We start from the raw sequence: 144,179 nt of genomic DNA, 5'->3' as shown, positions 1-144,179 counted from the left end.
GTAGCTCGTGCCAAACCTTTCTTCTTTCGTTTGGACGGCTTGGCGACCGTCACGCCCATCGGAACGGGCAGATACTTCTCCGGCAGCTCGTACGTGGGGGGCGGGAGCATGGCAGCTGCGAGACTTTCAGCCGTCCGGTAGATTGTGTATTCGTGCACCTCGCTCGAAATCCGGCTGACCGCGTCCCTCAGCGCTTGCGTCTCGGCCGGCACCACTTGCTTTCTGAAATGTGTGCTCCAAACGCGATCGACCGGGAAGATCCAGGGCTCGTACTTGAGGGAGAAAATCCTGTTTTTCCACCCCTTGTTGTTCCCGGGCAATCCTCTGATCGAGCACATATCCGTTCGGGATTGCAGCATCAGGAACCCACCCCCGTAGCGGCCCGGGAGAACCTTGATCTGATAGATGAAGTTAAACAACTCCATCGTGCACTCGGCCCCGTGCCGAGCGCATATCTGTGGGAAGCAGGCCAGGATCCGATGTGCGTTCGGACAGATCTGGGCCGGGACGACCCGGTAGTAGGCCAGGAAGGCGTTCAGGAGGGGGGTGAAGGGAATGGCGATCGGGGCCATCAGGGAGTCGTAGTGCATCCCGATCCACTTGCCCCGATGCCTGTCAATCACGTTTCCCAGCTGCCGGCTCGTGTCGAATTCTGCCCGACCCCGGAGTACCTCGGCAATCCGAGCCGCCTCGCCCTTGGACAGCAAGCTCATCTCTTGCTCGACGCTTTCGCTGTTCAAAAATTCGAGCTCGACGGCTGGTACGGCCGGCCCGGCCGGGTCTTCTTCGGTCTGTTCGGGGGTATTTTCTCGATCACCCCCTCGAAGAGCAGCTTCCGGGTGGTCCCCAACCACCCGGGTGGGCGTTTACCTAACGCCCTCGGTTGGAGAACCTCGCCCGCTTGACGTGGTCCTCTCTTCCTCTTCTTCACTGGAGCTCCCCGATCCGCTCGAACTTGAGCTTGTCGATCCAGAGGAGCTTGATGCGTTGTCTCGCTCGGCGGCTTGCTCGGGGGCTGGCGTCGCTCGGGGGCTGGCGTCAGGGGTGTAGGACATAATGTCCACCTCCTCGTCGCTGATGTGCTCGACCTCCTCGTCATAATCAGCAATCGAGGCGTTTTGACTGTCTGAGTCCGTCATATCGATCTACCTAAAGGTCGGTCGGAGTTAGTAGGGACTCGAGATGTCCGGGACAGTTAGTTGACCTAGCAGTTCTACCTATAAATGAGAGCCTAGAGTAAAGAGGAGGGTTGAGAGCTTACCGGTTGGAGGAAGATTGAAGGTTGAAGCTTGAAAGTTGAAGTTTGCTTGTTCGACTGCCTTACTAAGCTGCTCTGCTCGGGACTCTCTGAGGTTACCGACTGATGCGAAAGAGTGAGGAAAGTTCAAATGAGGGCCTCAAGGGCCTATTTATAGGAGGGCATTTAGGCGGGAAATGGGCCAATTTGCCTGACACGACCCGCGCTGAATCCGAGGCGACGGATGGGATCGCCAAGGCCAGCAGGGGCCGACACGTGGCGTAGAAGGGAATGACAGCTGGCAGGTCGGCTTGGTGGCTGACGGCTGGGCTTCTTCATCCCGTCCCGTTTTTTCCCGACTGATCAAAAAGGCCCGGGCTGGGGGGCTCTTGGTAGGGAATATCCCGACCGACATACCTTCACCACGACCGAGGAGTCTCTCTTTCTCCTTGTCTTTGCAGGTAACAGGTCGGGCTCCTTGAGAAGAACCCGGTCGGGAACCGACCGGGAGTTGCCCGAGCGAGGGTGTCAACCCCGAGCGGTAGTCCTTCGGCGAGAGAGCTGACTAAAGACACGTGGCGGCTCTTTACATCGACAGGCAGGGCACCCAGGAGGAAGGCACGTGGTGGCTACGTGGAAGACATGCCGAGCAGCGGGGATCTTGTCTCCGGCACAGCGGCTATAAATGCCCACAGTAGCTACAGTAGAGGGGACTTTTGGACGATCGATAGGTTGTTATTAGAGAATCCCGACCGCACTCAGTCGGTACTCAGAGCAACCAAGTAGATTGTACTTAGGAACTTTACCTTGATCAATAAAGACTTTACCTGCTTTAATTGGTCTTGTGTTATTTATATTGCTTACGTAGAATTAGCAGTATCAATTATGAACGTTGATTTAAGCAAAATCAATGGCTCTGCTCTCACCGCGCAACCGCACCTAGGCTATATATATATATATATATATATATATATATATATATATATATATATATATATATATATATATATATATGAAAATTAAATGACAGAGTATTGACAGTGAAGTTACATTTTTGGTTGTTTTTTGTTGGTGCTAGTCTGAACTTAATTAAATGACAGTGAAGTTACATTTTTGGTTGTTTTGTTGGTGCTAGTCTGAACTTTGATGACCAACTCGCATAAATTATATAATATCTGTGCCTAGACAGCCAACCACATAACGACTCTATTAAATATTAGTTGAGAACTTTTGCTCCATTCTCAATTTGTATATATTTTTTAATTATTATACCACTCCCTAAGCTAGGAAAATCCCGTTAGCCTTAGGATGATTATATTTATCATTTTATGTTCATTTTCCCACTAAAATTACCAATACAAATTTTCACATTTAATAATACATATGCGAGTTTCACCCTGACACATTCAAATAGTCCGTAATTACAAATTGTCTTCAATCATCATCATACTCATTTAATATTTATTATTAATAGTTCTTAGTTTTTGTGTAGTGTGCCTTAAGTACAAGCAACTCATGAATGATATTACTTCCAAAACAAGATTTTATATTAAGGCGTTGGGTGCAAAGTTGCAAACCCTCTAATTACTAGTTCATAGTAGGCTTATGAAACTCATATAAAACATGTTCCACATCACCACTAAATGAAAATTACTTTTTCTCGCTACGGCATGAAACCCGGTTGCTCAAAACAGCTTGCCAGAGCTCCTTTTTGCAACTAGAACCAATTCATACACCTAATTGATTAGACAGTCGACTTGATAACTACTCGTTTCGTTCAATTTTATGTGTTTAGTTCGATTAACGAGACTTGATTTGAGTTATTTTAAATTCAATATTTCATAATATTAAGTTTAGTATTAGTATATAAAATTTATATATTTAGAAACTGCATTAAAAATACTATGACTTTAAATTTAAAAATAATTAACAACTAATAAAGAAAATAAGAGTAAATAATAAAGAGTTGGTTTAACCAATGAATAGTAAAGAAGTTCCGGTACAAGTAAATCATGAATTTTCTTCTTCTTTATTATCTCTGACAGCAAATTTTTTTTTTTTTTTAAATTTTGTCACTCCAAATTGCATGCATATTCGGGTACAAGTTTGATATCATCTTGTAAAGTAGAGTAGAGGCGAGAAATCTGAGAAACAGAAATTAATCTGAACAAAGAAAAAGGAATTGAAGCAATTTGGATTCAGACAGAAATCAGAGTTGGATCACATATAGCGCGTGAGTCACTGACTGACTGACTGTGCAGCCGTGCTGGCGATGCACGCGAACTCCGTTAGCAGTAAAACCACGTACGGCGGTGCAAGATATTACTACTTTTAGCACTTTTGGTCCCACGATTATAGTGTCACTAACAACTTTGATCCACGATTTTTAAAACTTGTAAAATTTATCCATGACTATGACTTTCTTAGCAAATTTGGTCATTTCGATGCATTTTCTGATCAATTTTTGTGAAAAAATTTTACACCTCATTTTAAGATGGGTAATATTGTCTTTTTCATCTCACAAACTAATGGCATAAATAAATAAATAATAATATGTAAAAAAAATAATAATTATTTAATTAATTAAACACAGGCAATGATATGGTGATTGAAATTAAAAGTCACCCAATTTAAATTTCACTTTCAATTTCACCCTCCTCGCTAAACGCCAAAATTTGTTAGCAAAACTACAAATTTTCAATAATTTTTAGCTTGAAATTTCACAATAATTTTTAAAGTGTAATTGAAATTGGGTTACTTTTAATTACAATCACCGTATCACTAACTGTGTTTAATTAATTAATTATTTATTTATTTATTTATGTCATTAATTTGTGAATTGGAAAAAGACAATATTACCCATATTCAAATGAGTAAAACAAAAAATGCATCGGAAAGACCAATTTTGCTAAGAAAGTCATAGTCGTGGACCAATTCTACAAGTTTCAAAAGATGTGGATCAAAGTTGTTAGTGACACCATAGTCGTGGGACCAAAAGTGCAAAAAACTCAATTACTATCATATTGCTTGAACAAGTTTAATTTAGTAGTTCCGTAGACAATATTTAAAAGAAAAGACCAAAGTTTAAAATTCTACCTATTGATGAGGATTATTTCTCGACAGCCGTGCTCATACGATAGTCAGTAGCAGACCCTCACCGCGAGCTGAGCCCGGTTCAACCCGCACCGACCTTGTACTTGCACTTTCCCGACCATCTCACCTATCGAGCTCTGCTAAGGGCAACGTACACATGCATCTTTGTGATATTTGCGCCCCACCTATTCTGGTCGGGACCGACCTACCAGCAAAATACAGTACCTTCAGGAATATCAGGGCACGTGGCCAGGTACCCTTGAGCCCCAACCTAAGCCCGTGCATGAATTCCACGTACCGCACATGCGCGTTAAGTTGGACCAAAACCTGTTCCCTCATCTTCTCAATAAATACCGCATTTATTATTTTGAGGATGACTTTGGGCTATTTCGACATGCTAGCTATTGGCTCGGGAATCTCTGACCCATTGTCAAGCATTATGAGTTCGAGAACTTAAACCAACAAGCAGACTAGGCAAAAGATCCGAACTCAAAACCTACTCTAGAATGATATATTGTAATTGATAATGCCTGTATATATTACATCAACTACATAATAAAGATTATGTTCATTTATGCGCACAAACATTTGACTTTGTCTATTAAATTATTAAGTTACATTGATTTACCTTCTCCTACATATTCTATCATAGCCGAGATCTAGGAATCTTTAAAATTGGAATTCATTCGTTTTGGAGAATTTTACCATCACATCAATCTACCACCGGGTTTTACTGCTCGATACGTTGCAGTTGGTGACCGGAAACTTGAATTATCGGTTTCCAAAATTTAATATGGAAAAGCTGTGGAGGCGTGGTCCCCACGTGATTATTATTATTATTATTGTCTTTTTTTTTTTTTTTTTTTTTGGTGAAAAAGAGGTAAAGGGAATAACCGGTTTTCTTGTTGCTTACTTCATCTTTGGTGAAACCGAGGGTGACCCGTGGGGGCAATCAGGATACTCCGATTGTTTGCTCTGTTGTCCCATTTTGGTGAAGTCTGGTTCAATTCATACAACATAAAAGTAGATAATGTGAGTATAATTATGTAATATAATTTCTTTTGATTAAACGATTCATGATAATAATAATATAGGGTTGGAATCTGTGAAAATAGGTGTCATGTGTCAATTCAATGTACAAATATTGTATATGTAATCACATTTTGTGATGTGATATGCTTTGATTATTTAATATAAGGAGTCATAATTTTTATTAATTTAATTTTTTTCTTCTAATAAAATTTAAACACAAATAGAAATAAAAGTGAGACGTATATTTTTAGAGTTCAAGTAGTATTTTTGAAATTTGATAATACATAAAAGTGTATCCAAGTGAAATTCTAAAAGTTCATTCATATTGGTGGTGTTTGGTAAATCGCTGTTAGCTAATTGAGTTAGTGAGTTTGACTAGTTGATAGCATTAGCTGATTGTAGAAAGATGTTTAGTAAATTAGCTGTTAGCTAATAACTTATTACATGCAAAATAACTTTATCAAAAAGCTTATTTGAGTAGCTTTTTTTAATTATGGCTCTGTTTGGTAAAAAATTTGCCTATAGGCCAATTTTGGCTTATTTGACCACTATTAATTGTTTGATTTAGTTAAAATATCAATAGAAATGTTTGAATAATTAGCTTTTTGCAATTCCAAAAGGCTAAAATTTAAAAAGCTACTCCAAGCAACTTTTTCAATTAGCTTTTTGAGAAAAGAAATTATACCAAACAGCTATCAGCTAACAGCTAATTTACCAAACACTTTTCTACAATCATCTAATGTTATCAACTATTTATACCCTTTAATTAACATAATCAGCTAACAGCAAACAACTATCAGCTAACAACTATTTTACCAAACAGAACCTTTAACTTTTGAAACAATAAGCTATTACAAAAAGCTAATTAATGAAGCACTCATATTGGCTGTTTAACCAAGTGAAACAGCTAATAGTGGTAGAAACAAACTAAAATTGACTTATAAACTAACTATGTTACCAAACATGGTCAATATGTAAAAATGCATTCAAGATCGTTTCACTTTTACATATCATTGATACATTTTTTTTAGTTTTGTTTTATCTACCTATGGTATGCTAAGAACCAAACAGGTCCAAGTTCCTACTGTTGGAGATTTTGTGCTGTAACAATGCCAACGTGAACTCTGAACAGGAAGGCAGTGATGGATGACAGAATACGAAGAGGGATTCGAAACTGATAGACAGAATTCTGTGCAGTGTTTATTAAAACACTACCTTAAAAGCGTAAATTTGCCGGTGACGGTACCGACACGCTTCCTACTGGCAAACACAGATTATAATATGTATATTATGCTCAGACACGGAAGAGACAATGAAGAAGAAGGAAGCTCTCTGGTCTTCTGTGTCCTCTCCTATTCGTACAGGAGAAAGGGAATTTATAGTGAGAAAGCTCAATTGATTCTTCCATATCCACCACACAAGCATGCGCTATAATAGGAAAATTATGTTGAATGATCCCACGATCCTGCGTCTCTTAATTTACGGACAAGGAGAAAGCATGATCTAGACACGTCCGTAAAAATAGCCTTCTTTATGAATGTCTTTTTCCAACAATCCCCCACCCATTCAAAAGAAGGCTGAAATAAAAATTTGTCTGAGCAATACACCAAGTTGACTTTAATGTTAGTGAATCAGCTCTTGAACTAACACATAGTGGCATCGAGTAATTTTCTTTCCAAGAGTGATATGAATCTTGAACTCATTGGTCAGAGAAATTTTGAACTCTAATGCTCACATCAACCTTTTACAACTTCCCGCCATATCTATCAATATAGACTTTATTATCCGTCAAGTCTATCTCAATATAGACTTTATATATTATCCGTCAAGTCTATCTCAACATAGACCACCTCTTACAGGCGTCACGTTTATCTCAATATAGACTTTATTATCTGTCAAGTTTACCTCAATATAAACTTTTCTATTTGTCAAGTCTAGCTCAATCTAGACTTTAACTATGTCAAGTCTATCTCAACATAAACTTTTAACTCTGACAAGTCTTACCGAATTACAAATTTTATGTCTTGTACTGTCAAGTCCATCTCACTATAGACCTTTAACTCTATCAAGTCTATTTTGGTATAGACCACCATTAAGGCTTATAGAGTAGTTAAAGACATAAATAAGTTGTAAGACTTTTCTTTCTCTCAGAGGCACTGTTATTTAAAATGCAAATTATAGTTTGTGGGCCACAAGGTGGTGAAGGTGTTGGACACCCCCACAACTGCACGATTACCACCATGTTTCTTAGCCACTCAGCGTCTTGGGATAACCCCATTATCTTTCATAAGAGGCGGTTAGCCCTTTTCTACTCAAGTTAGGGATCTCTTTAGGTCTACCTCAACATAGACCACCCTAATTGAATATAAGTCACCAAGAGCACTTTGTACTCATGTCATTATGCGGTGAATTCATTAGGTTTGTCTCAACAAAACCACCCTTTCTCAAAGAGTTATGAATTCATTAAGAGCTGTAGCTCAACCTCACAAGTACACACACTGTCGAAATAACCAACTAGTGTACTATGTTGTAACTCTTTTCATGGCTTCGTTTGACCACAGAAGTGGGATCCACCACGAATTCATTACCACTTGGACTTTAAGTCCTTCCAATGAGTCAGCGACTAATCCTCATAATTAGCCCTCAAGTAAGTTGATTCTCTTGACCAAACTTACATGTACTTTGACGAGTACATCGTTTACTCATAAATAATCCCTTGAGATTTTCATGTTTAACATGAGACATCATCTTTCATCATTATTCTCAATACCACAGAGAAAATTTTGATGAAAATATAAGGAGTTTATTACCCCACAATGCAACACTTATAAATATTTTTGTCAAATGTATTTGATCTCTTACCCAGACTGATCTTTGGTGCCCAACATTGACTCCTTAGTAGACTGGTATGCAAACTTTATATCAACTCTGCACTTGGTTAATACACACTCAATAGTGAAATATATCTCAACCAAATTGATTACTTCAAACCACAAACATTTCCTTTTATACAGGAATCTTAGATCATTCCAAAAAAATATATTCAAACTGCATTTATTATAGAATAATAAATTGCAACAAGGTGAACTCGACATGTATAACTTTAACATTCAAAGTTATTCCATCTTCACAATTTTTCCTTCACTTGAGGAATTTCAAAATTCATATAAAGCATTCGTATAATGCGTCAGTACAAAAAATCTAAATTTATTCTCAAAAGAATACATAGTCCCACACTATTATTGCACTACTTAAGCAATATAATATTTATTGTAAGGCTCTTTCATGCTATCACAAATTGCATTTAAAGCTTTGACATATACTTATTATCCTTTTATATACAAATAATTTTAACACATGAATCAAATATTTAAAATCATGTGACTACAAATTATATGCATATCATATTTAATTTTGAAGGAACAAATAGCACCTACTAATAAATTAATCATGTGTATAACAAATTTATGTTCCTCAATTATCTAACACATGAATAATTTACAACCATAATTTCTTGACTTTTCAGCAAATTAAAGAATATGGCTTTGAACAATAGATCTAGAGGTCCAAACCTCAATATTTACTAAAAATCAAGAGAGCTAGTCAGGTGAGTTCCAATCTAGTAATACTCCATATGTATATGCAGTGAGCTGAGCATCTATTTATAACACAATAATTAATGCATGCCTGCAGTAATATATTATTGCAATGCAATATAATGACAAAATTTAAAGATGCATGCACTGCTAATGCTCATAAAATAATAATCACACACATTAATATTAAATCATTATAATACTTAGCTTAATTAAGGATGAAGCATTAGACCCATTCTTCACTCCTACTACCATACTTGTTTTATTGGCTTTTTTCTGGCAGCATCTTTAGTTGAAGAAGTTAAATCCGTGAGCCAATCGTCATTTATGAACACTTTCACTGGTGGGCAAGATATATATAATAACCAAGACTTGTAAATCCTCAATCACCCGTGTAAAAGTGAACACTTTCATCACTTGTGTTCAATCTTTCTGTTCCATATCTCTACCTCTTTCACGCCATATGAGTATTTAAACCTGCAAGCGTGATATGAGATAATAAATCAGGCCTTCCATAGTTATCTTGTGAAAGCTCACTGACATTCCTAAATAGCAGTAATCCTTTGATTGCACAGCACGAAGCTCCAGTGGTCGATGAGAAGAAAACAACCGCCAAAGACAAAAACTCTGACTAAACGCTGGCTCATTTTCACAAACTTATGATCTCTAGCAAGAACAAGGAGCGCAAACTCATCGCCCAATGAGGGGTTGACTTTGACATGGAATTTACGCCACCGTTTACAGCCACGAGCATCTCTGACCCTGACGTGCAGAACAAATTCTCAAAGGCTTCTAATTCAGAGAGATCAGCACCAGTTCATGACCAGTCAACTTTTAACTGTTAATGCTAATAAATCGACGATGGATTTAATAGTTGTTGTCGACATTGTGTCAAAGCACAAAAATTTAAGCTTTTAACTGTTGGAGATTTTGTGTTGTAACAATGCCAACGTGAACTCTGAACAGGAAGGCAGTGATGGATGACAGAATACGAAGAGGGATTCGAAACTGATAGACAGAATTCTGTGCCGTGTTTATTAAAACACTACCTTAAAAGCGTAAATTTGCCGGTGACGGTACCGACACGCTTCCTACTGGCAAACACAAATTATAATATGTATATTATGCTCAGACACGGAAGAGACAATGAAGAAGAAGGAAGCTCTCTGGTCTTCTGTGTCCTCTCCTATTCGTACAGGAGAAAGGGAATTTATAGTGAGAAAGCTCAATTGATTCTTCCATATCCACCACACAAGCATGCGCTAAAATAGGAAAATTATGTTGAATGATCCCACGATCCTGCGTCTCTTAATTTGCGGACAAAGAGAAAGCATGATCTAGACACGTCCGTAAAAATAGCCTTCTTTATGAATGTCTTTTTCCAACACCTACTCTCTGTTAGTTATGTAACAATGATGATGAATCCAGCTTTAACTTATTTGCGAAATGTGATCTACCAAAACATTGCTAGGATTTGCTTGGTGATTTCAATTTTGGGAGCAACAACTATCTTCATGAATGGGTGGATTCTATGTTCAGTTCTCTTGATGAAGTAACTCTATGTAAAATCATTATGATCTGTTAGTGCATTTGGGAAGCTCGCAACGATAAAATCTGGAATCACAAAGTCACCACTACTATCACTATGTTTGATCAGGCCACTGTCTTCCTTCATAAATATATGGACGAGAATCAAGCTAAGTTAGGCGATTGATGTAGCAAAAATGAGTAATGGTGAGTGTACGGGTGTGTAATGTCGTCCTCAGGAAATTGGGGGATATGTCACGCAATACGCAATCACAAGAAACTAGGCACTAGCACTAGGCAATCAACAAGAAGTTAAGCAAATCATAACGAGGATGAGACAACGGTAACTAAACAAAATACCAAAAACACATATGAACAAGAGATGAATACGAAATAAAGAAATAGGACTCAAGCTAGGGAGCATTATCATCTAGATGCTTTAACAACCTAAGGGATTAGGGAGAACAAGTAACCAAGGAATCAAGCTGGAATGCACGTAGGTATCCTAATCTACGAACCATTCTCGTGATTAATAAACAAGGATTAGAACAAGGAATTGCCCCACTTTCGTGGTGAATCAATTCCAAGTCCATCAAGCACACAAAGCATCTAAAGCCCCCAATTTCCCCTATTTTCGTAGGAAGAAATCGGGTCTATGCAAGGGGTGGCTTGGATTCATCACCCAACTCTCGTTGAGGCAAGGAATCCTCCAAAAACAAGCTAATGAATGTGTACATCAAACATTAACAAGATATAAGCACAACACCTTCATAAACACATGAACCCTAGGTAGTGTTCTTCCCCTTTTTTACAATAATCACAAACTAAGCATCAATATATGAAATACAACCCTAACTCAAGTCCATAAACTAACTACTCATGATTAAATAGCATAAAGAACACAAAAACATAAATGTAAAGCATAAATATTGCAAGATAAATAGATAAAAGGGAGAAGAAAACTTCACTAAGAAATAGATGGTAAATCTTGGAATCCAAGTGTTGAATCCTTGATTACAAGCTTGAAAAATGTTAAGAAACCTAAATCTAAACCTAATCTAACACTACAATATGAAAGGAAGTGAAAGAGGGAAGCTAGGGCTCAACCATGGGTCAAAACCCATTAGAAATGACAAAAATACGTGCATAAATAAAGCAGAGCACAGTGGGACGCCCTCAGGGATGGGCGTACACCAGGCAGTACCATTTTTGGTGCATTTCCAGTGAACACTGGAATGGGCGTACTGGCATGCGTACGGGTGTACGGCAGGGCGTACGCCACCTACTTCCTTTTTTAGATCTCGGATGGGATGAGGGATGGGCGTACGCATGGGGGTACGAGGCTCTTGAAAATTCCTAAATGCATTCCAAACTCTTTGATTGATCTCTTGATCCAAAAAAAGCTCGTATCTTCCCACAAATCATTGAATTCCTCACTTGTTGTGAATGATTGCACCTTGAAATAAAACCAACATAAATTAGTCACAATTCACACAAGTGTTTAGGCAATTCACAAATAAAATTGGTTCTAGAAGGGGCAAAAATATAGACAAAAATGCACTTATCAGCGATCGTGTCCCTACTCCTTCATCTGCTCAGATTACTCCCTGGTCTAAACTTCCTAATGACTGGCTGAAAATGAACGTTGATGCAGCTCTGGATCCTGGTAACCAGAAGATGGGTCTCGGCTTTGTGATAAGAGATTCTTATGGGGTATTTGTTGCTGCCAAACTAGTGTCATGGACTGGTCTTTTTAAAATTATAAATTAACTTCCCTGTGGATCGATTACCCGATACCCCGAGTATTATTTGTTTGAAAATATACTACAATCATACATAAGGGGAGAGTACAACATGCAAAGAGTAAGGTACAATATAACTTTGTAAAATTATACATTGTGATTTGCTAGACGTACATATGTGGTGGTGGGGGTGGGGGGGGGGGGGGGGGGAGTACAAGTGTACAATATGCAAAGATTAATGTACAATTTTTCAAAGTATACGATACTATGTCTATATATACAAAGAGTTAATTCCAGCAATTGTCCCCCGAGTATAGTGATTTTCTACAATTGGTCCTCGACTTTTAATTTGAATAATTTTAACTCTTGACTATCAAAATCTTTCCAATGTTGGTCTTTCCTTCACAAGCTCGTTAAGTGGACGTCAAATTGAGGGTAAAAGTGTCCTTTCACCTATTGAGTGTATAATTCCTCTTCGCCCCCCACTGTATACGCGAAATAAATCAAAATCCCCTAACTCTATACGCCACATATATCAAAATCCCCAAATCTCCCAAACTAAAACCCTAATCACATATATAAAAGTATTTAGATTCTGGTCCAAGAACGACGAACGTTGATGGATTCGAGAGGAAAGTAAGCTAACTTTGGTCGCAATACTAGTCCACCAGGTAACGGCAATGTGTTGGTTATGTATTGTGCGTTGTTTTTATGCTGTAGGAGAACAAAATGGTAGAATTGGAGACCGAATTTAGACTTTGTGTTGTGTTCTTTACTATATGATGCGTGGGTTGTATATTGTGCTTCGTATACATACATGTGGGGACCTTTTTGTGTTTGGAAATGGTGTGTGGACCACTGTTTGTCTGGTTATGCATATGTTGGGGACCATTGTTGTTGTTGTTTTTTTTTTTAAATGCATTTAGTGTAAAGTAGTCTAAGGTCACTGCTGGAAATTATGGAATTTCCAACCACCTGAAAGTGATCTTAAATCAAGTTGAAAGCAAAAAGTGGTCGGAAATAGCAACAAAGGTTTTTCCGTATACCAAAAGTGGTCGGAACAAGGCTTTCGACTTGATTTAAGATCACTTTCAGGTGGTCGGAAATTCCATAATTTCCAGCAGTGGGTGGATCATATTATATACATTAAAGTGGACCATTTGTTGTTGTTTGTACTATAAAGTAGTCTAAAGTGCATTGCAAATGGGACCTAACTGGAATCCCTTACCAGCATGCAGTGTGTGCAATATGGATAAAACATGCGAAAAGACCTATTTGACATTATGTGGATTCTTGCTACTTAATTTCCACATACTTGAAAATATATGATGGATGTATAAAACCAATGTTAGGTTATGGATAGTGGCCTGCTACAAGTAGACCACCTCCATTGCCACCAGTGTATAATGCAAGGCTTGGAAGGCCTAGAAAATTGAGGATGAATTCTGGAGGTGAAATAAGTAAAGATGGTGTACATTTGTCAAGGAACCATGTTGATTTACATTGCACAAAATGTAAAGAATTAGGTTATAACAACAGAAATTGTCCAAAATACCCTATTAGAAGGCCTACCAATCATGTTAGATAGTTTGTATTTTTCTTAAATTGATTAGACTCATGAACAATTTGTTGTGGTAAGTAACATAATCATTTTGTAGTTCAAAAGAAGAAAATCAAGTTCCAGGTCAAAAGGAGTACCTCAAGTCCAGGTTGCAGTTGAACCTCAAGTCCAGCTTGTAGTTGAACCTCAAATCTAGGTTGCAGTTGAACCTCAAGTCCATGTTGCAGTTGAACCTCAACCTGATGTAATTACTCAACCTGAAGTTGAAGAGATTCAATGGGAGATACTAGATGAAATTTTGAGTAATCAATATATGGCACCAAATCCAAATTCAGGCAGAGGACAATTGTAGAGGTATGTTATACTGATTTTACACATGCCATCTAAATGCAAATATTTGACACTTATGTATTGTAGGGGCTTCACTAAGTAGTAGTATTCAAATTCCAGTCAATGTTGTGGGAGAATCAATGCATGAAAATGTTACTTGTAAGTTTCAGTCCAGTCCATTCCTTACATTTCAATATTTACACTTATAGTTTCATCAAATCCATTACTATGTGCAGTTAAACAACACATTAGAAGTGATGGAAGCCAGCAATTAACATGAAAAAGAAAAGCTCCAATCAAGTCAGGTAGGAAGAAAATAGCAATGAAGAAGTATGTTACAAGATCATCATCCACATTCAAGTTTAAATTCTCAGGGAATGACAAAGATCCAATCACTTTGGAGTAATTGAAGTTTAGTGACTGCTCTTTGGATAGTAAATAATGTAGTCTAATGACTTTTATAAACTATTAGGTCACTAGCCTTGATTTTAACTCTACTTTGAAATTGATGTTTTTTGTTATGCTTGGACAATTGCCTTTTGATGTGTAATGGGATCTATCTACCTTTTGATGTATAATGGGATCTATCTACCTTTTGATGTGTAATGGGATCTATCTATTATGTTAGGAATACAATTATCAGGTACTCATATTCATTGCAATGTGATTGGTCATATAGTATGCAAATATGTGCTTCCATTAGAAAACAATCATGTTTAATACACATAACTAGAACTACTAGCCAACATAATGTCCTTGTTTTCTCTAGGTACATTCACTGCTATAACTACAAGTAACACAATGCATACTGCTATAATTGCAAATATCCTAATAGTCGTGCCCTGTCTACCATTGCTTCTTTTGACACCAACCTTCGCTTGTAGCCTCATTTTCAGCCTTGCAATCCCTTCTTCATTTCAATTGATTATCCTCAATAGCCCATGAATAATTCTTCTTGACTTTGCGCACATTGGAGGATCATGCCATCTAACAAAACCACACATTTGACCTCCCTACACCAAAATCACAGAATTGCATACAAATTAGAAAAAAATTGCCTTTACTTTTCGAATGGAACCAAAGAAAACCTTAAAGTACACCACGCCTTTGCCCTGCCTACACTACACCAAAAAAAAAATTAAAGTAAACAATTGCCCTACCTACACCAAATTAACAGAATTGCTTGAAAAAGAAAATATATTACCACTCACATTTTTGAAAAAGAAAATCAATTGTTTCAACTAGAAAAAAAAAAATTCTTAACAATAATTAAACCACTCACATTTTCGATAGAACCTTCCCAATACCTTTTACCAGGATTATCATTCGTCCAAGATGTTTGCTGCTTCAAACGTTGCCCACATTGACAATTTGGAATGGTAACAAACTCACGATAGATGTATTCTTGCATTCTTGAAGATGAAGAGCTTTCGCTGCTATATCTTGTAGACATCTCAATGTATTCGCTGCTATATCATTGCTGGAATTAATTTTGGCTGCGTTTTCTGGAGTTTTTAGGCTTCGAATGAGTTTTATCTTTACATTTATCGCATATACATAGGGGAACGAAGATGAATTATACACTCAGTAGGTGAAATGATGCTTTTACCCTTCAACTTGACGTCCACTTAATGAGCTTGTCACGGAAGGATCAACATTTGAAAGATTTTGATAGTCAAAGTATTAAAATTGTCCAAATTAATATTCGAGGATCAATTGTAAAAAATCACTATACTCGGAGGATCATTGCTGGAATTAACTCTATATACAAGTATTGTAGCATTCGGCTCCCACAACACAATTCAAATAGTCATCTAATTCAAAATAAATTAGCAGCTTTACTTTTCTAATAGTCATAAGTTATTAGATTTGAAAAGGAAAAAAAAAAAAAAAAAAAAAGTATGAATTTTACTTGGGCACGCATATCCCTCATTTAACAGGGTAGGAGCAAACTTATGTGTTGTAGCATTCTAAAGTCTCTTCCAACTTTCCTCTTTTGTCTGAATACCATTTTTCTTGTTGATTTGATGTTTTGATTGTGATTTGTTTAAAGTAGTTGTTATTGGGAAGTTGGGAGTTCACTGGATGTCTGGATCTCACCTTTTGTTGACCTAACTTTGAGTCCTTCACACATTAGTCAATATATTTGGGTATTGATTTATCTTTTTTTTTTTTGAGAACGGTATTGATTTATCTAGAGAATAACTTTTTCCTTTGCTTTAAAAAAAAAAAATGATTAAAGCCAAAGATTAATGGTGATTTTTCAATTTTTTTTTTAGAAATGCTCATAATTTTTTACAAGGTAACTATTATATGTTCGATACTTTCTTAAACATTTTCAGTCCAAAAAATTTAACCCCACCACCAGAGTTTAGACCTTTGATCACCCATTTAGAATGGTAGTTAGGATTTCAACACACTATATAATAGTTGGCTTTCATATGTTATTATAATTACTCAGATCCTATTTTTCATTTGTTTTAATAATTACTCAAATTCTAACTTGCATGTTATAAATTAGGAAATTTGTAACTATTAAATTGAGAACTTTTAACTTTATTTGGACAGTAGTAACGTCAAATAGGAAAGGAAAACAATTTTCTATCTTAAAGTCCAATTCTATAAATCTATTATTTATACTAAATAAAATGATTTACATTTAATTCTTATTCTCATCAAGTATTTTTTTCAAAAAAAAACAAAAAACAAAAAACAAAAAAAAAAAAAACAAAAAGGAAAACTTGTCAAATTAGACTTCTAAAATCTAACAAATAATCCAATTAGGTTAATTAACTGAAAAACTCTTATGAAGTATACTCAACCAGGAAATAGTGTAATCAAATCTCATTATTATTATTTATTAAGCAGGTTAATACCATACCGCTTAATTATGTGACACTAACTAAGCTAACATGTGACGTTCTATGCTTATTTAATGGGTGGTGATTGTTTCCGTTGACATATATCCAGTGCGGTTGTTTGTTGATGGACTAAACAACTATAGTGGTTAGTCCAACCATTAGCGTCATATCAATGGTAACATGTTAAATACACAATAATAGAATCAAATTACATTATTTTGTCAGTTTAAAAGATTATCAAAACTTCTTTTGTTAAGGGACTAAATTATACTATTTGTTCAACTTTGGGACCAATTTAACATTTTTTCCAAACAAAAAAAGTTTTGGTCCTTCAATTCACAACTTTATATTTGAGTATTAATTGGTATTACCTAATAGTAGGAGGGTTTCAAACTCCAATGGTGGGTTGTCGGTTGATTACTTGATTTGTATGCTTTCAGTCGGGTGTATGGTAAATAGTGCATTGAAAAATGTTAATCGTACTAAATAAAATTTTATTGAATTAAAATTTTAAAAATTATAAATTTATCTTCTATAAATTATTATTATTATTATTATTCTTTCTCTATCAATTTGTGAATTCCAAGTTAAAAGTGGACTCAAATTCTCTTAGTTGAGATGATAATTTTGATATATTATATGTTTAAAATGGATAAATGAGCAAATATAAATTTATTCTCAAAGTGTACCCATCAAAATTGAAAAAATATATATATAATTAGAGAAATTTTAAATAATATTTGTTTCATATTGAAAAAGTACATGTGTTTATAAATGCTCGCTACGGAGTAATAAATTAATCCTAGTAAGTATAAATTAATATTTACTATTTTTTTTTAGGTGTAAACCACAAGGTGATTTAGGTCTTTCTCATTAACGGTACAGGGCCATCCGACCAATCCCCGTTCGCTCCAAAAGAAAAGGAACTGGCCTGGGAATGATCATTTACCATCTGAGCTATCATCCCAAGTTAAACCCGAAACTTTAATTACTCCATTAGTAAATAAATATCCAACAAACACCGCGTTAGTTCATGTGTAACTCATAATATGAAATGTTAATTCAATTCCACCAACTTCGTCTCTAACCCATCCACCAATTAAGTAAAATATTTCCTTCAACTTAATGCCTATGCCTATGCAGTGCAATCATTATACAATATGCACCATTGAAATAATGTTTATTTTTATTGTAATAAAATTTTATTTTTAATACATTGAATATTATTTTTTGTGTACTAAAAATTCATTATTTAGTATATTACATAAAATTGAATTTTTAGTACATTAAAAATAATTTTTTAATATATTAAAAATAAACATTTTTACATATTTCACAGTACGTATAATATAATTTGATGATGCCGTGGCGGAAAAATAGAACAATCAACCCTTGATTTTGAATTTTTGCCAAAAGTAAAATAATTATATTGCATGAACTATTGTCTTTTAGTACATACATAAATCAAAAATATAATTTTTAATTTATGTATTATATTTTAGTGGTAATGTTTTTTTTTTTTTTTAATGTTGCATTTGATTAAAAAAATTAAAAATTGTTCAACATACTCAAATATACTTGAGCAAAACCCGGCAAATTATTTGTCGGACTCGGCTTCATCTTGTAAGGTGGACCCAGGTCTAAATGTTCACAATTTAGATATTAAATGTTTACAATTTACCTTTTAAAAATTTATAATTTGTATACTACAAACACACAATGTTAACATATATGTAATTGATTACCCTGTTTTGTATTCACAAGTTCCTTTCAAATACTGTAGTTACACGATATTTACATATTAGGATTTGATGACCCTATATTGTATTAACAAATTCCATTCTACAGATGTTATGTGTTTTGACTTAGAAGCACAATTTATATTCTATAAATTCACAATTTCAATACTAAAAATATACAATTTATATGTCGTTTAGGACCAAGGTCCACCTTACAAGATTGGATCATGGTCCATGGTATAACAACTTGCAAAACCCCAAATGGATCACTTACCAGGCTGGGCCGCATGGCATTGGATTATATCAATACAATGGGCTTATCCATTCTCATATTACTGGGGCCCAAAGACAAATCGACCTCAGAGCCTTTTTGCCTCTTTTCTCCTTTTCTCTTGCAAACAGTCTCAATTCTGCAGTGTGAACTAGGTAAAAAAAAATGGTATCGTTTAATTTTAATTTTTATTTTTATTAATAATGGTAGACGACAATTTCTGTCATGGTGTATGTAGCAACATATCTCATATTTTGTTTCATTTTATACACATTATAGTTATATTACAACACCACTGCAGTATCATTCTAATTCAACTACAGTTCATTTGACTATATACACTCACCTGCTATTCAGTTGCATTTTACACACTATAGTTCCATTACAATACCACTAAAATATTATTATTATTCAACTACAATTTCATTTGACAATCACTACTACAAAAAATCATTTTAACGTCGATTTTTTTTTTTAACATACAATGTCGGTTACTTTGCGACGTAGTAAATAAATGATATGACATTGATTTTCCGAAACTGACGTTGTATGTCATTTAAAAAAATAAAAATGAACTATATGATGTTGGTTATTACCATGGTTGCAGTAGGCGCTAGGCGCTAGTCAGGCGCCTGGACAGCGCCTAGCGCCTAGGCGGTCTAGGCGGCGCCTAGGTGGAATCTAGGCGGGCGCTAAAAAACAGTGGTAGACTTGCAATTTGACAATTTTAATGAGGTTGTTTTCAACATTTAATCAAATAACACATTCAAATAAATGAATTAATGATAATTCATAAGTTATAACATCAAAACAATGGTTTTCAAAAAAAAAAAAAAACATTAAAACAATATTAAAAATTAGAAATACTCAAATATGAAATACTCAAATACTTCAATCATCCAAAGATTCAAAGTATCAAACTAGTCTACGAGTGTATATATGTCATATTATATATATGTATGCGCGCGCACAAACACACACACATATATATAATAAAAAAATAGGCCGAGCCGATCGGGTTAACTCGATCGAAATGGACGAGTTAACTCGACTAACTTAGACGCTAGGCGGCCAAATCGACCGAGTTAGGCGCTAGGCGGCCGGTAACCTAGACGGGCGCTTAGGGGGGAAATCGCCACGGTTTAGAGGCGCCTACCGCCTATGCGGGGCCTAAGCGAGCGCCTAGACTGATTTTTACAACCATGGTTATTACACATAACTGACATCATATCTATTTAAGGAAAAAAAATTAAATAGAGACGTCGGTTATGCTTGATAACTGACATCTATTGATTTAAAAATAAAAAATAAAATAAATACAACCTCGGTTATGAAGCATAACTGACGTCGTATCTAAAAAAAATAGGCAGATTTGCTTTATCTTCAGCCAATGATACGTAGCTCGACAGAAAATCTTCAAAACAAAATTTGAAACAATAATCCAAAGCAGACAAGCAGAATTTCATGAACTACGACGTGGAAGTCAAATGAAATACCAAAGTAGACGACTCCTTGCTGTAGGGGATGAACAGTGACGCCGGCCACAGGCTGGGCAGAGTATCAATGAACCAGCGTCTTTGTCGAACGTCCCACACACCCGACGATGGTAGAAACTAGAAATGGAGTTAGAAGCTACAACGACGGCAACAGGCGACAATATTGGCAGCGACAGAGCTAGAAGACGGCTGTTTGGCTTCGGCGAGATTATTGGCAGTGACGGAGTTAGAAGCTACATCGACGGCAATGGGAAGAAGAAGGGACTATGTAGAAGTATGAAGAAGCTAGGGATAAAAAAATTTTAAATTTGCCATGGGTAAGAGAGTTTTAAAGAGAGTTTTAAAAAATCAATACATATAATGTCGGTTCTGTGAGAACCGACGTTATATGTAATTCAAAAAAATGATCAAATAAGCCCTCGAACTTTAGCTTAAAAGTCAATTAGGCCTCTAAATTTTTTAAAGATACAATTACACCCATCAACTGGATTATTTTTTAGGAGAAAGGGCCGGTTTGAAAGAAGTATAATATAATGTATATATGATAAACATTATTTGTTGTTATTTTAAATAATCTTTTTATAGTTAAGTTGCGAATAATTGATTAATTCTTATCTATTTTTATTTATTATTGCTATAATTAGTTTTTAGTAATATTATTCAATTTTAGGTTGTTTTTATTAAATTTGTCTATTGTTTGAATTCTGTCAGTCCAATAATTCTTTAATCCTAATTTAATAATAATTTTTGGTAATACATGATCAGCAGGAGTTTAATAAATGTAGATTAATTATATATGGTCTCTAATAAGTTTTTATTATTATTATTATTATTATTATTATTATTATTATTATTATTATTGAAAATAAAGGGATCGCGAACCAACTTCTGGATGAGTGGACGACATTCTTCAACAATTGAGTCTTATGGGAGATCCGATTGTGTAGCAAAGGAGTCGGACGGGAGCCGTTGGGTATGGTATTATAAATGAAGAGATGGATCATCGTTCTCATCATTGAAATCCATCCCGGATCAATTCACCCGGAACCAATTTCTGGCGGCCGTTCCTGCCGCTTCCGGACGGCGGAGACAGGTTCAATTTGGTGCAAGCAGCGTGATTAATCTTTCTAATTGGCTTGGCGGTGGAGGTTTTTGGACAGTGGCGGCCATCTCTTTTGGTACCAATTTGTTTCTTGGTTAGCAGCAGAATTTATTTGGCCTTTTACAATTTATTAGGCAACAAGTTGAATACAACAATTCTTAATTATTCTCCTTAGTATTGTTTATTGTTAATTTCTTGGGTGACTTTGTGGAGAACACTGTCGAGTGAGCTAATCCCTGTCAAATTGTTTATGCATTCCTTATGCTTTACAAGTTTAATTGCTATTTAATTTCGTAATTCATTTACTTAGCTTCCTGAACTTTAATTTAATTATATTCGCACTTGTAGTTGATTCATGTTCCTAGATTTTTATAATTCCGTTATCTATCAAGTTGCCTGTGATTTCCTTTTGTTCCTAAGTTTTTAATATTTATGTTCTTGCGTACTTTTAATTTATTTATTCTGCGATTCAGACTTTTTGTTAAACTCTTTTTAAGTTTATTCCATTCAATTATTTTCAAATTAATTAAATTGCATTGTATCAATTCCCTGTGGGATCGACCCTTGCTATTGCACACTATAACTACAACCGACTCGTGCACTTGCGATGACATATTAAAATTGTCCAACAATATAACATAATAATACAGAAGTATGTAGGTAAGTAGGTAGGTAGTACTGAATTAAAATAATCACCTGGCACGGGTGCAATTTCATCCATGAACCCTTTGGAATCATCTGATTTTTTTCAAGAATCAACAACATCAAGTAAATAAATTTTGACGAGCACAATGGAGGAATCCCAATCAACATATTTCAGTGTACTTTAGGTAAAAATTAAACTTCTTTTGGCACCACTATTATATCCTTCTTTTAACTTGCATCTCATATTATCAGAGCAACAAAACAAGTCACCAATATAACCTCGTTCTTTATATAACTTCTGCTCACATCCATTGTGAGATTATACAGGTCACACCTGCACTCAGTGATTCATATTATGTGATCTTTCACTTTTTCTTCTTCCTCTTTCTCTTCCACTCTACAAAAATAGAAATACACCCAAGAATAAAATAATCAATTGAATCATAAGGCTCAAAACACGTACAGGATGCAAAATTATATCCACAATTTATAATAGAAATTACATATTACCTTTGAATAAAATTAAAGTACAAAGGTTGGCCTCGACAATAAGTTCATCGTCTCCGTAGCTCAATCATTCTTCTTGAATCCGTTTAGCAGAATTAAGAAGGAAAAATAGACATTCGTTTAACATAATTAACCGCAAACAGGGAATATCAGCAAAACTAGCTGGAAATTTTTCCAAATTCCTAATGTCAAATTTAAGCATTCAAGAACGGGAAAATGAGCACTACTCCAATCCTTGAGACCTGAAATTTCAATTTGCAAGTACTTTAACCTGCAAAATTCATCCTTGCTTGTATTCCACTCTTGGCCACTGAAAGCATACCTCTTCAATTTTAAAATCTCAAGATTGGGCAATGTGCCAATAATGGCCATATGCAATGGGCAAAGTGATAACTTTTTGAGATTTTTTGGTAAAATCGGCAGAAGCCGAAAGTAATCATTTTTAATTCTTTTATATGATGCTTTAATTTTCAAGTTCTCCAACTTATGCAAATTGGCAAGACTATTAAGTGAACCAGGCTGCAACTTTGAAATGTGGTTGCAGTCAATGTAAATCCCAAGTTCCTTCACGTTTAAAATTTTTTTCAAGTCTAGACCTTAATGAGATAGATTTAATCAAGATAGAGCTTGTAGATTTCTTTGGACCAATGTTGGGAGATTGAGGAAACAACCATTAAGATAAACGTGCCTTAATGGTGACAGAAATATTAAATTCTGACTTCCGTTGCAATACATCGGCGTTGAGAGTAAAAACAATTAAGGTTTGCAAACTTCGACGTTTAAACCATTCTAAATCTGGAAAGAACTTTTCCATTCTTAGGGCTAAGTATATCAAATTAACAAGATTTACTACTATTTCGCTTGGTATTTCGTGATCATGAATTAACCTTGAAGATATGTCCAACACCCTTAGCACTTTCAAACAGGGAAATGGTATGGTGTAAACATTTCCCCATCCAAAATAAAGAATGGAACGAAATTCTACATATTCCCCAATAAGTGGCAAATTCAATCCTTTTAATTGATTGCTAATCCAACGGCAAGCTTTTGGATCCGAGTCTATTGACAATTGTTGGTAAAAGTGCTTGTAGTATGTAATACATTTGAGATACAACAATAATACAGAATACAACAGGGAACAAAAACTGGATCATTTGATATCTTCAGGCGTGTAATCACTTTCCTATAAGCTTTAAATCTCCCTCTATAAAAGCAACAAGGTTCAAGATTTAATCTTATGGGATACAAGAAGATGAATGAAATTCCAAAGTTGCTTTGTTTGAGAATTCTCTGTAGAGATGTAAGCCTGTGAAGTATCTTGATTTCCTGCAAAATAATTGCTTGTAAAAATCCATCACCTCTCATATGCTTCTCCAAACTATTTATAGATGTAAAACATATCTGTTTGGAGAAGTTACATGGAAGTTGCTGTGATTTAAAACTCAACTTCCATAAGATAAGATATATCCTGAATGATATATCCATCACTGGAGAAATAATTAAATTTATTTTGAGTCAGTAACTTTATGCAAAATTTTATATATATATATATATATATATATATATATATATATATATATATATATATATATATATATATATATATATATATATATATAGGGCTGTCCCTGGGCAAGTCTGCCCAGGGCTGGCGCATAGGGCCCCTTAATTTAAAAAAAAAAAAAATAGTAGTATATATATCATGCATTCATGCCTCAACGTTAGAACTTAGAAGACTTCTAATTGAACAAAGCCGACAAACAAAATTATTACCCTAATCTAGCCGACTAGCCTAGCGTGCGAAAAACCCAGATGATTGACGAGAGAGAAAGACTACAAAATACAAATCTACAACAAATTTCTACTGCTTAGGTATTTGAGTTTTGAACTTTTAATTTGAGTTTGTTGTTTGTGAATTCTGGCATCTAGGTATTTACATTAATTTAAATATTTAATTGAGTATTTAATTTGAATGTTTATGTATTTGAACTAGATTAGGTAATTCAAATTCGAGAAAGACGATAGATTCAACTCGTGTTCTACCGATTCTTCAATTCTTTTTTATCATACAAACTTTCAAATTCTTAAATTCTCTTGACAAAAATTATGTATTATTTCACAATTCTTGTTTATTGTTTTATTTACATGACTTAATAATTTTGATTTCAGAATAAGATAGTCAAAAATTCGTTTCTTGATTAATATTTATTCATAGAGTTTAAAAAATAAATTTTTATTTTTTCCTTAGGATTTATGTCTTCTAGAAAATATTCATCTGGGTTTGAGAGGCATAAAAAAGAAAAGAAGAATTGAACAACTAACGCAATCTCAAAAGGGAGCTCTTGAAAATTTTATTACAAAAAAAAAAAAAAAAAAAAAAAAAAAAAAAAAAAACTCAAATAGATGAGCAAAAAGATGATGTCAATGAAAAATTGTTAGATGTTAATCTTTATATATAAGATCAAGATGATTGTGAGATTGGAAAGAATTTAAATGATGATAATGTGCACAAGGATGATATGTATCACTGTGACAATGAAAATAATAAGAATGTTGATAGTTGTTTAGATGATGTTGGTCACAGTAATAAACCAAATGATTTAATTTTATTTGACATATATGACCTAAGAAATTGGGATGCTATTGATTCTAAATTAATAGATATTCTTGTCAAAGATGACCCTAAAGAGATTTATCAATAAATAAAGGTCTTAAAGATAAATTCTCTATAAGATTTTCATCAGCATTTTACACAAGATATTTGCTAAATGGAGAGAAGTGTGATCGAGATTGGCTTATATATTCAAAAGAACTTGACAAGGTGTTTTGTTTTTGTTGCAAGATTTTTTTTTTTTAAAGTATAGGTAAATGTGTTTTGGTCAATGAAGGTTTTGGAAGAAGTTGATATCAAAAGTTTGATAGATGATTTTGCATCTAAGTGTGCATGACGCATGTCACTTTTTAAATAAAATTTTAGATGTATTTTTTTTATACAATATTTATATTTTTGAATTTTTGACACAACTTTTTAAACAACTATTATTTATATATAAAAATTACTTGAAAAAAGGGGTCCAAATCAAAATATTGCACAAGACCCCTATTTCTATTGGGACGGCCCTATATATATATATATATATATATATATATATATATATATATATATATATATATATATATATATATATATATATTCCTTATTCCTCACGCATGAAAACTTGCAAAGAATAAATATAAATAATATACATATATGTAGTTCAATAATCTCAAGCATACAGCTACATATACCAAGCATGTTAAGTGTAACTTTGAAGCATATAGCTTCAAAATGTAGAAGAGCATATTTCAAGCATGTTAAGTGCAGTTTTGAAGCATATAGCTTCAAAATGCCTCAAAACCTTACGCATGAAAATATCCAAACATGCATTAATACTCTCAAGCATATTAGCTATAACTCTCAAGCATATTAGCCGCTATATATCACAAGCATATAGCTATATACTCTCAAGCATATTAGCTATATACTCTCAAGCATAGTAGCTATATATCTCAAGCATATAGCTATATAAATTTCTCCCAGTATTTTAATTAACTTTATACCAAACTAAAATAATATTTACAACTCCACAACTTCAAATATTATTTAAGCTTTCATGGTAGTTCATCTCAAACATTAATCTTCATTACTATATAAATTTCCAACAACAATGACATGCTTCTCTTTATTCTCGTGAGAATGCATTTAAGAGCATGCTGTTTTTCAAGTCTACGCATCTCAACACTATTCTCATTTATAACACACAACAAAAGCTTCTCCCTCTGAGCTTCTCTCAAGCAAAAGTTATGCAACACATCATGGACCCTACAACCCTTCATTTTACCGCCAAAACTCCGCTTATCAATTTGAAATAAACCTCTGTCTACAAAATCCTGTAAGTAAGCCTTACACACTTCTTCCATGGTATCATTCAACTCTAGCTTTAAGAATCCCTCTGCAACCCATAGCCTAATCAAATGTTTCACACCAATTTCACTATCTTCCGGGAAAACACCCAAAAAAAAAAAAAAAAAAAAAAACACTTTCAATTGTGGAGGTAAGTGGTAGTAACTTAATGAAAGTATTTTTGAACATTTTTCTTCCGGATCAATGTTAAGCAACGAATTCAGATTTTCAGCAATATTCCACCACTAGTTTAGTGATGGCTGGTTGAACGAGGTGAAGAGCCCAGCAACCACCATAATTGTTAGAGGTAATCCTTGACATGTTTCAACAATACCTCTACCAATTGTCTGAAATTTAAGGGGGACTTTTTTTTCCTCAAATACTTTATTGTAAAATAAATTCCAACTTTCATTGAAATTTAAGAATCGCTTGTAATGAGGATTGTTACCTGAACTAGCATAGTCAGCCACCTGTTTGAGCCGTGTAGTTATCAATATTCGACTCCCATTGAAACTTTCAGGGAAACACCTATGGAGGTCATCCCATGCGTTGGTACCCCATATATCATCTATAACAATTAGGTATCTTTGATCCATCAACCTTTGACGCAATTGATTTGGAAGATTAGAGATATCTCCTCCATTGGCGTCAAGAAGGCTAATGAGAATTTCTTTAAGGTTATATTCTTGAGATAGAGTAGCCCATCCCCACAATTAAGATGACTTCTAGTTTTTTTGAATGTGAAATGAGCTTGTGCATTATGGTGTCAAACTCATCGTCACATCCTACCATCACATCCTTGGGTTCAGAAGAACATTGGGAGAAACGGCCAAATTATTTGATATTCTCTATTCTGTAAAGTTATTTTTTCCTTATAGCCTTTCCTTCTTCTTTTGAAGCGTTTACCTTTACAACGGACTGCTGGGTCATGAATAAAATTACACCATTTGCATAATTACAATTGGTTATAAAGATTTTTAGAAAAAAAAAAATCAAAAACAGAGATCAATCTAATTCCCCAGCTAATATTGCCAACATGTTAATGATATATTCCTGGGATGAAAAATTATCAGGATTCCACCTCTGAAATGGGGCATCAATAAGCACTCATCATTTACAACCTAGCAAACTACCAAACAAACAAGCAATAAATTCATTGCCTGTCCAAGAATTCTTTTCCTTCCTTTCATGGGGAAGGTTTGTGTAGGGAATTAGAAATGGCCATGGCCATTTGTATTTTATAAGGAAGAGCAAAATTGAAACCTTAGAATCTTGTTCCATTTCACATCCAATTATGGTCAAAGTTAACTTTGTATCCACCTCAACAGGAACTGCAGAAGTTAGTCCCTGACCCCTGCTTGATAACATTAGAATAAAAGTTTGGTGATCAAAATCTCAGAGTAACATTTTCAATTGAAAATTTGTGTTTCGGTGAAAAAGAAGAATACATGAAATCTTAGGATACAGCATTTTGAGTTTGAGAGGGCAAAGACACTGCTGCTGTTGAAGGATCTGGAGCTTGGGGTACATATAGGGCTTGTTGATGACCCTGTGAATGTAGGGTGACTGGATTAGGGGGGTACAGAACTTGAAGCCCTAGAGGTCCATACATAGCTTGGTGAACTTCAAAGTGCTTACGCTTAGACATGTGCTTTTTACCGGAAAGATGGCGGTCAAGAACTTCCTGTGTATCGCACTTGACATTACACAAATCACATACTAGAGGAATTACAACTTTGGGTTTGGGAGGTTCCCTTTCTGGTCTCGGTGTGTCAGACATTCTCATCCGCTTCCCACCTCGCGTTTTACGCTTTGATCCACGCTTTTGATTATTGAACTGATTCACCCTACGCTTCACTGCTTGTGACTCGATTTTGGCCTCTACGGGTACATTAGGATTTTCCGCTTCATCTTTTTGCTCTTCACTTCCCATTGCAGCAGCTTCATGCTGAACAGTTCCAGACGGTAAAGTTTCTGAGAGGCTCGGCTTGCTCTCTTCAACCTGAATTTCAGTCTGCAAAGTTGAACCATCAGCAACTTTCTTGCCATCCAGGGATTCACTTATAGGTGCGTTGAAGTTTTTCAATGGCTCCAACTTTTTCATGTTCTTCTGATGCCGCTTCCCAAGCTTGTGTTGTTCAAGAACTTCCAAACTAGTGCAATCAACCATGCATAATTCACACCTAGCAACTTTGGATTGCTGATTAGAAGCTGCATTGTTCTGTATAGACGCAGTTACCTGCAACAGCCCGTTAGAGTTGGCTTCCTTTCCATGGTTATTAGTGGAAGGTCCTGCCTCTTGTCTGCTGCAAAGTGTGTTCTTGCCAACTGAAGCATTGATGTTGAAGGATGATAACAGCCTAGAACCACCTCTGCCCTGATTACGCCCCCTTCCACGTAAAGGTTTCCCCCGACCACCACCTCTCAACGGCTTGCCTCCCCTTTTACTGCCAAACTTGTGAAAAGACTGAGCAGCCTGCAGGTTGGAGTCAAGATAGTTCCCAAGACAAAAAACAATAAATGCAAAACGATGGATGAACGAAACTGGAGGGGCGAAAGGTTGTACACGCATTCTAGTTTGAAGAAAATGAAATACATAGTACAACAATTATTATCTTCTTTGGTCAGTTATCCCCACTTTACCCAAAAGTCCCAAACACAAGCATCCTAGTACAATGGAAATGCTCCCAGAGATTCCAGAAGACTCATTCTGTATAATATGTTCTAGTCTCCATCATCTGTATCAACCCAATAACTCAACACAAAAACAATCTAGTTGGACTTGGACCCAAATCCAATTATAACCTAACCTGTTACCTATCCAGCATGTCAGAGCACAAATACTAATAGATAGGTATAACTAGATGATCATGCCACTAAATATTGAAATTTGAAATAATGCACACGTTTTATGGCAAAACAACAAAAGATTGATTATGGGAGCAACCCCGCCAAGTTAGTCACCGTGTTGACTCCGGCGAGAACAGCCCATTCACCTTTTTTTGTTTGAGTCGGTCATCAATAGACAACCTAGGCTGGTCTTTTGCAGGGGAGGGTCACAATACTAAGACTAAGGTGGGATTTATCCAATGCTTAACCTAGGCTGGTCTTTTGCCTGCGAGGGTCACAATACTAAGACTAAGGCGGGATTTATCCAATGCTTAATCTAGGCTGGTCTTTTGCCCGCTGGGGTCACAATACTAAGACTAAGGCGGGATTTACCCAATGCTTAACCTAGGCTGGTCTTTTGCCTGCGAAGGTCACAATACTAAGACTAAGGCGGGATTTATCCAATGCTTAATCTAGGCTGGTTTTTTGCCCGCTAGGGTCACAATACTAACACTAAGGCAGGATTTACCCAATGCTTAACCTAGGCTGGTCTTTTGCCCGCTAGGGTCACAATGCTAAGACTAAGGCGGGATTTACCCCATGCTCGCCCTTGAGTAGTGGGTGTGGGTTCCCTCATCATCCAAAAGATCAAAAGATTGATTTTGATTGATATATGATCAAATGAATAAACATCATCAGCGTATCAAAACTCACTAAAAGATCAAAACTTTAGGGTAAATTGTTAACGAAAACCTACCGGAGGAGGAAGAGGAGGCAACCCATAAGGTCTCGGAGCGGGTCCCGAAGCCAAACCCGGACCACCAACGACGGGCCCATAGGCATCGAGCTGTGGATACCATCGATGCCCCTGCTGCAACCCCGACGTGAGATAGGTCGCCGCCGCAGCCGCAGAGATATCCCCACTTCCCTGTTGCGGCGGCGGGTGATACACATTCTCCTGAGCCTGCGCGGACAAGTCGGCGGGAGATGCACCCGGCGGATGAATCGGCGGGGCGTGCAGCTGCCGTGGGTGATGGGCATTCGATTGATTGGGAGTGTAAGCATAGCCGTTTGGGTATTGCTGGTAATAATAGGAGTCGTAGTAATAGGATTGATGCTGATGATGAGGATTGTAGGCTGATGGATCATATGATTGCGATTGCGATTGCGATTGCCAAGATTGGTATTCTTGTCCTTGTTGATGTTGAGACGAGAGATCCATTTTTGGGGATTTCTTCTTCTTCTTCTTCTTCTTAGCTCTACGCAGTTGATTGGACTTGGAGATCACTCATCTTCTTTACTGGGTTTTTGCCTTTTGGAATTGGAAAGTCTTACAAAGATGTATCCCACCTATGGGCTATGGCGTTTGGTTTGGTGCCCCTTCTTTCCAATCTAGTGTTATTCATTTTAGACCTAATATTTCCCCTATGTGACTATGTGTATCAGTGTATCAGTGTATGTGATAGAAGGGTAGAATAAGTCAATAAGTTGCATTAACTTTATACCAACAAATAATTAGTCCATCCCTCTCATTTTATGGGCAAATTATCCTATGGACGTAACCATGTGCATGGTGGACACGCTTTACATTGATAATTTTTATACTGTAGATTCATAATTTCTATACCGTAGATTCATAATTTCTAAACTGTAAATTCATAATTTCTATACTGTAGATTTATAAAATCTATACCGTAGATTCATAATTTCTATACTGTAGATTTATAAAATCTATACCGTAAATTCATTATTTCTATACTGCACATTCATAATTTCTGTACTGTATGAATCTACATTATAAATTTTATGAATTTATAGTATAGAAATTATGAATCTATAGTACATAAATTATGAATGTGCAGTATTGAAATTATGAATCTACAGTACAAAAATTATGAATGTATAGTATAAAAATTATGAATCTACATTATAAATTTTATGAATCTACAGTATATAAATTATGAATGTACAACGTGTCTAGCATGCACATGGTGGACACAGGTCCATAGCATAACGCTCCCATTTTATGTGTGTGGTTCCGTTAGCGAGTCATGACAGAAGTTATTTTTAATCAAAATTTTCATAATATTAAGTTTAGTATTAATATACAAAATTTATATATTAAGAAACTACACTAAAAGTACTATTAAACACAAAAAATCAAATTTAAAAATAAGTAAAAATACTAAAGAAAATAAACAAAGAAAAAAAGTGTGTTTGCCAATGAATAGTTAGTAGGACAGATAAAATGGTGTTGATCCCAGAGGGTTAAGGGAACAAGTCTAGAGGGGGAGGGGTGTAAATATACTTGTTGGATTTTAAAACTCTTTTCACGATTCGTTCAAGCAATCTGAGAGGTAACTTTAACGTCTCGTAGAGTATGCACAGCAGAAATTCTTTTTAACCCTGTTTAGTTAAGTTTGCACGTATTTTGTTCTTTAAAACTTATAATTTGTTGTGAGAGATGGTATGCAGTGAGCAGTAAAATAAAGATAGAGATAAAGATTTTTATAACGGTTCGGCCCAAACTAAACTTACTCTATTATTTTCCTTAAAACTCCTAAGGAAGTTTGCACTAATCCTTTAGTACAAAAGACCACTCAATCCTTGAACGCTAAGCCGAACTTGAGCGTCTAGGTTTTTCAATTCAACCGAGTTTACTCCGTCTCTTATACTTCTACCGAGTAGAGTTACAAAGGTTGAAGATAACATTGTTATTTCTCCAACTAAGAAGACTTGGCTTTTAGTGACTTGATCTTCACGAATGAACAGGCCAAGCTTCTTGAAATTCTGGATATAACTTTGTAGTTTTGATCTCTTCTCTCATTGGTCACTAGATGTGAAACTTATGAATACTTGAATACTTAGAAAAATTTTCGATTGATCAGCATCTTCTATGTCTTGAATGAAGGTACTTATAGGCGTATTAGAAAATGTCCATTCAAGGGAAAGCCAATCACAAAAGTTTATTGCCCAGTGTTAGTGTTTTATTTCTTTAAGAAAAAAAAAACAACATATAATTGACAATATTATTATGGCAAATTAATTAAGATAGAGTTTAGCTTGGTGTCTGACCGTCCCCAAAAGAAGACTGATAGGTCAGTTACATCAACAGACGCATCTCTAGATCACCGAAGGACTGATAAAGGACGTATCGTTATGAGATGGCTGTTTTGGAAAGAATATCAGCGAATCATCTTTTGAGGTATGGACCGAATTTCCTTGACGATACAAGATCTTTTCCTTCACAAAATTCCTACCTTTTACAACCAGAGTTATATTTGAAGAGTGTCCAAATAAAGAAGTATATATACACATGTACTTTCATAAGTTATGGTTGCATTGATTGAAGCTGCAACACTCTATACTAAAAAGATACACATATCTGTTTTTTATGCCTCTTCTCAAGACAATGAGTTCATGGTGATTACGAAGACGAACTTGAGAAGAATCAACACTGTTTAAACAATTGGACGCGAAGATCACTCAGTTGTGGGAACAACGTGGGACTACGTCAGTGAAGCGGACTGCATCAGAGTTAGCTTTCCATTGAAGGGACTTCATTGGACTTCTGAATGCGTGGCTCTCCGACTTTAACAATCCACTAAACCTTTGTAGACTGGGTACTGACATTGTGTGGGGCACTTGGGTGAGATTGTTCTTCTCTACCTTTGTACATTGAATTCTGAGTTAGTGGATTGGACATATCGGTGATCGTCCCCCAGATGTAGATACACACTGTATCGAACTGGGTAAACAATATATTCATAATTATAAAGCTATATATTCATAATTTTTGAACTTCATATTCATAAATATTGAACTCCATATTCATAATTACTGAACTATATGTTCATAATTATAAAGCTATATATTCATAATTTTTGAACTTCATATTCACAATTATTAAATCTCTATATTCATAATTACAAATCTATACATTCATAATTATGTTCACAAATCTATGTTCATAATTATAGAATGGCTATGTTTGGCAGAGCTTATTTAGGAGCTTATAGCTTATTTTAAGCTACTAATAAGCTATAAGCTCTATTTGGTAATGTTCTCAAAATAAGCTCCTAGCTTAAAATAAGAACTTATTTTGGAGGTAGCGTTTCAAAATAAGCTCCTAGCTTAAAATAAGAGCTTATTTTGGAGATAGCGTTTCAAAATAAGCTCCTAGCTTCGTAACTTTTTTACCATCTTTATCCTTACTATTTGAAAGAAATGACATAATTTACCCTTCCTAATTAAAACCCTTTTCTCTTCTCCCAACTTTCACGGCAATTATTATTATTATTATTATTATTATTATTATTATTATTATTATTATTATGAGATTTGCAACAATATTGCTACTTCATTATGAGATGCTAGATCATGATTATGCTAATAGTTTTATTTCAAAATGTTAATTTTTTTAAAGACAAAATGTTAAATTTTAATATGTAGACAAACTAATTTAAATTTTATGAAGATGTCCTTTTTAGTCTTTTTACATTTATAAGGTTGTCAAAACGTTAATTTTACCAAATACTTTGAACCATAACAGCTAGCTTAACAGCTCTTAAATTTTCAGCTCCGAGCTTATAGCTTTTCAACTTTCAGCTCCTTTTCAGCTTTCAGCTCTTAGCTTATAGCTTTTCAGCTAGGTTTGCCAAAGAGAGCCTATATGTTCATAATTTGTGAACTATATATTCATAATTATGAATAGTTTTGGAACTCACACAGTTCCACGACAAATTATGTTGTGCATCCGTATGCACCATGGATGGTGCATACAGATGCAAAAACGACGTCATTTTATTAAAAACGCGCGTCTCACTTAAAAAAATGCAGTTCGATTCTCAACAACAGCATTATGTTGTGCATAATTTGAATTATATATCCAAAATCAATGAACTAAAAATTCAGAATCAATGAACTAAAAATTCAGAATCTATGAACTAAAAATACAGATTGAATGAACTAAAAATTCATAATGAATGAACTAAATTTCCATAATGAATGAACTAAATATCCAACATGAATGAAAAAAAAATTAGTTTCGATTTACGTCTAAATATCCAGAATCAACGAACTAAAAATCCAGAATCTATAAACTAAAAATCCAGAATGAATGAACAACATAATACTGTTGAGGAGAATCAAAACTGATTTTTTTTTTTTTTTAAGTGAGACACGCATTTTATTTAAAACAACGTCGTTTTTGCATCCGTATGCACCATGCTTGGTGCACACGGATGCACAGCATAACGATCCCAGTTCCACAGCATAATGGGTGGGCCGGACACCCGTAGGCCCATAAGGTGGACTTTGACGGGCCTCGCCCAGTCGATCCGCCAATAGTTATGCTGTGCAACCGAATGTACCACGCGCATGGTGCATACGGTTCAAAACGACGTCGTTTTGATTAAAAACGCGCGTCCCACTTTAAAAAAAAAAAATCAGGTTCGACTCTCAACAATAGCATTATTGTGGATATATAATTATGAAATTGTGGATATATAGTTATGAAATTGTGGTTATATAGTTATGAATTTATGGATATTTAGTTCATTCATTGTGGATATTTAGTTCAATCATATATTGTGGATATTTAGTTCATTCATTGTGGATTTTTTACTTCATTCATTCATTCATTGTGGATTTTTACTTCATTCATTCACTGTGGATATATAGTTATGAAATTGTGGATATATAGTTATGAAATTGTGGTTATATAGTTATGAATTTCTAGATATATAAAAATGCTATTGTCGGAAATCGAATCTGATTTCTTCTTTAAGTGGGACGCGCGTTTTTTTAACCAAAACGACGCCGTTTTGCAACCGTATGCACCTTGCAAGGTGCATTCCGTTGCACAGCATAATTTGCGGTCGATCCGCTTTGACAACTATAGTATAAACACCAAGATATATATTCATTGTTCTTGATTCAGAGTTTCTGATGTCATCCGTCTCACATTCTAAATTAAAACCGGACGCCATTGAGATTTGAGGAGGTCTGAAATTCGAAGTAAAGATGTCGGGAATGGGCGATGGTTATGTCGGTACGGCCCAGGACTCCGTCAAAATCCGCCGCCTGGAGAAGCAGCGAGAAGCCGAACGACGAAAGATTCAGGAGCTCAAGAACAAAACTGCTTCATCTACAGGACAGCTTGGTCTTCTTCAGTTCGGCTCCAGTACATCTGAGGTCATATATCCATACTTTTACAACCACATGCTTACAATTTCAATATAACTTAGCTAATTCTAGGGCTTTTGCTTTTGTGAAGTTAGTTTCTAATATCTATTATGTTGAAATTACTTTGCAAGCTTCCTTCAAGCAAAAACGCTTTTAAATTAAGCATTCCAAATTTTCTCCTTTGTGATTATTCCTATGTTGTATTGTTTAGATTCTGGAGACAACATTTAAGAAGGAAACTGTTGGTCTTGTTACTAGAGAGGAATATGTTGAAAAGGTACGTGCTTTGCTTCTAAATTTAGATGCTACCACAATTGAATTGGCAATTGGCTGTTTTGTTGATTTGATTTCTGACTTACATTACTTTTGGTCTTATTTATTGAAGAGGGTGAATATTAGGACTAAACTTGAAGAGGAAGAGAAGGAGAAGCTTCAGAAGTTGCAACAAGAGTAAGTACAAATTTTAAACTTTTATGCTATACATGCTAGGGGTTACTGCTATTCGTCGTTATCTGTTTAATATGCAAACCTATTGTTCTCTTGTAGGGAGGATGAGCTTTTGTTACAAAAGCTTAAAAAGCGCAAAGTAAAAGCAGACCCTCGATTATCGTTTTCTGATGATTTTGACAATGGCAATGAAGAGGAAGATGAAGATGAAGACAACAGTAAGCCTATCATTTTCCCGGCCTTGACATTATGAAATTGTGTGTTGTTATTACTAGGTTCTGGTTTTATTAGTAAAACCAGGGAGTGATATGTATTCATACTTATCTTAGTTTTGCTTTCCTTTTCATTGAGAAATCATATTTGTTATCATTTTTCTTTTGAAATCATGTTCCCATCAGTGTGGTGACCAAGTGTTACTTGGATGATTAAATTTGCAAAGTATTATATTCTAGCTTTACAGTTTGAGAGAATTTTGTATATGTATCACCATATTTACCAGGTCCATATTTTGCATAGAAATCAAAGAATTAGAGACCCTTGCGAGGAGAAAATTTGGGAAGGATCCAACAGTGGAGACCAGCTTTTTGCCAGATAGGTTTGGCATCCTTTTGTACCCCCCTCCCCCCCCCCCCCCCCACCAACCCCCTTCCTTTCTCTTCCCCCACGTGAGAGGATTGCTTTTATTACTCATACAATGGCCCTTTGAATTCAAAGTTGACTTCTTCAGTGAGAGGGAGGCAGAGGAGCAGGCTGAACGCGAAAGGCTCAAGAAACAGTGGTTTCGTGAACAACAACTAATCAAAAGTAAATACATCATTCTACCAAAGTACATTTTCTTGTAGGCATGCTATAATTGCTGAAGTTTGAATATCATTTTTCTCTTGGATCTATTGTTTCAGATGAACCTCTTCAAATCACCTATAGTTATTGGGATGGAACAGGCCATAGACGAGTTATCCAAGTTAGTAAGCACAACTTTTGGGTTAGAACTTAGAATCGCCTTTTTATTTTAAATAAAATATTTTGAATTTTGCATTTATGCCTCTATTTGTAGGTCCGGAAGGGGGACACTATGGGAGAATTCCTTCGTGCTGTTCAACAACAGCTTGCCCCTGAGTTTCGAGAGGTTCGAACTACTTCAGTGGAGAACCTGCTTTATGTGAAAGAAGATCTTATTATTCCTCATGTAAGATATATGTATTATGGATTCCTTATGTTATGTATACTTTGCCTCGGTTCCTGCTAACTCTTATTTCCTGATGACAATGGATGCTCAGCAACACACTTTCTACGAGCTGATAGTTAATAAGGCAAGGGGGAAGAGTGGACCGGTAACCTTCAGAACTATATCCTTTTTATTGTCACCCTCTCCATAGTGCATGTGATTTAGTATGGGAGAATTCATTAGCCTTTTCTTGGGTAAAGATGACCTTGGAATGAAAATTAATTCAAACTATTTATTTGTTGTATACATTTTGTCACAGCTTTTCCATTTTGATGTCCATGAAGATGTGCGCACAACAGCAGATGCAACTATAGAGAAGGATGAGGTATGTTCTCCTCATTTATGTTCACTTAGTCAACCTATATCCATGTTTCCATAATCCTTTCGCCAATTGATTGATTGATGCATATTTGTTATTTGTGAGCTAAAAGTGTGATAGATTGTATAAGACTATCTGAACTTTGGAAGATAGTTATATTATTATTTTACAGATTTATATTACTCTGACTGTCTAGTGTGTCACATGAATTTTGAGAGTTACTAAAATTTATGCTTGTAGCTGAACATGGCTATGGTTATTTATAGCTACCTTGGGGTGTAAATGGTTTGTTTGTATTTTTTGTTTTTGTTTTTCTTTGTGCTTGAATAGTGATTTGAGGTGAAATATTTTTCATTTTTAAAATCTTAAAATTCAATGCGCCACAGGTCCACCTTTTACACTTTTTAGAACCATTATTAATTGATTGTTGCTATCATCATTCTTAGTATAACTGTAAAGAAATCCAATTGGTAAACAATCTACATGTCAATATTACTGATAACTTTCTTTGATATAACCAACAGTCACATGCTGGGAAAGTTGTAGAAAGACATTGGTACGAGAAAAATAAGCATATTTTCCCTGCTTATCGGTGGGAGGTAAACCTTTTTCTCCATTTATGCGTGTGAAAATTGTCATACCGTGTGCTTGCATGAGAGTTGGGGTCATGAATCACCATTCTTAGCTCAAGTGGCAAATGAGCTCTCTTTGTGGGGGAGAATTCCGGGATAACCTGGGTTCAATTCCCACAAGTGACGATTCCCTTTGGGCCAGCTCCCGTGCCTCCCAGAGCGAACGGGGATTGGTCGGGTGGACCTGGACCGTTAAACGGACAGAAAAAGACCCGGACCACCTCGTGGTTCACACCAAAAAAAAAAAGAGGGCATGGGGTGTAGTAGTACTCTATGCTTGTGACCCTAACTTGGAACCTGGTGTAGCATGGAAGGATTTGGTTGTTGATTATCTGTTAAATGCATCTTTTATTGCAGATTTATGACCCGAACAAGAAGTTTGACCGGTATACTATCCATGGGAATTAATTTATCAAGCACAATGATGTGATATTTGAGGATATTGGTGCATATTGTTACCATTTCATCTTGATTGATCTTTTAACTCATCAGGAAGATGTGGGAGTTTGTTGTTAGGGGTCTAACTTCAAATGTCATGTGCAATACTTTTGTAGGCCTATTGTGTTTTATTAATTATTTTATGTATACACAGCGGAGAATTGAATTACTGGAATTTATAAGCTTATGGTTTTGAGCAATTGGGTAAATTTTGCACTGATGTGTATTAATGAGTGATGTTTGGTGTTGAGAGTACATCAATTTGTCAGTGCCTGTATATATATTGAGTACTTTATTGACATTATTCGAAAAACAAGATAATTTATATTTCCCTTCTATAAAATGGGGTTTCAATTTCAACAGAATAGACCCAGGGTCGTTTATAAGGCAAATTTTTCTATACAGGTGTGTGAATTATAAATAAAAAAGGTACATCTTTAATATATTAAAGGTACAACATTTTTGTATTGAATTTAAAGAATAATGTACTTTCAAAGGATTAGATAATGTACTTTCAAATTATGTTTCAAAATAAAGAATAATGTACTTTCAAATTATGTTCGTTTACTTTTATTCATGGTCTACACTAGTCTATGGAATAATGATTGAGTTTATAATTTCAAGGTACGCTTATTAATTATATATATACTTTTAGTTAACAAATTATGTATACATTACAATTAATATATCATATACCTATTACAATTAATGTATTATGTACCGTTATTATATATTTTCAGTTTAATTTGTTAATTGAAAATACATTAATTTATGCTAAAGATTTTGCAATTAGACCTATCTAGGAATTTCATCGAAGTTGTTATTCATAGTTAATGTGTTGTTGTTGTGAACATGCGGTTAGATCTGAACCGTTGATCAAAAATCTAGATTAACGATTGAAATCAATAATTTAAAAAAAAAATCAATAATTTTAAAAAAAAAATGCGCCTCTAGAAGGAAGAAACACAAGCTAAAAATGGTGCATTTTAAGTGTTAGAAAGACGCACATTAAATGTTATAACAACACACCTTTGTTAAAATGACGCACCTTAAGAAGGAAAATCACGCACCTTAATAAAGAAAATCACGCACTTAAAATTTTAGACTAACACACCTCGAGATCTGTTTCCTTACTCCGTATGATTTATTCATTTTAATCTCACCTGCATCATTCTGATTTTGCCATCAACATTAAAATTCAAAACGACGTCGTATAAGACCAAGGTCCATGGTATAACAATTGCTAGATACTGTGTGCGGTAGTCATGTAATACAATAGAATTACTTTCTCTATGTAGCAACACATATTGACATCACCAAATAATTAACATGTAAATAGGATGTCTAATGCAAATAGAGTAGAGTTCCAGCATCTGCTCTTCGTGAAACTCAAAGTCCCTGGAGTCTTGTCTTTAAAGGTTAGCTATTACAAAAACTGTAACTCAAAGGGTAAGACGTACTCATACATCACACGGGCCTTTACCAATTACTACTACTTTACAAGTAGAATCTCTCTCTCTTTCTCCAGATGCAAAGCATTTACCGGAGGTTAGCATTATATTCTCTTTACGTGATCACCATGGACAAGAACAAATCCTTCACTTGCAAGAGTAGAAAGTGCATTCCGCAGCTGTTGATATTTCAAAAACAGACAATATTAGACAGTTAGCTAAACAGGCATTCAGACACAGCAGATGGGAAAGAGAGATTTACATCATTGAGGTTGGGTGGGATGTCAGAACTTTGCTTCTTCAACTCTTCCAGTATCTGCACATTCATTTCATAATGTTAGCTTCTGGTTTCCTTTTCCATTATTCTCTTGCATTTTAAAATGCTATTTCTAGAAGAACAAACCATGTCCTACCCACCTCAATCAACCGAAATGATGGTCCTCCTAGTTGCATCTTTTCCATGACTACATTGCGGGTGGCTGAAACCAAGTTCTCCCGTCTCACCCTTTCACTTGCCGAAACTCCAGTTGTGATGAGGTCCATATCAATGGTTCCTGTTTAAATAAAACATTCATTCCAAATCACCAGAAAATGTTGTCAGAACTTCATATCATTCTTCAAGGATATAGTAGCAATTTAGTTAAATAGCACTCAGCGAAATGCGTTTATTAGATTCTTCATTACTTAATTATCTGTGTCTTGCATCTGTGTACCCTGTTAAGTAATAAAAAAGTTTACCTGTGGAATGATCTGTTGCAGATTGCTGCAATGCAACTTCTAGAAGCCGAAAGGCCTCCACAACATCTTGCTTTTCAACCTGCATTATTGAGGATAGTAATCAGTCATAGAATTTTACACCAGAAGCTGGGCACTAAGGGAAAGTGTACTGACCCATACTGAGAATCGTATACGAGCAAGAGCTTCACTGAGGCGTATTAGACTCTCAATTTGCCTGGGTGTGGCTGTAATGACCTGTAGGATCCAAAGGATTAGATAAAATCTCCAGCATGTAAAAGGAAATAATTTTCAATTTCCATACATAAAAGCACAAGGAAATTGTGAATGTTCACATAATTTTTTCTACCTTCTTGCTACTGCCTGGGAAGTTTCCTCTTCTTCTCATCTCGACATATCCTCTTGTCAACTCTTCAGCTGCTTCATCAGACAACTGTGGGTGTATATGCTTTCGTGCATAACTCACATAAGCAGTTAATGTTGGAAGATCTATAAATTCTTGCATCAAATTCTGTGAAAGATAAAAGTCAGCAAATGAACTACTGATATCCCCATACATTCCTTATAAAACCACACAACTGAAAAACTATCAAACCTCAGGATTTTCGAAGTGTAAGGCAACTATATGCTTTGCTAAACGCCTGTCTGTCTGCTCATCTGCCTTGTCCAGCATTAAATAAATTAAATCAAATCTGAAATGAACAGGTGGAGTAAAATGAGACTTGTATATTGAGTATAAAACGTCAACAAAATTTTGAAAATGAATAAACAAATAAACACAGTTGCAGCATTGCAAGGGCACACAAGTATAAACAAATGACATAAGATTATTTCTATGCGGACTGTGAAATCATTGGAAATACAATAGAACCAAGCTAAGATAACATATTCAGAATTGTACCTGGACAATAGGGTGGGGGGGAGATGGATGTTATCAATAACAGAGAGACGAGGATTGTAGCGTGAGCCAATTGGATTTGCACAAGCTAGTACAGAAGTTCTTGCATTAAGTGAAGCAATAATCCCTGCCTTCGCTATTGAAACAGTCTGCTGCTCCATGACCTGAGGGATAATGGGAAACACCCACCAAAAAAAAAAAAAAAAAAAAAAAAGTAAATTTCACTCCATAACAAGAATTGGCAATTCCTGACATTTGTTTCCTGAATCAAAAGAACTGGTTAGAGTCTCACTTCATGCAACATGCTCCTTGCATTATCAGACATCTTGTCAAATTCATCAATACAGCATATTCCTCTGTCACTTAGAACCAGGGCTCCACTCTCCAGAACCTAGAAAGTTATGCTCCAAGTCAAATCCATGTATCCAAGGTTGAACAGAAGGGACAGAGCTAATTTATTGAAAAAAGAGATGACAGGAAACTACTATCTTTATGACTTACAGTTTCTCCAGTCTCAGGATCTTTGGCAACATAGGCAGTCAACCCAACAGCAGAACTTCCTCGTCCACTTGTGTAAATACCACGAGGTGAAAGTTTGTGAATGTATTGCAGGAGCTGGGATTTACTAGTCCCAGGATCACCAACAAGAAGGATATTAATATCTCCTCTGAAGCTTGCACCAGATGGCAATTTCAATGCATTGCCACCAAAAAGCTAAATGAAGCCACATATATAATGTTAGCATCAACTTTTTGTAGATTTTGATAAATTAATAGTCATTGATCTGACGTTTTACTATATTGGGACAAAAATAAATCAATTCTATGGAGTGTACAATACCTGGCAAAGAAGACCTTTCTTGACATCATCCAACTCCCATATATTTGGTGCCAGGGATCTGGTCAACCTTTCATATATATCAGGCTGCTTAGACAATTCCTTTAACTGCTCCACCTGATATTAAGAGCTCACATTATAAGCAAGGAAGTGGGGTATCATACTTCATTAGAGAGGAAGTGCATTTAAGTCACCTTATCCGCAGAGTCAAGAGAAGGCTCATTCTCATTCCTACAAATGCCATTTTCGACTTCCATTGGATCCTCTAGATGCATTCTTGAACGATCAGTCTTCTTCAAATGGAGACAATCAATGTAAGTCTGATACCAAAAGAAACAACTTTTAGTTTCAAATGCTAGCATATATTTCTCCCATCAGATTTCACAACAGTGATAAGAAAGCTTCAGCTCAAAAACATTAAAGCATTTAAAATAGCTGCAAGAATTATCATAGCTTGCCTTGAAAAGTGATTTAACAGTCCTTTGCGTAGACCCAATTCTAACACTCATAGCCCGGTAAATGCCAGTGACCTAGAAGTAAATGTAGCATCTTAGATCACAAACAATAAAGAGAAACAGAATGAACACAGCACTAATTACAGTTTCAGCAAGGAACATGCAACCTAGTTGATACTCACCTCAACTCTGTCACCTGGTTTCCCAGCATCCACTAATTTGTCATGCACCAACAAGCTCACTGTGTGAGGCGTTCCTCCATCAGGAATATCATCTGGCGTTTCTTGGAGTCTCACTATTTGCTTATCAACAAACCTAAGGTGCAACAGAGTCAGTAAATGAAAAGCCCAGGCAGTTCGGAACTAATTGTGTGCATTTCATGCTCCCTAGTGTTCACCACCTACTTAAATCAATCGCACAGTCAAAAGTACCACTGATGTATTCATTACCTGCACCTATTGTGAACCAGAATCATTGAGTTTCTGGCAAGACATTCTTGCTTCCCACAGAGTGTGGGCTCACTAATTCTGCCTGACAACACAGGTTGAAGTTAGCATTACAAATCAATTTCAAACAGCCTACATTAACATATATAGTACTACAGTGGCTAACCTCTATCAACAACAATAGGGTCAGAATAATATCCACAGACAAGGCACCTAAATATTGCTTCTCGGATCTCAGGTATGATTGAACTACAACGAATTATCATTCCCTTAACTGAAACCATCTTCTCAATGTCTAGGAACAGAAACAGAGGCAAATTTAGTTTTAAAAGCACAATGTTAAACAGAAGCAAATGGAAATTTTTCAGATAGAATGTAACAGAAGGTGTGACTAACCAGATGGATTGAGATTTCTCATGGGAGTGGACGTTTTAAGATTAAAAATTCGAGCTTGTATGTGCTTTTCAAACAACGGGTTGATTCTGCTTACCATGTCCATCAAAACAATGTCAAAAATGGCTAGGACCTCAAGTGGATATCTAACCATTTTGTTGTACAAATCACTGTCATAGTTAAACACATCATTTGCATCCACATCAAGTGAATCACCTTCCATTTCAATCACGTGGTGAATGGATATCATGTATTTCCCTTCAACCTGAGAAGAATCTTCACGGAAATGCCTAAGAAACCTCAGAATTGCAGCATTCACATCCTGAACAACAATGTTTGTGCCCCAGACATACGTTGGTGGGGCGTCATCTCCGCCGTCCGAGGAGGGCGAAGGCGCAGAGGAATCACCCCCGCCACCGCCCATCGAGGACTGCGGTGCATCATCGGTGGAGGAAGGCGTGGCCGCAGCAGCGGCGGAAGTAAACCTACTTCCGCCGCGTCTTCGAGGATTCCTACTGGACGGAGTAGGCGTTGCGTCCGGAGTGGTAAAGCGAGGGTTAGCAGGGGCCGGCGACGTTGCAGCGGAGGAAGAGCGACGCCCGCGTTTCCGCCGACCGGAGTCGGCGGGAGATGAGAACGTGTTTGCGATTGGGCTCGAAAGCGAGTCGTAAGGCGAAGATGGATCTGTAATTTACAATTATCATTCAACAACTCAAGGTAAAAATTAAACTAAATGCATTTGCAAAAAGCATTTCATAACACTGAAATAGTTGAAGAAAAGATTTCCAAGGCTAATGCTCGGCCTTTCTTACCGCCGTGAGTGTTGGCCGGAGACGAATCGGAAGCCATGATCGGACGTAACTCTTCCGTCGGTCAACCAGAGAGAGTGAGATTATGCCTAGGGCTAGTGAGCTCGGGGTGGGGTGAACTTTAGTGTGGCTTTTTGGCGGGAAAGAACGGGTACATTCGGCGCCAAATTCCTTTGCACGAGTTAGTTGGGCCTTGTTATATGGATCTTGGCTGATATGGCCTGCTTTTCCAAACAACAAGCCCTAAACATTTTCCAATATAATTTGCTTTATATTGTCATCTTGTCATGTGGATCTCCAATCGTTATATCGTGGACCATGATTCACAGTGCATTGTGGACCCTGATTCAATATACAGAATTCATGTTTATAATACACTTACACATAAACACGATATAATGAACATGAATTCTGTACATTATATAGTTGAGGACACATAAACACTTAACATAATACACAGAACTTATGTTCATAATACACATAATTCATGTTCATTATATCATGTTTATGTGTATGTGTATTATGAACATGAATTTTGTGCATCATGAACATGAATTCTGTACCTTAAAAAGTAAAATTCTGTGTATTGAACTAGGGTCCACAGTGCACTGTAGACCCTGGTCCACGATATAAATTACCGTGGATCTCATTCTTATTTTTAATATACTATAAGTTTATTTTTAATATATTCATTATTATTATAATATATATTAATATATATATATATATATATATATATATATATATATATATATATATATATATATATAAATTTATTTTTTATATATTATATGTTAAAATGAACATGTAACACATTAAAAATAAATTTGTAGTTATTTCAAAAATAATAATAATAATAAATTTGTAGTATATTTAAAATAAAAGTTTTACATATGGAGCAATCTTGTTTTCACCTAAGGATCCTTCCTAGCAGTTACGAATGGTAACCTACTATGCCCACAATCAGCTCTGATGGCAGAGGCATTGGGATTCAAGGAAGCATTAACATGGCTAAAAGAAAGAGGAATTAGGCGAGTTTGGCTTGAATCAGATTGCCTATCAGTGGTGAAGAGCCTAACAGATTTTAGTAAAGATAGATCACATATGAACCATATAATCCATGCATGCACTAGTCTTATGTTAGACTTTGATCTAGTATCTATTGCTTTTATTAACGCAAATTATGCTGTAGAAACGTGTTCACCATGAGTATGGTGAACACAGGGGTAGATGCATAATTTCTATGTTGTAAAAATTATGAATCTACAATATAGAAATTATGAATTTACAATATAGATGTTATGAATCTACAGTATAGAAATTATGGAGATCCATAATTTCTATGTTGTAGATCCATAATTTCTATGCTGTAGAAATTATGAATCTACAGTACGGTATAGAAATTATGAATCTACAGTATAGAAATGATGGATCTATCCCGTGTTCACCATGCGCATGGTGAACACGGTTCCACAGCATAACTATTGTTTGGTATGCGCATGGTGAACACGGTTCCACAGCATAACTATTGTTTGGTATGCGCATGGTGAACACGGTTCCACAGCATAACTATTGTTTTATTAGGAGGGGGACGTTATGCCATGGAACCGTGTTCACCACCAACGGTGTTAGTACACCGTTATCTTTTTTTTTTTTTTTTAATTGCGTGACTTTTCTTCTTTATTTTCACATTTTGCGGTTTCACTTTAATTTGAGGTGAACAAAGATTTCGGACATTCATAAATTATGAATTCATGCCTGCACATTCACTTTGGAACCATGCATACACATTCCCGTCCGAAATCACGGACATTCATAAATTATGAATCCATGCATGCACATTCACTTTTGAACCATGCCTACACATTCACTTTGGAACCATGAGATTATGAATTTTCTGTTATAAGATTATGAATTTTCTGTTATGAGATTATGAATTTTCTGTTATGAGATTATGAATTTTCAGTTATGAGATTATGAATTTTCTGTTATGCGATTATGAATTTTCTGTTATGAGATTATGAATTTTCATTACATTCATAATTTCGGACATTCATAAATTATGAATTCATGCCTGCACATTCACTTTGGAACCATGTCTACATATTCCTGTCCGAAATCACGGACATTCATAAATTATGAATCCATGCCTGCACATTCACTTTGGAACCATGCCTACACATTCACTTTGGAACCATGAGATTATGAATTTTCTGTTATAAGATTATGAATTTTCTGTTATGAGATTATGAATTTTCAGTTGTGAGATTATGAATTTTCTATTATGCGATTATGAATTTTCTGTTATGAGATTATGAATTTTTATAAAATTCATTCATAATCTCATAACAGAAAATTCATAATTTGATCAAACGCGCGCCGTTAACTCTACATTCGTGATTTTTTTTTTTTTGCCTAAAAACGACGTCGTTTTGCCTTGTGTTCACCATTCTCGGTGAACACGATTCCATGGCATAATTTGCGATTAGGAGGTCGGCCAACCAAGCAGTCCATGCGTTAGCTAGGGCGGCGGGCTCTCAATCTGATTCTCTCACTTGGGTTAATAACCCGCCGGATTGTATTAGCCCTTTTTATCTAGTTAAGTTTTGGCTTTTAAAAAATAAATGATTTACAATAGCTTATGTGACGCTGACATCAGCTCTGTCACATCATCATACTTACTTGCGAACTCATATATTATTTTATAAATATTTAAAATTAATTATTTTTACCACTAATATGTCCAAAATAAATACATAAATATATGCTCATATTGAGATTTGAACACCTAATCCTCTTCTATATAAAGAAGACATTCACTATCACTTTACCACTATCTTATCATGTAAATTTGTTGTAAATAATGATTAAGTACCATTATAAAATGAGGTTTGTAGAAAATTTTAGTTGTAATAAAAGTTTTCATAAAATTTAGAACAAATTGATAAAGTAAAAATTTTTAAATTTATATTAATAAAAAATAAATAATAACGATTGTTAGGAACATTCGTACTTATATTTTGATGATATCAAACAATACGAGTTTAGAACCCCCAAATTGTTTTATATTATAGGCTTAGGATATTTCTGCTCAACATTTGAATCTAAGCGAATGGTACCTCGAGTAGTAACCTTGTATACAAAATCGAATGGTAAAGTCAACCATTCGTAACCGAAGGGTAGCAAAGGTCAAAGACAAGAATGACCTACCTTTTGATGAGTTAAGGGGTGAGTGGTATAGTCAACTACTCGTATCCGAGATGACCCAAGCCTCGAGACGTTAACCTAGGTACATGGTTGCAAAAATTGCGCCAAGACGTTGATTAATCGGCGCCTAGGCGCTAGGCGGCCGCCGCGAGGAAGGCCGGAATCGGCCTCCTCCGCGGCCAGCCGGCTAGGCGGTCTAAGCGGCTGCCTAAATCGCCTAGCTGGCCGGTTCGGCCTTATATATATATATATATATATTTTTTTTTTTTTTTTTTTTTTGCGTTTTAAAGTGTTAAAAGTTTGGGAAGGCATAATTTTTGACTCGGTTGTTCGTTTCGGACAATTTTTTTTTTCAAATCACGTATTTTTTCGAGATCTATACACCGCAAATAGCCGAAGGCGGTTTGGCCCTCTAATTTCTCCCAAAAATGCTTCTTTTGCTCTTAATTTTTTTTAATGTATTTAGATGGTTTCAACAATATTCAAAACGATTTTACAACCACTTATGTAAATAATTTGTAAGAAAAAACTAGAGGAACCTTATGTTTTATTAGTGAATTTCATAATTTTTAATTTTAATTTTTTTTATTTAAGAAAATAAATAAAAAAATCGGCGCCTAGGGGGCGCCTATCGTGTTTTGCAACCTTGCCTAGGTAACCACTCGATAGGACTTCTCGAGACATTCTCTGAGTTGTACAGTCTAAAACCTTAAAAGGTTGAGTAAATATGTCCGAAGAAATAAGAGTCCTATGAACATATCCCAATGTCGATTTTCCATTAAATGCACGACCTTTTGTGTAGAACAAAAAGCAATATTCAGTGCAAATTAAGGTTTTCAACAGCTGTAAATCTGACACACTCACCTAACTTTCGGATTACCCGTCAATCTCTACCCGCTGGTCACTAAGGTATTGAAAATAGTATTTCCTCCCATAGAACTATTTTCCAAAGTGCCTATAAATACCCTCTTCCTTAGCTGAAGAAGGGGCCGGTCAATTGAAAATTCTAAGTGCGAAAAAGCTTTCTAAAGTTTTAGCTAGTTTTGCGACTAGTGTGACAAATAGAAAGAGAGACTAAAAGCTTAAAAGATCATATCCAAATTTTCAAAAGATTTGAGCTGCTTCAAACGTCAAAAATCCAGATTCAATAAGTCAAGATCTCTTAGTTGGAGAAGAAGAAACTTTATTTCTTCAAACCTATTTTCTCTATTCTGTTGTGAGTTGAAAAACCTGTGTTGTGAAGTTCACTACCTGCTTGGTGGTTAAGGGGTGAACTTCTGGATTATATATATATATATATATATATATATATATATATATATATATACTTACTTTACATTTGCATAAACAACCAAACCTAAGAATTTGACAAGCAAATCTAACGTGCAAAGAATTTCACAAACAAATAGGGTTAGCAAATAATTTTTCGCTGCGTATACAAACTCTGATCGAGTAGTTAAAGTTACCTCTTGGGTAGCCTTAACTATTCGCCAAAATTTTCAAAAATCCTACAAGTCTGTTCATCCCTTAGACTTGTACTTAACCCTCACCGAGACCAACAACGATAAATATGTATTATGATCTATAATATTTTAATAATTGATATTTTTATATTTTGTATTAAAATGCACATTACTTATTAGTTTATCAAAAAATATTAACATTAATAAAGTTTTATTTATGCATTACTAATGTTTATTTATTTTATTTGAATAAATTAAGTCAGGTGTATTTTAATATAAATTTAAAATTTTTATTTGTTAAAAAATCTGAATAAATTAAAATATTAAAATTTAATCTGCAATTTTAATTTTATCATTTACTATGGACAATTACACTTTAGTTTCATTTGACAATATTGCTTTATTTTTCAGTTTCATTTTTCACACATACACTAGTTTCATTATTGCAATATCAAAGCATTATTTTAAATTTGTAATTCTACTACAGTTCATTGACAATATACGTTATTGCATGAGCTTTATTTTGTAGTTTCATTTTCCACACACACTAGTTTAATTATACTAATATTAAAGTATTATTTTAATTACACTCAAGGTTTATTTGACATTATATATCATCATTATAACAACACTAACGTATCATTTTAATTATACTACAGTTTAATTTGATAACATACGTTGTTGAATAGCTCTTTTTTTAGTTTCATTTTCTCCACACACTAATTTCATTATAACAACACTAAATATCATTTTAACTCTACTACAATTTACATTTGACGAACATGGTCCATTGTATAACCATTCTAATTGGCAATTTATATTGTGCACTACGGTGCACATAGCAATGTGCGCCATGACACAAAACGCGTGCATTTCAATTGCTGACGTCACTCCGTTCGTCAAAACCCTATATATTATGTGTATTCAGGTAAAAGTTTCTGTGTATTGTGTTATGAGTTTTTGTGTATTCAGTTAAAAGTTTATGTATATTCAGTTAAGAGTTTCTGTGTATTCAATTAAGAATTGTTGTGTATTCAGTTAAGAGTTTCTGTGTATTCAATTAAGAGTTTCTGTGTATTCAGTAAGAGTTTCTGTATATTTAGTTACGAGTTTCTGTGTATTATGTATTATGTTAGATTATGTGTATTCAGTTATGAATTTTTGTGTATTCTGTTATGAGTTTATATGTATTCGAAACATATGACTTTTTTTTTTTTTTTTTTTTTTTTTTTTACAGTACATCAAAATGACGTCGTTTCGGGTAGGACGGGGTGCACAATATAACGACTGATTGTAATTGCAATTGTCCAAAATTAATTGATCCAAACCAAAATAACCAACCAAAAAAGTCAACAATTGTTATACTCTGAACCAAGATCCACCTTGTGTACTTGTTACAATTAATATATTATGTAGATTCAGTTTATTTACATAATACAAGGAATATAATATGAATAATATGTACATAATCTATCAACTAAAGATGCATATATTATGTTAATTTCAAATATATACTTAATATAATTTATCGAAAGTCAATAAACAACTCCCAAAAAGACTTTATAGTTAATCCGTGTCAAACTACTCGGCTGGTTATCCTCTATAGCATAGAGTTGTCCTCTATAACATAATTATTTGGAAGAGAGAAAATTTCAATTTTGGTCACACGACTATAGGGGCTTTGTTAATTTCAGCACCTAACTTTCAAAAGTATCAATTTAGTACCTTGAGTATGTAATTTTTCTCAATTTTAGTCATTCCGGCCAATTTACTGATCAAATTCCACCGGAAAAATTAATAGGCACAAAACTGAGGGGCAAATAAGTCTTTTCCTGAGCACAAAACTTGTGTACAGCCGGAAAACCATTTCTCGCCGGAAAAAAATGGGCAGTTCAGAGTGCCATGTAGCGGTGCTAGCCTTCCCGTTCGCCACCCACGCGGCCCCTCTACTGAGCCTCGTGGAGCAGCTCTCCGCCGCCTTTCCAAGCGCACGGTTTTCTTTCTTCAACAATCACGACTCAAACTCCGGTCTATTCAGAGGGCGGAACCCGGGCGCCGGGAACGTGAAGGCGTACGACGTGTGGGATGGGACTGTGGCAGGCGAGGCATTGGTCACCCACGAGGAGTTCATCATGGCGATGCCGGGTAATTACGTGAAGGCCATAGCGGAAGCGGAGGCGGAAACAGGGACCAAATTTGGGTGTTTCTTGACGGATGCGTTTCTGTGGTTCGGCGGTAACTTGGCGGCGGAAAGAGGCGGCGTTCCTTGGATCGTTCTTTGGACCGCCGAAGCTTGCTCAATTTCCGCTCACTTGTATACCGATTTTGTCCGTAGTTTAGTCGTCGCCACTCCAACCGCAAATGGTTTTCCGGCTGTACACAAGTTTTGTGCTCAGGAAAAGACTTATTTGCCCATCAGTTTTGTGCCTATTAATTTTTCCGGTGGAATTTGATCAGTAAATTGGTCAGAATGACTAAAATTGAGAAATATTACATACTCAAGGTACTAAATTGATACTTTTGAAAGTTAGGTGCTGAAATTAACAAGGCCCCTATAGTCGTGTGACCAAAATTGAAATTTTCTCTTTGGAAGAGAAGCTATGACTTTGTTGTCTTGAGATTGTTGTGTCTCAGAAGTCTAAAGAAGCTACATTTTGCATTCAAATATTACAAACCTTCCTCCATGACAAGTTCAGTGTAGCATATCAGAAGTGAGATAATTGTAGACTAATGCATCTGTTGGGCAACACAGCCTTTATTATTGTCAATAATTCTGAAATATGAGCCCTATATTTTCCTAAAAATAGACTTACACACTAAGCTTGGGCCTATAATCAGCGTCGATGAACGCTTTCGTAAACTCGTCCAGACAAGCCATGCGTATGCGCTCGGGTGTAGCCGGATTATCAAGAGGAAACCAACCGCTATAGCCGGCGTCAGCTCGTGCGGATGCAATGGCATCTTTGATCGCGAAAAATACAGACGATGCGAGGAAGAAGGGCGGCTCCCCTACAGCTTTGGAGGAATGGATGGCCTTCGGATTTGGAGCACCCTGCCAACAACATTTTAAAAACACGGTTTTAAGTAGGGAATCCCCACAGCATTCCGTGGCCCGGCAAGCACGAAACAAGAGTTCTGAACGCCACCAATACCCATAACCAGCTCATAGCTCTGTGCTAACCACACTAAAAGATTGAATCCAACCAATTAGCTAGTCTAACCCATGGCCTTATAAACTCATATCTTCTCCCTTATTTTATCAATGTGGGACTCCAGTTCAGACTGTTTTCAACAAATATAAGCACCGAGGTACCTGGATGTCGGTGTCAAACTGTCAACAATAGAAAGTGGGAAACTTACTTTTAGAAGCGAAACGTTGAATTTGAAAGGGACATCATTCACGGAAGGAATTTTGTAGTTTCCCGGTCCACATGTGAGTAGGCATCCAGACGGAATCCATTTGTGTGCGGGATCCCCCCATTTCAGCTCTTCCAAAGCTACCCAACCCAAGCCTTGTACAAATGCTCCCTCAATCTGTGTGGTTGCAGAGAGTACTAAGAATACAATGCGACAAAACTTCTTTCGCTAAGATTTTGTCGAAGATTTCGTGATTTCATCCATATTGAAATTCTAATATCAGGGTTAATAATATTCATTTACTCCATCCGATAAGTAAATTACAATTTCCAGAAGGGGTTGGAAAGAACCTGTCCAACATCAATTGCGGGATTAAGAGAAAAGCCGAGGTCCAAGAGAACATCTGCTCTCCTAGTGTGAAAATCTCCGGTTAATGCATCGATTTCAACTTCAGCAAATGCAGCCCCATAGGTGAAGTACCTAAACGGGGTCCCTTGACCAGTTTTCCAATCGAAGCCAATATCAGGAACGATGGAAAATCCATGAGCGGAGAGGTCTATTCTCTTCAGATAGCATGCAATGACGAGCTAGAAGTATCGAAACAAGCAATAATCTTATTATTACACAAATGAGAATTAGAAGCAGTAATAGCAACCAAAACGATAATATGTCCAAAAGTAAAGGTCTGTCATTAGAAGCAATATGTTATAAACAAAGATTGGGCTAGGATCCTGTCACTCAACTGGGCTATAATGCACATGGGCCAAACCACACTAAAAGATTGAATCCAAACAATTAGCTAGTCTAACCCATGGCCTTATAAACCCATATGTTCTCTCTTATTTTATCAATGTGGGACTCTTAACAGAGATAATGAATGGTTAGCAACTTTTTTTGCGTTATATTCATCTGAGTTCGGTGTTCTATATGCCTCCCAATACCAATAATTTCAGAATGTGATATTTGTTTATCTTCCTTCCACAATATGTAGAGCGAGACACACACAGGTATACTCTTTATAGGTCATTTAGAATTTCCCGTTCAACAATAACATACGTAGATGAAATATGAAAAGATTTATTAGTGGCAACAGAATTAGATAAATCCAACATTTGAATATCGGCAACGAATTGAATGTACCTCCTCAAAAGAGTTGAAAGTACGGTTAGATGCAATAGGCTCCATTCTTGCTTTTATTTGTTCACAGGCATCTAAAACTGCAGCTCCATACATATCAGAGCTCGCAGAAGCCGCAGTTGGTGATGCATTGGGAACCTAGATTGATCGAGAAAGAGGGATATATGAGACCAAATGCATTAGTAGCATGACTAAAGCTATACCCTTAAGGGCAGTGTTGCAAAAATCGCGCCTAGGCGCCGATTAGAAGCTAGGCGGTCGGCCACCTAGGCGCCCTAGGCGGTCCCCAGGCCCCTAGCGATTTTTTCAACCTTGCTTAAGGGGAAAAAAAAAAAAAAAAAAAAAAAAAAAACAATATACATCACAGGGAACTACATTCAAACTAAACTTTTGCTGCACAATCAGCACACGAGGAATAATACCTTGTCAGTACTAGTCTCTGATATAAAAACGGCGCTGAGTGGAATATTAAAGGAAGATGCTGCAATCTGAGCAATTTTTGTATGCAAGCCTTGCCCCATCTCCACACCCCCATGAGTAACCAATACTGTTCCATCCGTGTAGACTTGAACAAGTGCACCTGCCTACGTAACCAATCATGTACATCTTTAACTTAAATTGTCTAGTCGTCGGCTAATAGTCTAATATAACTATGTTAACCTATATATCAATGTGTAGAAACTAGAAAGTTACCTGGTTCATAAACTTCGTTGTGAAAGATATCCCAAATTTTGTTGGAATCATGGCAATTCCTCGCTTCTTCCACCGGTTACCAAGATTGAATTTTTCAACTTCTTTACAAGCATTAGAAAAGTCACACGATAACTTCAATTCATTCCAGAGGCGTTCCAGGGTACAATTTTCGATTTTTTGACCATAATGTAAGACTGCTCCTTCTCTCAGAAAATTAATCTCCTGGAAAAGAAAGAATAAATGGTATTTATGTATGGACGGACATGTCTAAGATTAATAAAAAGGGATGAGAATCGTCATCATGGACCAAACATCAACGCACCCTGATTTCTTCAGGAGTTTTCTTAACCTCCAAGGCAATTCTTCCAATCCAATTTTCAGTGATCAGCATACCCTGTGGACCTCCGAAACCTCTGAAAGCTGTATTACTAGGAAAATTAGTGAAGCAAACCCTTCCAGAAAGATGAACATTTGGTATCTCATACACATTATCTGAATGGAACATAGCCCGTTCAAGTATTGCAGATGATAAATCAAGTGAATTTCCAGCATTATTGTAGATTTCAAGATCCAATGCAAGCACTTTTCCGTCATTTGTAAAACCAACCTACATACATATCACTTTGTTATCAGACTACCAAAGAAAACAACGTGAGGTGAAGAAGTTTGATGAAAATCACAATGAAACTATGCCAAACTATAAAGTCAATCAAGAAATGAAGGAGATCAGGTCATTTCTTCTCTTCCCAACTTGAAAAGGAGGTTAGAAATATGGCATAATTTAATTTTAGAAATGTTTGATAATTTTAAGAGTGATAATTGTATTTATGATTATTTGACACTGCAAATAAGCATAGATGAGAATGAAGTAGAGAAGTTATTACCTATGAAACGTTATCTCAATCAATCAATATCGTCTAAATATTTCACTATGCCCTAAGTTGGTCTTTCTACATAAAGATGGGGCAAAGTACCTATGACGTCCCTGTACTATAGTGTTCTATTCAATTTAATCCTTGTACCTTTATTTTGGTTCAATTTAGTTCCTATACTTTAAAAAGTTGTGCAATTAAGGACAACAGTTAACGGTGTTAATATTAACATTAACTTAGTTTATGTGGCGCTGACATCAACGCTGCCACAACACGATATTTATATTCCAACTCGTATATTATTTTATAAATATTTAAAATTAATTATTTTTACCACTAGTATATTACATTAATATGTCCAAAATAAATAATTACAAGCATGCTAGGAGCACGTTTGTAATTATTTATTTTGGACATATTGATGTAATATATTGGTGGTAAAGATAATTAATTTTAAATATTTATAAAGTAATATATGAGTTGGAATATAAATATCATGATGTGACAGTGATAATGTCAGTGCCAATTGCCATGTAAACTAAGTTAACGGTAATATTGACACCGTTAACTATTGTCCTTAATTGCACCACTTTTTAAAGTACATGGACTAAATTGAACAAAATACTATAATACAGGGACCTCATAGGCAATGTTGAAAAAATCGCTAGACGCCCTCTAGGCGGCTGGGGACCGCCTAGGGTGCCTAAAGCGCCTAGGCGGACGCCTAGAACGCCTAGGAGGCCGACCGCCTAGCGCCTAAGCGCCGATTAATCGACGTCTAGGCGCGATTTTTGCAACACTGCTCATAGGTATTTTGACCCATAAAGATGTATTAACATGATATGATTTGAGAACAGACACAAGTACCCTATACTTTCCAAGGAAGCTATGCCTCTGCCCAGTTATCATCATGTCCACATCCCGGTCCAATATAATTTTTACTGGACGATTCAACAAGTATGATGGAACAGCAGCTGCAGCAGCCAAGAAAGCCGATCTAGTCTCCTTGCCTCCAAATCCACCACCAATTCTTTTCGTCTTACAAACCACTTTAGACATTGGAAGACCAAGAACATGAGAGACATACTTCTGATGTTTCTGAGGAGCCTGGAATCGAGAGAATGATGAAAAGGATGAAGTGTCAAGTAGACTATAATATGTGAGAACAGGAAAGCACAAATTGCATTTTAGATATGAGTTGTGCTTATTTATAAAACAAGAGTTGAACCACCTGCGTAGATGAGATCATGTGCACCTCATTGCCCCCGTCCAACGTCCATATTAGAGTACCATGAGGCTCCAAGTAAAAGTGTTCCTGACCACCAATATGAACTTCTCCTTCTATAATCTTATCACATTGACCTGATTGAAAACATTGTTCAACATCTCCCTTCCTCAAGCACCTTTCAGTATTTGGATGGAAACTGTTAGCCCGGACAGCATCCTGTATGGATAAAATTGCAGGCAGATCTTCATACTCCACACGAACCTTTGCAGCAGCATGTTTTGCATTTTCATGAGTATCAGCAACAACCACTCCAATAGCCTTCATATATGAAAATCTATGAGTTAAACACGTGCATACAGGAAGATTCATTTTTTTTTTGGTCAGACCACGAGGTGTCCTGAGCAGACCCTAACTGTAGGAGGCACCTTTAAGCCCGTACCATACTGCCGGCCCAATTAAGGGGCAAAGTGCTGGCCAGATTGATTTTTCCATACGAGAGGGGGTTCAAACTCCCGACCTCTCTTAATGGACAAGAGTATACAGGAAGGTTCATTGATATTCCACACACACAAAAATGCCGTATAATAATCTTTATAGTCTTCACTAAATGTACGCTGCTGCAATTAAGTTCAGGATTTCCATTCTTAGTGCAACATGAACCATACCTGACCTACACAAGTAACATATTCCGCTGCAAAAAGTTCCTCATCCTCTATAACTGGTCCAATCATATTGCTACCTGGAACATCTTTGGCATAAAATATTCCAGCCAATCCAGGTGAGGTCTTGGCCTCTGAATCATCTATTGAAAGTATCCGTGCATGAGGCTTTTTACTCAATATGAGGGCAGCATGTAAACTATTTGGAGGCATTGGAATGTCATCAGTATATTCTGCCTCCCCTGAAACCTGTGTGCATACCAACCAAAACTCAAAGACTACTTTAATAGGGAAGAAACAAAGTATTCATTGAAGGAGAATTGGTATAAGAAGTTGAACAAGTCGGTAACTTGGTATTTGGCTTAAGCACGCTCAAAAAACCTTTTAACTACCTGGACATCTGTGCGCTTAGAAATGCTTTCTCATATACTCCAAAGCATTCAAGAAACAACTAATTCAGTAGTGAAAAAAAAATTGATAGAATGGTGTTGGAAAAAATATGCTGGCAGCCTGGCAGAAGATAAAATGACTACAAAACAAACAAATGCTTCTAGACAGGATTTCAACAGCAAAGAATCATTTCATTTTATGTACTGCAAAGCATAAGCTTCTATTAAAATTAGAATGAGAACAAAAAAGCAATAAGATCACCTTATATCAGATTCACACACACATCAACAGACAAAAGATAGCATGTTTAAAAGGTACATAGTAGCAAATTATTTGCTGTCACAAGCATGGGACACTAGCAGCCAAGAATCAATGAAATGATCATGGTTGAAAAAATCGCTAGGCGCCCATGTATTTTTTATTTTTTAAAAATTTGTTTAAAATTTTTAAATTTTTTAAAACTGGATAATTATAAATTATTTAATACTTTAATAGTTAATACTAAAATATTACTACCTCCGTCCCATTTTATGTGTCGTAGTTCAGTTAACGAGGTTTGACTGAAGTTATTTTTAATTCAATTTTTCATAATATTAAGTTTAGTATTAATATACCAAATTTATATATTTAGAAACTACACTAAAAATACAAACACAAAAAATTAAAATTAAAAATAAGTAAAAATTCATAAAGAAAATAAACAAGGAAGAAAGAGTTGGTTTAACTAATGAAATAGTAAGTAGGACAAATAAAATGGGACAGAGGGAGTAAATATTAACCTAAAAAACATCTAGATTATGAACAATTTAGGGTTATTTCACTCAAAACGATGTGGTTTTGAGTGAAATAACCCATTTAAAAAAAGAAGGAAACAATAGCTGATCGGCCGACTAGGCGACCTAGTCAGTGCCTAGGCGGCTTAGTCGATTAGTGCCTAGGCGGCGCTTAGGTGGCCTAGTCGGCCACCTAGACCACCGATTATAGTGATATGCTAGGCAGCTAACCAGCGCCTAGGCGGGATTTTTGCAACACTGACAATGATACATTAGCTAGATGAATTGCTCAAATGCAAGATTCAAGCTAGTACTTGTGTTAAGTCATTCGAAATTTTATAGAAAATACGATCAACCATGAAATCAAACAAAACAAGGAGTTCAGTATAAACAAGGAGCTTTCACTCTTCCCATTCCACCAATTCAGATAAGCATGCATCAATAGCAACAACCATAAAGCTCATAGTACAAGTGCAAATGAGTCACTTTAATTGTAATCTCCCAATCAATGGTCAGTGCATGCCATTGTAAAGCTCTTGCTCCATTTATACATGTACATTATCATGATTGCATGTGCATTAAATTTGGTCATTGAATTCAAAACTGAATACTATAGACACAAATACAAGATACTAATCAGATTGATATCTTTCATTCAAAAGAGTTCGAACCTGAAGCCTTGATGAAAGATGAACTTCAGAAGAGCCTACAGAAGTCCCATGCTTCCTAATCTCAAAATCCTGACTTGCACTTAAGGATGGTCTGTTAAATGGTTCTATAGCTGACAAATAAGATGATTGCACCCTCTCAACGATTTCTCCACTCATTTGATGACAAACCCACAAGAAAAATTTGAAGAAGAAACTAAGGGTTAATGATTTTCGAAATTCAACCATTCCACCAGGTGCATTTTCCATCAGCACAATTTCCTCCTTCAAGGGCTCCAAAGCACCCTGCAATAACTCTTTATTCCAACTTTTCCCAATTAAAAATTCTCTTGTTTTAGATGCAGCCAATGAAAGAGGAGCAACCCCACCAAACACAATTGATGCATCTGAAACAACCCAATTTTTATTCTTTTTTTCAAGGAAAACACGCATCCCCGCATTGACAATTGCAATATCATCATCCCTCCTGTGAGCTTGCTTGAATTCTTTCACAAATTCAAATGGTCTATTCCAAGGTAAAAACACAGATAGCAAAATTTCATTACTTGCCAGATCCACTTTGCGATAGCCCAGGAAGAAATTTTCAGCCATAGTCCTCCTGATATTTCCTTTACAATCAATGATTTGAAATTTTGCTCCAGCAGCCATCCAAAGAGGATTTAAGTCTGATATTGGACTGGCAGTACAGATGTTCCCACCAACTGATGCAACATTTCGTATTTGTGTTCCAGCAAACCACTTTATCTGCTCAATAAGAGCTCTACATGAAGATGTTTCATATGGATCTCGCTCATTAGATACTTTTTTTAGTACTTTAACAAGCTGTGTAAGTTTAACAGCAGCACCTATTATTAAACCATCTTTTTCAATGGTTAACTGATTCAGTTCAGGAATGTGTGCAACAGAGATCAACACAGGATACTGTATTCTTTTAAGTCTCATTTCAATCCCAACCTCTGAATTACCGACTACTAACTTTGCAGCTGGGTACCTTGCTTTAAGATCTAAGACTTCTTGAAGTTTCAAGGGTCTATACCATTTTAATCCATTTGATCCACTCAAACTCAAATATGTCATTTTTCTCAACAGAAGTTCAGGAGGGAAAATGAGCTCTTTCTTCGTGTATGCAGTTCCGTCAATTTCACTATATGATTTTGGCCTCCAGCAACCACCATAATTTACATGAGATTTAGTGCTCTGTTCGTTGCTTCCATCTTTCAAACCACATGAACATGGCTTACCGGTTGAAGGACAAAGAAATCCAGCATTCCCTTCTGATGATCCACTAGTGTACAAGGCATCATTAGTTTTAGAAAATACTCGAAATGCATCCATAATTGGTCTATAACCAGTGCATCGACATAAATTTCCTGCAAGACTTTCTTCAATTTGCTCTTCAGTAGGTGGTTCTTGAGATGATCTTAGCAATGCATACATGGACATAACAAAACCAGGAGTACAGAAGCCACATTGCGAGCCATGAGCTCGGGCTAATGATTCCTAAAGAATTTAGTGGACACATTAGAAATTATCATTCAAAATTAGAGCCTACCATCTTCAAGAGGATTTCTGTTATAATTATCTTAATATTTATGGAAGAAAGAGAACAGAATTGCTAGAAAGGATCTTAAAAGGATCAGGATATAAATATAAATAGATATACCTGGATCGGATGCAAACCATGTCTAAGATTCCCAACTCCTTCCACTGTAATGACATGCATCCCTTCTACAGAATATAGAGGAGCCAAGCATGCATTAATAGCATGATGCCTAAAATGGGCTCATATAAAGAAGAGAGGGTTAATATGGGGAGAGAGATTATAACAACACACACAAAAAAAAAAAAAAAAAACAAACAAACAAACATCCACTTGTAGCCATTTTTTATTTTAGAAATTTAAACTTAATTAAGCAACATGCAATAAAGCAAGCATGATGTGCAAAGCTCTTTACTAGGGTACAAAAACAATAGTAAGAAAAGTGAAAAAATGATTTCCAAAATAGATATTAAAGCCACCATTCCAAAACTTGGTTCTATGTTTGGATTATGACTTAGTTGCTAAATAGCCTTTTTTTTTTTTTTTTGGCTTTACTATTCTGTCTTACCAATAGAACCACCTTAGAAAAGGGCATAGCATGTGATGGTATGCGTGAGCAGTTAATTGAGGAAAATGCAAGAATTTTCAAGTTGCACAGTACAGGTGAATAAGGCAACATGTAAGACCATAAGACAATAATGGCTCAATGGCTAAAGAAGAACTCATCTGAATAAATAATATACATCCCAGAACTAATAAGAACCCACCTAGGAGTTCATACAAACACGCAAATAGAAAATTTCTGAGAGAGAAACATGGAAGACACAGAAAAGACTAGAGACTCACATGCTTTTCTTTGAATCGTGATCAAAATAAGAGACCATGACCGTGCATGCCCCACAACCACCTTCGCCACAACCTAGCTTTGTCCCAGTCAGACCAACATCTGCACTGACACAGACAAGTAGAGAAGAAATCAGACAACACCATTTCAACTCCCTGTTTCTACTGTTACTGTTCCCTAAGAAATCCCCCTCCTACTTTCAAGATCCTTTCTTTGAGCTGCTTCTCCAGCTGACCAGTTCTATACCTTTAATTAGATTACTGAGATTGCACTACATGCTTGATGCTTGCAAAGATCATTGATTATAGACTGTCCAGCACTTTTTAGCTTATTTAAGATAATACTTCATAAGTAACTTGGGGTTATTATTCACGACCCAAATGAGTCTATCAAATAAAAACAGTAAGTGCCAAGCATCAATCTTAACCACCTTTGCTCATCTATTCCCCTTTCTGTTGCCTTCCCTTTTTCCAAAAAATAACCAATTTAAACCATCTTAACTTCAAACTCATTAAAAAAAAAAACTACAAAAATAAAGAAAATAAAAAGTACCCAGGCTGCATAAAAGACAGACAGACGGAATCTGAATTAAATTTCAGATTTTGATTTCACACTTCTCAAACACTACCCAGGCATAATCATTATAAATATATAAGAACAGGAATAAGAAGCTACGGAGTATAAGCTAACCTCTTAGATATTCAAGAAGTGTCAAGTGGGCCAAACCATCAGGCAGTACCCTCCGGATCCCATTGACGTATAGGATTGCTTCCTTGGATTCACCCGCAATGGTCTCCACTTCACCGTCGCGCTTCAAAGAACCCATTTTGTTTTGTTTTTTTCCAGAATGAAGATTACACCCAAACCTTCTGGAGAAGAAACTAAGCTGATTCTTGCTGGGTGGAGGTCAATTATCTGCTGCGTGGCGATAGAGAATAGTCCAAACCCGTGATTTAAAATACCGATTTTTCACCGTCTTACGCAACTACGCAAGATAGTGAGACACTGCGAAATCTGCATAGTCGGTCCAGCCCCACCCGTGGTGTGCTTAATGCAAACTATATCATGCGCTGACGCAGATTGGGAAAATGATAGCTACGTTATCAACAGTACTAAACTTTGATCTTGCCTAATATATTTCGCGTATATATACTCTGCAGATTTATGTCGCGTCCTGTGTACTTGGGTGGGGCGTTAGTGTGGAAGGAAAATTAGGGATGTCAAGAAAAATTCAAACCTAACTAACAAGTTGTAAGTACACTTTTAAAAAATATTGACTACTATTAAAAATAACTAAATAAGGATTAATATTTGATGCATTTGTCAGTGTATAGATATTATACATCAGGGATGAACAAGGAGATGACACATCATTAAAAAAATAAAATCAATATTAACTGATTTTTTTTTGCAAAATATTTAAGATTTGTATTTTTAAAAAAATTCTTTTATTTTTAATTAACAAAATATGGCTACTTTCCTAAATATATTTATTACTTAATTACTAGTATTTGCACCCGTGCGATGCACGGAATGGATGTGTTGTAATATATTTAAAATATATGAATCGATATATAATTATTTAAATTAGAACATCAAATATTATATAGTGCAATTAAAGATATTGTTTGGATCGTTTGTATATTTTGATGTTATCATTGCTTGAATTTGTGCAAATAATTGCTCAAATTAATGGCTAATGTCTAGATGTACGCATACAGTGCTATAACTTTGAAGATTTTATTTATTATTATTTAATATTTTCATAAATTAGGCAAATGTGCTCGTTCTCTAACAACTCAGTTATAGAAATGAATTGGTATCCTTATTCATTTGTATGAAAGATTTTTTTTTTTTTTTTTTTTTTTGTCTAGATATATAGCAAATTTTTCATTTAAAAAAAAAAAACTTAATATCACCGATTATATTTACACATTATTGAAACCTCTTTGTAGACGACATTGGTAGTGACAACACAATCTTGTTCATCTTCGGCTAGAGCTAACACCTTCAATCCATCCGGACGGGTTACTTGGGTTAAAATATATAATGGTAGAATATTACTCAATTAGTTATATTTTAATATTTTCAGTCAATTGGTGATATCAGATTCATTTTCAGTCAATAATTCTTTTTTATTTTCAGTCAATTAGTCAATTAGAATATCAAATGCAGTAATATTTTTACCTAATTTTCGTTCCATTTTTAATTGATGATGTAGATATTATTATTGAAATATTTCCGTTCCATTTTTAATTTACCTTTACTATTGTTTAAAATATGCATTTACTATTGATAATGTAGAATATTATTATTGAAATATTTTTCTCTAATTTTTAATTTTCATTCCATTTTTAATTAAAATGCAATGATCTGACATTTTTTTTTTTAATTTTAGTCAATTATGGATCATTTTTTATTTGCGGTCAATTATTAATATTCATTTCCTTTTATATTTTTAGTCAATTAGTAATATTAGATTCATTTTCAGTCAATTATTTTTTTATATTTTCAGTCAATTAGTCAATTAGAATATAGATGTAGTGATCCGTTACATTTTAATTTGATGATGTAGAATATTATTAATGAAATATTTTCGATTCATTTTTAATTTTTTTTTTTTTTTGAATGCTACTAGCTCTATTACATTGTAGTATCTGTTCATATACTTTCTCAACCTACTGAAACACAACGAGCTAATAACGCCTCCATTGAGGCTTGAACTTACAACCTTCTAATAATAAATAAATAATAAATAATGAATAAATAAATAACAACTAAAATAAGAAGACAAAACTAAGATTTCTTAAATAAGAACCTTTTGACTTCTCAATAATTGCAACATTGATGGATAAACAATTATGTTTGTACCTCTTATATAGAGGAGCTCAAGAGCTCATCTTTTCAAACATTTTCAATGTGGGATCAAAATAATCTCATATCATTTACAAAGGGAGCTCGTGGCTCCCCTTTGTCTTATTATTATTATTATTTTTTTGTTAATTTTAATTTTATTTTGTATATAATTTTGTTTGGATTATTATTATTATTATTATTATTATTGTTGTTGTTGTTGTTGTTGCTGTTGTTGTTGTTGTTGTTGTTGTAATTTGATTATTTGGCAAATTCGACAAAATTTTAAGAAATTTGCATTTTAACATTTTATATTTAATGAAAACATCAAAAATATTATTTAATAACTTTGCAATTTGCTCCTGCTAAAAACTAAAACAATACATATACATGTTGGGTTAATCTTTCCCAAACTCCCTAATAACTAAAAAAAAAAAAAAAAAAAAAAAAAAAAAAAAAAAAAACAACTAAGTTAAGGTTTATTAAATAAGAGCCTTTTGACTCGTTGGGCTTCAATAGGTTGAGAAAGTTAGAACAGATATTATATGTAACAGGGTCAATCGAATAGTTATGCTGTGGAACCGTGTCCATCTTGCAAGGTGGACACAATTCTATGTTAATAATTACTGAACTATATGTTCATAATTAAAAGCTATATATTCAAAATCTTTGAACTTCATATTCATAATTATTGAACTCTATATTCACAATTACAAAACTGTATGTTTATAATTACTGAACTATATGTTCATAATTATAAAACTATATATTCAAAATTTTTGAACTTCACATTCACAATTATTGAATCTCTATATTCATAATTACATAACTATATGTCCATAATTATGTTCACAACACTATATTCATAATTATAGAACTATATATTCATAATTATGAACAATTTTAGAACAATGTCTACCATGCAAGGTGGACACGGTTTCACAACATAATTTGCCGAGTGGATAGTACTCAAAATTAAAATAGGAGCCTTCGGACTTCTCAATACTTCCCACATTGATGGTCAAACAATTATATTTGTAAGAGGAGCTCTTAGGAGCTCAAGATCTCATCTTTCCAAACATTTTCAATGTGGGATCAAAATGATCCAACATCATTTACAAAGGGAGCCTGTGGCTCCCTTTTGTCTTCTTCTTGCTATTTTTAATTTTAATTTTAATTTTATTTTGTATATCGTTTTCTTTGGATGATTATTATTATTATTATTATTATTATTATTATTATTATTATTATTATTATTATTATTATTATTATTATTATTATTATTATTATTATTATTATTATTATTTGTAATTTGATTATTGATAAATTCGCCAAAATTTTAATAAATTCGTCATTTTAACATTTTAACTTTAATCAAAATATCAAAATATATTACATAATAACCCAGTAATTTGTTCCAAACTGCTGAAAATTAATACAACATATAGATTTTGGGTTAATCTTCCACAACCCCCACTAATAATAAATCAATAATAAATAAATAAATAAAAACTAAAATAAGAAGACAAAGTTAAAGCTTCTTAAATAAGAACCTTTTGACGTTTTAGTATTTGCCCACATTGATGGAAAATCAATTATGTTTATAAGAGGATCATTGCTCCTCTTATATAAAGGAGCTCTCTCTTTTCCAACATTTTCAATGTGGGATTAAAATGATCCCACATCATTTACAAAAGGAGCCGGTGGCTCGCCTTTGTCTTCATAATTATAGAACTATATGTTCATAATTTTTTAACTATATATTCATAATTATGAACAATTTTTGAATCGTGTCTACCTTGCAAGGTGGACACAGATCCACAGCATAATTTGTTAGGTCAATAGTACTAAAATAAAAAATAAATAAAAAAATAAAAAATATATTTATTAATAGTATATAGGAAAGTTCTATAATATAATTTCATTAATTATAATTTATATTGATAGATTTATAATTAAAAAAATTACATTTAAAAATTTAAAAAGTAGCATTTAAATTTTGCATGATTATTATAGCGCATAAGTGTATGTATGTATATTTTAAAAATTAGAAATCTTCATGTTTTGTTAATTTAATAATTTCATTTCTTTAATTATATTTCATATTTTATTTATTGTAATTTAATGAAAATGCCATAAATATTTCTATGGAAGAAATCTTATATTTCTCAATTTCATTAATTATATTAATTATAATTACTAAATATTGTGGTAATTACCATAATAATTTTATTAATTATATTAATTATAATTGCCAAATATTGTGTCAATTACCATAATAATTTCATTAATTATATTAATTATAATATTTGTTGTGATCTTTTCTAATACTTAAATACATTACCATAATAATTACACAAAAGAATAAAAGAAAAATTATCAGAATAATTACCTTTAATAAAAATAAGAAAATAATATTAAAAACTCAAATATTTAAATACATTACCATAATAATTACACAAAAAAATGAAAGGTCAGAATAATTACCTTTAAAAAATAAGGAAATTAATAAATTATATTAAAAATTAATTATATATTAAGGTAAGTATAATTTATTTCATGCCAATAATATTATACATTAAGTATAAAATTATATATGTATATAAATTACCATAATAATTACACACAAAAAAAAAGGTAACAATATATAATTATTAGGCAATAATATTAATAATTAATTATTAAGTCAAATATAATTATTAAGTCAAGTATAATTTATTATATATATATATATATATATATATATATATATATATATATATATATATATATATATATATATATATATATATATATACTTTTAATTTTATATTGATAACCATAGTCTATGTATATACTTTAAGAAAATATTCATTATTAAAAAGGGAATTTAATTTAAGAAGTAAATTATTAATTAGATTACCTAATACAATTGTCTTACTAATTGATTCTATGCTACTATGTATAATTCATATATTTGAAATTTTTTTAAATCTAAATACCTATTAATTGCATTAATAATTAAAATAATTCTTAGTCAATCAATATTCAATAGTACTAAAAGTATTATTTTGAATTTTTATACATAAGATATAATATTATTAAACTGAAATAATTAAAAATAATGTGTCCATATTACAAAAGATTTTATAATAGTAATTTGTATTGCCTAATAGAATTTGTCAATTATTAAACATTGTTTATGGTAATTATTGTATGACATTTAATACTAAAATTATTAGGTAGAATTTTTATAATTAAGGTATAATATTATTAAATTAAAATTATTAAAAGTAATGTATCCACAATATAAAATAAATTATACTTGTCTTAATAATCATTTTTTTAATACTACTGACTCTATTACATTGTATTAATATAAATTTACAATAATCATTTATTAATATAAATTTACAATTATAAATTTGTATAAGGAAAACATATAAACTTATGGTAAGAAGAAAATCTCTCCATTTCCTTTTTCTCTTTCCTCACCCTCACATTCCCACTCTCTTTAGAAAAAAGGCAGAGTAGGATGAGAAATGACCTCTATCTAGCACGTCTTCACCCCTCAATTCAATTTAGCTTTTGCTTGATTGCTGTTTTGCCCAACGAACTACGTAAACCTTTAATGCCGCTTGTTAAAAAAAACATAGAAACTTGAATGACATGTACAAATCTCGAAGTCAACATACTAACTCTAAGTTTCATAAAATCTAACAAAATTATCAAAATCACCGTCGTTATCATCCTTGATCACATCTCTACGCTCTTCCATAAAAAACTAAACCATTAGGGTTCTGTTACCAAGCCTCTTCCTCCTCAATTTCTTTTTGTTGAAACCCATTCACAGTAGGCTAGAGGTCCTACTTTTTAATCAGGTAACCACAACACAAAAAATCACAATAAATTGATGAAAACAACCAATCCAACATGCAGAATGCAACACTTTGATCTCAAGGTATTTAAAGAAAAAATGTCAAAATCATATAACATATACCCCAAATATACATACATTTACACCAGTAACTAAACATACATTTGGACATACTGTAACAACATATCTTGATATACAAACCCCTAACAAATCGAAATAAAGATGAAAACGTGAACATAATTTACACCTATCAGAATCATAATATTACATTGAAATGAACTATGAGATCTGAGCCCATAGCTTTGCTGCATTCAGAAACAACCATATAAAACTTAGAAATCAAATCAAATCATGAACCAGAGAACAATATAGAGTGCAAATGAAAGTATAATTTGTATTTATAGGTAGAAAATACTAATTCAAAAGGAAAGTATAATAATTTGTAATTAAGGTAATGACATTATTATTATTATTATTATTATTATTATTATTATTATTATTATTATTATTATTATTATTATTATTATTATTATTATTATTATTATTATTATTATTATTAAATGAATGATATTACAGAAATGCCCGTAAGTTTTGGGGGGAAAACTTAACTAGGAGGATTTTACTTTTATATAGATATATATAGATATAGATATATAGATATATAGATATATAGATATATAGATATAGATATAGATAGATAGATAGATATAGATATAGATATATAGATATATAGATATATAGATATAGATTATATATATCTAATTATTAATAATGAAAGATTAAGAAACTGTTAATTAAATATATGCATTAAATATTAATCCATTAGTTAATTATCGGATTAATCCATTATTTAATTATAGGATTAATCCATTAATGTTAATTAACCTGTAAAAAAAGTTGAATTAATAATAATGTTAATTAACAGGGTTTTTTTTGAAAGGTGTTTAGATGACATTGTCATTACAGGGAGTGACACCGAAGGAATTTTATCTCTCAAGTCATTTCTTCATAATCAATTTCAAACAAAAGATTTGGAACCACTGAAGTACTTCCTGGGTATTGAAGTTATGAAGAACAAAACATGTATATTACTATCTCAACGAAAATATGTTCTTGACTTACTCTCTAAAACGGGAAGACTAGGTACTAAACCATGCAATACTCCTATGATACTGAACTTGCAATTGTCAAAGGAGGGGGAGTTGTTTGAAGATCATGAGAGGTATAGGAGATTAGTTGGGAAGCTAAACTACTTGACAGTAACTTGTCCAGATATTGCATACCCAGTTAGTGTTTTGAGTCAGTACATGGCATCTCCAACTATTGATCACTAGGCAGCTGTAGAGCACATCTTGAGTTACTTAAAGGAGCCCGGGGACACGGAATCTTGTATAAGATTCATGGTCACACTCGGATTGAGTGTTTTACTGATGCTGATTGGGCAGGTTCCAAAGAGGATCATTGATCAACAACTGGATATTGTGTTTTCTTTGGAGGTAATCTGGTTTCGTGGAAGAGTAAGAAACAGAATGTAGTTTCTCGTTCGAGTGCAGAGTCTGAATATAGAGCGATGACACAATCAACGAGTGAAGTGATGTGGATAGACAACCTTTTGTATGAGTCTGGTTTCAAAACTCCAATTCCTGCAAAGCTATGGTGTGATAACCAAGATGCTCTTCATATTGCATCAAACCCGGTGTTTCATGAATGAACTAAGCACATAGAGATTGATTGTCATTTTGTTCGTGAGAAGATACAACAGCGCTGATCTCCACATGAGAACAACTCGGGGACTGTTCACGAAGGCTCTTACTGGAACCCGAGTTAGTTATTTGTGTAACAAGTTGGGCCTGATCAATATCTTTGCTCCAACTTGAGGGGGAGTGTTATAGAATATTCAATATATTACGAATCCTACATATTAAGAAACTGAAGATTAGGGTTTTGAGATATATGGAAACCGGTTTCCATATCAGTTGCCCCCTAGCTTGTATTTAAAGGATGGTGGACTTGTCATAAGAGGTGTGAGATAGAGAGCTCTTCACAAAGGTATTTTTCTCTTCAATCTATTAACATTGTAGTTGTCCTATATGAATTATGGAAGGTGCGGAACAGTGCGGTGTGGGAGGCCAAACTGCCTAGGCCGAGAGGAGTGTGGTTGGCAGTGATGGCGACAGTTCGGTCTTGGAGGCAGTTCAACAACACGGACGGCGTTGTAGCAGGCTACCATTTGTCAAGTACATCACCTCCAGAATCCATGGAAAACAACAGTGTGCAGCTCCCCTCTTGTTATTTTGACGCCGGATTTTATTCCTCAACAAACAGAGTTGCTTTCGACGCTATACTCCTCTCGCCAACAAGAGATTTTGTTGCTGCCATTAATAGAGCCCTGCCAGCCTGTATATGTCCCTCTTATGACGGAGACACTTGCATGCAAGGAGACATTATCAGGGTTAAAAGATCGCAGGGTGAACTTAGTTCGTTTGCATACCGATTGCTCATCACTACATCGAATCTTAACAACTTCATTGACTGAGCTCCAATCATATGTTGAGATAACTAGTAATGATTGTAGGAGCATTTTACACTATTTTTTTAATTGTCCTATTTTGTTAGTTCTTAGATTTTCTAATTCTCTAGCTCTTTAGCTCACTCGTTAGCTACAATAGCCTTTTCTCAAGCTAACTCTTTGGTTTGGGATTCTATCCCCGGATTTTGTCTCAGTTTTATTACAATAATACAAGTTTGGTTATTGCTTTTTAAAAAAATGTCCAATACTCCTAACTTGCAATAATCCAATAATACACTCTATGATCATGATCCACATTACAATGTGGACTATAAATAAATGTTATTTTTAATACTATATTGAATATTCATTTTTAATGTACTGATACTTTATTTTTAGGTATACTTAAAAATGAACATTCAGTACACAACAAATCTTTATATTCTTTATCTTTATATATAATAAAGCAGAATCTAGCCACAAAATTTTCCCTTCAAAATGTGAATGCATTTTGATAGAAACAAGATTAGCAAGTGAATGCATTAATTGTGTGGGTAGATATATTTATACATATTTTTTTGAAGTTATTATGTGTATTTATATTTTATAAATTATATTTTATTATTATAGCTCTATCTCTAATTCTATATATATTAAAGCTTAATGAAGTATGGAAAAAAGTTTATTGTGTTCAAATTTATTGGTAAAGTTTTATATTTAATATAATTTATATATATATATATATATATTCATTTAAACCTCAATTATAATTAATTTGACTCCACATATATAAAGAGGAGAAATTAGATATAAAATAAATATAGTTCTTACATAAATAATCTTTTTCAAATGAATAAGTTTTTGGTGGAGATTTTCGACAAATATCGCCTATTATTTTATTTACAAGTTTTATTTAATACATTAGTTATATAATTAAAGTAGTTATTTCAAATTCAAATTCCTTTAAAAAAATCAAATTCAAATAATAATACAAGTAACAATAAACTTTAAAATCAACACAATAATAGCATAATTAAACTTTTTAAAATATTAAATATTACATTGTATAGTTATACTTACATTTTTAATCAAACTAATTATGAGTTCAAAAACTCAAGTACATTTTTTCTGTTTCCACAAGTCCACAACCATTACTTTCTTTGCTAATTCAGAAGATGTCAAAAATTTAATTGGTAAATTTATTAAATTAATAATAGTTCGTGCATCGCATGAGACAATTACTAGTTAAAAAATAAACCTTAAAAATAAACATTTAATGTATTAAAAAAATTTCAATATATTAAAAGTAAATCTTATAACAATGGTCCACCTTATTAGGTAGGCTATAATATATCCAAAACCGCCCAAGAGCCCACCAAAACCAAGGATCATAACAGGAAAGCAAATACTGGTAAACTTTAACGGAAAGTGGTATGCCTTTACCTGCCATTGAAGATGGAAGGGAACATGGCACAACTTGTGATTAAAGTTTGTATATTGGCATTTACCCAAACGTCAGGTGTTGATCCTCCACATGCTTTCTCATTACAATTACAAAAGCAATAAGAAACAAAATAAGCCACCAAACCCAACAAAGCACATATTTTTTGTCTACAAACTAGAGTTATGAATAAATCATAAATGCCACAAATTTCTGACAGCAATTACACAGACTATGATCTATTAATACACATTCTAAATATAATATAACATGGCTTAAAGCTCCCCCAATTGTATCTCCTTGTATACAAGGATACAGAAGAAAGCTCAAGGCAGCAGTAACATCGAATACCAATACTGTCAAATTGTTGGTAAACTTTGTTCCCATCATCTTCAGCAGGTTAATCAATACGCCATTCATACACAAGCTGGAGGAACTGTTGGGCTGGCCGTCATCTGTGTGTGCTCATAATTGAGTTCCTGAAACTTCATAGTATATACAAACACGACTAAACTTATTGAACTGAATGGTGTGGATAATGTGAACTGAAACCAATCGTGTAATTCAATTTGAGTGAATCATACGATTTTGGTGGCCATGACTGAAAATAGTAATGTGCTGAATGTGTGTCACAATACTAAAATAAGATGGGAGTTACATGAGCACTAACCTCAGTAGATGAAATTTTCTGGGATTCTTCAGTAGATAGCGGCGTCTCAACATCCATTTTCAGGGCTTGTGAAATATCTGGAGTGGTGGTGACAGAGGGTTGTGCATTTTGTTGCTCCTCAAAATTTTCAATTTGTTGTTCATAAAGCGCATACTCCTCAGGTTTCTCCCACTACTCACCATATTTTCAGTTACAGGTGAAAAAGAAAAAAGAAAAAAAAAAAGAAGTCTATAATAAAAAAATAAATTCTTACCCTGCTCTCACAGGTCAGACAGTTGTAATAGTATAAATACCCATCAGGACAGACATGTTCACTCCATTCACAATCTATAAAATCAATCATCTCAGTATCTAAAGCTGACTTGTTAGCAGATGATGTAGTTGAAGGCAAAACTTGCTCCAATACAGCACAAGTGTTTGAAACTGTTTGCGGCTTGCTTCCACCTCCAGGAGACTGTGAACACATACAATTAAACACATATATAAAGCCAGATGGTTAATATGAAATCGAGACATCAGTCCACGAAATCTCTAGAGAGTTCAGCAATCCATTTAAGAAGACCATGCTCTTTTCCTTTTTTGGTTGAGAAATAAATGCTTATGCATACATACACAAACACTACTTAGTATACATTGTGCTTTTTCACAGAAAAATTAAAGTCCATTCCTAATATCATACAGTAATTAACAGATTGCAGAATATGCCCATCCCCAAAGTGATAGTTGGTAACTTGAGATACCTGCTTTGGACTTGCTGGATTTGGTAGCATATGTCCGCCAAAAGGTTCGCCCATAGATGATGCTGCTCTACATCGAACCAGAAATAAATTTAGCATCTAAAATAGTGTAAAGACATAGAGAGTGAAGGAAACAAGAGTGACCTAGAAGATAATTCTACAGAGATCAAACTAAAAGACGGGTTTAAACCAGAACATGAGAAAGAAACATCTAGAGATATATTGAGTAGATTAAATTTTGCATCCAATTTATTACATTTATTCCTTAGCTTTATTAAAAAATGTGATAGGTTTTATTAGTGGAATGCAGTACACCGGTTACTAAGTATTGATCCACACACTAAAGAAACAGGAGAAAACATTAATTTGCAAAAGAACACAACTAGTCAAGGTTAGCAGCGTCAAGGTGGACCAAAGCCCATAGTTGGCCCTAAACTGCCCCGTGATGAGGCCTGTTAGGGCTGAAACTTTTTATCCTATGCGGGCTGGGCTGCAGGTGAGCCCATGGGCTAACATTTTTTAAAAAAGAAAAAACTGCAAGGGCTGGAAACTTGGAAAGCCTTTATTCAATTCTTCCTAATTTCCCTTTGCTCCTTTAGGCTTTAACCTTGACACCTAAATCTTCATCTCACTCGCTCCTCTCTCTCCATGAAGGACCAGGCAGCCTTCTACTCTCTCTTGGAATCCAACAAGCGACACTCAGATTTGCTTCTCCGGCAAGCTCCCAACATAATCCAGCAGCTGTCTCTGCTCAAACCCCTGCCACCTCCGTCGAACCCTTGCTCCGATCTGCTTCTCCTTTCAGTGCCGCTGCCTGTCTCTGCCTCAGTTCAAATCCACCTGCTGCCACTGCTTGAACCCCTGCCTCTGCCTTAGATTTGCAGTGAAGTTCGAACACCTGCTGTTGCCACTGCCACTGGCCACTGCCACGTGAATCTGAAGTATGTCTTTTTAGGCCATCAAAGATAGAAGCTTTTGATTGAATACAGTATCTTGTATTACTTTTTTTTTTTTTTTTTTTTTTCCTTTTGTGTGTCTTGTACAAGCAAAAATTCAGTAGCTTATTGCCTACAATTGCTACTTGCTAGAAGAGTGTTTTGTTATTACTTCTGCATTACTGTTTGGCATGTTTGACTGGCAAAAACATTTTTTTTATTGTTTTGTGTTGGCCTTGTGCTTTCTAATCTTTTTTGATGATAACAAATTAGGTAATCTAATTAGTTATCAAGTGTTTTTGTAGTTGCAGATATTAAATTGAAGGCGCAAGGCTAATCAATTAAGAGTTCCAAGCTTGAAGAAAAGGAGCATACAATGGTTCCAAATTTGGAGGAAGAAGAGTTCAAGAAATAGGAACTTATTGAAGAAGGTTTAGAATATTTATATTTCATATTTGTGAGCTCAAGTATTTCTAATCCTTTCCTCCATATCTTTGATATACCTATTATTTCTCATCCTCCACACAAATGGTTTTTATAAAAGAGTCAAAATATTTTTTGAGTCAAAAGTTACAAAAAAATTTAAATCATTGTTTTAAAATGATTTCCTTCATTTGGTTTAAAAAATGTTTTCAATATCTTTATTTAGTCAAAGTGATTTCCAAAGTTGAGGTTTCCAAAAGGGTTAGTGTTTAGTGTTCAAAGGTTCCGGTGCAACTATACAGTAAGAGGCAGTGGCTAGGTCTTGACTGGGTACCCCACTCTAACCTCACCCTGGAAGGCTGAGATCAAGCCTCTTAATAGACAGTGACTGGATCCTGGCAGCGTGTCCACCCACCATGACCCATCCATGGTAGTGCAGGAATTTAAAAAAACTAGCCTTTTTTTAACAGTTGAACTCCATCTTTATATCTACATTACTCCTATATCAGCTATAGAAATGGAGATCTAATCCCCCACCAATCTCAAACCTTCCAAACTTCATTTTAACACATTTCCATAAAGGATTTGAGCTAAGAAAACCATGTTCTTCACCTTTACCCGTACCACAAAGGTTTTCTTCATTCATACTTGAAGCTATGATCTTATAACCTTTTCTATCTTTCCAAAGCTTCTAGTATTCGTACTTAGAAAGATGTTCCTACTCTTTTTACATCCTAAAACCTTTCTAAGTTCAAGATTGAGTATTAAACTATTAATTGAGCTCCAAAATGTAATATCTTTATTCTCAATCTTCTAGAGCCAAAATGTATACACCATTAGTCTATCATGGAAATATGTACAAAGTATATGAAATTATGCCATCTTTCAAATGGTGTAAACACTTGGGTGTGTAAGAGACGGGTTGTCTCAATACCAAGTGTGGCTATGGTGACATAGAAGCAACCTTGGCAACAAAAGGGTGAATTTGTTGTACCATAGTTACGAAGGGATGAAGGTCATAGAAGTGCTATTGTGGTATATGGTGCACAAGTGACCCAAAAGAAAAGGGGTCGGTGTCTTGTATCACCCGATGCTACGAATCCTACGATGGGTTGATATTTGTTGAAATGCTATCATTGAGGTGAGAAGTGCAAACCCACAAGGAAGGGTGTTCGTCGAGGATGGTAACAGTGCCCACCAAAGAACAAGCAACCCAGAAAGTGGAGTTGGAAATCCTAGGGGAGGGGGAGGTGTCCTTAGGTAGTGGAGTAGGGATTGTCGAACTACTAAAAATTCGGTGTTGTTCTTTCCCTTTCTCCTTTAAATTTATGCATACTTGCAATATTATTTTCCCTCACTTAGAATTGCATAAAATGATAAAATGGAGTTAAAAGATATTAATCACTTAGGATGAATTAGAACAAATTTTTATAGCCTGCATGCCAATCTGTGAGGCCCCCTGAACCGCATAAGGGCGGGTTAGGGCTAGAGAAAATTGACACAAAGGCTGGCCTGCAAAATTTCCAGCCCACCTCAAGGTGGGCTAGCATGCGTTGACACCCCTAGTCAAGGTAAATTTTTGAGAAGATAGAGGACAAGTACCTAGAATCTCCCAATCTAGGCTTCTTGGGGTCGGCAAAGCGAACAATCAAAGGGTGATCACAACCCTAAAAGCACAATAAAATGAAAAGGAGTTATTTTAGGTAAATATATAATTCAAACAACAAAGTAGATATGGAGCTTACCCTCATTATGTAGGTTCCATGTAGTGCATTGATGGCAGAAACTGCCATGTCTCTACGAGAGAACTGAACAAAAGCACATCCTTGAAGAAAGAAAAATACATTGACACAAAAAAGATGAAGTTTTTAAATTAGTAGAAGGGGGCATGGTGGGAAAAAAATATCTAGAATTAGGTATTGAAAAGTTATTTACAACTACAAAGCAAACAATGATAAGAGTAAAGCATTTGAAGGTATGAACAGTAGACCAAAAAACACACAATAACCATGCCACTAGAAGAGAAATAATCAGAATGCCACACCATTCTATTTAACTATCAATGATAGAGTGAAAGTCCTCACCAAAAAAAAAAAATGATAGAGTGAAAGTGATAAAATGCCAAAATATGAATAATTGTGGGGATCCCGGACACTTTCGAAATCAGTGTCCTAAGCCGCCGAGACAACAAATGGCTGCTAATACGGCTTCCACGTCAGAAGGTCATACAGTAGTGATGACAGATGAGGAGTTTGCTAGATTCAATCAGATGAAGCCTTCTTCTTCCTCGCAGTTTCCATCCAGTCAAGTGCCTACCTCCACAACGTTTGTCCAAACAGGTAATTCAGTTGCGTGTGTTTCTTCTGCGCCTCGACAGTGGGTCATTGACTCAGGGGCTTCTGAGCATATGACAGGTAATTACAATGTTTTTTCTACATATTTGCCTGTCACTTCTAGTCATACCGTTACTCTAGCAGATGGGTCTATAGCCACTGTTTCGGGTAAAGGTAGTGCTGCTGCAACATCCTCGTTACCCCTTGCTTCTGTGTTATACCTCCCAAAATTTCCCTTCAACTTACTCTCGATTAGTCAAATAACTCGTAATCTGAAATGTTCTGTTACGTTTTTTCCTGGTTATTGTCTGTTCCAGGATCTTTTGACGAGGAGGATTATTGGTAAGGGGAAGGAGGTTGACGGTCTGTATGTCTTAGAGCAGTCTACATCACTCGAGAACGTCTCTACTGGTTTGGTGAGCAATGTTTCCCCCTTTCAATTGCACTGTCGGTTTGGCCACCCGTCTTTACCAGCGCTCAAGAAGATGTGTCCTGGTTTAGAGGCTTTGACTGTCTTGCAGTGCGAGTCGTGTGAGTTTGCAAAACACCATCGTGTTCCTTATGTTTCTCGGGTAAATAATAGAGTAGATTCTTTATTCGAGTTAGTTCATTCTGATGTTTGGGGTCCGTGTCGGGTTACGTCCAAACATGGTTTTCGGTATTTTGTAACCTTTGTTGATGACTTCTCTAGGTGTACTTGGTTGTATCTCATGAAGTCTAGGGGTGAATTGTTTGATGTTTTCCAAAGCTTCTGTGCTGAAATGAAAACTCAGTTTAATAAGACTATACAATGTTTGAGAAGTGATAATGCTCGAGAGTATTTTCTTAAATCCTTTTCTACCTTTATGAGTCAGAATGGTATCATACATCAAACTTCCTGTGTTTACACCCCCCAACAGAATGGTGTCGCGGAAAAAAAAAACCGCCATTTGTTAGAAGTTGCTCGTGCCCTTTTATTCCAAATGAAAGTGCCTAAAGTGTTTTGCGCAGATGCTGTTCACACTGCTTGTTTCGTTATCAACAGGATGCCTTCCTCTGTACTCCGTGGTCAAAACCCATATTCAGTTGTGTATCCCTCCAAACCTCTGTTTGCCCTGTCCCCCAAGATTTTTGGTTGTACGTGCTTTGTACAAGATGTCCGTCCACTAAAGGGAAAACTTGATCCTAAATCTCTAAAGTGTATCTTCCTGGGGTATTCTCGAACTCAAAAAGGGTATAGGTGTTACTCCCCTGATTTGGGGAGATATCTGGTTTCGGCTGACGTCACGTTCTTTGAGGAAACTGTGTTCTCTGGTAGCGTTCCAGGGGATAAGTCGTCGGGGATAGAAGGGGATTTTCTTACTTATACTATCACTATTCCTGTACCCGCAGTGGATCCTGATTCTGGTGTCGTACCTCCCGTTACGCAAGTGTATTCTAGGCGGCCCCAAGATGTAGTGGCGCCAACGGTGAATGCTCCTCCCCTACCACAACCTCCGTCAACTGATCTTCCAATTGCCGTTCGAAAAGGTAAACGTAGTTGCTGTCATCCGCTTTCTTCCTATGTTTTTTATGGTCGTCTGTCAGAGTCTTCTCGTACCTTTATATCCAAACTAGATTCTGTGTCTGTCCCTAAAACGTTGTGTCAGGCTATGTCTCATGATGGGTGGAGATCTGCTATGGAGGACGAAATGGCAGCCCTAGAAGAGAATCAGACTTGGGATCTTGTCCGTCTCCCCGTCGGGAAGTCGGCAATTGGGTGTAAGTGGGTTTACGTTGTCAAGACGAACCCTGATGGGTCGGTTTCTCGGCTTAAAGCACGGTTGGTGGCTAAAGGGTATGCACAGACTTATGGAGTTGATTATACAGAGACTTTTTCACCGGTTGCCAAGTTAACTTCTGTGCGGGTTTTCATTTCTCTAGCTGCTGTTAATGATTGGCCGTTACACCAGTTAGATGTCAAAAATGCTTTTCTACATGGTGATTTGGCAAAAGAAGTGTATATGGAGCAACCGCCTGGGTTTGTTGCTCAGGGGGAGAACGAGAAGGTTTGCAAGTTGAAGAAATCTTTGTACGGGTTAAGACAGTCTCCCAGAGCGTGGTTTGGGAGATTCAGTAGTGTTGTTACTGAGTTTGGCATGCAGCGTAGTGCTTATGATCACACTGTTTTTTATAAACATTCTAACCGTGGCAGCATTTTGTTAATTGTCTATGTGGATGATATAGTGATCACAGGAGGTGATGCAGCGGGAATTGATGCGCTCAAGTCTTTTCTTAAGAAGAAGTTCCATACTAAAGACCTGGGAGTGTTAAAGTACTTCCTTGGAGTAGAGGTTGTTCGTTCTAAGAGAGGCATATTTCTTTCACAACGGAAATATATGCTAGATTTACTTGAAGACTCTGGGCTCTTAGGCTCGAAGCCTTGCGAGACTCCTATGGACCAGAATGTTAAGCTTGTAGCTGGTGAGGGGGAGCCTCTTGAAGATCCAGAGCGGTATAGGAGACTGGTGGGGAAATTGAATTACCTTACTATCACTCGCCCGGATATTGCCTTTCCGGTGAGTGTGGTGAGTCAGTTCATGGCAAATCCGGAGAAAATCCATTGGGAAGCTGCAGTTCGAGTTGTGAAGTATTTGAAGGGTGCTCCTGGGAAAGGAATTTTGTATGCCAATCATGGGCATGTGAGGGTTGAGGCCTTCTCTGACGCTGATTGGGCTGGGTCACCGAGTGACAGGAGGTCAACGACGGGGTATTGTGTGTTCCTTGGTGGCAACCTAGTGTCGTGGAAAAGTAAGAAGCAAAGTGTTGTGGCCCGCTCTAGTGCAGAATCTGAGTATAGAGCAATGGCTCATGTGGCGTGTGAGGTGACGTGGTTGTGTAATATCCTTGGGGAGATTGGTGTAGAAGTGAGTAAACCAGTTCCTTTATGGTGTGACAACAAAGCTGCTATACACGTTTCGAGCAATCCTGTGTTTCATGAGCGCACTAAACATATTGAGGTAGATTGTCACTTTGTGCGGGACAAGATTCAACAAGGGCTACTTTCTGCTGTCCATGTCCGAACTGGTGATCAGCTGGCGAATGTGCTTACAAAAGGCCTTTGTAGAGCCAGGGTTGAGTATATTTGTAACAAGCTGGGCATGATTAACATCTATGCTCCAGCTTGAGGGGGAGTGTTAGATGAATAAGGGTTAGTTAGAGTTAGGTGCTTATTCTTTCATTTGAATTTCAAATCCTCTGGCTGGTACTCTTCCAACCTTTGTATAAATAGGGTTCCTCTTGTACAGAAATAGATGAGAGAATACACACTGTTCTTGTATTTCAACATTTAACATAAAATATCTTATAATTTCATTCAAACTTGCAGGAGATTGAATTCAAGAGAAAAGGAGAGATTACCCCGGCTTTGCTTTTGTTCATCACGGTCACGCACAAGGTAAATTGATTCAACAATCCCATATCGAGAAAATACCTGGAAGAAAAGCCATCAAACAAAACTCAAGACCATATACTGTCTTTAAAAGATAACAAAGATCTCCATATTGTAGTTTGTTATGTCAACAAGAAACAAAAACTATGGTTAAATAGATTTGACTCAGAAAATATGTCAGAGGCCATTTACTCATATTATGCATAAAAATTTAATGATATTCCATATATTTACCAGCCTCACAAGAAAGTTTCATCACATACATTTGCAAATGGCATAAAAACTTTTTACTTCTGATAGCCCATTTATGGTAGCTAGTGATAAGATAACCATAATATAATGTATTAAGCATATTGAAGAGTCACGGCATAAAACTGTTCAGCGTATGCAAACACAGCAGAGAATAAAAAAGATGTTTTAGAATACTTGTTGCATACTTCATCAATTTCCCTTTTAGAAGTTTGTCTGCTCATGCCACCAACATATAGTTTGTGTATATGTTCGCCAAAACTGCCTGCAGTTATACAAGCAGATGAATATGAATTTTATAGTGCATATAGAAGACTGCCATACTGCAGCATAGACAATTTCACACAATAAACAATTGAATTAATATGCCATGTCAAATTTCCATAATCATTCTACTTGCACAAAACATCGTATATTCCTCTTGAATCATTTACACATCAGCCTAGGATTCAAATACCAGCACATACCTTGAAAATTAAATACAATTCCAAACTGCAGTGGACCGACCAAATTACTTAGAAAATTTAGCAACAAATGAACTATCACTAGCAAACTAAGCAATCTTCATCATTAATTGATCCCATAAACCAATTATTTCGGTAAGTCAACTGTACTTGTCTTCATTCCCTACCCAATCATGATGAAAGATCTACTGAAAGGAAATCTGGAATCATGAATCCACATATCTCCAAGCTCCAGCCCAGTTTGCTGAATCCATCCACTAAATAAACAATTATGGCCTGAACGTCAGTAATTTAAGTCAACTTGGAAGGGTGAAATTGTACCCCAAGTGGAATCAACAGCACGAATCCTTCTTTGTCCATGTTTATCTTCAAAGCTCTACATCCTTTTAGGAATAACTTGAGTCTATGGAAATTCTCCTCCTCTCTTTATGGCCTTAGACTATATCACTTGTTGAGTTATTGAGGTAGCCTCAGAGTTGACAGTTACCATATTTTACAAAGAAAAGTATTACTCCCTTCACCCCATTTTGTAATATTTAATTTAGTATTTTTACAATACAATTTTTTGTAATATTCACTTGAGTATCAGTGAATAATACACACACACACACACACACACACACACACACACACACACACACACACACACACACACATATATATATATATATATATATATATATAAACTACATTAAAAGTTATATTAAACACAAAAAGCTATATTTTGAAAGACTTACCAAGACGTTCTCGTTCCCCCTCAGCATACCTAACTTTTAATGGACACTCAGCCTGGAAGAAATAAGCATATATCAAATAACAGGAAACAAAAATCTCCATATGTGAAAGCTAAAACATCTTAAGTTCACATTTGTGGAAAAACCAACCCCGGGGAAAGTGTACCGATCATGTAATGCTACAATCGCTCGATCAGCATCTTCCAGTGTTCTATACTTCACAAAACAACTCTCTGCCAAGTCAGCATACAACTAAATCATGCACCAAGGAAAAGGCTAAGATTACCTAATTTCTTGGATATAGAAAATGACTACAAAGACCACAGTTAATATGTATATCACACATGAATAACTAAAACGTACAAAAATAAGGCAACAATTTGGCTTGACAAAAGATTGTCCAAAGGACAACAATGAGTGAAAACATATTTCTAGGAAGCAACATCAATATTTTTTATTAGTAGAAAGCACACAAATAGTATCAAGGAAATGCATAAATAAAATGAATAAATGAGAAGAATCAAGTTGTTTCTAAGAAAGAAATCATATTCCTTTGTGTGTTAAGATAGAGGAAAAGACTACAATAAGTTGCATTTTCCATAACCTAGCAATTTTTTATCCTTGCAACAACTGCATAAACAACCAAATTTACGCATCAAATAGCACTTGACAGTTGACATGAAAATGACAAGTACTTGGCTGAAAGATTCCACTTATAAAGCAAATGATCAGTGACAATGAAACAAGTCCAAAAAGATAAAGATGTTTGGGACATTTTTATACCTTGTTTTTGACCAATCTTTTTATCTCTGAGGAGAACAACCTCAATAATATGTCCATATTCACCAAAAACACGTCGAACCTGGAGTTGAATGAGGCTGCCAACATTAATGCTCAGGAAACATTCTGAAGAGCATAGACAACAGAAATAGAACAGAAAAAGGTGTAATGTTCCAGATTCTAGACCTCTGAAACTTACAACAAACCAGAACTATGATCAATGATGTACTGATGTCTTCAAAATGTTGATAAAGTTGAGACTCAAAAATCCATTTACACATATAGGTCAATAGGTCTATGTAAAAGGACATGATATCAATATAAAAACCCCCAAACATGAATAATATCAGATGTCAAGAATCTTTCATGCCAGAAGTGAATTATCAACACTAGAATAAAGTTTTATAATCAAATTGTCATTGTGTAAGTCATAAGTTCATAACATTAGAGAACTAAGCTTAGGAATTATGCATATACATAGAACTGCAGTAAAACCAAGATAAAGGAATAAACCAATTTAAGGAAAACATATATAAATAAGGTTTTGACCAAAATAAGTTACCTCCCAGACTAACTGGAAAGAGATAACTAAGTCAATCCGAAGAGATGATTGCGTTCACTTCTGTAGCAGGAACATTATTGTTTATAGCAACAAAATTAAATGTAAAGATGTTATCTTGGACCAAAAAGTTTAAACTATATTTATCATAAATGTCCAATAGTTCAATTTGTTTATACACATTTGCTAGCATCCATACAGATTTAATGCACAAAAGGCAACAATGGCTGTCAAGACTAGTTGGATTATCTACTTAACTGAATACAATATAACCTCATTACTCCTTTATTCAACTTCAATATATTAGTTTCTGTGCATCTCATTTTCAATAAAACAAATTAGCTCTCCTGTTGTTAAACTTCTTCAATAAAACACATTAAAAGCAGTAGGAATAGCATATGTATAATGCTAGTTGAGAGCTTAATAACACTTACATCTTCTTCTGTAGTTGTTCTTGGAACACCTGCAGCATATAGTTTAACGAAACCCCCACCTTCCAATCCATCTAGAAGGAAGAAAATAAAATAAAATACACTGGCATTAACTCAAAGGAACGAAACTCTACCTCCTACTAAGAACTTAACAACTAAACTGAAATAAATATATGAAATTTAAAATGAGTTTTAATTTATCATACTACAAATTAACCACTTGAAGGCAAAATGTAGAGCGTGTAGAGTACAAGAATATTTTTGCAATTTTGTATACCAGAAAAAGGCGCTGGTTGTGAGTGGGAAAAAGGTCTTTTACGCCCCGAAAGCGGCAAAGAGTGGGCGAAATTGCCGGTGGCGGCGCCATCAACGGAATCATTTGGCTCGAGGTTGGAGTTTTGGTGGTGACGGTGGTCAGAGTGACTGTAATGGTGATCATTCTGCTGCTGCTGGCGGCGCTGATAGTGGTGGGCGTCGCCGGAAAAATTTCTTCGGTGATTTTCGGTATTGTGGGTGATGGACTCGTCGGGAGGCCACGACGGCGCCGCGCAGTAGGAGTTGCGGTGAAAGTCGGGGTGATCGCCGGCGAATTCTCCGGTGTTTCTATTGTCCATTTTTTACTGTAGAAAACTTATGGGACTGGAAACCAAAGACGCTCTGAAAAAGATGTATTCCTAATTTTAGCAATTAAGGTTTCTTATTACAGAGTTATTACAAATAAAATTGCCGGCAATTATTAAAAACTTAGGTCTAGGAATAACAAAAGAGTTGGCAATACGGGCTGGCGAGGTAGGTCGGGTTCGTTGACAGGCCTAGGTTTTATTGGCTCAGCCCGTCTCGTCCTTGGCCGGGAGGCAAGGCAGGCCTCACCACAACAAATTATATCGTGCACCGCGGTGCATAATTGATTATGCACCGCGCATCAAAACGACGTCGTTTTATTTAATGAAAAGAAACAGAATTCGTTTCGCGCTGTTCCGCACCGTTCCGCAAAAAATCTTCAGTTTCAGTTTGTATACACTGAAGTTTCAGTTCAACACAACTACAAGTTCATTTTGATATAACTACAATTTCATTCAATATTTATACACTCAAATATGTGAAAATGTTATTTAGTTTTATTTTATATACACTATAGTTTCATTAAAACACAACTACATGATCATTTCGATATAATTACAACTTTATTGTACAATGTACACTCAAATACATGAAATGTTATTCAGTTTCATTTTATATATACTGCAGTTTCATTTCACCACAACTACAATATCATTTTGATATAACTGCAGTTTCATTTGATAATATAAAAATAATACGTGAGGCAGTGTCGGTTAGATACATTGTAGTGTCACTCTGTTAACACTACCAGCATGCCGTTTCTTTACTTAAAGAAACGACGCCGTTTTGATGCGCGGTGCATAATCGATTATGCACCGCGGTCCACGATATAACGACTGTCTCACCACACCATTTTTTTTTTTTGTTCTTAATTCTTAAGTTGATTTTTTGAAAACCAAACCCTGGACTTTATATATTACTAATGTCATTACAAAGAGCATGAAAAATAAAAGGAGGGCCAGTATCAAACCAAAACCGATGACCTTCCAAAAGAGCAGCATCTCTAGCTAATAAGTGAGTCACAGTATTAGCCGAACGCTTTACAAAACAGAGTCTAACATTTGAAAAAGAAATTAAAAGAGTATTAATATCCTGAAGTAATAAACCATATGCAATTGAGAGAGAATTTGTTGAGCATCCGTCTCTACAAGAACATCATCGTGGCCTCGACCCTTCAACCAACTTAACGCCTCCCGGATAGCCAAAGATTCAGCCTTCTTTGGTAAGACAACCCCTCTCTTTCCCACTTTCCCAGCTGCGACAATAATTTCCATGTGATCACGAAGCACCCAACCCATTCCGATCATATTTCTGTCCTCACGGACTGCTACATCAACATTTAATTTCAATAAATTATTAGGTGGTGCATTCCAAACTCTACCCTCTCCCCCGAATTCATTCCAGCCCCACCCAAAAACTCCCTCACCACCTCCACTCCCGTAAGTATCCCAGAGAAAAATGAACCACCTCCCTCGGAGGAACTAACATATTTTGCCAAATTTTCTTGTTTCTCACCTCCCAAATACCCCAAAAAAACATAATGAGATGGCCCAATTCTCCCCTGGAAAAACGTTGAAAGCAACCCTCTAGCCATTCCCAAAAACCACCCTCATCCCCAACATCCCAACACCAACCGTAAGCCCCCCAAACCTGCATAGCATAATCGCACACCATAAAAACATGGGCAACCAACTCCCTCTCAACACCACAAAAAGCACACAAAGTACCACAATTCACACGCTTTAAAGTAAGAGCCACCTTTGTAGGTAAAGAATTAGAGCATAGACTCCAGAAAAAACATTTGACCTTGGGCGGGATATGTAAATTCCACATCTTAGTCCAACTACCCCCATTCACGCCCCCACTCTCCCCCACTAATAGACGGTAAGCACTCTTGACAGAATAATGCACATTCCCTTCCCCATCCCAATAATGAATATCTATCCCTTTTGACAAAGAAATGAGAACTTTCAAAATCAAATTCATGTCTCTCTCGCAAAATAAATCATTTAGAATCTCTACATCCCACCCATCCAAAACATCATTCATCAAGCAATTTACAGTGGCTGTAGCTATAGAATCAAACATAGGAGTAATAACACATGGATTTTTCCGAGAGGGCAACCAAGGATCGCCCCAAATCTTAACAATTTGCCCCGTGCCCACTCTCCATCTAACCCCCTGCTGAACCTCACCCCAAGCCTCCCAAACATTCATCCAAACATAGGACGAATCCCTCCCTAACTTGGCATTATAAAAATCCCCACCCGGATAGTACCTAGAACGAAACACCCTAGCTACCAAGGAATCAGGTCTATTTAAGAAACGCCACCCTTGTTTCCCTAATAACGCAATATTCATCTCACGCATCCTCCTAAAACCCATTCCCCCACATTTCTTTGATAAACATAAATCCTCCCACCTTTTTCACCGAATACCACTCCTTCCTTCCCTCTTCTCACAACCCCACCAAAAAGAATTACAAAGCATTTCCATAGCAACACACAACCCCTTTGGTAACAAGAAAACCTGCATTGCATAATTTCGAATAGATTGAAGAACAATTTTAAGCATGATTTCATGCCCAGCCCGAGACATGTACCTATTGGTCCATGATCTAATCCTAGATTGTATACGAGAAAACCTGCATGGCATAATTCTTAAGTTGTTAGTTTATTACTTTGTTAAATTTATCATACACTTTAAAAATAATTAAAAGGGAAAATGACATCTTTTACCCTTAAGTTATATGCTTATAGTACTTTTTTCACTCGAATTATTCATGTATTCACATTTTCCCCTCAATTATTATAAAAGTGGCGGTTTTCTCCCCTAATATATTAAATAGACAGTTCTACTCTTAAAATAAATATTTTATTTATTTCTATTCTTCAACAAATTATTGTTTATACGTAGGGATGACCACGGTTCGGTTTGAACTGAACCGGACACTATAGCAATCGAATCAAAATTTTTCAGTTATGATTCAGAACCAGAACCCAATATTTGGATTTCTGTTTATTAAAATCGTGAACTGAAAAAATAATGGATCTTAAACCATGAACCGGATGTCCAAATCGGAACAACTACTAAGATTAGCTTAAAATTAGAATTATAATATTTACAAATAGTGTATGTTCTTTTTCGCATTTATTCTGATTTTCACATATAAGTATATATAACCGCAATCTGGTTTTGATTTTGAATCGTCAGTTCACGGTTTCGGGTCCAATTTGAACTGATGGTTCAAACTTTCTTTTAAAATTTTATTTTTTATTTTTAAAATATTCTAAATTCAACAATTAATGTATTTTATTTTTTTTCAACTCAGAACATGAATTGACAATTAAGAGTAAATATGTCCATTGAACATATTAGGGGGAAAAACTGCCACTTAAATAGTTCAGGGAGAAAACGTGTTATAAGTATATAACACAGGGGGAAAAAGTGTCATTTTTCCTAATTAAAATGACTTGTTACATAACTAACATAAGACATAACTATGTAGTCTAATGGTACCCGGGTTGAACTTTCATTTGGAAGGTTGTGAGTTCAAGCCTCATTCGCTCTTTGTGTTTTAGTAGGTTAAGAAAGTATATGAACGAACATAGTTCATCAAACATTATATAGGAATTGGCAGAAAATTCAAAAATTTTTGACTTAAATTGTGAAATTTTCTGGAAGTATTTGGTAACGAATTTTGATACAATTTTTTCGAGATATGAAGTTCAACAAGTCTAGGACCTATAAAAAAAATTTCATATCAATCCAAGGTCAAGAAATAATTTTCTCAAAATTTTCCCTAAAACTACTTTAGACAAAAATTTTTTGGACAGCACACTGCCAAGAACTTAGCGAAATTTTCTGTGATTACTGGAACATGTTTTCAACCCAAACATTTTATGGATATCAAGTTATATAAGTCTAGGTTCTCCAAAAAAATTCAAGCAAAAAGGAGTCCAGGAAGTATTTTTTTCCAAATTTATTTTTTCTGACTGTGACAGGCAGAATTTACTCGGACAATAAATAAATGGTGGGCAGGCCCGCCATGCCAAGCCTGCGGGGTGGGCCAAAAAAACCCGCTCCTTGGCGGGCTGTTATTTTCGAAACTCACCCCTACCTAAGTAGGGGCAGGACTGGCCAGCCCAACGAGCAAAACCCGTTTTGACGGCTCAATTACAATGTGTGTTAAATTTACATGAGTTGACACATTAGTGACACATGCAGAGCTTACAAGGACCGGTCCAAGCATATTATTGGGCTTGGACCAACATAACACGATCTTTTATATGGAACTTAGGGATGTCAATGTTAACCCAAACCCGATGAATTGGCCCGATAAAATCGAAGTTGAAACCAAATAGTCTTAAATATTTTAGCCCGATAAAAAGTTAAGCCTGATAAACCCGAAATCAATTAGTCTGTGGTCCGAATGGGCTAGCCCGAAATTTAGTGGGCTATCCCGATAACCCGAACTGGTTAATGTTATTCTTTATTATAGGAGTGATGTGGAACATAACATACATAGAGTTTATAAGTAAAACTTATCATTAGTAATTTTTTTTTGATTAAAATTTTAATAAATATTTTGCAAAATAAATTATTTTTTTATAAAAAAAAAAATTACAGATTATATTATAGTATAAGTATTTTAATTATTTTTAGATGGAATATAAAAATGGAGGTTTAGATTGATTGAATGATTAAATGTGTTATATAATTATGTCTACAAATCTAGTAATAATAAAAATTTTATATATATATATATATATATATATATATATATATATATATATATATATATATATATATATATATATATATATATATATATATATATAATCTCTACTATCTACTATACTAATAAGAGCCCAAGAGAGTTAGGCCTATAATGGGTAGAAAAAATGGCGGTCAAATTTTTTAATCAAATGAATGGCTCAGATTGATCAGATTTTAATTTTTCCTTAAGATTTCCTAATTTATCCTTAATGAATATGATTATCCGTTAACTTTTCCGTTAAATATTATCTTTTCCGTTAATTTCTGTTAGTTCACCGTTAACTTACCCATTGATTTCAATAAGAAAGGTCTTAGGTTCGAACCTCATCCCAATCAAAGTTGGCATAATTAATACTCTATTTTACTCTTTTTAAATTAAAATAATAATTTAGTTGCTACAACAAAAAATAATGCATATGAATTTCTTTAATTTAGAATTATGTGTCTACAGTGTCTTTATTCAAAAAAAATTATTCATTATCAATAAACTAAATAAGAGAAATAATTTCATTAGTTATATTGTCTTTATTTTTCTCTAATATAAAAATTTTTACATTCAAATTCATCAATTGATTATATTCACTACATTGTGTCATTGTCCCTATAAAGTCTTTATTAAAAAAAATTATTCATTATTAATAAATTAATTAGGATAAATAATTTTATTAGTTATATTGTCTTTATATTTCTCCAATGTAAAAATTCTTTACATTCAAATTTATCAATTGATTATATTCACTACATTGTCTATTATCATTTTTTTGTGTACTATTTTTTAATTAAATATCAAAGTTATAATACAAAATAATGCTATATATTTATTTACCAAGTATTTTATTAATACCATGAAAGAATAAAAAAAATATAATTAATAAAGCCAATCATATTAACTACTTGAGGGATTTGTTGACAAAGAGAGTATTCAAAAACCTAACATGGTAGCTCAAGTGGTAAATGAGCTCTCTTTGTGGGGGAGAATTTCTGGATAATCCGGGTTTGATTCCCACAAGTGACGATTCCCTTTGGGCCAGCTTTTGTGCCTCTCGGAGCGAACTGGGTGGACGGACAGAGAAAGACCCGGACCACGTTGAGAACTACCTCGCAATGTCCTTGTTTGACAATCAGCAGTTGGCGATTAGCGTTAGCGGATTGTTTAGATTAACATGTAAAATGACCTAAAGGTATACATATATTTAATAATTGTTTTTAAAAAATTAAAAAAATATATAATTAACGGTGAAAATTCTTTACATTCAAATTCATCAATTGATTATATTCACTACATTGTCTATTAGCTTTTTTGTGCACTGTTTTTTAATTAAATATCAAAGTTATAATACAAAATAATGCTATATATTTATTTACCAAGTATTTTATTAAAATCATGAAAAATTAAAAAAAATATATAATTAATAAAACCAACCATATTAACTACTTGAGGGATTTATTGACAAAGAGAGTATTCAAATCACACAACAAATTGAAGTGAGAACTACATCGCATTGTCCTTGTTTAACAATCAGCAGTTAGCGATTAGCGTTAGAGGATTTGACCAGCGAATTATATCAACTGTTGGTAAAAAGATATTTGAAAAAAAATTAGCAGTTTAGATTAACATGTAAAATGACCTAATGGTATAATAATAATAATAATAATAATAATAATAATAATAATAATAATAATAATAATAATAATAATAATAATAATAATAATAATAATAATAATAATAATAATAATTTTTGAAGAGAATAATAATAATAATAATAATAATAATAATAATTTTTTTTATAAAAAAATATAATTAAGCCAAACATCTTATCTACTTGGGGAATTTATTGACAAAAAGAGTATTCAAATCATATAACAAATTGAAGTGAGAAACCACCTCGCAATATCCTTGTTTGGCAATCAGCAGTTAGCTCTTCAATATTAGTATATATTTAATATTTTATGCCCTAATTTTTATTTGCTCTCCCTTATGTCCAATATTTGATTTCAACCATACCTATTCAATTATTTTATTGACAATTATAATCAATCTTGACTATATTATCTTGCATTTGTAAACTTAGAATTACATATTTAAATACACAAATTTAACATTCAATTATCTAAGAATGAACAACTCCATATAATCTTGCTTTGATATACTTTAATGTATTTATCTAAAAAAAAAAAACATTGGGCATTATCCCAATCGCGCAATGCGCGTAAAAAACTATATATTTATATTTTAATAAAAGTCAATAAAGTTAGGCCCTAACGTGAACAAAATAATTTTGGTGTAATTATTTTGTTGAAATGAATGGTTCATATTATTTTGATTTTAGTATTTTTTTAATGTTTTTTCTTCTTTACCATCTATTATATTATTTTCTTCCATTAAATAATCCCGCATTCCGTTAGTATAAACTTTAGTAACGGAATATTCCGTTAACTATCTATTATTCTTAACTTACTCATTAATTTCTATAAGAAAAATCTTAGTTTGAACCTCATCCCAATCAGAGTTCGCATAAATTGTTAAATATATACTACGAATATGTTAAAAATGTCAATAAAGTTACACTCTTAACGGGAACTAAAAAATGTAGGTGTAATTATTTGTTGAAATTAATGGTTCATATTATTTTGATTTTAGTATTTTTTATGATTTTCCTTCTTTACAATATATTATATTATTTTTTCCCTTAAACAACTCTGCATTCCGTTAGTATAAATTTTAGTAACCGAATATTCCGTTAACTATTTTTTATTCTTAACCTACTCATTAATTTCTATAAGAAAAGTCTTAGGATCGAACCTCATCCCAATCAGAATTGGCATAATTATTAAACATATACTACGAATATGTTAAAATGTATTAGAAATACAATATAAAATTTAACATAAACTTTGGTCAAATAATTAACCCAACTAAATACATATCATTCAAAGATTATAAATCAGGAACCTTGAAAATCATTTCCTTTACATTTAAAAAAAAAAAACAAATTTAGATTAATTTTTTTCTTTTCGTTTAGTTAATCTTCTTTTGATTATACTTATAACAAGACTCAATATTTCAATTATGCTTTTAAATTATTGGAATGATTTACGTCATTATGGTATTTATATTTTTGAGTTAATACCATATGAAGTCATCTGAGTATAGTGATTTTATCACGTTTAGTCATACACTTTCAAATTGATCACCCGTGATCCTTCGACTTTCAAATTATTACCATCCGTAGTCCAAGTTAATCACTCATGGTCCTTCAACTTTCAAAATTCAACGAGTCATGGTCCTCATGAAAGAACCATGAGTGGTTAAAATTTAATCATTGAAGGACCATGAGTGGTTAACTTGGATCACAGATGCTAACAATTTAAAAGTCAAAAGACCACAGGTGATGACAAAACTACTTTACTAAGAGAACCTCATATGATATTAACTCACCTAAAGTGATATAAAAATGATCCTGTATCAAGCACTGCCCATTATACGTACTAAATATGATTCAATTTTAATAATAATAAATAACATTTGATCAAATAAAAAGTGATGCCAGACTAGACGGACCATAGTAAATAAACTCCTTTGTAATGTTCCTTAAACAAACAACAAGAGTATATGCTTATGTACACACTACATAGTACATACACTTCTAAAAGGAACCCTCATGGTATCACCATTCTCCCCACCACTTTACAACCTTTGTCAAGATTCAACTGATCATGTTGCCCATAAAAATGGAAGTGATCATTGCATCTCATTCTCAATGTAGACTCGGTGGATCGACGAGCTTTATAGAGACACGACAACAAAAAGCGACGTTTGCTTTTCATTACAACCATGAGCTAGTTTCTGCTCCACCGAGAAGAAAATTTCCCGAGATATGGCAAATTGATACCTTAGTTGCAGTCGTATGTTGCATTGGCTCATTTTGCGACTTCCAGTCTTCTTTCTAGCGATGTAGAGGTCTCTCGAGAAACCTTGCCTGAAACCCAAAATTTCGATCCCATAAAAATCACACAGAGGCAATTACTTGACATATGCATTTCCTCAAGAGATAAAGTTAATGGAAAGACTAATCGAGATAGATGTCATGGCAAAATAAGCACAATAACAAAGTGACAAACATATACGAAGTAATTTTTTTCCTGGATTTGGTAGATCATATAGGGAATCTGCTTTGATTGTTTCATGCGGAGGGATAATTTCAAAAGAAAAAAAGAATCCTTTTACACTAACCGCCATCTTTTTCCATTTTCCTTCTACTGCGCCACAGAAGCCGAATAGGTGTGCCCGAGAACCCTGCACTTGATCTCAGTTGCTTTTCCATGTACCGTCGGTATGTCTCGGAGAAAAGTTTTGCATCATTGACAAAGAAGACAAAGGTAGGTGGTCTAATAGCAGCCTATAAATTTAAATTAGAAATTAGCACTACAACTTTCAGTGCATATACTTTCAATGAAAAATACTATTAGGTATAAGAATGCTGCAATGCTGCAATGCTGCTAGAAAATGCGATTTGCAGCTTAAAAGATTATAGGTAAAAGAAATGTACACACAAAAGACTAGGTCATTATTAGTACCTGAGTGCAATAATATACACGACCCCTCTTCCCACCTCTAGTCCTTGGAGGTGATTTGAACGCCACTGCCTCCCGTACCACTTGATTCAGAATTGCCGTGGTTAATCTTCTTGATCTCTCTTTTTCAACAGCAGCAGCAGTAACAATAATTCTGGACCAAATCAAGTTATAGAAGCTGAGTGCATAGTAATGCTGTAAGGACATATCAAATAAGTAACCGAATATAAACAATATTGCTTCATTAGGTTGAGAAAGTAGCTATGAACAGACACTACATTGTAATAGAGTCAGTAGCATTCAAAAAAAAAAAAAATTAAAAAATATAAACACAGTTCTTTTTTATTCTCATGCAATTTATATATATATATATATATATATATATATATATATATATATATATATATATATACACTTTTCCACTATGATACTAAAGAAGTGCAAACATGAAGGAATGTGAGTAGCATTTACGTTACGTCAATAAAGCTAATAAATGCTAAAGCATAGCAAACAATTTCTTGATATCTATGGCCATTAGAAGACCCTATTCACATAGGAATAACCAGCTTTGGAAAAGGATTTTAGTAAGGGAAACGAAAAATAATATGACACCATCAGCTTCACTATAGTGCTGCAAGTGCAAATTACAACTTTTACTTATCCAGTGAACATAAGAAACTATAAACGTTAGAATTATGAGATGAATTTCTAAAAATAAATGCCAAGATATCCAAATAGAAAGAATGAAAATATTCTTATCATGAGCAGCATACTTGTCGACGCTATGCCCTGCTATTGCAGTTGAATACACAATAGGTGCCCAACCAAGAACACGGAGCTTCCCCCTAACATCTTGCTCATAGTAAGTTGCAGTTGATTGGTTTTTGTTAGGAATTGTGTCCCACTTATTTACAACAACGAGGCAACCTTTGCCTTCCTTCTCTATCCTTTCTGCAATCTTGCAATCCTAAAAAATTATGAACACGATGAGTTCACAAAATCATTCATGCAAGCAAAAAATATTTTTAAGGTCTGGCCGTCTGGGGTAAGTGAAGCCTGGGCCCATCCAAACTTTGTGCAATAGTTATATCGTGGACCAGAGCCAAACACATCCCTATTCTTTCTCCTTATACATTTTTTCAACTTAAATTTATTTTTATCTTTTTCTTTTTGTACAAATAGAAAATAATCAAAATATGTATAAAAAAATATAGGAAAAATCATTGTTTTGGTCTCTCAATTGTTTTGCAATTGTCAATTTAGTATCTAATTTTCAATTTGGTCGAATTGACCCTCCAATTAAGCACAAACTAAGTCTATAAGTAGTTCAGATCACATAATTTTAGTCCAAAATTACCCAAACACCATTTATTATTTTCAAGACAATCAACTTTTAACATTGGCTCTTAGAGCAACCCACTTTCAAGACAACCAACTTTTAACATTAGCTCTTAAACAGTAAAATATATGGCTTTAATTGATGGCTAAATTGTTATTTCAAAATATCCTTAATGAAGCAATAACTTAAAAAAGTAAATTATATGACTCTTAATTGATGATTAAGGGTAAAATAAAAGCATGCAACTCAACATCCTTAAAGAATTAAAACAAACATAACCAAAGCTTTCTTAAATTACAAAAATTGCCACTTATTTCTTACCCTCAAAGGGCATAATTGAAATACCACATGAATGCATAATTCCTAAAAGATTGTGAAATTAAAAGAAAATTCATATTTAGTAAATTATTTATACGAGGAAATTTCAATTTTGGTCATATGACTATAGGGGTCTTGTTAATTTCAGTCCCTGACTTTTAAAAGTGTCAATTTAGTACCTTAACTATGCAATTTTTGTCAATTTTAGTCACTCCGGTCAAATTGCCGGCCAAATTTCGCCGAAAAATTTTAACAGTTAAAATAATGAGGGTATTTTGGTCGTTTCATGCCTCTTTTCTTCTTTTCCGGCGAGTGCATCTCTTTCTCTCCCGTTTTCGGCGTTCTTTCTCCCTCTAAACCCTATCTTTAATATCATCAAGCCTTCTTTCCCCATCATCTTAGTTCATTGCATTTGTTGAAACACAAAAGTTGTGTCTGTAGAAATATAGCTGTTGAAGTTGTGTAGGGTTGTGTCTATTAGGATTGTCTCTTAGTCTGTATATATATTTATCTATTGTCTCCTCATTGAGACAAGCAAGTAATAAAAACTTCTTCTACATCTTCTTTCTCAACATGGTATAAAGAGCCAAAAGTCAAAATTTGAAATTTTTTTTCCGGTGAACAGTACATTTACTGTTCATTCGAAATTAATTTTTCAAATTACTTGCTATTGGTGAGATATTTTATCAAATTAGTACTACAGCCGCCTTACCCATCCTCCGGCGACCATTACCCATCAATTCCGGTCGCCGGAATCTCCTCCACGCGCCTCCACGCGCCACCGCGTCGCCGGCGCTCCGACACCACGCGCCGGCGCGTGAGGCCTTCTCCGGCGGCCTTTTCCGGCGAGATTTTCCAGATCGTATCGTCGGCTCTCCTCCTTTCCTTCCGTGCAATCAGATTTATTTTTGGTCACGATGTCTTCCGACGGAAATTCTGCTAATTCGGGTACTATTTCTCCTGCCAATAATTTATCTACTTCTTCGAGCTCTGTTTATGTGCCTAATCTGTCTGGAAACCCGGTAATCACTTCTGAAAGATTATGTGGTTCTCAAAATTACCACTCTTGGTCGGATGCCGTAGAATTATGGTTTATGGGCCAAGGTGTTGTTGACCACTTGCAAAAAGAAGTGGATATGATACCGGAAAAAGAAAAAACAGTTTGGCAAAGGTTAGATGCTCAACTTTGTAGTCTCCTTTGGCAGTCTCTTTCTCCACAATTGTTGCCTTTATTCCGGCCCTTTAAGACATGTGTCGGGGTGTGGAGTCAAGCTCAATCTCTGTACACTAATGATGTCTCTCAATTCTATAATGTTGTTGACAATTTGGTTAACTTGAAGAAAGATGGTATTGATATGGAAACTTTTCTTGGCAAAGCCCAAAGTTTGATTGCTGAGTTTGGTACACTCATGCCTATTGGTGGTACACCCGCAGAGCAACTTACCCAACGAGAGAAATTCTTTGTCATACTTCTCTTAACCAAATTAGGTCCAGAATTTGAAATCATCCGGAATCAAGTTCTTGGAAGCAACATTGTCCCGGGGACCACCGAGTTGTTCAAACGGCTCTTGCAGGTCATCTTCATTCCGAGTACTCACACATCCACTACCGAACAATCTGCTCTAGTCACACAAGGTGGTCGTGGACGAACTAACAATCGTGGTGGACAGAAAAACACTAGAGTGTGTGATTATTGTAATAGAACTGGGCACACACGAGATCAGTGTTGGAAACTTCATGGGAGACCGATACGTACGCAAGCAAGTGTTGCTCAATCTCAACCTGGGGAACCAAATTCTCGAACCATTTCCGCTGCTGAGTATGAAGAGTTTGTTCGATTTAAAGCCACTCCCAAAGCTTCTGGTTTAACTCCTGCAGCCTACACTGATGGAACTCATACTGCCCTTGTATCACAATCTGGCCTGAGCGGACCATGGGTTATCGATTCAGGTGCCTCTGAGCATATCTCTGGTAACTCATCTTTATTTTCTCATTTCACCAAGTCTAAGTCCCTTCCATCTATTGTTTTCGGTAATGGGTCCAAAAGTACGGCTACTGCAATTGGAAAGGCTTCCCCCCTTCCTACTTTGCCTCTCTCTTCAATTCTTTATATACCTAACTGTCCTTTCAATTTAATTTCTGTTCATCAACTTACAAAATCTTTGGACTGTACGGTCACTTTTTCTTCTGATTCTGTCATTATGCAGGACCGTCGTTCGGGGAAGATGATTGGCTCGGGGTATGAATCAGAAGGACTTTATCGATTATCTACCCCAAACCCTTCTACAGTTTGCACTGCTACCATTCCTCCTTCCCTTGCCCATGACCGACTAGGACATCCTAGCCTTAAAAAATTACGGCGACTTGTCCCTAGTTTGTCTCACTTATCTACCCTAGAGTGTGAAGCCTGTCAGCTTGGCAAACATTCTAGAACATCGTTTCCTAATCGTGTTAATAAAAGAGCTGCTTTCCCTTTTTCCTTAGTTCATACTGATGTTTGGGGACCTTTTCGTTATAATTCAATTCTTGGTTTTAAATATTTTGTTACCTTCACTGATGATTTTTCTCGTTGTACATGGGTCTTTTTAATGCAAAACCGTTCTGAAGTACTTAATGTTCTTCAAAAATTTGTTAATGAGATAAAAAATCAGTTTGGGGTGTCTATTAAAACTTTACGAAGTGATAATGCTGGAGAATACTTTACAACTCCTTTATCTAACTTTCTTGATTCAGCGGGCATCCTCCATGAGTCATCTTGTCCCGATACTCCACAACAAAATGGGGTATCTGAACGTAAAAACCGGCATCTCGTTGAAACAGCCCGCACCATGATTCTCCACTATAAAGTCCCTCCAGAATTCTAGGCAGATGCTATCCTTCATTCCTGTTATTTAATAAATCGTATGCCTTCATCTGTTTTACATGGTAAGATACCTTATAATATTTTATTTCCCGATAAGCCTCTTCATACTCTTCCTTTAAAAATTTTTGGGTGCACCTGTTTTGTCCGGGACACTACCCCAGGGCGTGATAAATTTTCTCCAAAATCCTTAAAATGCATGTTTGTTGGGTACTCTAGGTTGCAAAAGGGTTTCAGATGTTATTCTCCTGATAAGCATCGATTTTATGTATCTTCTGATGTTACTTTCTTTGAATCAACACCTTTCTTTTCGTCTAGTTTACCGACCTCCATCTCTCATTTTCCTGATGTTCTTCCTGTTCCTACTTTTCAAGGAGGGACCGAGGTACATTTACCTCAAGATCCGTCATCACCTAGAAATCCTAGTCCCTCACCTACTGAACCTCCTTTACAAAACAACGGTGTTACCCCCTTTCCTTACACTTATCATCGCCGCTCTCGACCACCCGCGACAGTTCAAATCGATGAAATCCCAACTGATTCATCTCTCGAGCTATCTATGCCCTCGAACCCGGTTCCGGCAACAAGCTCTCCTATTGCAAGTCGTGTAGGTAACAGGTCATCACGAAATCCCTTTCCCATATACAACTTTATTTCATATGACAATCTCTCACCTTCATATAATGCTTTTATCACATGTTTATCTTCTGTTTCTGCCCCTAAATCTGTTAAAGAAGCCCTTTCCCACCCTGGTTGGCGTCAGGCTATGATTGATGAAATGGCTGCTCTTCATTCATCGGGAACTTGGGAGTTAGTTTCATTACCCGAAGGTAAAACAACTGTTGGTTGCCGATGGATCTATACTGTGAAAGTTGGGCCCAATGGACAAGTTGATAGACTTAAAGCTCGACTGGTAGTTAAAGGATATACACAGGTTTTTGGGATTGATTACACTGACACCTTTTCACCAGTAGCTAAAATTGCTTCGGTCAGAATCTTTCTTTCTATGGCTGCCGTTCATCATTGGCCCTTGCATCAGTTAGATATTAAAAATGCCTTTCTGCATGGAGATTTAGAGGAAGAAGTCTACATGGAGCAACCTCCTGGGTTTGTTGCTCAGGGGGAGAGTAACTTGGTTTGTAAGCTCAAACGTTCTCTCTATGGTCTAAAACAATCTCCTCGTGCCTGGTTTGGACGGTTCAGCATAGTAGTGCAAAATTTTGGTTTAAATCGAAGCAAAGTTGACTATTCCGTCTTTTATAGACATCAACATGGTAAGAGCATTTATCTTGTTGTATATGTTGATGATATTGTCATTACAGGAGATGATGTTGAAGGAATACAATTGTTGAAACAACATCTATTCCAACATTTTGAAACAAAAGATCTGGGGAAGTTAAAATACTTTTTGGGAATTGAAGTAGCACAATCCAAGCAAGGAATTTGCATATCACAAAGAAAGTATGCATTGGATATACTAGAAGACACAGGTATGATGAATTGCAAACCTCTTGACACTCCTATGGATCCAAATATCAAACTCCTACCAGACCAGGGGGAGCTTATCCAAGACCCGGGAAAATATAGACGATTGGTTGGAAGATTACTTTATTTAACTGTAACTCGACCTGATATCTCTTTTGCGGTAAGTGTTGTTAGTAAGTTCTTGGCATCTCCACGTGAAAGTCATTGGGAAGCTGCCATTCGGATTTTACGATATATTAAAAAATCTCCAGGCACTGGTTTGTTATACAAAGACCATGGAAACCTTGAAATTATTGGGTACACAGATGCAGATTGGGCAGGTGCATGGGATAGAAAATCAACATCTGGATATTGTATCTTTCTTGGTGGCAACTTAATCTCTTGGAAAAGTAAAAAGCAAAATGTTGTTGCTCGATCAAGTGCAGAAGCCGAATATCGATCTATGGCCGTTGGAACATGTGAACTTGTGTGGTTGAAAAACCTCCTTACCGAACTGCAGATTTGTACAAAGGAGTCCATGAAGCTCATTTGTGATAACCAAGCAGCTTTGCATATTGCATCAAATCCAGTTTTTCATGAAAGGACGAAACACATTGAAATTGATTGCCATTTTGTTCGAGACAAAGTTACTTCTGGAGATATTACTACATCTTTTATAGGCTCAAATAATCAATTAGCTGATATATTTACTAAAGCTTTAAGAAGTCATAGGATTGAATACATTTGTAACAAGCTTGGTGCATATGATATACATGCTCCAGCTTGAGGGGGAGTGTTGAAACACAAAAGTTGTGTCTGTAGAAATATAGCTGTTGAAGTTGTGTAGGGTTGTGTCTATTAGGATTGTGTCTCTTAGTCTGTATATATATTTATCTATTGTCTCCTCATTGAGACAAGCAAGTAATAAAAACTTCTTCTACATCTTCTTTCTCAACAGCATTCACCGGAAACGGGAGAGGAAAGGATGAACTCGCATGGGAAGAAGAAAAGAGACGTGAAATGATCAAAATACCCTCATTATTTTAATAATTAAAAATTTCCGGCGAAATTTGACCGGCAATTTGGCCGGAGTGATCAAAATTGACAAAAATTGCATAGTTAAGGTACTAAATTGACACTTTTAAAAGTTAAGGACTGAAATTAACAAGACCCCGATAGTCATATGACCAAAATTGAAATTTCCTCTTATTTATACGTATCAAAATCTACAAGCTATGAAGCAGTAAACTTACCCAAGAGTATAATTTGAAACTAAGTAACAAACATGTGTCTGGTAAAATACAGACACAACATAAGTTACTAAGATGGCTGATTTTACTTATCTAATTATAGTATGGTATTTTAGAAGGGGAAACTTTTAAATAATTATGGTGATTTTACTTATCTAATTATAGATTAAGAATTTTATATACAGTTAATTTGTAATTTATTAACAACATAAGGGGATAATAACAAAGTCACCAAGCACATGATACCAGGAAAACAAAAGTCCAAATAACTCAAAAGTCCAAAAAATTAAGAAACATCATACCAGGAAAACCTCAAACTCACTGGTTCAAACAACTTTTCACCTCTCGCTCAGCAAACAGTAAGTAAATAAATAAATAACTAAAATGCAATGATCTACCTGCTCAGTGATGCAAGACATAGCCTCAATTACAAGAGCCACAACATCTGAACGACGTATTGCACGGAATGCTTGATTTACAGATAAAGCTTCTGTTATGCTACCAGATGAAGCCACAGTTGCCTTTTTCCTTATTCCTGCAGTATCAATGAGACGATATTTCTGCAGAAAAAGGTTGAACCAAATCTAAATTATCCTTTAATTAAAGTCAAAATAATAAAAATCTATAATTAGTAGTATCCAGTGTTTTTTAGTGATTGCTAATTTGCTAGTAAAAGTTTTTTTTTTTTTTTGTTCAGTGAAATCTGTTTTTCTTATTAGAAAGATGCCAAGGTCAATTCCAAATGCATTTGGTAAGTATTTTACTTCAAACCTTGACAGAAGCCCCCTCAGTCCATAATTATCTCTGCTAGAGGGTAGCAACAAGGGGGCAAATGACTGAAATGGGCAGATTTCATGAGTGGACAAAAATGGGCAACTTTTAAAATATGGACAAAATGAGAAACTCATTTGGGACTTGATTTTCTGGTAAAAAATGCAAGTCCCAATTGAGTTTGTCAAAATTTCGAAATGAATTTAGCAAAACAGACGAGGAACACAAGTCGGACTTGCATTCCTCGTATACAAACACAAGAAACACAAATCCAACTTGCGTGTCTCACTTAGTCGCCGGAAATATGTTTCCGGCGTAGTTGGGTACTAGAAACTCGTATTTCGCGAGCTCAACCAAGTTTGTGGCAAAATATTACCTGACTAGTGGAGATTAAGATCGTTAAGTGAGTTATAGAACGCTACATTTGAGTTTAAGAGCATTGCAATGGAGCAGAGCGTAGAGGCAGCTAGCTGCTACATAAAGGCCAATAAATGGCATCGGCGAAATTAAATGTTCTTCTCTTCCATTCTTCTGACAATCTGACATATATGGAACAGTCTTTCGGCGGTGCCAGGATTATAGTATCCATTTTTATTAAACTAAACTTACAACTTCTCTCTCTTTCTGCAGTTTAGCTGCCATAGCTGGAATATATATGCCCACAGGTGCAGGTACATCACGCTTGGGTTTCTGATGAAATACGAGTTCTAGATACCCAACTAAGCCGGAAACATACTTCCGGTGACTTATGAGACACGCAAGTTAGAATTGCGTTCCTCGTCCGTATTGCTACGAACGACAAATGGGACTTGCATTTTTTACCAGAAAAGCAAGTCCCAAACAAATTTCTCTTTCTTTTGTCCATGTTTTAAAAGTTGTCGATTTTTGTCCACTCATGAAATATTGAAATCTGCCCATTTCAGTCATTTGCCCAGCAACAAGGTAAGCTCCTAATAAAACCATTTTGCTGCCATTGCTTTAGAGGCACATGCTATATCATCAAAATGCTCTAGCCATGAACGTTACCATGAAAATAAGTTAGAACTTGAAAAAAACAAACTCAATTCTTTTCACTTGTTAAATTTTACACCAAAATCTACTTTTTAGCATCCAGTAAAATATTCCAACAGATTTATATTTTTCTATTCTGATGCTTGCACAGCATAAATAATTTTAAATGCCAGTCTACTGATTCAGAGCATCATACTTGGTTTTAGAAAGAGAAAATAAAAATACCTGTCCATCTGATCCAGTAAACTCTGTATCAATTGCATCACGAGTAGTTCCACTGACGGGACTAACAATTGTTCTGTCTTCCCCAACCAGAGCATTCAAAATACTACTTTTTCCAACATTTGGGCGACCAACTATTGCAACTGAAATAATATAATTTTCTTCATCTTCAAGAACTTCTGTGTCCTGAGCAACACAGGCCAAGAAATCCTCTTAAATTCTGATTCATTTGCTTATATTGAAAAAAAAAAAAAAAAGAAAAAAGAAGACAAGAAATTGAAGACCACCCAAACTATTTGATTATTTCACTACAAACAACAAATGTACTCTTGAAGTCTGCCTTTCCTCTTTTTACTGTGTATGCAACAAATGTACATAGCTGATAGTTGAGACCTGTTAGTAACTTCTTCAGAAGCAATGCCCAAGAAGGAGATTGCACAAAAAAGGTGCTTTCCACCAAGAGAGAAACTGAAAAGTACAATTATGCACAACAGAACACTTCAGCCAACTTTTTCAGCTACAAATAGGAAAGTACCTGAACTTTCTTTAATCCTGAGCAAACATGATCCAGAAGCTCTCCAGTTCCAGTCCCAGATATAGCTGATATTGGAAGCGGTGAGAACCTGATTAACCAAGAAAAGAAAATGCTTAAAGATAAGAAACCCATTAGAAAACAGTTTCCATGAAAATCAAGCATGAAGAATGCATTATGCTTTCAAAAAGGAAAAAAGAAAAGTAACTAAAATGATTTTAAGATTTGTATAGGCAAGCAAGGGAAAAAAAAATGCTTACGCACCAGAAACCAATCAGAAAATGGTTTCCAAGAAAAGAAAATGCGAAGAATGCATTAGCTTTCAAAAAGGAAAAGATCTAAAATGAATTCAAGATTTGTATAAGCAAGCAGCACAACATTGATAAGGTGCCTTTCCTAGGATAAGGAATTACTTCTAGACCTGTATAGAGCTGGAAGGCTTACTGGAAGGTAAAGAAAGAAGAGATCTATGGATCATTAGTAGTTAAGATTCTTTCATTAGTCCATTATGTCAGTCAGGAAAAAGAGTCTCTTTGAGGGGCTGAAACAATCCAGTTAGATTACAGACTAAACATTCCATCAGTCTCTATTCAGTTATTTGGACCAAAACCTACAAATGTTCAAACTCTAGTACAGTAGTACATGTTTGCAAGACACACATGCAATAGGGGATATCAATCTCATGTTTCATTAGAAGCAATTTAAGATGGACGTCAAGCATAGAAGACTCTGAAATGTAACTTGAAAACACCATTTCAGCAGCCTCTTTGGGCCCAAAAGGAATTCAAAAGGCTGAAACGTCAAGAGTTGGAATCCTAACTAACAGTTCACATTTTTGGAACACATGTTTCATTCTGTAATTTCTCTGTGCTTTATCCTTTCTCTGTTTTCACTAACTCACCACTAACAAGTTGTCACATTGCCACTTTGTTGAAATTGAGGGATTGATAGGTCTGGCGGGTGGAGAATAACCACCACCCGCCAGTTAGGCGGAAGCAAAATATGTGATAACCAAAGAACAAGAGAATATAGAGAATATATTATAATGAAAGAGTACAATAGATTGTCTCTCTGTATTTTCTATACTTCTATGGACCTCTATATATACTAAACTAGATACTAAATTAGTTTAGGAAACTACTAATAAGAATAGGAAACTAAGACAACTTTCCTAATATTCAACACTCCCCCTCAAGCTGGAACATCTTGAAGTTCCAAGCTTGGATTAAAACAAGCTCTCTGCCTCACTCAAAATTACAAATGAAAATTAAATGCAACTAGAGGATAACAGTGTGAGATGGCTTCGGAGGGACAATGCTATACACAACCCTTGGGAATGAAAGCACCAGGGCAAAGCTTGTCACGAACATCCTTGGGAATGGAGGCACCAAGGGAAAACACAAACACCATCACAGCAACATAAGCACTCTAGGATGGATGACTTCAAAAGAGATTGCACTATGTTTGACCCTTCCTTGAGAATGAACACGAAGGCACCAAGAACGGAGCTGAACACAATCCTTGGGAATAAAGACGAAGACACCAAGGACCCTTGGGAATAAAGACGAAGACACCAAGGACCCTTGGGAATAAAGACACCAAGGACGAAGCTAAACACGATCTTGGGAATGAACACACCGAGGACAAAATTGAACACTAACCTCGGGAATGAAGATGAACACACCAAGGATAGAGTTGAACATGAACAACCTCCAGATAACACAAGAGAGCGGTAGAGACAAAAAGGGAGCAAAGAATAGCAAAGGACGCAATAGAGCCCATAATAGATAAAATAGCAAATGATAGTAAAGGATAGCACACCGATTGTAGATAGTCACACTCCCCCTTACTTGAAACATGGGAAATAATCAAAGGCCTTTATAGTAGTGCTGAAATTGACCATCCATGGGATAAGGCATACCGAAGATAAAGAAACAAACACGGTTATACCAAAACACAAACACCATGGGAAAATGTTCGGCAACAAACCCAAAGAAGCCTTCAAATTTCACCAAAAAGTCCAAAAATGGCAAGAGATTCTGCCTCAAGGGAGGTTTGACTGATGTTGACCATTGACCGGCGAAGTTGACCGGCGTTGACTGACCGTTGACCGGCGACCGCGGAAGATTGGGAAACACGGGTAGATGCGTCTCCTCAGGACGAATCCAATGGTGGCAACGAAGTCTCGAACGGAGATCGGAGCAGAGATATCTGGCCGGAAAACGATAGCAGATCTCGGTGGCGGTGGTGGCGCGTGCGACGGCGAATGGCGACCGGATTTCTGCTGCAGGCTTGCGATGACGTTCCGGTGATGCCTGGGGTGTCGGTTGAGAGAAAAACCTCCAGGAAGACGTCGGAATCTAAGAATCAGTCGCGGCGGCAGTTTTGGCTCCGGTGGCGGCAGCGGCTGTGACGGCGGCGGGAAAGAAGAAAAGAATTATTTAGGGTTTAGGCTCTGATACCATGTTGAAATTGAGGGATTGATAGGTCTGGCGGGTGGAGAATAACCAACACCCGCCAGTTAGGCGGAAGCAAAATATGTGATAACCAAAGAACAAGAGAATATAGAGAATATATTATAATGAAAGAGTACAATAGATTGTCTCTCTGTATTTTCTATACTTCTATGGACCTCTATATATACTAAACTAGATATTAAATTAGTTTAGGAAACTACTAATAAGAATAGGAAACTAAGACAACTTTCCTAATATTCAACACACTTCTTTCATTTTATTTTATATTTTTAAAAGTGATTTAAGATGGTGGTGAGGACAATAATAGTTTCCATGCAATAAGAACCAATACCTCAGTATTCTTTGTCCATTACTTAACCAAACACCATCATACATACTCTACCCTATGTGTAGATATAAGATAACTACCCCATGACATATGAATTTGAACCCCAGTATTACTTTTATGTATATTAATTGAATGCCACGATGTCCACTCTTCAACGTCATATAAAGATGGAAATGTAGATTATTCTAATGTATTTTATATAACTTACATGCTACAAGTTACAGGGGAAAGATAAGGAACATTAACCTTACCCCAAAGACCAGAAATCTGATGCTTGCATGATTCCTTTGCGCGGAGATTCACATTTGTTAACGGCAAGAATAATACACTTATGTGAATAGTTCTTGCGCAGCCAGTCCCCTATTTCCACATCAGCTGCAGTTGGACCTGCCTGTTAGAAATGTGTTATTCTGTCCACAAGACTTCACCCACTAACAAGACAGAATTGCATTTCTTGCAGGTAAAAAGTCAATATGTTTTTCAAAATTTTACTCATTAAAAATGAGTAAGGATATCTGGGTTGTACCGTCATAGGTACTAAGGTACCTAAGCTACAAACTAGGCTATACCTGTCCATCAACAAGAAATACGATGACAGATGATTCTTCAACAGCAAAAGTAGCTTGTCTTTCAATCATTGAAGGCATTTTAGCAATAGCAGCCTCACGGGTTGCAAGTGGAATCCCCTCCATTCCAATGGTTGTTGAGATAGCCAATTCATCCATCACATCATCCTGTGACTTTGAGATAGTAAGAACCCCTCCTGTATCCACTACCATAAATTCATATTCTCCCCAAAAGGATCTCCCATATAAGCGGTCCCTGGTTACCCCAGGTTCATCCACCACAATGGCCCTGTTCCCCTGTCAATATTTGAAAAGATTCTTTAAATCAATTAAGAGATGCAATCTAAGAGGAAGAATCCTTACAATTTTCACATGGTCCAGAACAGTATGAAGTTAATTTATTACCCCAACAAGTCGATTAAACAGCGCTGATTTGCCAACATTTGGCCTTCCAACAATTACAACTTTTGGAAGGAGATGATCAGGGACCTGTACATACAATCAGTTGGTTAGCAAATTAAAAAGAGGCGTTTTATCAAAATGGTCTAGAAGTGATATAAATTGCACAAAATTTGACTGAAATACTAGATTTGTTCAGAGTGCTACTATATCAGTACATGTGGTCACACAAACAAAATATAGTAAAAACAAAAATCTCTATCAGAGCTTGATTGCATTTTAATTTAAAGTATACTCCTCTAAGCCTCTAATGATGAATGGAAGAAAAGGAAAAGAACATGTGTGAAGAGTTAAATGGTGTGTATACGCAGCACTAGAAAAGTACTCACACTACTTGTACTTTTGAGTCTTTTCTGCTTCCGAGTTTCTTTCTCACCAGTTTTGTCATCCTCTGAGACCATAAAGCAAAATATGAAATGTCAAAATGCCATTAATATAAGAAAAATAACTGAGAGAAAAGATTTTGAAAAGGTCTGAATATTCAAATGAATTGAATTCACACTGCAATATCTATAATAAAAAAACAACTATAATTGAGTTTCATCATTTTGACTTAAATATTATAACACTGAGAAAGTTTAACGCTCATTTCAGCATTTTCATGTGAGCTCAAAGGCTCCAAACAGTCAAGAGACTATTTCTAGAGTATATGAACAACAAATTTTTATCCACAACATATTATAACAAAGGGATAAGGGTCAAATAAGCCCTCCAACTATACTGGATTGTGCAATTAAGCCCCTAAACTTTAAAAAGCTCCAATTAGAACCTCAAACACATGAAAAAATGCAATCAGCACCATTTTGTAGGTTGCCTTCAAGTAAATAGTTAATGATTCACTAACTAGATTTTTTAGCTGATTTGGCTGGTTGATGTGGTTTCCACGTGTGTTTTTAGAGTGATGTATTATATTATATTCTATTTCAATTAATAATAAAATAAAATAAAATGTTTTCATCTAGCTGAAGCACTTCTCCCTCTCCCTCTTTAAAGAATCCATTCATGAAAGACAAGATGTGGTGAGCAAGGTGTACATATCTATAGTAGCCCTATTGAACTTTATTTTTTATTAAATTTTTTGGCCACCATCTTGAGGCAAATTATGCTATGCGCACGTGCGCACCATGCAAGGTGCGCACGACTCTAAAACGGCGTCGTTTTCAGGGAAATGAAAACGACGCTGTTCTAACTATAAAAAAAAAAATTGTTCGAAAGGCCGTTAACGGCGTTAACAGTGTATTCGTATGAAATTATGAATGTACAGTTATGACATTATGAATGTACAGTTATAGAATTATGAATGTACAGTTATGGAATTATGAATGTACAGTTATGGAATTATGAACTTACAATTATGAACATAGAACTTCGAAAATTATAAATGTTCGGTATGGAATTATGAATATACAGTATGGAATTATGAATATACAGTTATGGAATAATGAATGTACAATGAATGTACAGTTATGGAATTATGAATTTACAGTTATTGAATTATGAATGTACAGTTACGGAATTATGAATGTACAGTTATGGAATTATGAATGTACAGTTATGAAATTATGAACACAAACTGTGAATATAAGCTCCTATAACGAAGCGGTCTGAAATTTAAAAAAAAAAAAAGAAAAAAAAAAAGAAGGAAGATAACGGTGCCGTCAGGCACCGTTACCGTGCCCATGATGCACGCTGGGCACGAGTCCACAGCATAACGACTCCCATCTTGAGCCCAAATCTATAAGAAAGCAGCGTTCTTTCTTCCAAATCGAAGAAGGCAGCAACGCCTTCTTTGATCTGGAAGAAGGAATGCCACCTTCTACCAGATATGAAAGAAGGTAATAATTTTTTTTTTTTTTTCATCTAGCTGAAGCACTCCTCCACTCTCTCTCTTTGAAGAATCCATTCATGAAATGTGGTAAGCAAGGTGTAACAAATATCTCCATGGTAGCAATACTAAGATTTTTTTTTTTTGGCTGCCATCTCGAGCTCAGATCTATAAGAAGCCTTCTTTCTTCCAAATCGAATAAGGCAACAAAGCCTTTTAGATTTGCCTTATTCAATTTGGAAGGAACGCCTTCTTCTTCCAGATCTAGAAGAAGGTAATAAAAAAAAAACACCTTTTCATCTAGCTAAAGCACTTCTCCCTCTCCCTCCTTGAAGAATCCATTCATGAAACACAAGATGTGGTGAGCAAGGTGTACATCTCTATAGTAGCACTATTGAGCTTTATTTTGAAAAGAATTTTTTTGGCCACCATCTCCAGCCCAAATTTTTTTTGGCCGCCATCTCGAGCCCAGATCTCTAAGAAAGAAGTCCTGTTTCTTCAAAGTCGAATAAGCCAATGACGCCTCATTTGATTTTGAAGAAAGAGGGCCACCTTCTTCCAAATCTAGAAAAAGGTGTGTCGTGCCGCCTTCTTTTCCTTCTTTTAGGTTGAAGAAGGTAGCACCACCTTCTTCTTGAAGGAAATCGGTAGCGCTTAGAAGGAGTGGCGAGGTGTTGGTAGTGGCTACGTGGTGACTGCAAGTTTTCCAAATGTCTAAACCCTAATTTTTTTTGGCCGCCATCTCGAGCCCAGATCTATAAGAAAGAAGTCCTGTTTCTTCAAAGTCGAATAAGGCAACGACGCCTCCTTTGATTTTGAAGAAAGAGGGCTTCCTTCTTCCAAATCTAGAAAAAGGTGTGTCGTGCCGCCTTCTTTTAGGTTGAAGAAGGTAGCGCCGCCTTCTTATTGGAGGAAACCCGTAGCGCCTAGAAGAAGGAGCGGCGAGGTGTAGGTAGCGGCTATGTGGTGACTGCAAGTTTTCCAAATGTCTAAACCCTAATCTTTTTTGGCCGTCATCTCGAGCCCAGATCTATAAGAAAGATGTCCTATTTCTTTAAAGTCAAATAAGGCAACGACGCCTCCTTTGACTTTGAAGAAAGAGGACCTCCTTCTTCCAAATCTAGAAAAAGGTGTGCCATGCCGCCTTCTTTTCCTTCTTTTAGGTTGAAGAAGGTAACGCCGCCTTTTTCTTAAGAGGAAATCTGTAGTGCCTAGAAGAAGGAGCAACAAGGTGTTGGTAGCGGCTACATGGTGACTACAAGTTTTCCAAATGTCTAAACCCTAATCTTTTCCTCAATAAAGAAAATGGAATTGAAAAGAAAAGCAATATTGCCAATATATTTATTAAAAAAAAATGTAAACAAAGCAAAACAAGCAATATCTGTATACGATGTGGCACTAACTGGAGGATGACTGACAAAAAGGGTAAAAAGAGGCTAATTGTACGATTCTTTTGACTTCACGTATGTAATTGGAAATTTTTGAAGTTTAGGGGCTTAATTGCACAATCCAGTATGGTTAGAGGGCTTATTTGACCCATATCCTTAGAACAAAAGAGGAGATGAATGACTCGAATAAGAAAACCAATACCCTTCCGCTCACTCTGTCAAAGAAAAGAGCTAACAAATACCAAACTACACCAAACAAGAGACTTCATCTATATGTGGTTCTAGGAGTAGGATTCAGTAAGCATAAACAGATAGGTAAACACCATGGAAATCTCTTCAATCAAACTTCATTCTCCTGTAACAAATTTTACTAAGTATTCATACGCTTAAAATTCATGTCATCAAGAAACATTTCTTGGAAAAATCAAGTGTATGTCCTGGCAATTATTAGGCTGTTATAGGGTACTTCAAGTCTAAGCTGGTATCTGATGTCGCAGTAGTGATATAATGCTTTTATGCTTGGTTCTTAGCAAAGATGGTGACTTTTATGATATCCACTATAAATTTCACGTCCTCATTACTTCAACAAGTCAAGGTATTGAGTTCGCAGATATACTTATCCAAAAAAAAATAGTAATAAAACCGAATTAACAGTTAGGTTAGGTGTGCAACAGTACATCATCATGAAAAGAGAGTTGCCACAATAAAATATGAAAAGAGCGAAGCAAACCGGTTCTCAATTGCCGAGATAAAGACTCTGAGAACTCCCGAGCAGCCTGCTTAGCTTCGCGCTCAAGAGAATCGACATCGAGGCTCTCTTCCTCGTCGTCCTCAGCGTCAGACCCTTCAATTTCAAGCAACTCATCTTCTTCCACTTCTTCTTCGCCGTAGAATTGAGCAGCGGCGGGTGGAAGGCAGTGCCGGCGGGAGAAATTCAGGAAGCAGCAGCGGCGGCGGCGGTGGTGGACGGAGGGCTGAAGCAGAGAGCGGGTGGAAAGAGAAACGGAGGTTGGAGTGCGAAGATAGGCGGGCGGAGAGGAAGAGCGAAGTGATACAGAGGAGAGGAGAGATAGAGATAGAGAGAGCGGCATTTCTTCCTTTCTGAACTCCTCTCCTACAGATGAGATATGGCGGGGAGGGGTTTATCTGAGATTTTTGGATAAATTGCAAATGCAGTCCCACATCGGAGAGACGCGAAAGTGGAGACTTAATGGATTTGTATATAATGAGATGTGCGAGAAGCTTTGAGGATTCACCCGTCCTGTCGGGGGTGAAGGATCGACTCGCTAATGATCGAATAGTGACCGGCGGGTCGTGCCAACGCCCACGCAAACGAACACATTATCTTAAGGCGAGTGAGTTCGGCCCTACTTTGGTCGGGCTCGCCCGTCAATTTTTGGAAGCCCTCTAATATGCTGAGGGCTACACAATCCAATAAATTCAAGCTCAAATTTTCGACGTTGAATAAGGCCCCAGTTCTTTTGAGGGTCCAATAAGTGAAGTATTTGAATAGTTTACTTTAGGCCCAAATACTATAAGATATAAGAGCTAATAAAGACTACCCTGATCTAAAGAAATTTTACTATTAAATTTTAGTCGGAATAAGGGCCAAATTGGCCACTGAACGTAACACAATAGTGCAATCAGACCACTGAACCTAAAAAACATGCAATTACCCCATTCAACAGTCCAAATACCTTCAAATTTACCTAGTAGCCGGTTCCCAGCCTGTTTTCCCGGTTGATCGCTGATGTGGCTTATTATTTGGCAATATTTATTATTTTCCTTTAATTTTATTTGTTTTCTTTGCTTCCAGTGTTGACTTTCCTTCTTTCTCTTCAATGAACAGAGAGCAGTAGAGTTCTCGCCACCTCCAACCACCACGTCCACCGCCTATCTCCTCCTACATTCCTTTCCACCTCTGCCAGCCTCCTCCCAGCCCTTCTTTCACCAGAATTCCGACAACTGCCCAGCGTATACCCAAATCACGCACAGCCAGAAGCCCAGAATAGTACGTTGAAATCCTCTCCAGCTTGATTTTCTGTCAGAAACCTCTCAACACCCCTCCTTCGTCCCCAAATTCATCCCAAACACGATCAATTATAGGCTTAGGGATGTCAATTTCCACTCTCGGCTTGGCCATATTTGGCCTCAATCTCTTATTCGTCGCAGCATCTAGGGCTACGACTTTCCCACCGACTCACAAATACATGAAATCATACGCAAATTGAATCAATGGAAAGGCAAATTCGGAAGATTAATCCATACCAGAGCATAAGGAGAATCACTGTTCACCTGCTATTCCGGCGTCCATCTCCCTCACCGCCTTCTGTTAGTTTCACGGCTGAAAGAGGGGGCTTTGGCTGTGGTTTTGGAGCGCGCAGGCGTGGTGGAGACTGCGGAGGTCGCGGAAGGGGTGGCCGCCGTCTGTGATTCCGGTGAGGAGAAGGTATTGGGGGAACTAAATTGGGTGGTCGCAGTACAGTTGGAATTTGTATTTACCTTGTGATCGACGGAGAGTGGGATGGCGGCTCCATTCCAGTAAAGAACGACGCCGAGAATCGCCGCAATTGGACACAACATACTTTTCGGTGTTACTACGGCGACTACGGCGGTCGATTCGACGGCATTGCATTGCGGAGTCTGCAGCTCGCAACGGCAACTGGAGCGCGCGGCGGCGGCGTTGGCTCCGCTTGACCCGTCGGTAATTTCTTTACACGGTGGAAGTAACTAAAAATAAGGAAAATAAATCAAACTGACTACTAATGCCATGTAATAAAGCCACGTCAGTGATCAACCGGGAAAACAGGTTAGGAACAGGCTACCCGGTGAAATTGGAGACATTTACGCTGTTCAATGGGGTAATTGAACGTTTTTTAGGTTCAGTGGCCTGATTGCACTATCGCGTTACGTTCAGTGGTCAATTTGGCCCTTATTCCAATTTTAGTCACTCATAGTTTTCATAGGTAAATGTGCCAAAATCAGAGGATCTCATATCAGTATATCACATTAACTCTTGAAGATAAGTGCGTAGGCCCCTCAGAAAAAAAAAACCTCAAAAAAACCTTTTTTTAATTCTTTATTTTTCATGTTTCCCTTTCGTAGTTGTCATATTATTATATCATCACCACACCACTTATTATTATTATTATTATTATTATTATTATTATTATTATTATTATTATTATTATTATTATTATTATTATTATTATTAGTCACATATGTCCAATATTTATAATTTTAAAAATACCTAACAAAATCTTATTAATTAAAATCTATATAAAATTAAATTTATTTATTATATTAATTAATCCAATGTTTATATTTTTAAAAATACCAAACAAAATCTTATTAATTAAAATCTATATAAAATTAAATTTATTTATTATATTAATCCAATATATAATGCCTATAAATATTATTATCATTTCAGAATATAAGAATTTATATAATGGATGCATGTGCATGGTAACAATAATGGAAAAGATAACGGAAGTTACAACGGTAGATGTATTTTTGTTTAAAAAATTATATAGTACAACTCTAAAAGTACAATATACAAAATGATTAGCACTAAAAATATAGACATAAATTAGAGATATCATGAACATAAATTAGAGATATCATGAACATAAATTAGAGATATAACCTTGATTGAGACTTATTATGTTTTTATTTAGATTATTACTATATGTTCATTTTTAGGAGAATAAACCAAACAACAAAAAGTGCAATTTAGCAACTTTCCACTAATAGAAAAATATAGTTTTATGATCTTTAGCCAAACATCAAATAATTAAATTATATTCCAAAAAAGAGTTATTTTGGAAAATTGTTTTAGAAATAATTAATTAAATTATTTTAGAAAAATGACGCAGTGGTATTTTTGTAAATAACTCAAACTTTAGTGTAAGTAAATGTGTCACAAGTTCAAGTAGCTGGTGAACCTTTGCAAGTAAAAGTGAGCAAGTAAAATCACTTACAAGTGCAAGTAACTTAAGGTATAACAGTATAATTGCACAAAATTATTATATTTACCTAATAATTATTATGGTAATTAAGAAATTAATTGCACAAATATTAATATAATTGACTAATAATTGTTACGATAATTAAGCTAATAATTACCATAATAACAGTACAATTACAAATAAACATGAGTCGTTGAATTTTTTTAATTATTACAATTAATTTTTTGATAATCTATATTTATATTTTTATATAGTTATGGTATAATACTATGAGAACAAAATAAATTATCATTCATATTCTTTAGTGTAATTAATATGGTAATTTTATGGTTATATATATATATATATATATATATATATATATATATATATATATATATATATATATATATATATGCAATTAATTCCTGAATTATCATAATAATTATTAGCTAACTAATTATTATTTATTAGTTTGAATATTTTTAATTATGTTACATCGTAATACAAGTTCAGTCCAGATATCGAATATTGAAATCTCACATATATTAGAATTCAAAGTAAAAATTATATATTCATATACATGTCATTCAAATGAATATATCCAAAATATATTTTAAATATTAGTTCAAAAAATATTAATATTATCTAAACAAAATTTTAAGTGAATTACTAGGTTATTGCTATCCCCAAATAGTTCAATGGTCTATTTGTACCTTTTTTCAAAAAAAAAAAAAAATCCTTGAAAAACCATGTCACATGTATATAGAGTTCGTTAAAATATACGGAGTATTTATATTAGTATAAACTCACATTTGCTTAATTATAATGTATGACAAAAGCCTCAAATTCTTTTCAAACTCTACACTAATTAGGACAAATCAGTTATAGACATCACACAAGATCAAACAATGTCTCAAAATGACTACTCACATTTTTTTTTTTTAAGCTACTGACTCGATTACATTGTAGTATCTATTCATCTATACTTTCTCAACATGTTGAAGCACAAAGAGTCAGTGACATCTCTATTGAGGCTCGATCTCATAACCCCCATATGAGAGAAGTCACTACATGTCATTTGAGCACAAAGTGCTTGGCCTACTTACATGTTATTTTCATATTAATTTTCTAACACAATTTTATGTGTTATACAGGTTTTTAAAAAGTGGTAATTTAAAAACTGTTCTTAGTCCCTACCAACTTTTTGGGAATTTAAAACGTTTGCTTACTGTGAGGGTGTAATGATATAATGAACTTCCCCCAACCCAGCAAAAAAAGAATTGTAAAGCTGAAGCATTAAAAAGTGCAGATATGAGACACCTTTAATATGGAGTAGCTTCAATTCAATGTCTTCTTTCTCCTATTTTTAATGTTTTCTTGTTGAGTTCATGTCAAACTTTCCCCAATATAAGTAGGGGTATTCACAAATTAAACATATATCAAAATCATGCATGCAATGCCTCCACTTATTATATTCTAATTTTGTATCCATTTAACTTATTCAACACGTTTTACATACACACATGCATACATACACAAGTACATAACTATAATGTTTTTTTATGGATAAAAGTTTGAGTAAAGGTTTGGGCATACACTTGATTAGTTGATTGTATTCCATCTGCCATTGGTCCTTAAAAAGTTAAATTTACAGCTTCTTTAATTTGCCAATAGCAATTGCGGAAATTGAAAATAAACTGTTATATACAATAATATATAGTGAACATTTTTATTTTAATTTGGTCCCCACTTATTAACAATTGATGGTTTTGGTTTGTATGGTTAAAAATTGTAAAATATGGTCCGTGAGGTAGGTGTTATAATTGACATAAGGAAGAACTGAGGGCCACTGATCTTAGTCGTCCTTTAAGGTTCATTAATGGTTGAGGTTTTAGTAAAACAAAATATGTAGATCAATTTTATATAATTATTGAAAATTTTTTAAGAGCTAGATTTATTTTATAATTATTACAAACTTGAAAATTTAGTAATAGTAAAATCATAACTTTTGATTTTTCAAGATGGAGAGTGTAGATGTGTCCACACTTTTTATAGGGGATCGGAAGTGTTCGCTCTCAATTGATTCCTCCCCAATATATATAGGGAAGCACTCCATTGAGAATGTGTGCCTAAGAAAGAACTATGAACTAATATGAGTCGTCTATCTAAAAAGATCAATGGATCAGATCTAATTTTAAAAATATGCGGTGACATTATTTTTGTAAATAACTAAAACTTTGAGTGCAAGTAACTTGTGTTAGAAGTGCAAATAACATATTTAAGTATACAAGTACAATATACAAGTAAAATCACTTAAAAGTGCAACCATTTACACTTAATAATGCAAGTAATTTACCTTTTCACATTGGTGTACTTAATGATAACGTCTTTCATATTGATGCACTTAATAATAACGTTTGGTGCAACTAATGATAACGTTAGATGCACTTAATATTGTTGCTCGGTGGACATTATTTGTTGCACTTTAATTTAATACATTTTACTTGCACTTTTAATACATTTTACTTGTACACATGTGCACTCTATGAAAATGTTATTTGCACTTTTAAAACAATTTTCTTGTACTTCAAAATTCAATTATTTATAAAAAATACCACCATATTTTTTTAAAAGTACGTGTTTCTGATCTATTAGATCTATCCAGATGAACGATTGTGGTGAGTTCCTATTGCTCTCTCGGGAGCACGTTCATTTGATCCACACACACACCCCATGTAAAGACGGGCCCAACCACTCTAGCAAGCACATGGATCACTCGATTAGACAACATCTATCAAAAGCAATCGTAACATCGTCAAATTCCCCGTAAGAGTAATACAAAACAATTTATATATTTACATATTTGTCTATTGCAAAACAATTTTCTCCATCAACAATCTTGCACATTTATTTCGCCATAATCGTACAAAATTGATCGAGTGTCCTTATTTTTTGTAAATTCTTATTGGGACTAAAACAATTAATCCTAAATAATTAAAGAACTAAACAAATTAAAAAAAAAAAAATTCTTTTTCTCCCTTTATCTCACGTTATACCAATTGACAGCGGCATATAATATTGTTGAGGGTGATAGCTAAACTTTCTGAACTTGTTTCTACACAAATTGGATATGAAGTTCGTAATGATCTTTCATCCATATATGCCGTTAAGCTACCCTTCACTTTTTTGCCTTTCGTTTTCGCTCTTTTATATATATATATATATATATATATATATATATATATATATATATATATATATATATATGCATGTAAAGTTAACGTAATACAGTTACGTTAGTTGCATATATTGACAAAATTATGCCGACAACATACATTTAATCTTGATATTCTAAGCTAGCTGCCTAGCTTGCATGTTATATATATATATATATATATATATATATATATATATATATATATATATATATATATATATATATATATATATATATATATATATATATATATATATATATATTTTTTTTTTTAAATAGCTTAAAGTGATCCCAACTTCGTCAGACTAATTTTAAACCCACAAGACCCAATCTATAGAACCATTGCGAATATAATTCGCAAGTCGCATGTTAATTAGCGGTACAAAGCCTGAAATGAATATTTGATCATCTATTACAATATTCACTTATAAATTACTGTTATTTTTATTAAAAAAAATTATATTTTACAATCTCAATAATTTCTTGTAGAAAAATTATTCATAAAAATATAGTAAACAATAATTTGATAAACTTTTTAACAAAAAAATTGATTTTTTTCTATATTGTATTGTATATTAGTCATTTATGAACATTTTTTAAACAGAAATAGAAGATTAAAATTATCAAATTAGTATATTGTCCTAAAAATTAAAGTTGATTGGATAAAAGTTATAATAGAGGACTGAATATGCAATGTTAAAAGTAACCATAATGATTTGGGATTTTTTTTACAAGATTTTGGTGGGTCTATTGTCATATACATTTTACAAAGGTTAAAAAGAAGGCAAACTAAAAAAGAAATAAAAAGTTAGAGTGGTCGCCAATTGTTGATCACTTTGACGCGCCCATCAAGCCAGTGCAGTGGAGCGTGAATAGCATGTACCAGTTGGACATGCAAATTACTTCCATGCGTTTATTTGTTTCTTTTGTTTTTTTTTTTCTTTCTTTAATGATAAAAATCGAAACTTAGTAAAAAAAATCCCAACACTCTCAGCTCTCCTCTATATCAATAAAAAAAAACGCTAAAAAATCTAGCAAAAATTCTCGTTAAGCTTGCTCTAATAAAATTATCAGACTAAAGATAACAATACCACAATTATCGTGAGAAAAGTGATGAAATGTTGTCAAAATGAAATTAACTTACTTTTTGAATGGGTACATTTGACAATTCTTATAAGCCAAGATTCTACCTTGACCAGTTAGGAGATCTTTTATAGCAGTGTACTTTTCTTTTCCATGGCCTTTTAGGCTTTTACGCTAAATATGATGGCATCTTTTATTTTTAATTTTTTTTTAAATATCTTTTGACGTGAAAGTCAATTTTATTACTCAAGTCAATTATGTATTGGGACAGCTATATAATTAACTTTAACATTGATTAAGAGACCTCCAATCTCCTTCGCCACTCGAGCAATCATGTACTTCAACTGCATCAATTCTAATTATTGACATCCTGCCTTAGCTTGTTAGTGACCTCATTTAATTCAAAGCAAAAAAAAAAAAATTGTAAATTATGATATACAAAACAATATAAAATGATTTATGTGGGCACAACAAAATTAGAAAATGACGTAAAAAAAAAGAAAAAGAAAAAGAAAACACACACACACACAATACTAGTGGTGATCGAAGCATAAAATTTCTTAATTGTGAGAAGTATAGTAGTTTAAATACTATATATATATTCACAAAAATAATATATAATTTTCTCTTCTAATTTTTTTTTTTCTTTAAAGAAAAAGAATTTTCTTTAGACGATAAATCAAGTAGATAGAGGTGAGAAATCCTCATATTCCAATGAAAGAAAACATCTAATGCTAGAGATTAGAATAGTGATTATGGTAAAAACTAAAAAGTTGTCTGGACGAGGTCGAGAAGTAGATAAAAAAAGATAAAATTATCAACCGTAACATAAATTATCAACCATCTATAAATACAACTAATAGATGCATTAATAAGGGTGGATAGCAACTAATCATAAGGCAGACTTCATTCCGAACACACATTTTGATAGCGATTGTGAACTTTCACGTAAATCAAAACATTTGATAATTTTTTTAATAACGTCACAAATTCATTGTGAATATTTTATCAAGTCGATCATAATGCTTGTACAATAATCAAATTCACCCCCTTTTTTTTTGTAGTGAACAAAATAGACATACTATACCATGCTTAAACTTGAATCCAATTGGTCCTAACAAGCTAGCTATCTTACATTGCTTGCAATTCCATATTTTGCATGCAATACATACATATAGGTGGAAAAAAGTGGATAGTTAGGTGCAAGAAACCTTTCTTTCTTTCTTATGGCTTAGCTTGAATCACCACAATTAGTTGAAAACTAAGATTTTTGGGCAAACAAACAAACCACGCCACCTTACGTAAATCACAATCCAATATTATATTTTTCTCTATCTTAATTAAACATATATAAATCAAACAACATTTAATTATTGTTTATTCCCTATTAATCATGCAACGTGTCGGAAAGCAATGCATCGAGGGGCCCATAATTTTTAAAAATTAAATTTAAAAATGAAACAACGTGGAAAAAGTTTATTATTATATCAAAAGAAAATGAACACGAAATTGCATTGCTTTTGATTGCAAAAACTGTGGTCTTGGTCACTTTGTCAGTGGCACCATTATTATTTATTATTTATTTCCCAGTATATATATTTTTTAATTAATATAATTGTCATATCTTATTTTTCATAGTGCTTTCCAAAAACGGATATCATCTTTTATTTTTACGGCACGATAAAATAATATAAAGCATAATAATTATGTATAAGTACGTATTAACTATATTTCCATGCGCATTGTGTAAATGAGATAATGTTCAATAATTATTTTTAAATAAGTAATTCAAAGTATATCAATGTAAAATTATATAGGAGATGTTCATGTACAGGTAATTGAATGTTGAATTTGTTTATTTAAATTAGTAATTTAAAGTATATAAATGCAAGATAATATATGAGAAATTGATTATAATTGTCACTAAAATAAATGTTTGTAACTTTGTAATAAATCTAGACTGCTAGTCTAAATACTTAGTATAAAAAAATAGTCTAAAAAAAATACTACTTTTGGTTTAAATTTCTCTAAGTCTTCTTAATTCTCTTCTCTTTTGGATAGCATTGTCATTGTCTTCATCTTCAGTACTTCACTAGTACAAAAATGATCAAAAAAAATCTAAAAATATGCTTTCGAAGTTTAAACATAAGACGTGTAAAGTGGGGGACGGTGACATTTTTGTAATTAAAATGCCACCATATAATTTTTTTTTTTTTTAAAATGTGTCCAATGTTTGGGAACATCAGACGCATATTGTGGAGCTGCTTATTTAAAAGAACTATATGCGTTCGAAGCTCTCACACTTCGGACGCATATAGTTAACGCATTAATACAATATGCGTCCGATATTCCTAACATCGGACGCATATTATTAGGGCTACGAAAAAAAAAAAAACTCACCCCCCCTACATCTACCTCCCCACAGCTTCCAAACAAACACTCCACAACCGCCGCTCTCGTCGTCTTCTCCTACACTCCACCGAACTTTCGTCATCTTCTCCAGTCCTCGCCGCCTCCGGTCTTCCCCACACCGCCACAACACTCCTCCATCTTTCCCGCTATTCCATGCCATTCCCCACATCTTCTTCTTCCATTGCCGCTAGCCTCCAGTCCCGTCGTCGCCGCCGCCATCGGTCTCTAGTCCTAATCGCCGCCGCCACCGGTCTCCAATCCTCGCCGTCACCGGTCTCCAATCCTAGCCGCAAGCTCGCCACCAGCGCCAGCCGTCCTCCGATCCAACCCAAGATATGTATATATATATATATATATATATATATATATATATATATATATATATATATATATATATATATATATATATATAGTTGTTATTGTGTGATAAAAATGTTGTATAATACATTTTAGAAATTTTCTTGTTTATTTTAGTTTAGATTAATTGTGTGTTATTGTATATCTTAACTATAATAAAGTTATATGGTTTGAGAAGTAATTAATGTTACAATTAATGCCACAACATCCTTTATTATTTAAAAAAAAAAGCACAACATTTGAAAAATAAAATAACTATATATTATATAATCATATAAAAAATGTACTTTTGAAAAATAAAATAGCTATATATTATATAATCATATAAAAAATGTGTTCAATTAGAGTTTAAATTTACTCATACAAAATTTAAAATTTGCTTTCCAAATGTAATTACCTTAGTTATTATTCGTATTGTGAAAATTATAATATAGATGAAATACAATTAAGAATAAATCAATGTAATTATATGTAAATTCTCTCTATAAGTTTATTTGAATATGCACATAATTAGAGATTATATTAACCATACAAAATTTAATTTTAATTTTAATTTTAATTTTGTATTCTATAAAAATAATAAATACTTGACCAATGGAAGCTAAAAAATATTATTATATTAAACAATTTAAAATATTTTAGTTTTTCTATTTTTTATTTATATTTATAATAACATAATTTTTTCCCATGCATCGCGCGGGTGAATTACTAGTGTATATAAACAATGTGTATTGTGTATTATGTATTATGTTTATAAAAAATGAAAGTGAAAAATTATAAAAATAATATGATTATGAATAAACAAAAAATAATTTTATAAGTATCAAATTAAAGTATATAAGTAAATAAAATAAAGTGTATAACCAAATTTAACAAAATGTTTAATAAAAAAAATTAATTATCAAATTAAATTAAAGTAAATAAAAATTACATAAGCTAATTCTTACAAAATTAAAAATTAAAAATTACAAAATATTCTAACTATTATTAGAAAAAGTTTTAACAGATAATCTAATTAATTGTTTATTATGTATAACTTTTCATTGTATGATAAAAGTTCAATAAAACATTAAATTATTTAGTTAGTTTTAGGTAGTAAATTATTTAATTAGTTTTAGATAGTATTTTAAATTTTAAAATTTAAATTATTTAGTTAAAGTTTGAACTTGAGCCTTTAAGTTATAACTAAGTAAACTAACTCATTTATCATATCTTAAATGTTGTGAGACAATATATAGGAGATATGTATCAGAGTTCGATGTATAAGAAACGCAATACACTTGAACATGTTCATGGGGTTTAATAGTTTATTAAAATTGCCGATCGAGGAATATGCAAGTCAAATTGGTGAAAATTATATAGTGTTCCATTGTTATGATTATAGAAATCTAAAAAGGTTCTTAGTTCTAAACAAATTAAGAGTCATTTGATACGTCGTGATTTTAAGGAAGGATATGACCAATGGATATGGCATGGTGAAACTGTACCTATTAGTGTGAGTACAGATGATATGGGATTAAATGTAGAGAAAGATCAAAGTAATGAAGATAATGTTGGAAATGATGGAGACAATGACCAGCTATATGAATTAATGCATGATATGCAAGGGGATTTGAATGAAATGCCTCAAGAGTTTGAAAGTTTTTTTGAGAATTCTGGACAACCTTTGTTTTCTGGATGTAGTAAATTTACAAAGTTATTAGCAGTGCTTAAATTGTATAACTTAAAAGCAAAAAATAGGTGGAGTGATAAGAATTTCACGGGGTTATTAGAACTTTTAAAGGACATGCTTCCTAATGATAATGAACTTCCTTGTTCAACTTATGTGGCAAAGAAAATGTTATGTCCGTTGGGTATGGAGATTGAAAGGATCCATGCATGTCCGAACGATTGTATTTTGTATTGGAAACAATACAAAAACTTGCATGTGTGTCCGAAGTGTGGAGCATCGCGTTATAAATGGAAAAGGCTCGATGATGCATGTGAGCAGAAGAAAGGTCCTCCAGTGAAGTTGTTGTGGCATCTACTGGTGATTCTAAGATTCAAACGTTTGTTTGCAAATGCAAATGATGCGAAGAATTTGCATTGGCATGTTAGTGGGAGAAAAGAAGATGTAAAGTTGAGACATCTTGCCGATTCTCCTCAATGGAGAAACATTAATAAAAAGTTTCCTGAATTCGGTGTTGAAAATCGAAATCTTAGGCTTGGACTATGCACGGATGGAATGAATCCTCATGATAACATGAGCACTCGCCATAGCACTTGGCCAGTTATTTTAAAAGTTTACAATCTTCCTCTGTGGTTGTGTATGAAGCGCATGTACATCATGTTACCATTGCTAATATCTGGTCCTAAACAACCAGGAAACGACATAGATGTGCACTTGGCACCGCCTGTTGAAGATTTAAAGATGTTTTGGATAAAGGTGTGACGGTATTTGATGCTCATAGTCAAACCAACTTCACTTTACGAGCTAAGTTGTTCTACACAATCAATGACTTCCCGGCATATGGTAACTTATCAGGGTATATTACTAAATGTGCTAAGGCATGCCCTGTTTGTGAAGAGGAAACAGTTGATCTTTGGTTGAACAACAGTAGGAAAAATGTGTTCATGAGTCACCAAACCTTTTTACCTATTGACCATCCTTATCGAAAGAAGAAAAAAACTTTCAATGGAAAATATGAGACTAGAGTAGCTCGCTTACCATTATCAGGGGATGTCATTTAGGAACAAGTCAATAACATTGATAATGTGTGTGGAAAAACTTCAAAAACAAGTCAAAAGGGTATTTGAAAAAAAAGAGATCTATATTTTGGGATTTACCATATTGGGAGCACTTATCTGTTCGACATTGTCTTGATTTAATGCATGTAGAGAAAAATATTTGTGATAGCATTATCGGGACATTGTTGAATATTCAAGGTAAGAAGAAAGATGGTATCAAAGCTAGAAAAGATATGGTAGAAATGGGGATAAGGGCTCAATTAGCACCACAAGAATTTGGAAAGAAGACATACTTACCTCCAGATTGTTATACTTTGTCTAAAAAGGAAAAAAAAACAAATTTTGTAGCTGTCTAAATGGTTTCAAGCTTCCTTCTGGCTATCTTACTCTATATAATAGCAAAATGTTTTTTGCCAATCAATTTCCCGCCTAAATGAAATTGCATCATTTTAAGGTATTAAAATACCAATTAAATGAAATTGCATCATTTTAAGGTATATAATGCATCATACTTATCTATTTTCAATACATGTTAATCTACAATTATTGTTATTTAATGATGAAGCAGGTAATACATTCCAGTATTTTTAAGTTAACATTTTATTATATAAATTAATTTATTGTTTACTGGAAAAAAAATTAGAGTATCCAATTTTAAAAAATAAGATTAACCTGTTTTTTATTCTTACAATTTTGTTGATCGACAACAATTTAATTGTTCATTCTAATATAGTTTTGAGAGGGAATTTTTTTTTTAAAAAAAAAAAGTTACTAAATCAGTTACTAAATTGAAATTTTTTTTTTTAAAATTTAAATCAGTTGCATGAACAATAATATTAGAGAGACGCATAAGTTTAAACAAATAATTATTGAACTGATATTAAGTAATTAGAAAATATGATGTATTTCTTAATTTCGTTTTAAACAATAAGTTTTATCTAAAGATGATACTGTATTTATTAGTTTGTTTTAGATTTGCTCCGGTCACCCGATTTTTCAGATCGGCATTTGGGGAAGAAAGCAATTCCACAACGGCCAAAAGCTACGATTAGATTATCTGAAAGCAATTCCACAACGTCAAGACACCAGAAACAGAGAAGGTTCGCGTAAGTCAGTGAACATTTTAGAGAGAATGACAAACGCAACAGAGTAGACGGAAGCGCAATCGTCAAAAAATATGGATTAGGGTTTGGTAATGAGGTTTTATAATTGGGTTAATGGGCTGAAATGCAATGTAACTGGGTTATATGGATAGATAATTAAATGTTTATTGGGCTTAGCATTGCAGGTTTTATTTTTTCTTTCATGTCATAAAATATTTCATATTTAGTTTAGATTTATATATGTTGTACGTATATAATTATTATTATTAAGCAATGTTTAAGAAAATATTTTCGTAGTTAGTTTCAATGTATGATGATGATACTGTATTTTTTATTTATATATTGTCAAGTATATGTACTATAGGCTTAAATTGCAAATCATATTAATAAATGTTTTTATATATAAGAAAATTTAATTTCATAATTTTTTTATTGTATATTGTTTGATTTTCTAATTAAATTTTTTTTTTTATAAAAATGTGTGTGTGTGTGTATACATACATATATTAATATATATATATATATATATATATATATATATATATATATATATATATATATAATTATTTTAATGTACACTTTTTAAATCTCATGTGGTATGTTATAACACAATTCTTTATAATATATGCTAACAATATGTGATGTTCGATATAACAACCAATTTAGTATTGTTAAAGAAAAATACATTTCAGAATAAGTTTTAATTTCATGATTAATATTTTATTTTATTGTTTTTAAAATATTATCAATATTAAAGTTACTTAAATTTTATGCCGTGCATCGCACGGGGCAAAAACTAGTTCATCTAACATTAAAAAAGCTTGTTTCAATGAAGGGCCTTAAATTGATTGGTAAGAAATCACATGATTGCCATGTGTTAATTCAACATATGTTACCTGTTGCTATTAGAGACATATTACCAAACCATGTTAGACAAGCCATTACAAAGCTTTGCTACTTTTTCAATGCCATTAGTAGTAAAGTTCTTGATCTTGAGGTGTTGGATTCTTTGCAAGCTGATGTGGTAGTAACTTTATGCCAGTTTGAAATGTATTTCCCCCTATCATTTTTTGATGTTATGGTGCATTTAACAGTTCACTTGGTGTGGGAAATTAAAATGTGTGGTCATGTATTCTTGAGGTATATGTATCCATTTGAGAGATACATGGGAATTTTGAAAGGATATGTGAGAAATCGATATTGGCCAAAAGGGAGTATAATTAAAGCTTATGGCGCTGAAGAAGTCATTGATTTTTGTACTGATTATTTGGCTAATGTTGAGTCCATTGGTATTCTTAAATTGCGTCTTGAAGGAAGACTCACAGGAAGAGGTACCATTGGGTTAAAACACATCTCCCAAGTTCAATAATCTGAAATCAAGCACATCATCTCGTACTGCAACACCTTTTTGAGCTTCATCCATACTTGAATCAACACATGTCTATTATAAGGCTACAAAATCCTTCTAAGGGTGAAATGTGGGTGATAAATGAACTAAATAACACATTTATCAGATGGTTCAAAGGTACAGTGATGCAAGAGTTATCTCAAGTGCCAAATAATATCAGTGAAACCATTAGGTGGTTAGCGTATGACCCTGGTATACTTGTGAACACTTATGAGGGATATGATATTAATGGGAATATGTTTTACACAAAACGTCAAGATAAAAAAAAGTATGGTGCAAAAAAGTAGAGTGACATTAGTAGCACTATTAAGATAGTATTCTAGTGTTAAAGATACTAACCAGGTAGATGCTGATATGTCGTACTATGGCGTCATTGATGAAATTTGGGAACTTGGTTATAAGGAGTTTAGGATTCCTCTATTCCGATGTTCTTGGATTGAGAACAGACGGGGTTTCCAAGTCGATGATTTGGGTTTTACCTTAGTTGATTTTGGTCGGCTAGGATATCATGATGAACAGTTTATACTTGCATATCAAGCTAAAAAAGTCTTTTATGTTTATAATCCTATTGATAGTAAGTAGTCAGTTGTCTTACAAGACAAAAGAAATATTGTTAGTGTTTGGTGATGTTGTGGATGAAGATGAATATGATCAATTTGATGAAACCCCACCATTTTCTACTGGTATTCAACCTGTGGCTTTAGGTGAAGATAACATTGATACTAATTACATGCGTACTGATAATGAAGAACGATTGTGGGTTAACCATCCGATAGTATAATTTCTAAAATGAAATCTTTTTTTTTTATAACATGTATATATATATATATATATATATATATATATATATATATATATATATATATATATATATATATATATATATATATATGTATGTATGTATGTATGTATGTATGTATGTATGTATGTATGTATGTATGTATGTATGTATGTATGTATGTATAGGAAAAAGTTCAAATGCGGCGAGGGCTTTAGGTGCGGCGGAATTTTAGAATACACCAACAATGTAAGGGAAACACACTACAATGAAATGCAAAAAAAAAAAAAAAAAAAAAACAAAACAAAACAAAAAAAACACAACAGACCCAAAAAAAATACACCATGTAACTCACCACCCCCAATGGTGTATTTCCGAACACTGTATCGTGTTTTTAATCACACCTAATGGTGTGATTTTTGTGATGCGTACCTAATTTGTGTGTGTTTTTGTGGTGTATTTTCCTAACGTTGATGGTGTATATTTATTGAACTATTGTGACGCTGCACCGTCGCACCGTAAGACACCGCCGCACTTGAAAACAACTTATATATATATATATATATATATATATATATATATATATATATATATATATATATATATATATATATATATATATATATAGGGAAGGGATCAGGTGCATTTGTGGCTTTCCGTGCGGTTGATTAATGTGCGTGAGTTTTATACTTAATGTGCGTGAGTCTTGTGCTTAATATGCCTGAGATTTGCACTTAATGTGCGTGAATGTGTAATGTTAATGTGCGTGAGTTTTGTACTTAATATGCCTGAGTGTACTAATTCCCGGTTGTCGGTTGTACTCGTAGAGTGTATATCTATAAAGTGTATATACAATGAAATAGACAAGATAATATATCAAATGAGTTCTTTTATTCATCTTTGTATTGTTCTTCTTCCTTAGAGAGAAGGCAAAGAACAGTGTATATAGAGAGAGGGTCGGGAGAGTGAAGTGGAGAAGGGACCCTTTATTTGGAGGGCTACGAGCCCTTTTATAGGCACGATGGCGGGTTTGACCCGTCACCTCTTACTTTAACCCGTGGACCCGGTCCCAAACCGTTTGATCCTGACCTGACTATAAATGAGCCCATAGACGTACATGTGGTCAGTGCCGGGATATATATCCTATCAAGACAAATTCATGGCTGATTATACAGATCCGATGTCAGAGCCTTTAGAGTCTATAGAGCCTATCCCAGTGACTAAATCAAGAGGACCTACGTCATGCAAAAAAATGAAAAAGAAGAAGCCAGAAGATGAGTCTATGACAATTGATTTCAATGAGTAGAATAGGCCTATTGGCCCATTTGCAAGGAAGTTCGCATTTTATCTTGGCACTTTGGTTCGTACGCACGTAGACATTAACATCAGTGATTGGCCTAAAGTCTCCAGCGGGATTAAAGAATTGATTTGGCTGGATCTTAAGGTAATAACCATTAATTTAATTTATATATTGACCATTACTTCATTTTATATATGTTAATGTCAAGAGAGGTATACTTATTTGTTATTTTATTGTTATTATTCATAAAGAGTTTAATATCCCTGATGAATCAAGAAAAAATGTTATAAAGATTGCGAGGTCACGCTGGAAAGATTTCAAAACAAGATTGGTGCGTGATTTCATCAACAAAAAACACCCTATATGTAGCTCTCCCACAGAGTTATATGACTACTTGAATGAAGAACAATGGAACAAATTTGTAGAAAATCATCAAACTAAAGAGTTCAAGGTACACTACGTAATTTACTTGCTTAATAATCATGTTTTGTTAGTCTTAATGCTTTATTATTATTAACATATTATTCAATAGTAAATTTTATTTTAGGCCAAAAGTCAAAATTATAGGGAGTTGCAAGCGCGAAATGAGCATCCCCACTTTTTAGGGTCTAAGGGATATGTTGGAAAGCAATCTGAGTGGTTGATATGCGACCCATTGTCTTCACAATATTCTCGTGTTTCTATTACATCGACTGTAGAAGCTAGTGATCGTAGCTTGGATTGGGTTCGAGCGCGATCTAAAAAATCTGAAGATGGAATTTATTACATTCCAACGAGAAAACAAAGGGAGTGTTTGATAAAATTGTAAGTAATACAAATACTTTAAATATATATACTATTGATGAGAATACTAGCTAACATGTAATTTTTAAATCTTGTTTGTGTTGAATAGGTCGAGAAGTGTGAAGAGATCAGTTAAGGCTCATTCCAAGCAAAAAGAAAAAATGATGTACTGTCAGCATCTCTTGGCAAAGAAGAGCACGGTGGCTATGTGAGGGGTGTTGGAGTGCATGCCAATATCTGGGATGTGTTTGGTAAACAAGAGAGCATAAGTCGTGGAAAATCAGCTGGGGTTGTTTGAATTAGTGATCTTGAGGAGATCATGGAGAAGAAAACTTATGAGAAAGTGGCTGAAAAGATTAGAAAACAAACAATGGAAGAGATGCAATCTAAGTTTGATATGATACAATCTCAGCTGGAATATTTGATGAAGAATGCACAACCAAGTCCAAAGGTTGGCACACAGAATCAGAACAGTTGTCATTCTATTGATCCATTAAACAATCTTCAGGTAATATTGAATATCTTTAATATCTTGTTAAATTTGAATATCTTCTACTTGTTATTAAGCCTTTTAATTTTTTATACGTAGGAAAATCATCAACAACAAAAAAAATTGATGAATTTTGAAAGTAGTGATCAATCTAGTACAGAATTACAACCACCTCTTGATGATGATGTGCTGCAACACTTGGGAGATGAATTCAAAAAATTGGTGCGTTATCTAAGCAACTTGCATTCCTATTTAGACTAGATTGAGGTGGACCTAGAGGAGGCAAACTTCCATCATTCATCTATGAACTCCGTTTTCATGATGTTGGAAGACATAAAAGACTTATTCACGATGGAAGCGGGATAATGCATTGACCATGATTTTTTTTCCTCTTTCTTCTCTCTTTTTTTCTTTTTTTTTTTCTTTATCTTTTTTGCACGCTGGGTTGCGTACCTTGCCATGCAGGCCCAGGTGGAGATTCACACGTCGGGTTGCGTACCTTACCTTGTAGGCCCTAGGTGAAGAAACGTACGGGCCACTTGCCTTGCGGACCATGTACGAGTTTTTTTTTTTTTTTTTTTTTTTTTTTTTTTTTTTTTTTGTACGATGGGCCGCGTACCTTACCTTGCAGGCCCGGTGGAGATATGTACACTAGGCTAAGGGTCTTGACTTGAACACCCGGGTGATGATGTGTACGAGCCACCTGCATTTCAGACCTCGTACGATATTTGGGCCCGCCTAACCTGCCCTACAGGCCCGATACTTGTTTTTTCCTCACTTTTTTTTTTGTTGTGCCGCTTACCTTGCATTGCGGGCCCAACACTGAAAATGAAAAGAGGCTGAAGAGTAGTAAGAAAATAACAAAAAATGTGTTTCTTATTACCTTATCGTGCTGACTACAAGTCCACTAAGGTGCTATTATCTAGTCTAGGTCTGCCTACTCAACTTGTGGGCCCTTAATGGTTTGGGTACAGTTAGTACTCTTCTCGTTGGTCTCCTCATGATTGGGTTCAGGGTCCCTCCATGACATGTTCCCTCATTTTGGCCCTAGTTGTGACATCGGACCGCTTGCACCGGGCCCCCTCCGTGGTGGTGCCATCCTCCTAGCTCGTGAAGTGCCAAGTTGGGCAAGAGGAGGATTTGCTTGAGTGTTCGGGTTAACGGTCGGCTACTGGGGCAGGCCAGGTTGCGCCCCCCACTACTGCTGAGCAATCCACTCGCAAATGACGCTTGCTGTTTCTCGGACTAAAGATTGGATGCTAGGTCCGTCTCTAAGGGACCATGGTTGGTTTGTTCGATGGTAGTGTCTCCCCCGATGGCTATAGTGCCTATCTGACCTCTCACGTTCCCTAGGTCGGGAACTGAGCCTCGTGAACTGGACCGATCCCCACATTGTCGGCTAAGGCATTCTTGTAGGTCCCGGGAATAATCATTTTCTGACTCGGCCATTTTGGCGTATCTCGGGTTTGATTGTGTAAAGGGAACAAGGGTAAAACGGGTAGAAACTAGGAACAGGTGCTTTACCTAGCGTTCCCCACAAACGATGCCAATGATAATTTTGTCAGGATCGGGTCCATCATAAACTGGGTATACACGTACAGAACGGAGGTAGCAAAATAGTAGTATTTTTGCTCGAGGCGCTAGGCCAAAAAGAGTGCGTAGAAAGCCTGAGATACTGGCCCAAAACGGCGGCCTAAATAATAAGTAAATAATACAAGTTATAGCTCAAGGAATGGACTAAGAATAATATTACCCTAGTGTATGAGTTGAAGGTTAGGAACCTATACCACTGGGCCATGGGGGATTAAGTGAACCAAGGATGCATTTTAAGGGAGAGAAGGGTGTCTTATATATTGTTGAAGACCTTCCGGATGGTTGACAAATGTACGGCATCAACTTGCTTTCAATCTTGACCATATACGTATCCCCCATTACCTGGATGTCAACTATCTTCACAAGGGTATGTAAATAGCGCATACTACCTTCCTGTATTTGATATCTTTAGTGACTTGGGTGGTTGGTGCTTAGGTTGTTATACTGGAGGTCGCGAGTTCGATACTCTTGGTTATTTCCTTAGTATAATAGATTTCCATTATTCTTATTGGCCTAACACCCCCGTTTGGACGGTTGGGTCAGGACCTAAGATTTTCCAACTAAAATGACACCCGGGGTCCCATGTGTCATGTAATCAATCCCCCGGGGTCCCATGTGTCATCAATATGTATGTAATCAATCCCCCGGGGTCCCATGTGTCATCAATATGTATGTATTAGACCAAATAAGAACAAGTCTCTCTCAGCAAAAAGACTATTAGACCAAATAAGAACAAGTCTCTCTCAGCCTTCTCAGCCTAATAACGTGATGACATTTTTGTAATTATTACCAACTTTACTATGCAACTTTTAACATATTATGTATTACTAGTATTTCACCCGTGCGATGCACGGACTAAAAATTATAAATATTATTGTTATGTTATTAACAATTCTTAAGTCTTTTTCAATTTTAAGTATGAATATGTTATGTAAATATTATTCATTTGAAAAGATTTTATATGTTAAGTACTTTTATTTTCTAGTTAAATAGTTCAATATATATTATAATTGCAACATATATATATATATATATATTATAAGTGCTACATGTAAGACCCAATATTCTGCAAGAAATGACTACTCTTATCAGCCATCATTAAAAAAAAAAAATCCAAATATTGCGGCCGGCGGAATTGTTGTAGGAGGCAACTCTATCTTTCCGTGAGTACAACAAAGTGAATACTTTGGTTTTGAAGTACCCATAATTTTGTTGATTCTTTCTTCCATCCAAAACAAAGCACCACAGTGCTCACATGAATATATTGGATCACCAAAGTCCAAATATGTACCTAATTAACAACCACTTCATCACCAATATTAGGGCAAATTATGTTGTGCATTCGTATGCACCATGCATGGTGCATACGAATGAAAAAATGACGTCGCTTTATTAAAAACGCGCGTCTCCCCTTAAAAAAAAAATTCAAGTTCGATTCCCAGCAACAACATATGAATTAAAATTCCAGAATCGATGAACTATAATTCCATAATTGATGAACTATAATTCCATAATCTAATCTATGAACTAAAAATTCCAGAATGAATGAACTAAAATTCCAGAATCTATGAACTAAAATTTCAGAATCGATGAACTACAATTCCAGAATCGATGAACTATAATTCCAGAATCAATGAACTAAAATTCCAGAATCTATGAACTAAAATTCCAGAATGAATGAACAATATAATGTTGTTCTTGGGAATCGAACCTGAATTTTTTTTTTTTTTAAGGAGAGACACACATTTTAATAAAACGACGTCGTTTTTGCATCTGTATGCACCATGCATGGTGCATACGGATGCACAGCATAACTATCCCAATATTAGCAATCCAACGTGCAAACTTCTTAATCTCTTGTATTTCAACCTCTAATGGTAACCCTCTTAGACAAAGATTTTCTGTTAGCCAGTTATAGCGCATATATATTTTTAACCATATAAATATATAAAGCATTGCATATTTATTTATGTTTAATCAAATATATTTAATTCTATATATTTACCTTACTTTTATATATATATATATATATATATATATATATATATATATATATATATATATATAAATAAATAAATAAATAAATAAATAAATTTAGTATTTAAATAAATAAAGCCCAAAAAAATAAAACAATCAATTTATTAGAATTCTCTAGAAACGCTTCCTCATCAGTCATCGCTCGCATCTCTCTCTCTCTCTTTGAAACGCTGAATTCATCCTCATCATTCATCTGTCGTCTATATCTCTCTCTCTCTCTATCTTTGCATTTCAACAAAATTCATCTATACTCTTGTTGTAGTACAGATCCGGAAAGCATACATTTCTAAAGCTTAGCTAGAAGCGAAGATCAAGCATCCAAGAAACCTGGAGTTAAGTAGTTCTTCCTCTCTTCCTCAGTAAAATTAACTACTTAATTCATGTTTTTCTTCTTTAATCTATGGATTTTTTTATAATATGTACTAACTTCTCGAATATAAAGCTTAAAATTTCATCTTTCAAGCTGTGTTTGTCGAATCAAGTTCACAGAGCTGAAATTGTAAATGTTTTACTTAAGTTCATTTTTAATAAAGCTTAGTATTAATACTATAATATTAATAGTAACATTGATCTTATATCACTATTAATCATTTGTTAAAATTTTGTATGTTAATAACACTAAATTTTGTACTTTAGTAATTAAAGATATATTTTTCTTGCTCTGGAAATAGTAGCAGTTTCTTTCAATTTCTAGCTTCAATCTTGCAGTTAAGATAACTTTCATACTATATGTTTAAAAAAAAATTCGTTTGTAGTATAGAAATTGCCACAAATTTTACGATATACGAAACCCTAACTCTATATTGTTATTGTTATTGTTATTGTTATTGTTATTGTTATTGTTATTGATATTGTTATTGTTATTGTTATTGTTATTGTTATTGTTATTGTTATTGTTATTGTTATTGTTATTGTTATTATTATTATTATTATTATTATTATTATTATTATTATTATTATTATTATTATTATATTTGTATTTTATCATATCTCTATGTTTATCTCACTGATCAAGTTTAATCTCCAAAATTGGGTTTAATTTTGATTTTTTAGAGCTGAGTTTTCGAATACATGCATGTTTGATCGAGACATTTCACTACGAAGTATCGTCGTTTTCCCCACTTCCAAGCAATGATGTTTTTTTTTTCTAGGAAGTATGTCTATTATATATTCCGTATTATACTAAACTTCAGCAATTTCGTTTCCTTTTTTCTAAATTTCTGAAATAATCGGAACACTAAAATGATTTAAAGGTTAGGATTTATGTGTGGTATTATTCGTTGAAGGATTGCATATTAGTAGCTTAATCCTAAACTCTAAAATATGTCTTAAAACACTTCTAAATTATTTTAATTATATAGTTTTGATTTTTGTAGATCTAGGATTTTTTCTTAAAACTTGTTTGAATACATGTGTTTTTAAGTTGGGAACAAATAAGTCACTCAACAGATCTGGAAATTTAACCATGATGTGTGGTCTATTTTTCTTTAATTTCCACCGGCGGCAAATCTGTTATTTCTATGGACCAATTGTGTACATTTGTGATCGCTGACAAAGATAAGTACCTTTTTAACCATCTTATCCTATTTTCTGTTTGTTATACAAACATTTTCTATCATATTTAGGGTTTATAATATTTCAGATGCTCCAATCTTAGTTGTACAACTCGAGTCTATTAAAAAATATACAAAATTATATTTACTTAGGATTTTCTGCATTTAATACTTAAATCTACAATGTCTGTTTGAGCTTTAGAAAAAATATTGTGTGCTGCCATAATTATATTCAAATGTGCCTATAATGCTATGTGGATATTAAAAAGTCCTTTTGGCATACTGTTCTACTAACATGTTTTTATGATTTAGGCAGATAATGATCAAAATAGTCTGATGTCTTTTTTTTTAATGCAGCTCTAAATGTTGATTTCCCAAACCTTGTTCCCCATGGGAGTGGAGCAGTTTAATGCATAATATACATGTTTTTAAAATATAGAATAGGCAGATGATGACCAAAATAGTCTGATGCCTTCTTTTTTTTTTTTTTTTTTTTTTTTTTTTTTTTTTTTTTTTTTTTGAAATCGTGAGTATGAAAGATAACATAATCTAGAAGTTAAGTGACTTATTTTTAGCCTATTCTTTCTGTAGCTTATATGCATTTCTAAGTGTTCATTTCCTTTTTTTCAAAAAATAAATCCAAACATTTGTTAAGGGGAAATAAAGGACTGCTTTTTTCCAAGAGATTTTTAAAGCCCATAGTTTGTGGAGTAAAAAAGTACTGTTTCTATTTATTTATATTATGACCACAAAAAAACATTTTTGGAATAAAGAAGTTTTCAAAATACATTGGCTAACAACATTACATGTATTAAAAGGGAAAATGACGTTCTCTGGTTCATTGCATTTTGTTCCTGCATTTTGTTCCTGAATACCATTAATTGTCATTATTCTGTACTGTATTGAAAGATAAGAATAGTCTTCAACCTGTTCACGGGTACATGTTACCCTACTAGGTTGCTTGTTTCCTGCAAAAAAAGAAAAAAAAAAAAAACAAAACAAAACAAAAAAACAAAAAAAAAAAAAAACAAAAACAAAAACTACAATAATTTCCAACTCTATCTACTACATAAGTTGGTGAAGAATAATTTCCAACTGTATCTTCATAACATGAGCATGAACAAAATGAATAAGCCTAGAAGGCCTCTAAATGCTCCCTTGAAACGTAAAACGATAGTGCTCAAATGGTTGAATAATGTATCTACTGTATTTAAATCCATACCTCTTGTTCATGGAAGAGACACTTTACCGCTACCTCTTCTATCTCAGATTTCATATCTATGCACACAATGAAATTCCACCGCACTGGTTGCTGAAAGATGAAAGTAAACGAAGAAGAAGAAGGTGACTTGCGTTGATGCTGTACTGTAGTATTTATAGAAGGATTAGGTATAGATGGAGTTCTAAAAGGGATAGAACAAATGGGTGTGCCTCGGAAGATGAAACGCCAAAGTAGAAAGGCTTCAAAGAGAACTGAATTGATATGTAATGCTTAAAGAGATTTGAATTCATTTGAAAAGTGTTATTATGCGGAACAACTTCCCACAATTTTGGGAAACAAAAAAGGTGGCTGATAATAGATTAAGTATTTAATTCTAATACAAACACAATTAGTTAAAATGTAAAGGTAATTAAGAGTATTTGAGCGCAGTATTGTAATGGCCTAAACGATGTCACTTTAAATAGGCGGGAAAATAGAGCAATTTGATTGGCCATGGCTATATGGCTTTAATATATAGAAGGACAAGAATGCACAATTAGTTGTTATAAAGTGCACTTTTAGTATTTAAAATTGAACTTTGCAAAGTACGAAAGTGTAGTGCACTTAGGGTAGTGAACGACCGGGCTAGAATGGCTTCCAATAGAAATAACCACTGATTGTATCCCCCCCAACTCCCATTTTCTAAAAAAAAAGGCATTTTATTTTATTGTTTACTAAAAATAAAATGCTTTTTACATTTGAGAACTAACAAAGAAATAAATTAAATTTGATGACGAAAAGGGAAAATGCCATTATAGAAATAAATTAAATTTGATTACGAAAAGAAAAAATGCCATTACAATCGAATAATATAATCAAAAGTAAATACATTAACAATTGTATGGATCCCCGTGTATCCCAAAAATCTAGTAGGAAGATATGAAATATATCTAATTATAATGACATTGGATTTATTTATTTATAACTTTCTTAATTTGATATAACTGACTTTAACCCATTTAAGCTAGAATCACTTACTTTATTTACCTAGGCAATCCTTGATATGCTGAGTGTACAAGAGAACTATAAAATGACTTATATTTTCAATGTTAGAATTATAAAGAAGAAAGAAAATTAATTTGAGTCTAAATACTAGAAAACTCTCATCTGTTAATTTTTAAAGATGTATGCACATAAAGATATTGTAGGTTTTTTTTTTTTTTTTTTTTTTTTTTGACAAAGATATTGTAGTTATTGATATAGCGCCAATGCAATTGTGTTGTTTTGCTAATGAAGAGACCTACATCGTTGGAGGTAGCGAATGGGGCTTAGAGCATCCACAATGATTGGGGAGAATAGGGGGATAATGTAAGAGTGATTAGGAAAGAGAAGGGGGAAGGGGAGGAAAAAAAAAAAAAACCAAAACTAAAAATTAAAAACAAAAAAAAAATTAAAAAAACAAAGGTGTCAGGCGCGCCTGACGCGCCCATGTGGGCTTGCTGCTGTGCGCGAAACAGCGATGTTCATTATTTATTTTTTTCTTCTTTTCTGACATTAACCCCTATTTTGCAGGAGAAATCTTCTCACCATTATCTCTTCTTCACACTAGATATTATCCCCACTCAAGAGATTAAATCTGACATTATGCTCCTATTATCTACTGATGTAGATGCTCTTAGGAATGAACGGATGACCACAAGGCAAAACTTTTAACGCAGGTGATGTTCTCGATATGATATAACTTTATGAAAATATTGCTTTTATACCAAATTGTTTTATCATTTGACATGAAAAATGATTGAGCCGGAGAATTATCAATCATAATTTTAGTTAAATTAATTAATTAGTAACTAACTTTTTTGGGTGACGGGAAAATTTGTAGTCACTATCTAAAGATGTAGAGTGAGTAAATACTACCAATTAACAACTAAAATTGTCATTATGTGTGTGTTATCAGAGTTTAACTACAAGTCTACAACCCTGCTCTCCACAATGTGGTGATTGTGAACAAGGAAAACTATGATACTTGCACGATATCTGGAACAACGGGAAAGAAGAAAACTAAAAATAGGGATGGAGACAGTCGTCTAGTGCCATCTTCGGTTGGCGCATCACAGGCATGGTTGATTTCTAACTCCACAACAAAAGTGACAATTGATTGCCTTTATCCGTGTAGATCTAGAGACACACAATGAGTCAATTGAAAAACTAGTACAGTGCTTTTTTAAAAAACTAAATTGTACATTTATGATCCATGTATGCATATATAAGAATGACTTGTTGTAATTTAACCTTTTGATTAGCTCAGTTCTCGCGTTATCGTTGTATATGGTAATCGCCAGTAGATTTGTATGTAAGATAATAGAATGTAAAGAGGTAGATAGAAGAGGGGAACACAAATGTAGAATTCAAGAACACAAGATCATGTCTTTCATTAAGTCTTCAATATGATCGTATATATACATCCATACAACTCTTTATTTTCTATAACATAAACAATGGAATAAAGGAATAAGGGACAAATCAGCCATCGAACGTAACGTGAAAATGCAATTGGGTCACTCAACTAAAAAAAGTGCAATTAGACCATTCAACATTGTAAAATCATGCAATTTGTCACAAGTGACCTGCAATAGCAAGTTACCAATAGGTAATTAGTTAAAATTAAAACAAATTAAAAATTAAAAACAAAAGAAGGTCTTCATCGTCTCTATGAATCCGGAGACGAAAGAGAGCCATGGCCATTGCTTCATATATTATTTTTTTGGAAGCTTTGAAGGGATGAAGGCAGCCATGCATGGTCGTTTCCTTCATCCCTTCATATTATTTTTTAAGTTTTGAAGGGATGAAGGCAGTCATAGCTGCTGCCTTTGTCCCCTATTTCGCTTCCAAATCCATGGAGTGATGGAGACAAGACAGTCTCCATGGATCTGGTGGTCTCCGACGCGGAGAGCTAAAAAACAATGATGCAAAATGCCGATTCAAGAATAGAGTCAAGTTGAGCCCGGGTCAGGTCCCAGAGTCCCATTCCATGCGGGTCACGAAACATCAGCGGCGGAGTGAATGAGATTTCAAGCCTTTTCGAAGCCTTCAAAGTCTATGGCCGACAGAGCTTCCACCATGGCAGCACAGATTGTAAAAAGAGTTTACTTTTTTATATTTCTAAAAAAGAAAATCAAAAAACAAAGAAAAAATTGCAGTCTCCTTCCTATTCTTCCTACTCTACTAGAGCGTCCATATTCATCTACCTCACTGACTGATCTTGGTCAGAGACCCTTTCTTTTTTAATTTATTTTTAAAATTTTTAATTCATTACTTGTTGGTAACCAGTCACTGTAGGTCATTTGGGACAAATTGTATGATTTTACAATGTTGAAGGGTCTAATTGCACTTTTTTTTTTTTTTTTTTTTTTTTAGTTGAGTGGTCTAATTGCATTTTCACGTTACGTTCAATGGCCAATTTGACCCTTATTCCTGGAATAAATGTAAGGCAAATGAAGAGTCTCAAGTCAATGGCCATTAATATAATATTTATAAAACTCACCATTGACCATTATCTAACAATGCTCCTGCCTCGTTAAAAAACCTCGCTAGAAAAATCTAGTGGAAAAAATCTAGTTGAGGAAAAGAGTATATGCAGTATTAAAATATGTGTTGCATTGGTTGCCTCATTAAAAACATTAGTCTAAGAAAAAATCCAATGTGATAAAACATACCTAAGGAAAAAAGAGTACAACCATAAGCCTTCCGGGTATCATCTTTAGGATATTCAATGTCTTTTGGACCGTTTATTCAAATGCACTTAGGGTTTGTTGCTCCCTTGAAGACAACCGTCTTCCAAGCATTTGCATCCCGATTTATAAACATATTTCTCGAAGGTGGATGTAGGAAGTGATTTAGTGAACAAATTTGCTAGTTTTTCACTAGAGCGAACTTTCTCAACGAGTATTTCACCACTCTTCTGGGGGTTCATGGGGGTAAATGAACTTAGGAGCAATATGTTTTGTAAGCTCTCCTTTAACGCACCCACTACTCATCTGTGCAACACATGCCACATTGTCTTCATATAGGACAATGGGGAATCAACGTTGCTCATTATACCACATTAGCTATGGATATGCTGTATCAATGACCTCAACCATACACATTCACGTGATTGGACGAGGTAGCAACTAAGGTATGCTTAATGAACCTCCAAGATATAATTGTACCTCCACAAAGGAAAATATAACCAGTATGAGATTTAGCATTATGAGGGTCAAACATATAACCAGCGTCTGAGTAGCCCGTTAATGTAATGTCCTAGTTATTTTCAAAATAAAGACCAAGACCTTTTGTACCTTGGAGATATTTAAAGATATGCTTTACTTTACTCCAATGTCTTCTGATTGGAGAGGCACTAAACCTAGCAAGTAAATTCACCGAGAAAGGAATATCAGGTATAGTGCAATTAGCCAGATAAAGCAAGGCTCCAATAGCACTTAGCTTCAGGTCCTAGTGTATCCTCATCATCCCACTTAGGTCTAAATGGGTCTTTGTCCGTTTCAAGGGGCCGAACTACCATAAGATTGCTAAGGGGATGAGATTTATCCATATAAAATCTCTCGAATAGTTCATTAGTATAGTTAGACTGGTGAATAAAAACTCCATCAGGGAAATGCTCGATTTGCAGGCCGAGAGAAAACTTGATTTTACCCAAGTCTTTCATTTTAAATTCTGCATTTAAGCATGAACATGTTTCAAGGTCCTTGTTTGTCCCAGTAATGTTTATGTCTTCGACATAGATAAATTAATACAAAAATCATTAGATGACTTTTTAATAAAGATACAAGGACAAATATCATTTTTAACATATCCTTTTTTCAAGAAGAATTCACTCAAATGGTTATACTACATTCTACCCGATTGCTTCAAACCATATAATGACTTCTGAAGTTTGATGCTATACATGTTTTGATCTATCTTCTCACTCGCATTGGGGTTTTGAATGACTTTGGGTATTTTCATGTATATATCAACATCTAGTGAACCATAAAGATAAGCTGCACTACATTCATCAATTGCATATCTAATTTCATGTTATAGTGGAACGAAGTGCCATCAATAATAGGAGAACATGTTTGCTCAAAATCAATTTTGGGTATCTACGTGAACACCTAAGCTACCAATCTCTCTTTATATCTAACCACATTATTGTATTCATTACACTTCCCTACGAATACCCACCTAGATCCTACTGGGATCACACCTTTCGAGGTAAATATAGTGGGACTAAACACTTTTCTTTTATTGAGCAAGTTGAGCTCTCCCTCTATTGCCTCTTTCCACGTTAACTAGTTAGAGCGCTTCCGGCACTCTGTTATTGATTTTGGTTCTACATCCAGATTATCACGTGAAATATTAAAGGTAACTGCATAGGCAAATGTGTCCCCGACAACTATTAAAGCTATGTTATTTGTTTCTCCCGTATCAACAAAATGTATGTTAGTTTCAATATTAATATCATCTAGATCATTATCATTTCCTAAAATATTCTGATCTGGATGTTCCGATTCCCAGTGTTCATATTATTTGTAGCACATGGGGGTACATTTGGTTCTCCATCTTCATGACGGTTAAAATCTTTTTGGAGTAATTGAGATATTTTACCAACTTTGATTTTCCACAGATTTAAATTGTTTGCATCAACTGGTCTCCCGTGCTTCTAGCGATGGGGAGTATCAATGTGCATACTTGGTCCCTCAGGGACTTCTACTCTCGAAGGAACATTCATAGTAGGGATATGGGACCTAGTCACTCCTCTATTATCAGCAAAAGCATCTGGCAAGTTATTTGCTAACTTTTACAAATTAATAATTTTCTAAACTTCCAGCTCAGTTTGACTAGTACATGGGTCTAGCCATCTAGGTACTTAAGATCCTTTTCGTCCCATGAAATTTCTTGGCATTTCGTTAAATAAAGTCTTTTTATCTCCCCTAATGCTGGGAAATGATCTTCATCAAAGATGCAGTCAGCGTACCTCGCAGTAAATTGATCTCCTGTCAGGGCTCAAAGTATTTAATGATAGGGGGATATTCATAACCAACATATACCTAGTTTTCATTGTAGTGGTATAGGAATATAGACTGCACACTCGAATACGCGCAGGTGGGATGTATTGGGTTTTATGCCACGTAGTGATTGCAAGGGAAAATAATAATGATATGTAGTCGTTCGGGTTTGTATTAAAGCTGCAACATGTAATACCGCATGTCCCCAACAAGAAATCGGTAAACCAAACTTCTCTAATAATGGTCTAGTAATTGATTTAATGCGCTTAATTAGAGATTCAGCTAAACCATTTTGAGTGTGGATATAAGATACATGGTGCTCCACTTTGATGCCCAAAACCGTACAATAATCATCGAAAGCAGCCATGTGAATTCTCCAGCATTATCCATTCTTATTGATTTAATCAAATAATTTGGGAACTGGGCATTCAATTCAATAACTTTTGCAATAAATTTAGTGAAACGTTTGTTCCTCGTGGATAATAGACTAACACGAGTCCGATGAATGGAAACATCAATAAGGACCATAAAATGTCTAAATGGCCAAGAAGGTGGATTAATCGATCCACAAATGTCGCGATACAACCTTTGCAGAAAAACAAGTGATTTGTGTCCAACGGTCCAACCTTAGTACGTGACAAGCGTACAATATATTTACCTTTCGCACAAGCAACACATGTAAACATATTTGGCAAAAGTACATGGGATCTCGAAAGGTTGTGTCTAGCAGAATTGGATATGATCCGACCCATCATATTCTGCCCAGGATGATTCAGACAGCCATGCCACTACTGAAAGTAATGTGAACTTTTGAGTTTCATGGTTAGTGCAACACACAGATTACTAGGTCATATATAGGAATAATATAACCTAGAAGATAAAGAGGCAAGTTCTTCAACCATTTGATCAAATATCTCTGAAACTCAGCAAGGTTCGTTTAGATTGGGGGTACAATAAAGCATTTCCAATCAGTAGCTCTATACCCTTATGGAGGATAATAGAAGCTCTCATGGAGTCCACTACCTGTACCTCATCATTAGTAATGGTAGTAATATTACTATTCGTCTTGGTCAGGGTACGACAATTGATGACTGCGGGTTGAAACGGTCCTTTAGAGACTTCCATAATTCTAAAGGGTCATTTTAAGTCATGTATTCATTTTTCAGATTGTGGTTCAAGTGGTGACGTAAGAAAATGAAAGTCTGTCTTCTTGGCGTTGCTACTTTGTGATTTAGCAACAATGGATTGGTTCAATTCTTTAAACACGAGATGTATCTCGATGTCTAAAGCCGAAGTTAAGTAGTTATTTTTGTCAAGGGCGAGCTTAATAAATTTTCATTTGGCAATAGAAGA

The 144,179-nt window shown here is 34.7% G+C and overlaps 9 protein-coding genes, 1 long non-coding RNA gene and 1 pseudogene across 12 annotated transcripts; 4 read left to right on the top strand and 7 right to left on the bottom strand.

Annotated features, from left to right (window-relative positions):
- Nucleotides 1-26,808: 26,808 nt before the first annotated feature.
- On the bottom strand, nucleotides 26,809-27,516 carry LOC109159821 (annotated as a pseudogene).
- Nucleotides 27,517-27,995: 479 nt separating this feature from the next.
- Nucleotides 27,996-30,959, bottom strand: LOC109160321 (zinc finger RNA-binding protein 2-like). The gene is made up of 2 exons (XM_019308641.1): nucleotides 30,269-30,959; nucleotides 27,996-29,158 (listed from the first exon to the last, which is right to left on the bottom strand). The coding sequence occupies exons 1-2, from the start codon at nucleotides 30,731-30,733 to the stop codon at nucleotides 28,139-28,141; spliced, it is 1,485 nt and encodes a 494-aa protein (XP_019164186.1). The 5' UTR covers nucleotides 30,734-30,959; the 3' UTR covers nucleotides 27,996-28,138.
- Nucleotides 30,960-35,453: 4,494 nt separating this feature from the next.
- Nucleotides 35,454-39,037, top strand: LOC109159732 (protein XAP5 CIRCADIAN TIMEKEEPER-like). The gene is made up of 12 exons (XM_019307841.1): nucleotides 35,454-35,706; nucleotides 35,909-35,974; nucleotides 36,083-36,147; nucleotides 36,244-36,362; nucleotides 36,661-36,739; nucleotides 36,872-36,948; nucleotides 37,044-37,105; nucleotides 37,199-37,330; nucleotides 37,422-37,475; nucleotides 37,629-37,694; nucleotides 38,213-38,287; nucleotides 38,678-39,037. Exons 1-12 carry the CDS (start codon nucleotides 35,536-35,538, stop codon nucleotides 38,726-38,728), a joined length of 1,017 nt encoding a protein of 338 aa, XP_019163386.1. The 5' UTR covers nucleotides 35,454-35,535; the 3' UTR covers nucleotides 38,729-39,037.
- A 980-nt stretch (nucleotides 39,038-40,017) lies between these two features.
- LOC109160133 (DNA replication licensing factor MCM4) lies at nucleotides 40,018-44,926 on the bottom strand. The gene is made up of 18 exons (XM_019308312.1): nucleotides 44,786-44,926; nucleotides 43,977-44,657; nucleotides 43,747-43,875; nucleotides 43,584-43,665; nucleotides 43,317-43,449; nucleotides 43,138-43,209; nucleotides 42,874-42,999; nucleotides 42,683-42,796; nucleotides 42,344-42,556; nucleotides 42,135-42,233; nucleotides 41,846-42,006; nucleotides 41,540-41,636; nucleotides 41,294-41,455; nucleotides 41,101-41,181; nucleotides 40,948-41,026; nucleotides 40,627-40,763; nucleotides 40,472-40,525; nucleotides 40,018-40,388 (listed from the first exon to the last, which is right to left on the bottom strand). The coding sequence occupies exons 1-18, from the start codon at nucleotides 44,820-44,822 to the stop codon at nucleotides 40,314-40,316; spliced, it is 2,532 nt and encodes an 843-aa protein (XP_019163857.1). The 5' UTR covers nucleotides 44,823-44,926; the 3' UTR covers nucleotides 40,018-40,313.
- A 6,374-nt stretch (nucleotides 44,927-51,300) lies between these two features.
- On the top strand, nucleotides 51,301-51,905 carry LOC109159819 (UDP-glycosyltransferase 78D2-like). The gene has a single exon (XM_019307931.1). It carries the CDS (start codon nucleotides 51,336-51,338, stop codon nucleotides 51,903-51,905), a length of 570 nt encoding a protein of 189 aa, XP_019163476.1. The 5' UTR covers nucleotides 51,301-51,335.
- Nucleotides 51,906-52,080: 175 nt separating this feature from the next.
- On the bottom strand, nucleotides 52,081-62,705 carry LOC109160132 (xanthine dehydrogenase 1-like). 2 transcript variants are annotated; one of them, XM_019308310.1, is made up of 14 exons: nucleotides 62,304-62,705; nucleotides 61,616-61,715; nucleotides 60,893-61,001; nucleotides 59,233-60,729; nucleotides 57,405-57,647; nucleotides 56,743-57,057; nucleotides 56,379-56,618; nucleotides 54,962-55,246; nucleotides 54,640-54,861; nucleotides 54,369-54,530; nucleotides 53,950-54,084; nucleotides 53,160-53,396; nucleotides 52,813-52,986; nucleotides 52,081-52,504 (listed from the first exon to the last, which is right to left on the bottom strand). In XM_019308310.1, the coding sequence occupies exons 1-14, from the start codon at nucleotides 62,437-62,439 to the stop codon at nucleotides 52,262-52,264; spliced, it is 4,098 nt and encodes a 1,365-aa protein (XP_019163855.1). In that variant the 5' UTR covers nucleotides 62,440-62,705; the 3' UTR covers nucleotides 52,081-52,261. The 2 variants fall into 2 exon arrangements, with proteins under 2 accessions (XP_019163855.1, XP_019163856.1); XM_019308311.1 differs by having other exon boundaries at nucleotides 61,616-61,720; nucleotides 62,304-62,410.
- A 9,608-nt stretch (nucleotides 62,706-72,313) lies between these two features.
- LOC109160333 (flowering time control protein FCA-like) lies at nucleotides 72,314-84,689 on the bottom strand. 2 transcript variants are annotated; one of them, XM_019308656.1, is made up of 13 exons: nucleotides 84,274-84,689; nucleotides 84,000-84,070; nucleotides 83,010-83,088; nucleotides 82,377-82,459; nucleotides 82,230-82,281; nucleotides 81,217-81,293; nucleotides 80,749-80,821; nucleotides 76,783-76,862; nucleotides 76,640-76,704; nucleotides 73,683-73,749; nucleotides 73,196-73,396; nucleotides 72,943-73,113; nucleotides 72,314-72,757 (listed from the first exon to the last, which is right to left on the bottom strand). In XM_019308656.1, exons 1-13 carry the CDS (start codon nucleotides 84,608-84,610, stop codon nucleotides 72,689-72,691), a joined length of 1,425 nt encoding a protein of 474 aa, XP_019164201.1. In that variant the 5' UTR covers nucleotides 84,611-84,689; the 3' UTR covers nucleotides 72,314-72,688. The 2 variants fall into 2 exon arrangements, with proteins under 2 accessions (XP_019164201.1, XP_019164202.1); XM_019308657.1 differs by having other exon boundaries at nucleotides 72,314-72,751.
- LOC109160334 lies at nucleotides 74,532-76,394 on the top strand. Its single transcript, XR_002050734.1, has 2 exons — nucleotides 74,532-74,620; nucleotides 74,920-76,394. It is a non-coding gene; the product is annotated as an uncharacterized LOC109160334 (long non-coding RNA).
- Nucleotides 84,690-85,962: 1,273 nt separating the features above from the next.
- On the bottom strand, nucleotides 85,963-87,002 carry LOC109159818. Its single transcript, XM_019307930.1, has 2 exons — nucleotides 86,268-87,002; nucleotides 85,963-86,178 (listed from the first exon to the last, which is right to left on the bottom strand). Exons 1-2 carry the CDS (start codon nucleotides 87,000-87,002, stop codon nucleotides 85,963-85,965), a joined length of 951 nt encoding a protein of 316 aa, XP_019163475.1.
- Nucleotides 87,003-92,883: 5,881 nt separating this feature from the next.
- Nucleotides 92,884-112,248, bottom strand: LOC109160272 (GTPase Der). The gene is made up of 12 exons (XM_019308565.1): nucleotides 111,512-112,248; nucleotides 107,898-107,959; nucleotides 107,515-107,598; nucleotides 107,113-107,406; nucleotides 106,795-106,934; nucleotides 103,742-103,829; nucleotides 103,210-103,392; nucleotides 101,601-101,762; nucleotides 94,745-94,938; nucleotides 93,975-94,125; nucleotides 93,631-93,796; nucleotides 92,884-93,376 (listed from the first exon to the last, which is right to left on the bottom strand). Exons 1-12 carry the CDS (start codon nucleotides 111,870-111,872, stop codon nucleotides 93,318-93,320), a joined length of 1,944 nt encoding a protein of 647 aa, XP_019164110.1. The 5' UTR covers nucleotides 111,873-112,248; the 3' UTR covers nucleotides 92,884-93,317.
- An 11,065-nt stretch (nucleotides 112,249-123,313) lies between these two features.
- Nucleotides 123,314-124,533, top strand: LOC109159817. Its single transcript, XM_019307929.1, has 2 exons — nucleotides 123,314-124,228; nucleotides 124,351-124,533. Exons 1-2 carry the CDS (start codon nucleotides 123,314-123,316, stop codon nucleotides 124,531-124,533), a joined length of 1,098 nt encoding a protein of 365 aa, XP_019163474.1.
- Nucleotides 124,534-144,179: the final 19,646 nt, after the last annotated feature.

The sequence above is a fragment of the Ipomoea nil genome, unplaced genomic scaffold (genome assembly GCF_001879475.1).
Source record: "Ipomoea nil cultivar Tokyo-kokei standard unplaced genomic scaffold, Asagao_1.1 scaffold2845, whole genome shotgun sequence".
Lineage (NCBI taxonomy): Eukaryota > Viridiplantae > Streptophyta > Magnoliopsida > Solanales > Convolvulaceae > Ipomoea > Ipomoea nil.
Note: the sequence above shows the minus strand (reverse complement) of the source record. Positions and strands in the feature narration are given on the sequence as shown.

Coding starts and splice junctions, on each gene's coding strand:
- LOC109160321 (XM_019308641.1), bottom strand. CDS start 30,733: ATGGATCTCTCGTCTCAACATCAACAAGGACAAGAATACCAATCTTGG. Junction 29,159..30,268: donor TGCCTCCTCTTCCTCCTCCG/GTAGGTTTTCGT, acceptor TCCAACCTGCAG/GCTGCTCAGTCTTTTCACAA.
- LOC109159818 (XM_019307930.1), bottom strand. CDS start 87,002: ATGGGTTTTAGGAGGATGCGTGAGATGAATATTGCGTTATTAGGGAAA. Junction 86,179..86,267: donor TGTGCGATTATGCTATGCAG/GTTTGGGGGGCT, acceptor ACGTTTTTCCAG/GGGAGAATTGGGCCATCTCA.
- LOC109159817 (XM_019307929.1), top strand. CDS start 123,314: ATGGGATTAAATGTAGAGAAAGATCAAAGTAATGAAGATAATGTTGGA. Junction 124,229..124,350: donor TAAAGATGTTTTGGATAAAG/GTGTGACGGTAT, acceptor AAATGTGCTAAG/GCATGCCCTGTTTGTGAAGA.
- LOC109160132 (XM_019308310.1), bottom strand. CDS start 62,439: ATGGGTTCTTTGAAGCGCGACGGTGAAGTGGAGACCATTGCGGGTGAA. Junction 56,619..56,742: donor ACATGATCTCATCTACGCAG/GTGGTTCAACTC, acceptor TCTCGATTCCAG/GCTCCTCAGAAACATCAGAA. Junction 55,247..56,378: donor GCTTCCTTGGAAAGTATAGG/GTACTTGTGTCT, acceptor ATATGTATGTAG/GTTGGTTTTACAAATGACGG.
- LOC109160333 (XM_019308656.1), bottom strand. CDS start 84,610: ATGGACAATAGAAACACCGGAGAATTCGCCGGCGATCACCCCGACTTT. Junction 82,460..83,009: donor AAAGATTGGTCAAAAACAAG/GTATAAAAATGT, acceptor CTGACTTGGCAG/AGAGTTGTTTTGTGAAGTAT. Junction 72,758..72,942: donor AGAAAATTTCATCTACTGAG/GTTAGTGCTCAT, acceptor TATACTATGAAG/TTTCAGGAACTCAATTATGA.
- LOC109160272 (XM_019308565.1), bottom strand. CDS start 111,872: ATGCCGCTCTCTCTATCTCTATCTCTCCTCTCCTCTGTATCACTTCGC. Junction 107,599..107,897: donor GACTCAAAAGTACAAGTAGT/GTGAGTACTTTT, acceptor TTGTATGTACAG/GTCCCTGATCATCTCCTTCC. Junction 93,377..93,630: donor GAAAATGGAAAAAGATGGCG/GTTAGTGTAAAA, acceptor TTTGGGTTTCAG/GCAAGGTTTCTCGAGAGACC.
- LOC109159819 (XM_019307931.1), top strand. CDS start 51,336: ATGGGCAGTTCAGAGTGCCATGTAGCGGTGCTAGCCTTCCCGTTCGCC.
- LOC109159732 (XM_019307841.1), top strand. CDS start 35,536: ATGTCGGGAATGGGCGATGGTTATGTCGGTACGGCCCAGGACTCCGTC. Junction 36,949..37,043: donor TGAACAACAACTAATCAAAA/GTAAATACATCA, acceptor CTATTGTTTCAG/ATGAACCTCTTCAAATCACC. Junction 37,106..37,198: donor GCCATAGACGAGTTATCCAA/GTTAGTAAGCAC, acceptor CTCTATTTGTAG/GTCCGGAAGGGGGACACTAT.
- LOC109160133 (XM_019308312.1), bottom strand. CDS start 44,822: ATGGCTTCCGATTCGTCTCCGGCCAACACTCACGGCG. Junction 43,450..43,583: donor CTGGTTCACAATAGGTGCAG/GTAATGAATACA, acceptor GTTGCACCTTAG/GTTTGTTGATAAGCAAATAG. Junction 40,389..40,471: donor TCCCACCCAACCTCAATGAT/GTAAATCTCTCT, acceptor AAATATCAACAG/CTGCGGAATGCACTTTCTAC.